Consider the following 123,552-nt stretch of genomic DNA (forward strand, 5'->3'; position numbering starts at 1 on the left):
CTTTCTTTCTTCAACTAGCAAAGTGATCCGCGCAATTGCGCCGGCTAGACCATAAGTATTTATCTACACCTACTATTAAAGCAAGGTGATATTTTTGGTTTCGTCCCGCCATCAATTTTTCTTTCCATTTGGTTTTGGTCACGTACGGCGTACGTTCGTTCTATTTTGGTCACGCACGAGGTGGTACTAATCGCTGCTTGATCTCAATTTTACTTGCGTTGCTGGGTGCCTGGGCCCCAGCCGGCTTCGTACAGATACGACCTGGGCCAAAAGTATTAACGTGGGCCTTCAGAGTGCATTAAAAAATGTTGGCCGCGTGAAGTGGGATCGAAATCAGGACCTCTTCTTCAAAGTTTAAGGCTCGCACCAACTGAACTAGATCACATATCTGATAGAAAATAAGGTTCGCCTTAAATAGTATCACATCGCTTTTCGGCAACAAATCACATCTTCTTAAATATACGTGGGTTCAGAAAATCAACAAGCTGGCGAATCTAATCCGAGGAAAGGGAGCAACGAGGTCGGATGGGGGAGCAAGGAGGCCTCTATGCAGCAGGAATCAAGATGGCCTTAGTGTTGAGTAAATAGGCAATTAATTAAATTAATCCACGAGTAAATCACGTGGAGAGACGTGGGCTCGACCCACGTCCGAGTCCGTGACAGCCCACGATTCGACGTCTCAGATCGTGGCCCAGCTGTCAGAGTACTCTCCGTTAGCGACTGGCAAAAATAAGCGCGTAGGTGTAAGCTCGGCTCGGCTCAATCCCGCAACCCGTGGCGGGCGGCGGAGGAGTGCGCGAGGGGCCTCTTCTAGAGATTTTTCAGAAATTGCTACATGGGCCTAGAGCCCATCTCAAATTTCAGCACTTAGAGTAAGGAGGCGAGAACACGGATCCTGTTGCATATGAGTGTCACCATGGGAAGTCCCTAGTAAGCCTCTAGTTGACTAGCTCGTTGATCAACAGATAGTCATGGTTTCCTGACTATGGACATTGGATGTCATTGATAACGGGATCACATCATTAGGAGAATGATGTGATGGACAAGACCCAATCTTAAGCATAGCATAAAAGATCGTGTAGTTTCGTTTGCTAGAGCTTTTTCAATGTCAAGTATCTTTTCCTTAGACCATGAGATCGTGCAACTCCCGGATACCGTAGGAGTGCTTTGGGTGTGCCAAACGTCACCACGTAACTGGGTGACTATAAAGGTGCATTACGGGTATCTCTGAAAGTGTCTGTTGGGTTGGCACGGATCGAGACTGGGATTTGTCACTCCGTGTGACGGAGAGGTATCTCTGGGCCCACTCGGTAATGCATCATCATAATGAGCTCAATGTGACTAAGGCGTTAGTCACGGGATCATGCAGTGCGGTACGAGTAAAGAGACTTGCCGGTAACGAGATTGAACAAGGTATTGGGATACCGACGATCGAATCTCGGGCAAGTAACATACCGATTGACAAAGGGAATTGCATACGGATTGATTGAATCCTCGACACCGTGGTTCATCCGATGAGATCATCGTGGAACATGTGGGAGCCAACATGGGTATCCAGATCCCACTGTTGGTTATTGACCGGAGAGGCGTCTCGGTCATGTCTGCATGTCTCCCGAACCCGTAGGGTCTACACACTTAAGGTCCGGTGACGCTAGGGTTGTAGAGATATATGTATGCGGAAACCCGAAAGTTATTCGGAGTCCCGGATGAGATCCTGGACGTCACGAGAGGTTCCGGAATGGTCCGGAGGTGAAGAATTATATATAGGAAGTCCAGTTTCGGCCACCGGGAAAGTTTCGGGGGTTACCGGTATTGTACCGGGACCACCGGAAGGGTCCCGGGGGTCCACCGGGTGGGGCCACTTGTCCCGGAGGGCCCCGTGGGCTGAAAGTGGAAGGGAACCAGCCCTTAGTGGGCTGGGGCGCCCCCCTTGGGCCTCCCCCCATGCGCCTAGGGTTGGGAACCCTAGGGGGGAGCTTCCCCCTTGCCTTGGGGGGCAAGGCACCCCTTTCCACCCCTTGGCCGCCGCCCCCCAACCCTAGATGGGTTTTGGCCGCCCCCCCTCCCAAGGAGGCCTATATAAAGGGGGGGAGGGAGGGCAGCAACCTACAGCCTTGGGCGCCTCCCTCCTCCCCTGCAACACCTCTCTCTCTCTCGCAGAAGCTCGGCGAAGCCCTGCCGGAGACCCGCTACATCCACCACCACGCCGTCGTGCTGTTGGATCTCCATCAACCTCTCCTTCCCCCTTGCTGGATCAAGAAGGAGGAGACGTCGCTGCACCGTACGTTTGTTGAACGCGGAGGTGCCGTCCGTTCGGCACTCGGTCATCGGTGATTCGGATCACGGCGAGTACGACTCCGTCATCCACGTTCATTGGAACGCTTCCGCTCGCGATCTACAAGGGTATGTAGATGCACTCCCTTCCCCTCGTTGCTAGTACACTCCATAGATGCATCTTGGTGAGCGTAGGAAAATTTTAAATTACGCTACGATTCCCAACAGTGGCATCATGAGCCAGGTCTATGCGTAGTTACTATGCACGAGTAGAACACAAAGAAGTTGTGGGCGTTGAGTTTGCCAATTCTTCTTGCCGCTACTAGTCTTTTCTTGTTTCGGCGGCATTGTAGGATGAAGCGGCCCGGACCGACCTTACACGTACACTTACGTGAGACAGGTTCCACCGACTGACATGCACTAGATGCATAAGGTGGCTAGCGGGTGTCTGTCTCTCCTACTTTAGTCGGAACGGATTCGATGAAAAGGGTCCTTATGAAGGGTAAATAGAAATTGGCAAATCACGTTGTGGTCATACGTAGGTAAGAAACGTTCTTGCTAGAAACCTACAAACCACGTAAAAACTTGCAACAACAATTAGAGGACGTCTAACTTGTTTTTGCAGCAAGTGCTATGTGATGTGATATGGCCAGAAGATTTGATGAATGATATATGTGATGTATGAGATTGATCATATTCTTGTAATAGGAATCACGACTTGCATGTCGATGAGTATGACAACCGGCAGGAGCCATAGGAGTTGTCTTTATTATTTTGCATGACCTGCGTGTCATTGAATAACGCCATGTATCTTTACTTTGTTGCTAAACGCGTTAGCCATAGAAGTAGAAGTAATCGTTGGCGTGACGACTTCATGAAGACACAATGATGGAGATCATGATGATGGAGATCATGGTGTCATGCCGGTGACGAAGATGATCATGGTGCCCCGAAGATGGAGATCAAAGGAGCATGATGATATTGGCCATATCATGTCACTATTTGATTGCATGTGCATGCTTTTGCATCTTATTTGCTTAGAACGACGGTAGCAAGTAGGATGATCCCTTATAATAATTTCAAGAAAGTGTTCACCCTAACTGTGCACCGTTGCGAAGGTTCGTCGTTTCGAAGCACCACGTGATGATCGGGTGTGATAGATTCTAACGTTCGAATACAACGGGTGTTGACGAGCCTAGCATGTACAGACATGGCCTTGGAACACACGCAATACACTTAGGTTGACTTGACGAGCCTAGCATGTACAGACATGGCCTCGGAACACGGAGGACCGAAAGGTCGAGCATGAGTCGTATAGAAGATACGATCAACATGAAGATGTTCACCGATCCTTACTAGTCCGTCTCACGTGATGATCGGACACGGCCTAGTTAAATCGGATCATGTTTCACTTAGATGACTAGAGGGATGTCTATCTGAGTGGGAGTTCATTAAATAATTTGATTAGATGAACTCAATTATCATGAACTTAGTCTAAAATCTTTACACTATGTATTGTAGATCAAATGGCCAACGTTGTCCTCAATTTCAACGCGTTTCTAGAGAAAACCAAGTTGAAAGATGATGGCAGCAATTATACGGACTGGGTCCGGAACCTGAGGCTCATCCTCATAGTAGCCAAGAAAGATTATGTCTTAGAAGCACCGCTAGGTGATGCACTAATCCCACAGAACCAAGACGTTATGAACGCTTGGCAATCACGTGCTGATGATTACTCCCTCGTTCAGTGCGGCATGCTTTACAGCCTAGAACCGGGTCTCCAAAAGCGTTTTGAGAAACATGGAGCATATGAGATGTTCGAGGAGCTGAAACTAGTTTTCCAAGCTCATGCCCGGGTCGAGAGATATGATGTCTCCGACAAGTTCTTCAGCTGTAAAATGGAGGAGAACAGTTCTGTTAGTGAGCACATACTCAGAATGTCTGGGTTGCACAACCGCTTGTCTCAGCTGGGAGTTAATCTCCCGGATGACGCGGTCATTGACAGAATCCTCCAGTCGCTTCCACCAAGCTACAAGAGCTTTGTGATGAACTACAATATGCAGGGGATGGAAAAGACCATTCCCGAGGTATATTCAATGCTGAAATCAGCGGAAGGGGAGATCAGAAAAGAACATCAAGTGTTGATGGTGAATAAAACCACCAAGTTCAAGAAGGGCAAGGGTAAGAAGAACTTCAAGAAGGACGGCAAGGGAGTTGCCGCGCCCGGTAAACCAGTTACTGGGAAGAAGTCAAAGAATGGACCCAAGCCCGGGACTGAGTGCTTTTATTGCAAGGGAAGTGGTCACTGGAAGCGGAACTGCCCCAAATATTTAGCGGACAAGAAGAAGGCCGGCAACACCCAAGGTATATGTGATATACAAGTAATTGATGTGTACCTTACCAGTACTCGTAGTAGCTCCTGGGTATTTGATACCGGTGCGGTTGCTCATATTTGTAACTCAAAGCAGGAACTACGGAATAAACGGAGACTGGCGAAGGACGAGGTGACGATGCGCGTCGGGAATGGTTCCAAGGTCGATGTGATCGCCGTCGGCACGCTACCTCTGCATCTACCCACGGGATTAGTTTTAAACCTCAATAATTGTTATTTAGTGCCAGCTTTGAGCATGAACATTGTATCTGGATCTCGTTTAATTCGAGATGGCTACTCATTTAAATCCGAGAATAATGGTTGTTCTATTTATTTGAGAGATATGTTTTATGGTCATGCCCCGCTGGTCAATGGTTTATTTTTGATGAATCTCGAACGTGATGTTACACATGTTCATAGTGTGAATACCAAAAGATGTAAAGTTGATAACGATAGTCCCACATACTTGTGGCACTGCCGCCTTGGTCACATTGGTGTCAAGCGCATGAAGAAGCTCCATGCAGATGGACTTTTGGAGTCTCTTGATTACGAATCATTTGACACGTGCGAACCATGCCTCATGGGTAAGATGACCAAGACTCCGTTCTCCGGAACAATGGAGCGAGCAACCAACTTATTGGAAATCATACATACCGATGTGTGTGGTCCAATGAGTGTTGAGGCTCGCGGAGGATATCGTTATGTTCTCACTCTCACTGATGATTTAAGTAGATATGGATATGTCTACCTGATGAAACACAAGTCTGAAACCTTTGAAAAGTTCAAAGAATTTCAGAGTGAGGTTGAGAATCAACGTGACAGGAGAATAAAATTCCTACGATCAGATCGTGGTGGAGAATATTTAAGTCACGAGTTTGGTGCACACTTAAGGAAATGTGGAATAGTTTCACAACTCACGCCGCCTGGAACACCTCAGAGAAATGGTGTGTCCGAACGTCGTAATCGCACTCTATTGGATATGGTGCGATCTATGATGTCTCTTACCGATTTACCGCTCTCATTTTGGGGTTATGCTTTAGAGACTGCCGCATTCACTTTAAATAGGGCTCCGTCGAAATCCGTTGAGACGACACCGTATGAATTATGGTTTGGGAAGAAACCTAAGCTGTCGTTTCTAAAAGTTTGGGGATGCGATGCTTATGTCAAGAAACTTCAACCTGAAAAGCTCGAACCCAAATCGGAAAAATGCGTCTTCATAGGATACCCTAAGGAAACTATTGGGTATACCTTCTACCTCAGATCCGAAGGCAAGATCTTCGTTGCCAAGAACGGGTCCTTTCTAGAGAAGGAGTTTCTCTCGAAAGAATTGAGTGGGAGGAAAGTGGAACTTGATGAGGTGATAGTCACCCCTTCCGAACCGGAAAGTAGCGCAGCGCGGGAAAATGTTCCTGTGGTGCCTACACCGACTGGGGAGGAAGTTAATGATGATGATCATGAAGCTTCGGATCAAGTTACTGAACTTCGTAGGTCCACAAGGACACGTTCCGCACCAGAGTGGTACGGCAACCCTGTCCTGGAAATCATGTTGTTAGACAACGGTGAACCTTCGAACTATGAAGAAGCGATGGCGGGCCCGGATTCCGACAAATGGCTAGAAGCCATGAAATCCGAGATAGAATCCATGTATGAAAACAAAGTATGGACTTTGACTGACTTGCCCGATGAGCGGCGAGCCATAGAAAACAAATGGATCTTTAAGAAGAAGACGGACGCGGATGGTAATGTGACCATCTACAAAGCTCGACTTGTCGCTAAGGGTTATCGACAAGTTCAAGGGGTTGACTACGATGAGACTTTCTCACCCGTAGCGAAGCTGAAGTCCGTCCGAATCATGTTAGCAATTGCCGCATACTATGATTATGAGATATGGCAGATGGACGTCAAAACGGCATTCCTTAATGGCTTCCTTAAGGAAGAGTTGTATATGATGCAGCCGGAAGGTTTTGTCGATCCTAAGAATGCTAACAAAGTGTGCAAGCTCCAGCGCTCAATCTATGGGCTGGTGCAAGCATCTCGGAGTTGGAACATTCGCTTTGATGAGATGATCAAAGCGTTTGGGTTTACACAGACTTATGGAGAAGCCTGTGTTTACAAGAAAGTGAGTGGGAGCTCTGTAGCATTTCTCATATTATATGTGGATGACATACTATTGATGGGAAATGATATAGAATTCTTGGAAAGTATAAAGGCCTATTTGAATAAGTGTTTTTCAATGAAGGACCTTGGAGAAGCTGCTTATATATTAGGCATCAAGATCTATAGAGATAGATCAAGACGCCTCATTGGTCTTTCACAGAGTACATACCTTGACAAGATATTGAAGAAGTTCAGTATGGATCAGTCCAAGAAGGGGTTCTTGCCTGTATTGCAAGGTGTGCAATTGAGCACGGCTCAATGCCCGACCACGGCAGAAGATATAGAAGAGATGAGTGTCATCCCCTATGCCTCGGCCATAGGGTCTATTATGTATGCCATGCTGTGTACCAGACCTGATGTAAACCTTGCCGTAAGTTTGGTAGGAAGGTACCAAAGTAATCCCGGCAAGGAACACTGGACAGCGGTCAAGAATATCCTGAAGTACCTGAAGAGGACTAAGGATATGTTTCTCGTTTATGGAGGTGACGAAGAGCTCGTCGTAAAGGGTTACGTCGACGCTAGCTTCGACACAGATCTGGATGACTCGAAGTCACAGACCGGATACGTGTATATTTTGAATGGAGGAGCAGTAAGCTGGTGCAGTTGCAAGCAAAGCGTCGTGGCGGGATCTACATGTGAAGCGGAGTACATGGCAGCCTCGGAGGCAGCACAGGAAGCAGTCTGGATGAAGGAGTTCATTACCGACCTAGGGGTGATTCCCAATGCGTCGGGCCCAATGACTCTCTTCTGTGACAACACTGGAGCTATTGCCCTTGCGAAGGAGCCCAGGTTTCACAGGAAGACCAGGCATATCAAGCGTCGCTTCAACTCCATTCGTGAAAGTGTTCAAAATGGAGACATAGATATTTGTAAAGTACACACGGACCTGAATGTACCAGATCCGTTGACTAAACCTCTCCCTAGGGCAAAACATGATCAACACCAGGACGCAATGGGTGTTCGATTCATCACAATGTAACTAGATTATTGACTCTAGTGCAAGTGGGAGACTGTTGGAAATATGCCCTAGAGGCAATAATAAAAGGTTATTATTATATTTCTTTGTTCATGATAATCGTCTATTATTCATGCTATAATTGTATTGTCCGGAAATCATAATACATGTGTGAATACATAGACCACAACCTGTCCCTAGTAAGCCTCTAGTTGACTAGCTCGTTGATCAACAGATAGTCATGGTTTCCTGACTATGGACATTGGATGTCATTGATAACAGGATCACATCATTAGGAGAATGATGTGATGGACAAGACCCAATCTTAAGCATAGCATAAAAGATCGTGTAGTTTCGTTTGCTAGAGCTTTTCCAATGTCAAGTATCTTTTCCTTAGACCATGAGATCGTGCAACTCCCGGATACCGTAGGAGTGCTTTGGGTGTGCCAAACGTCACAACGTAACTGGGTGACTATAAAGGTGCATTACGGGTATCTCCGAAAGTGTCTGTTGGGTTGGCACGGATCGAGACTGGGATTTGTCACTCCGTGTGACGGAGAGGTATCTCTGGGCCCACTCGGTAATGCATCATCATAATGAGCTCAATGTGACTAAGGCGTTAGTCACGGGATCATGCATTGCGGTACGAGTAAAGAGACTTGCCGGTAACGAGATTGAACAAGGTATTGGGATACCGACGATCGAATCTCGGGCAAGTAACATACCGATTGACAAAGGGAATTGCATACGGATTGATTGAATCCTCGACACCGTGGTTCATCCGATGAGATCATCGTGGAACATGTGGGAGCCAACATGGGTATCCAGATCCCGCTGTTGGTTATTGACCGAGAGGCGTCTCGGTCATGTCTGCATGTCTCCCGAACCCGTAGGGTCTACACACTTAAGGTCCGGTGACGCTAGGGTTGTAGAGATATATGTATGCGGAAACCCGAAAGTTGTTCGGAGTCCCGGATGAGATCCTGGACGTCACGAGAGGTTCCGGAATGGTCCGGAGGTGAAGAATTATATATAGGAAGTCCAGTTTCGGCCACCGGGAAAGTTTCGGGGGTTACCGGTATTGTACCGGGACCACCGGAAGGGTCCCGGGGGTCCACCGGGTGGGGCCACCTGTCCCGGAGGGCCCCGTGGGCTGAAAGTGGAAGGGAACCAGCCCTTAGTGGGCTGGGGCGCCCCCCTTGGGCCTCCCCCCATGTGCCTAGGGTTGGGAACCCTAGGGGGGAGCTTCCCCCTTGCCTTGGGGGGCAGGGCACCCCTTTCCACCCCTTGGCCGCCGCCCCCCAACCCTAGATGGGTTTTGGCCCCCCCCCTCCCAAGGGGGCCTATATAAAGGGGGGGAGGGAGGGCAGCAACCTACAGCCTTGGGCGCCTCCCTCCTCCCCTGCAACACCTCTCTCTCTCTCTCTCGCAGAAGCTCGGCGAAGCCCTGCCGGAGACCCGCTACATCCACCACCACGCCGTCGTGCTGTTGGATCTCCATCAACCTCTCCTTCCCCCTTGCTGGATCAAGAAGGAGGAGACGTCGCTGCACCGTACGTGTGTTGAACGCGGAGGTGCCGTCCGTTCGGCACTCGGTCATCGGTGATTTGGATCACGGCGAGTACGACTCCGTCATCCACGTTCATTGGAACGCTTCCGCTCGCGATCTACAAGGGTATGTAGATGCACTCCCTTCCCCTCGTTGCTAGTACACTCCATAGATGCATCTTGGTGAGCGTAGGAAAATTTTAAATTACGCTACGATTCCCAACAGCGCGCCCCCGCACCTCCTCCCCTGCTGCCAGCTCGCCGCCTCGCCGTCGTCGCCTCCGGTCGCTGCCCTCACATATGTCGCCTTCGTGCGTTTCTCATCTCCGTGGATGCAGCAACGTGCGCCCATGGTTGCATCCTTGTAATCCGGTGGCACCGCTCGCAACCCTAGTGCACGACGACCACGCTCCGGTGCCGACTGTTCGCCGGACACAGCACCCCGACGGCGAGCTCACAAAAAAAGATGCATCTCCTCCTCGGGTTGCCGCCGGTAGCAGCAAAATTGTCCACCTGTCGAAGCAAAAACAAGTACCGGTTGAAGCTTTTTGCACATACGATTCAAGCTTCCTCTGTCAAACGGTTGCAACTTTTTTAGTTCTGCAGAGTCTGGTTGTAGCTAATCCATGAACAGATGTAGCAAAAATGTCGCCGCCGTCGTCGCTTGTCGCATCTAAGCTGTGAAGCATGTAGCAAACAATGACGCCGGTAGTAGCAAAAACCGACAACGGTTGCAGCAAAATATCATCACCGCCGACCCGAGTCGCGGCTAATTGATCTGTACATGGTTGTAGCAAAAAAGCTCGCCGGTGGTAGCTTCGACCATAGCCGGTTGCAGCAAAAAAATCGTCGCCGCCGTCGAGGTTGCAGCATCATCATGAAGGATGTAGCAAAATGCCATCACCGGTGGTAGCAATTGCAGACATCGGTAGTAGCAAAAACTTATGCGGTTGCAGTAATACTATGTCGCCGCCGTCGCGGGTCATTCCCTCGCCGTATTTGGTTGTAGCAAATTCTGCCATGGGTCGTAGCTCCTTCATCGCCTGGTTCCAGCACCTCACACCAACGGTCGCAACGCCCCCTTCAGTTGAATCAGTTTCACGCCTGGCCGCGTACCAGTGTGGTCCGAGCTCGTCGTTTGTAGCGGTCATGGTTGCACTTGCACACAGACGTTTTCCCCCTGCACTGTCAATGAATGGACCATGGATGCGCAAGTGCGTGTGCCTGGGGATGGAGCAGTTTGGGGGAGGGTCCTCTAGCGGCGAGCGGAGCTAGGGCCGACGAGGGCCATGGCGGAGGAGCGCGAGCTGCTTGCGGCGAGGAAGACGAAGGCTGTGGTGGGGAGACGAGAAAAGTTCCTGGATGGATAATAAAGTGGTTGTGGGCCCGTAAGAAAAGGGTTGGTTGGGCTATGCGCAAGAGTGGGCGACGCCAGGCTGGCATGCGACGGATCCGCGACCGGCCGAGCGCTTCGGCCGGCGCACCGACTCTAAACGTTTCCCTTGCTGATTTACCTAGCTGTACAGGTCACTTACAAAATTGCTGGAAACATGTAAACCTGCATGCTCATCATGAGAAAATTAACTATACATTTGAATGGGGTCCCATTCAAACTTGCATGCTCTACATGAAAAAGACCCACACATTTGAGTGTCTTTTCCTTTTTGCTACAAACATAGCCATATTCGGGTATAATGACCAAGGAAGATCTAAGAAACTAGACTCCTTTTTAGAAAAGAATAACTCACATGGAGATAATAAAATTTGAATATGGGATCACGTAAAAAATAATTAGTCTACTTATATTTCATCATTTACAGAATTGAAGCAGTAGGATAGGATTTCAACATGTAGATTTTTTTAACGCATGCAAATAAATGCGGATTTTAGTATTAAAGACCTTTATCAAATCGCCAAGAACAAAAAGTACAACTATAAGCTTGAAAATCCACAAGCAGTAGAATTTTAGAATTGATTTTGCGGGAGGATAGACACTGAAGTGTATATACTCTATAAGATATCACTGATATATTAAATTTTCCATGAACTGCTAATGTATTTTGCACATATAATTCTCATTAAATTTTAATATATGACAAAAAAAATCTCATTGCAACGCAGGGCATATGTGATATCTCCCCGAGGCGTGATAAAAAAGATCAAAGCTCAAGAAACCACACAGACATTAGTCAGAATATGTAAGCCATTTGTCCGGGGATTACGATTGGTCTAATTAATCACACATCTTATACTGTACAAAAATGAGAGTGTACGAGTTATTTTTTTCTCCCGTTGCAACGCACGGGCAATTTTTCTAGTTTATATTTAAAAAAATTAATATACCAGAAAATAATAGGTTTTTTGTCAATCATTGTAAACTTTGTGACTACTCAATCTCATGATATTATTAATATATTTTTTCATATTGAGTGTTTTATTTTGTTGTTGAAATATGTAAAATCCATGTGTTTTTTAGTGCAACATGATGATTTAATAAGTAGCAATACAATGCATTCACTTATTCAGAGGTGTTCATTCAGTATACCGGGTTTGATTTGATTTAGTGAGCATTAAGTGTCCATATCAACCAATAATCCACACTAACTCTTTCCTAATAAATGGTTCATCCATAAGAAACAAGCAATAATCTGCAATAATTCTTTCTTGATAAAAAATATGTCCATATCAATCAATAATCAACAATAATTCTTTCCTAAAAGATGCACTTTTTATTGTCCTTATGATATTATATATTGTCCCTTTGCTTTGGTTGGAATGTATCCTGCAAGAATGGACGGAAGGTCTGCCACTGCTTGTTTACTGGTGATGCTTGTGTTGTTCGGAAGCACTACATCTGGAGGTATGTTCTCCGTGTTGTTGTTTATGTAGAGTTCCTAGTGCATATGTTATTCCAAGCAAGAACGTTGAAAAATATAAATAAGATTTCAAGATTGTATTACCAAAGTTTTCTCAAATAGTACGTTGATGCACATTTTGCGTATGTCCTTTACGATTTGGGTAGATCTAACTACTTTTATGCAGCGTTGTAAGAATCATGTCATTACAATCAACGTCTCACCTTTATGTATAAATTTTATTATGTTTGCGGTATGCAGAGAAATGTGCCATGGTTCAATTTCCGCTCGTGATCTGCAACAATCTAGCATGCAAGCATGAATGTGAGTTTTGGGGCCAGGGCAAGAAGGTTCGAGGATTCTGGTGCAATCGGATGCTCCGTGGCACCTGCAACTGCAAGATTTGTTGGGATGAATAAACTTAATTGATACGCTAAGCACAATTAATGTTATCATTATTGAATTCATAACTTTGTGTCCTTGAATCACCCATTTATGCATGGGATTCTATTCTTGGGAGAGCACCATGGGATGGAGAATATTAATCTATATTGTGTCATGGAAAAACTTCTTAAAAGACGAATATCATACAGTTATGAACAGATATAGCGAACGAAACTGATATAGTACATTAGTTTTATTTAGCAAGCAGACTTCTGTATTGAAAAAAAAATCAAAAATTTCACCCTCGTTTGGGAAGAGGAGACTTGGACCCGGATCGTTGCTCCGGTGTCTGATGGGTGAACCCAGACCCGGATCGTTGTTCCGGTGGGGTTCTTTACAAATATGTTCATTGTTCTGGATGAGCAAAAACTGAACACCGGCAGTTGTTAGACACTTATATAGTTAGGCTATAGAGCAATGCACAAAAACGTCAACACTTCCAGCAGGTACGTAGTTAAGCAACCGGAGAAATCTAGTCACAAGGTTGAGCAGTACATATAAAGATATAGTTTCTTCCAAAGAAAGTTAATGACGTGTTCTAGTATGGATTTTGGATTCGGATCAACTCTATTCTTCTTAATGCAGTCAAGGGAGCTCCCGGCCCACCGATGAGTCTTCATAATGGAAAATTGTTACGAGAGGTATTATCAAAAATATCTTCGCCTTGCTTTATTTATAGAGCAATGACGAGCAAACAACCGAAGCATACAACACTCCACCACGCACGCGCGCGTGCGCACACACACAGACACACGTGGCAAGATATATAGGTTTTGAAGAACAAAAACACCACCCCATACAACTCCAAACAAAACAACATGTAGAAAATAAGAATCACTATGGAGTCGATGGATCCCTCAATGGTCAACAATCACTGCCAAGAGACAAAGTTGAACACTGACATAACATGAGCTCCAAGGCAGTGCCTAGCCATCACCGATTGATCCAAAGGATCAAGATTTTGACCTAGAGCAACGCGAAGGACATAGAGCAACCGTGGAGAAGCCTTAAAGGGGGAATCACACCCATGGCCGCAACCGTTGTCAGTGTTGCCCAAGCTAGACAGGCGCGAACCATGTCCACGACTGGCGCCCCTAGATGGGTGTTTCAGGAGTCACCCATCACTCCCCCACCCCACATGTCACCCGTTGTGACGCCCCACCACCGGCTCACCGCCTATCCGTGTGTATGGCAAGACATAGCCATCTGTCTAGCGATGAGGCCAATCAGACCAACTGCATCCTACCACCGAAGATGGCCTTCGAGACCGTTCACCCGAGCCACCCGCTAACGAGTCGGTGCTAGAACTGCCTCGAGCCATCGCCAAACCATTGACCCGCCTAACCACCGTGGAACCACCACACCACTATGAGTGGATGCGACAGTGTCCCACACCCGATGTAGCAACCAAGATAGCCAGTCGCCCCCACCCCCACGCCACGAGAGGCACGTCATGCGAGCACCGCCATGCCGCCACCATGCGTGAACGTATTGCAGCGCCAAGCCCCACGCGAGTATAGCGCCTCCGCTTGGTCAGGTCATCCCGTGCCAGCTCTCGTCGAGCGAGGAAAGGGGAGAAGAGGCCCTGCCGCCACCAACACCGACTGGGCTTCGACCGTTGGCGCCTGCCGGCAACGATAGAGGAGGAGGGGGGGGGGGGGGAGGGGTAAAGGGGCGTGGTTTCTGTCGGCTAGGGTTTACCCCTGGTCACTCATCGGAGTGGAAAAAAATACTCGATTGGCCATTACAAGAGATACCGAGAAGACTTTATCACAACTATGTATGATTTCCTATCCCAATTCCAGGGTGTCCGCATCAACTTTGTGTGGTTCACAAGATGTAATAATAAACTTCTATCTGAGAACATGCATTTACGTCAGGGTGTTAGGCTTTGATTGTGATGACACATAGGAAACACATGGATAAACTCAAAAATTAACTACAACAGTATGTGGAAAGCAAAGAAATGAGTTTATTGATGCGGACTGTGTTTCTCAACACAGACAGGGACTCTCAAACCCTTTGTTCTCTTGGTACTCAACGTTAGCAATAGTTTCTTCCGCCAGAAATAGATGAACAATTTGTAAAATTGTCCTAAGATCTAACCGAGGTGAGCAACAAATTTCGTCTGGCAATAACGACAGTGCGTTCTAGTGAATAAATCGACACGGACATCACACCATACCAGGAATATAAATAAGGCTAATACTGCTGTATATAGATAAGCAAATAGTTCCACACGTAGCTTTGGCCACTGATGGGAGGTCGATTGTAAGTACTCCCAGTGTAAAGAATTATAAAAGTGTTTAGATACAGAGCGAGTACTACATAGTATAAGATATAGGGTTTCGGAAAGAGCAGATGGCGACCCTTGTTTTTATAGGGTCTCCGTCCAGTTGGCTCATACAATAGATTAAATAAGGTAGTAACACATCTTTATTTATCTTTTTTCGGGTACATGCATACATATCTACCTTAACTGATTTCGGCCACATAATCAATAACAAATTTTCTAATGCATGTCAAGATGAGAATTAAGTATTGCACGTCTAGGTTCTGCACCGCACGATTAACCCCTGTTAGATTCATGCAAACTTTTATCTCGGCGCACGCTGCATTGTTGTTTCTCTGTTTTGTCCATGCAATCGTTTGTGCTTGTTTGGGCCATGTATGTTGCTTTCTCGTGTTTGTTTGTAGGGCTGCTATATTCATTTTTCTTTTATCCTTTTGCAAACGCGGTGTGCCCGGGTGAGGAACTAGATTCGAAAGTGTTGTCCTAAGCCTGAGCTCATGTGAACAGTAAAAAAAGATTGAAAACAGAATAAAAATGGCATTCATGGCGAAAAAATAAAAAAAAATGTTTTCATAGCTTCACTAGTAGAAAAAGGGCCATTTGTCCCGGTTCGTAAGGCCCATCTGTCCCGGTTGTGGATCCGGGACTAAAGGGTCGTCACTAAAGCCCTATGCCTTTAGTCCCGGTTCTTACATGAACCGGGACAGATGGGCCTCCACGTGTCCGCTGCGGCGAGCCCAGGCAGGAGGGCCTTTGGTCCCGGTTGGTGGCACCAACCGGGACCAAAAGGCATCCACGCGTCAGCAGCTAGCAGGAGTTAAGGTTTTTTTTTGAAAGGGGATGGTTTAAGGGTTTTGGGGGTTAATTTAGGTTGTTAATTAGCTAGCTAATAGAGATAAATGTTCTCTCTTATGTTCGTGCTTGGTTTACCAACGCTACTGCTATACCTAAACATGGCTTAGATTGAAGTGAAGGCAACATGTGGTGCATGCCGAAAGTAATATTAATCCTAACTTGATCAAGTTTGGATTGTACTACTTTCGACATGCTCCACATGCATGTTGCCTTCACTTCAATCCAATCCATGTTCATTTCGCCCACTGATATATAATAACTCTTCATGCTCACATCATGCATCATCATAATAACAAGTTCTACTAATCATCATCATACAACTTCTACTCGTTATTAATAACAAGTCATACGATCATCATCCTCATAGTCATCGAACCAACCCTACTTAATTGTTCTTAGCACATGATCATCAGTATTAGGTAGGACCTAAATACCCTCTTTAAGGTAAAATAGCATAAAACAATATAGACCCTGATTCTCCATTATGGAGAATGGAGATCATCCTGTCTCCAATTCTTGCGCTTCGCTTCCTTTTGCTTCCAAGAACCTCCTTACGACTATCCATACATTTTTTCCATTCTTTGATTGTCATGTCTCCACTTCTTTTAGAAATCCGGTATGGACAGTTGAGATTCATAGGATGACCTGGTTGTATGTTCAAAACATCAAGGCGACCATGCTGATACATCAGATGAGGCACACAATCATTCGGGATTATCTGTTGAAAAACATAGTAATAACTTCGTAGTTAGCAATGATGTACTAGTTTTAGAAGTATGCAAAAGATGTACGGATGTCGTAATAGTAAAAAATCTTACCAGGGTATCTCCATGGTAGTTACCTTAGTTCAACACGTGCACTAGTGGTACGTATTGACCATAATGTTGAGGAGTTTGATTGTAGATATTGTAATTCTCAAGATCAGTACAAAATGCGATCAGATGATTTTTCTCCTGATAAGTTAATTTGGAGCCTTCGGTGTAGTAGGTTCTGTCTACCACCTTCCGCACATTTTTTGAAAAATGAAAATAAGCTGTCAATGGAAATAAGTTGTCAACTATTTTGAATTAAACAATATAAATTAGCTAATAACTATGTTTGAGAAACTCACATAGCGGTAGGATTGGAGGCGTATCAACAAGGACCCAAATGTCCATATTGTCTTGCTCGATTTTAGGATCACCAAGATCCATGGTATCTTGCAAAGTGCTTCCCATTTTTTGCAACCAAAATGGGTTACACTCTCAGAATTGTACAGCTTTACTTCAAAATCCACACCATGATGGGTCCTTAGGTGAATTTTCTTTGTTTCCATACTTTCATGGTCTTCAAAACCCATCCTCTCCAAGACATAGCGTCTTGCATAGCATGGGATAAGCTAGTCGAATTGGAAAAGATGAAAAGTACACGTTAAAATAGTTGAAGTCATGCTTAATAACAAAAAAAAACACTTGTCGTCGTTGCGTACCGTTTCAACATCGAAGGCCTCCTTGAGCTTAATGCTGAAGCGTTGATCTTCGTCCAGCTCAAGGAACCTGTCGCACATACCTCGGTCATCGTGGCACCAGTCGCACTCCCCCGGGCAGTTTTCGTCGTCCGTGTACGACATTTCCTATGTTCATAATTCAAATATTAAACTTGTACAATTAAATATATGTACTAAAAACCTAAATTAGATCATTATTATTCATCACGGGTTGACTATCGGTCTGTCGAGCCTTTTCTTGAAAACTCTCAGCTCACGTGGTGTACATATTCGACCGTCCGTGATGGTAGCCCCTCCTTTCATTCCCGAGTGCATTACACCAAATTGTCTAGCACACGGGAATGAAGGAGAAGCTACCCCCATGACAACAGTCGGGATTCTTCGTCCTCTCATATGTATATATGGTGGAGACTCTCCCTCACTGATTCCTCTCTGACATTTGCGACCGTCGGTGATGGTAGCTCTTCCTTTCGTTCCCGAGTGCATTACACCAAATTTTCTAGCACACGGGAACGAAGGAGAAGCTACCCCCACGACAACAGTCGGGATTCTTCGTCCTCTCATATATGGTGGAGACTCGATAGACTTAAAGTCAACCCGAAATATCGTTTAATTATCTTTCTAAAAAAGGACATATCGAGCGCCTGAAATTTGCCGGCAAGGAAATATACATGTTTTTATCTACTTCATATGAGCATTCAAACTTGATGGCTATTTCAATTGTTGAAAATATGAGCAAAATATTTCAAAATATCTTATAGGACTCATATTGACATGGAGAGTTGGCTAGTCTCACCTCGAGGTCGGAGGGGGACGGGGTCGGTGATGGGGACGACGACGGGGATGATGGAGGGGGCTCCTAGATTTCTGCAAAAACAAAAACTAGTTCCATTAGTTTTCTTGCTAAGAATAAACTACTTCTATAGTAAAATAAAGTAGTTTTATTAAATCAACTAGTTCAACTACTAAGCAATTACTATAAATAAAATAAAGTAGTACTTACTAAGAATAAACTACTTCCATAATAAAATAAAGTAGTTTTATTAAATCAACTAGTTCAACTACTAAGCACTTACTATAAATAAAATAAAATAGTACTTACTAAAAATAAACTTTATAATAAAATAAAGTAGTTTTATTATATCAACTAGTTCAACTACTAATCACTTACTAATAACCTAAAATGCACTAAACCAACTAACCTTAAATGTAACTTTTGCAACACAATTTTTTTCTAAATATGCACATAAATTGACAAAAAAAATCTATGAACAAAAAAAATCATACATCAATGCATACATATCCATGGATCATACATACATCTGCATATATATACATATACATACAACATCCATATATACATACATCAATGAACAAAAAATCATACATCAATGCACCACAGAGAGTAGGCCGACCGGGGCGGCGGCGGCGCGCGGCAGAGCGCAGCAAGCAAAGTAGGCAGGGGCGGCGGCGCGGGGAAGGGAGGGCTCACTGGGCGGCGACGACGAGGCACGGCAGAGGGCGGCGACGGCGAGGTCGGGGCAGAAGGCGGCGACGGCGAGGTCGGGGCAGAGGGCAGCGTCGGCGACGGGCGACGTGGTCGGGGTGGCGCGAGACGGCGTCGGAGGCAGGGGCGACGACGGCCACGGGCGCGGGCGACGGGGCAGAGGACGACGGCGACGGGCGCAGCAGGAGAATGAGGAACTGAAACAAAAATTTTGCAAGCGCTGTTTATATAGACGAAGCATTGGTCCCGGTTGGTAGCTAGAACCGGGACAAATGCCCCCCTTTAGTCCCGGTTGGCGTTACCAACCGGGACCAATGGTCTCTTTTCAGCAGCCCAAAGGGCGGAAAGCAGAGGCCTTTGGTCCCGGTTGGTGGCAACAACCGGGACCAAAGGGGTGCATTGGTACCGGTGCGTAGCACCAACCGAGACCAATTCACCCCTTTAGTCCCGGTTGCTGCCACCAACCGGGACCAAAGCTCGTGCTGTCCGTGGCCAAAACTTTAGTCCCACCTCGCTAGTTGAGAGGGGCGCGCAGTGGTTTATAAGCCGCACTGCCGCACCCCTCTCGAGCTCCTCTCGATTGCAGGCTTACGGGCCTAATTGTCACTGCTATGCCTGTTGGGCCTACTGAGCCTTCTGCGGGCCTGAATCCTGGCCCATGGTAGGGTTTCTAGTCGTATTCAGGCCGTAGTGGTCCAGTAGGTGGCATTTTTTTATTTTTCCCAGTTTTTTTTATTTTTTTGCATTATTTATTTTCTTTCGTTTTTGCTTTATTTTTTAGTTTCTTTTGATTTTAGGTAATAAAAATTATAAACTTTTTCCTAGTGCCATTTTTTTCTAATTTGAATAGTTTAAATTTGAATTTTTTGAAATTTGTGTGAATCACGAGTTTTTGAAATTTGTGTGAATCACTAGTTTTTGTTAGTGCTATTAAAGTTTCTACCAAAAAATTTCTTTATGAAAATTCTTTTTTCTTTTACTGTTTTGAACAGAAAATACTTTGATAATTTTAGTTGCATAAATTTTATATAATTTTAGTTTCAATAATACTACAGGTTTTATAAAAGTTTATTTTGTTTTTACTTATTTATTAAAGTTTATTTTGTTTCTACTTACTTATATTATTTTCTTTTATTTTTTGCTTCTTTTATTTATTTTATGAAAATTCTTTCTTTTTTGCTTTATTTATTTTATTTTGTTTCTACTTACTTTTGCTATTTTTATTTATTTTATTATAGTTTATTTATTCTACATTATTAAAGTTTATTTTGTTACTTATTTATTAAAGTTTTTTCTGTTTCTACTTATTTATTTTATTTTGTTTCTACTTATTTATTTTCTTTTCTTTATTTGCTTTTTTATTTATTTTATGAAAATTCTTTTTGCTTTTAATGTTTTACACACAAAAGCCCTCTCCCCTGGCTCGTTCATTGGTCCCGGTTTGTGGATCGACCCGGTCCTAAAGTACACCCTTTCGTACCGGTTCAGGACACCAACCGGGACCAATGGCGATGGGCCAGGAGCGAGGCCCATTGGTCCCGGTTCGTGCCGCCAACCGGGACCAAAGGGGCCAGACGAACTGGGACCATTGGCCCCACGAGGCCTAGCAGGCCCCTGGCCTCACGAACCGGGACCAATGGGCCCATGGGTACCGGTTCGTGACCGAACCGGTACTAATGGGCTTACCTGGCCCGGACGTATGCCCTTTTTTCTACTAGTGCTTGCAAAGTTTCATCATGAAATGGCATTCATGGAAAATGTGATAAAAGAACATAATTGATGCTCCAAAATGCTTTTGAAAATATATTTTGGAGTATCTATTTTTTTGCCACGATTTCCACAAATTTCATATGGCGATAAAATTTTGCAAGCCAACAAAATTTTTGTTAATGTTTCACACAAAAATAATTCAGAACTTTTTGAATATTTTTTCATTTTTTTAATTTAACTTTTCACCTGAGCTCACATGAGCCCGGGATTAGAACAACCGCGTTCACCAAGGATTCCCCTTTATAGGTGTTTACCCGTGACCTCCCATATCCATCCCACAACGCGGCTAGAACTGGCAGTGAGGAGGTTGTCGGCCAGTAGCATGTCCACTATTAGACATGTAACTGCAAGTTTGGCAAACTCACGCAACTACATGGGCCGAATACGATTGCAAGTTGGATTATCTGTAGTTGCATGTCCAGAATCTCAATTTCAACTTCAGCCGTTGTAAACCAACTCAATTGCAACTTCATGGCTCTCCTACAATGACTACAACTGGACCGGTAGGGGGTTGTCAGCCAGTTGCATGTCCACCACTAGACATGCAACTGCTGTTGGGAATCGTAGCATAATTTAAAATTTTCCTACGCTCACCAAGATGCATCTATGGAGTCTACTAGCAACGAGGGGAAAGGAGTGCATCTACATACCCTTGTAGATCGCGAGCGGAAGCGTACCAATGAACGTGGATGACGGAGTCGTACTCGCCGTGATCCAAATCACCGATGACCGAGTGCCGAACGGACGGCACCTCCACGTTCAACACACGTACGGTGCAGCGACGTATCCTCCTTCTTGATCCAGCAAGGGGGAAGGAGAGGTTGATGGAGATCCAGCAGCATGACGGCGTGGTGGTGGATGTAGCGGGTCTCCGGCAGGGCTTCGCCGAGCTTCTGCGAGAGAGAGAGAGGTGTTGCAGGGGAGGAGGGAGGCGCCCAAGGCTGTAGGTTGCTGCCCTCCCTCCCCCCCTTTATATAGGCCCCCTGGGGGGGCGCCAGCCCCAAGAGATGGGATCTCAAGGGGGGGCGGCGGCCAAAGGGGGGGAAGGGGTGCCTTGCCCCCCAAGGCAAGGGGGAACTCCCCCCCCTAGTGTTCCCAACCCTAGGCGCATGGGGGGAGGCCCAAGGGGGGCGCCCCAGCCCACTAGGGGCTGGTTCCCTTCCACTTTCAGCCCACGGGGCCCTCCGGGATAGGTGGCCCCACCCGGTGGACCCCCGGGACCCTTCCGGTGGTCCCGGTACAATACCGGTAACCCCCGAAACTTTCCCGGTGGCCGAAACTGGACTTCCTATATATAATCTTCACCTCCGGACCATTCCGGAACCTCTCGTGACGTCCGGGATCTCATCCGGGACTCCGAACAACTTTTGGGTTTCCGCATACATATATCTCTACAACCCTAGCGTCACCGGACCTTAAGTGTGTAGACCCTACGGGTTCGGGAGACATGCAGACATGACCGAGACGCCTCTCCGGTCAATAACCAACAGCGGGATCTGGATACCCATGTTGGCTCCCACATGTTCCACGATGATCTCATCGGATGAACCACGGTGTCGAGGATTCAATCAATCCGTATGCAATTCCCTTTGTCAATCGGTATGTTACTTGCCCGAGATTCGATCGTCGGTATCCCAATACCTTGTTCAATCTCGTTACCGGCAAGTCTCTTTACTCGTACCGCAATGCATGATCCCGTGACTAACGCCTTAGTCACATTGAGCTCATTATGATGATGCATTACCGAGTGGGCCCAGAGATACCTCTCCGTCACACGGAGTGACAAATCCCAGTCTCGATCCGTGCCAACCCAACAGACACTTTCGGAGATACCCGTAGTGCACCTTTATAGTCACCCAGTTACGTTGTGACGTTTGGCACACCCAAAGCACTCCTACGGTATCCGGGAGTTGCACGATCTCATGGTCTAAGGAAAAGATACTTGACATTGGAAAAGCTCTAGCAAACGAAACTACACGATCTTTTATGCTATGCTTAGGATTGGGTCTTGTCCATCACATCATTCTCCTAATGATGTGATCCCGTTATCAATGACATCCAATGTCCATAGTCAGGAAACCATGACTATCTGTTGATCAACGAGCTAGTCAACTAGAGGCTTACTAGGGACACGTTGTGGTCTATGTATTCACACATGTATTACGATTTCCGGACAATACAATTATAGCATGAATAATAGACAATTATCATGAACAAAGAAATATAATAATAACCATTTATTATTGCCTCTAGGGCATATTTCCAACAGTCTCCCACTTGCACTAGAGTCAATAATCTAGTTACATTGTGATGAATCGAACACCCATTGCGTCCTGGTGTTGATCATGTTTTGCCCTAGGGAGAGGTTTAGTCAACGGATCTGCTACATTCAGGTCCGTATGTACTTTACAAATATCTATGTCTCCATTTTGAACACTTTCACGAATGGAGTTGAAGCGACGCTTGATATGCCTGGTCTTCCTGTGAAACCTGGGCTCCTTCGCAAGGGCAATAGCTCCAGTGTTGTCACAGAAGAGAGTCATTGGGCCCGACGCATTGGGAATCACCCCTAGGTCGGTAATGAACTCCTTCATCCAGACTGCTTCCTGTGCTGCCTCCGAGGCTGCCATGTACTCCGCTTCACATGTAGATCCCGCCACGACGCTTTGCTTGCAACTGCACCAGCTTACTGCTCCTCCATTCAAAATATACACGTATCCGGTCTGTGACTTCGAGTCATCCAGATCTGTGTCGAAGCTAGCGTCGACGTAACCCTTTACGACGAGCTCTTCGTCACCTCCATAAACGAGAAACATATCCTTAGTCCTCTTCAGGTACTTCAGGATATTCTTGACCGCTGTCCAGTGTTCCTTGCCGGGATTACTTTGGTACCTTCCTACCAAACTTACGGCAAGGTTTACATCAGGTCTGGTACACAGCATGGCATACATAATAGACCCTATGGCCGAGGCATAGGGGATGACACTCATCTCTTCTATATCTTCTGCCGTGGTCGGGCATTGAGCCGTGCTCAATTGCACACCTTGCAATACAGGCAAGAACCCCTTCTTGGACTGATCCATATTGAACTTCTTCAATATCTTGTCAAGGTATGTACTCTGTGAAAGACCAATGAGGCGTCTTGATCTATCTCTATAGATCTTGATGCCTAATATATAAGCAGCTTCTCCAAGGTCCTTCATTGAAAAACACTTATTCAAATAGGCCTTTATACTTTCCAAGAATTCTATATCATTTCCCATCAATAGTATGTCATCCACATATAATATGAGAAATGCTACAGAGCTCCCACTCACTTTCTTGTAAACACAGGCTTCTCCATAAGTCTGTGTAAACCCAAACGCTTTGATCATCTCATCAAAGCGAATGTTCCAACTCCGAGATGCTTGCACCAGCCCATAGATTGAGCGTTGGAGCTTGCATACTTTGTTAGCATTCTTAGGATCGACAAAACCTTCCGGCTGCATCATATACAACTCTTCCTTAAGGAAGCCGTTAAGGAATGCCGTTTTGACGTCCATCTGCCATATCTCATAATCATAGTATGCGGCAATTGCTAACATGATTCGGACGGACTTCAGCTTCGCTACGGGTGAGAAAGTCTCATCGTAGTCAACCCCTTGAACTTGTCGATAACCCTTAGCGACAAGTCGAGCTTTGTAGATGGTCACATTACCATCTGCGTCCGTCTTCTTCTTAAAGATCCATTTGTTTTCTATGGCTCGCCGCTCATCGGGCAAGTCAGTCAAAGTCCATACTTTGTTTTCATACATGGATTCTATCTCGGATTTCATGGCTTCTAGCCATTTGTCGGAATCCGGGCCCGCCATCGCTTCTTCATAGTTCGAAGGTTCACCGTTGTCTAACAACATGATTTCCAGGACAGGGTTGCCGTACCACTCTGGTGCGGAACGTGTCCTTGTGGACCTACGAAGTTCAGTAACTTGATCTGAAGCTTCATGATCATCATCATTAACTTCCTCCCCAGTCGGTGTAGGCACCACAGGAACATTTTCCCGCGCTGCGCTACTTTCCGGTTCGGAAGGGGTGACTATCACCTCATCAAGTTCCACTTTCCTCCCACTCAATTCTTTCGAGAGAAACTCCTTCTCTAGAAAGGACCCGTTCTTGGCAACGAAGATCTTGCCTTCGGATCTGAGGTAGAAGGTATACCCAATAGTTTCCTTAGGGTATCCTATGAAGACGCATTTTTCCGATTTGGGTTCGAGCTTTTCAGGTTGAAGTTTCTTGACATAAGCATCGCATCCCCAAACTTTTAGAAACGACAGCTTAGGTTTCTTCCCAAACCATAATTCATACGGTGTCGTCTCAACGGATTTAGACGGTGCCCTATTTAAAGTGAATGCGGCAGTCTCTAAAGCATAACCCCAAAATGAGAGCGGTAAATCGGTAAGAGACATCATAGATCGCACCATATCCAATAGAGTGCGATTACGACGTTCGGACACACCATTTCTCTGAGGTGTTCCAGGCGGCGTGAGTTGTGAAACTATTCCACATTTCCTTAAGTGTGTACCAAATTCGTGACTTAAATATTCTCCACCACGATCTGATCGTAAGAATTTTATTTTCCTGTCACGTTGATTCTCAACTTCACTCTGAAATTCCTTGAACTTTTCAAAGGTTTCAGACTTGTGTTTCATTAGGTAGACATACCCATATCTACTTAAATCATCAGTGAGAGTGAGAACATAACGATATCCTCCGCGAGCCTCAACACTCATTGGACCGCACACATCGGTATGTATGATTTCCAATAAGTTGGTTGCTCGCTCCATTGTTCCGGAGAACGGAGTCTTGGTCATCTTACCCATGAGGCATGGTTCGCACGTGTCAAATGATTCGTAATCAAGAGACTCCAAAAGTCCATCTGCATGGAGCTTCTTCATGCGCTTGACACCAATGTGACCAAGGCGGCAGTGCCACAAGTATGTGGGACTATCGTTATCAACTTTACATCTTTTGGTATTCACACTATGAACATGTGTAACATCACGTTCGAGATTCATCAAAAATAAACCATTGACCAGCGGGGCATGACCATAAAACATATCTCTCAAATAAATAGAACAACCATTATTCTCAGATTTAAATGAGTAGCCATCTCGAATTAAACGAGATCCAGATACAATGTTCATGCTCAAAGCTGGCACTAAATAACAATTATTGAGGTTTAAAACTAATCCCGTGGGTAGATGCAGAGGTAGCGTGCCGACGGCGATCACATCGACCTTGGAACCATTCCCGACGCGCATCGTCACCTCGTCCTTTGCCAGTCTCCGTTTATTCCGTAGTTCCTGTTTTGAGTTACAAATATGAGCAACCGCACCGGTATCAAATACCCAGGAGCTACTACGAGTACTGGTAAGGTACACATCAATTACTTGTATATCACATATACCTTGGGTGTTGCCGGCCTTCTTCTTGTCCGCTAAGTATTTGGGGCAGTTCCGCTTCCAGTGACCACTTCCCTTGCAATAAAAGCACTCAGTCTCGGGCTTGGGTCCATTCTTTGACTTCTTCCCGGTAACTGGCTTACCGGGCGCGGCAACTCCCTTGCCGTCCTTCTTGAAGTTCTTCTTACCCTTGCCCTTCTTGAACTTAGTGGTTTTATTCACCATCAACACTTGATGTTCTTTTCTGATCTCTACCTCAGCTGATTTCAGCATTGAATATACCTCGGGAATGGTCTTTTCCATCCCCTGCATATTGTAGTTCATCACAAAGCTCTTGTAGCTTGGTGGAAGCGACTGGAGGATTCTGTCAATGACCGCGTCATCCGGGAGATTAACTCCCAGCTGAGACAAGCGGTTGTGCAACCCAGACATTCTGAGTATGTGCTCACTAACAGAACTGTTCTCCTCCATTTTACAGCTGAAGAACTTGTCGGAGACATCATATCTCTCGACCCGGGCATGAGCTTGAAAAACCAGTTTCAGCTCCTCGAACATCTCATATGCTCCATGTTTCTCAAAACGCTTTTGGAGACCCGGTTCTAAGCTGTAAAGCATGCCGCACTGAACGAGGGAGTAATCATCAGCACGCTGCTGCCAAGCGTTCATAACGTCTTGGTTCTCAGGGATTGGTGCTTCACCTAGCGGTGCTTCTAAGACATAATCTTTCTTGGCTGCTATGAGGATGATCCTCAGGTTCCGGACCCAGTCCGTATAGTTGCTGCCATCATCTTTCAGCTTGGTTTTCTCTAGGAACGCGTTGAAATTGAGGACAACGTGGGCCATTTGATCTACAATACATAGTGTAAAGATTTTAGACTAAGTTCATGATAATTAAGTTCATATAATCAAATTATTTAATGAACTCCCACTCAGATAGACATCCCTCTAGTCATCTAAGTGAAACATGATCCGAATTCAACTAGGCCGTGTCCGATCATCACGTGAGACGGACTAGTCAAGATCGGTGAACATCTCCATGTTGATCGTATCTTCTATACGACTCATGCTCGACCTTTCGGTCCTCCGTGTTCCGAGGCCATGTCTGTACATGCTAGGCTCGTCAAGTCAACCTAAGTGTATTGCGTGTGTTCCGAGGCCATGTCTGTACATGCTAGGCTCGTCAACACCCGTTGTATTCGAACGTTAGAATCTATCACACCCGATCATCACGTGGTGCTTCGAAACAACGAACCTTCGCAACGGTGCACAGTTAGGGTGAACACTTTCTTGAAATTATTATAAGGGATCATCTTACTTACTACCGTCGTTCTAAGCAAATAAGATGCAAAAACATGATAAACATCACATGCAATCAAATAGTGACATGATATGGCCAATATCATCATGCTCCTTTGATCTCCATCTTCGGGGCACCATGATCATCTTCGTCACCGGCATGACACCATGATCTCCATCATCATGATCTCCATCATTGTGTCTTCATGAAGTCGTCACGCCAACGATTACTTCTACTTGTATGGCTAACGCGTTTAGCAACAAAGTAAAGTAAATTACATGGCGTTATTCAATGACACGCAGGTCATGCAAAATAATAAAGACAACTCCTATGGCTCCTGCCGGTTGTCATACTCATCGACATGCAAGTCGTGATTCCTATTACAAGAATATGATCAATCTCATACATCACATATATCATTCATCACATCTTCTGGCCATATCACATCACATAGCACTTGCTGCAAAAACAAGTTAGACGTCCTCTAATTGTTGTTGCAAGTTTTTACGTGGTTTGTAGGTTTCTAGCAAGAACGTTTTCTTACCTACGTATGACCACAACGTGATTTGCCAATTTCTATTTACCCTTCATAAGGACCCTTTTCATCGAATCCGTTCCGACTAAAGTAGGAGAGACAGACACCCGCTAGCCACCTTATGCAACTAGTGCATGTCAGTCGGTGGAACCTGTCTCACGTAAGCGTACGTGTAAGGTCGGTCCGGGCCGCTTCATCCTACAATGCCGCCGAAACAAGAAACGACTAGTAGCGGCAAGAAGAATTGGCAAACTCAACGCCCACAACTGCTTTGTGTTCTACTCGTGCATAGTAACTACGCATAGGCCTGGCTCATGATGCCACTGTTGGGAATCGTAGCATAATTTAAAATTTTCCTACGCTCACCAAGATGCATCTATGGAGTCTACTAGCAACGAGGGGAAAGGGAGTGCATCTACATACCCTTGTAGATCGCGAGCGGAAGCGTTCCAATGAACGTGGATGACGGAGTCGTACTCGCCGTGATCCAAATCACCGATGACCGAGTGCCGAACGGACGGCACCTCCGCGTTCAACACACGTACGGTGCAGCGACGTCTCCTCCTTCTTGATCCAGCAAGGGGGAAGGAGAGGTTGATGGAGATCCAGCAGCACGACGGCGTGGTGGTGGATGTAGCGGGTCTCCGGCAGGGCTTCGCCGAGCTTCTGCGAGAGAGAGAGAGAGGTGTTGCAGGGGAGGAGGGAGGCGCCCAAGGCTGTAGGTTGCTGCCCTCCCTCCCCCCCTTTATATAGGCCCCCTGGGGGGGGCGCCGGCCCAAGAGATGGGATCTCAAGGGGGGGCGGCGGCCAAAGGGGGGGAAGGGGTGCCTTGCCCCCCAAGGCAAGGGGGAACTCCCCCCTAGGGTTCCCAACCCTAGGCGCATGGGGGGAGGCCCAAGGGGGGCGCCCCAGCCCACTAAGGGCTGGTTCCCTTCCACTTTCAGCCCACGGGGCCCTCCGGGATAGGTGGCCCCACCCGGTGGACCCCCGGGACCCTTCCGGTGGTCCCGGTACAATACCGGTAACCCCCGAAACTTTCCCGGTGGCCGAAACTGGACTTCCTATATATAATTCTTCACCTCCGGACCATTCCGGAACCTCTCGTGACGTCCGGGATCTCATCCGGGACTCCGAACAACTTTCGGGTTTCCGCATACATATATCTCTACAACCCTAGCGTCACCGAACCTTAAGTGTGTAGACCCTACGGGTTCGGGAGACATGCAGACATGACCGAGACGCCTCTCCGGTCAATAACCAACAGCGGGATCTGGATACCCATGTTGGCTCCCACATGTTCCACGATGATCTCATCGGATGAACCACGGTGTCGAGGATTCAATCAATCCGTATGCAATTCCCTTTGTCAATCGGTATGTTACTTGCCCGAGATTCGATCGTCGGTATCCCAATACCTTGTTCAATCTCGTTACCGGCAAGTCTCTTTACTCGTACCGCAATGCATGATCCCGTGACTAACGCCTTAGTCACATTGAGCTCATTATGATGATGCATTACCGAGTGGGCCCAGAGATACCTCTCCGTCACACGGAGTGACAAATCCCAGTCTCGATCCGTGCCAACCCAACAGACACTTTCGGAGATACCCGTAGTGCACCTTTATAGTCACCCAGTTACGTTGTGACGTTTGGCACACCCAAAGCACTCCTACGGTATCCGGGAGTTGCACGATCTCATGGTCTAAGGAAAAGATACTTGACATTGGAAAAGCTCTAGCAAACGAAACTACACGATCTTTTATGCTATGCTTAGGATTGGGTCTTGTCCATCACATCATTCTCCTAATGATGTGATCCCGTTATCAATGACATCCAATGTCCATAGTCAGGAAACCATGACTATCTGTTGATCAACGAGCTAGTCAACTAGAGGCTTACTAGGGACACTTTGTGGTCTATGTATTCACACATGTATTACGATTTCCGGACAATACAATTATAGCATGAATAATAGACAATTATCATGAACAAAGAAATATAATAATAACCATTTATTATTGCCTCTAGGGCATATTTCCAACAAACGCAACTGTTACAACCCAACTGCAACTGTGTGGTTCCTAATGGGCCTGCAAATGGGGTGTCAGACAGTTGAGTGGCCACCACTAGACTTGCAACAACGAGCGTTGTAACCCAATTACAGTTGCATGCCCCCCCCCAACAAGACTGTAATGGGGTCGGTAGGGGGTGGCCGGCCAGTAGCATGTCCATCACTAGACATGCAACTGAAAGTGTTGCAACCCGACTACAACTTGGGTTGTTGGCTTGTTGCATGTCCACCACTAGACTTGCAACTACAAGCGTGGTAACCGAACTGGAACTGCATGACCCCCAACACGATTGCAATGAGGCCGATAGGGCGTTTGTCCGACTGTTGCATGTCCAACACTAGATTTACAACTGCATGACAAGTGCTACTGCAACTGGAGTGAAAAAAAATGATATTATAGATATTTAATATTGTTGTCAAAAAACTTGGTCAAACATGCATGATTGACTATAATTTTTTTAACACACTTTGTAGTTTAAAAAAAGAGGGTATAATATAATGATTTTACCACGTTATAGTGAATGCAAGGTTAAACTGACCAAAGTAAATAAAATGTTATGAGCTAGATTAGAGATAACTAAAGACACGGAGATGAGGATGTATCCCGATATTCACTTCCTTGGAAGGAAGATAATCACCATTGGTGGGGTGGGTGTTACAACGAAGTTCACCCTATTCTCCTTGAGAAGGCGATTCCCAATCACTTGTGGTAGACCTTGAGGTGGCCTTCAAATCTTCGTAAACTTTGCCTGGGGCAAATCACAAACTGATTCCTCATCGGAGACCTCCTACTGCTGAGGAGTCAACAACCTCCAAGAGTAACAAATCCTTAATGAAATCAACGGGAAACCCAACTATCTTCAATGAAAATATAAATCGGGGGCTCCTCTTTCTTTTCCCTCAAAGGCGTGGAATGTGTTGATGGAGGGAAATGGAGGTCATACAACTTTTGAGCTTTTGTGTGTGTGTGAGAGAGAGAGAGGAACCTCCGAAATGGCTCAGAATCTGGAACTTACTCTAGAGCATGTAAGCTCCAACATGCACCATATGCCTTTGATGTCTGCTGGATATAACATTGGAGCCAGGGACAGATTCTGGAAGTGTCGTATTTCAGAGCCAATCCTGGGACGCCCGGATTCCAGGACCAACTCTACACTTATATTCGGTTGGACACAATGTCGGTCGGGGTCTGCTTCAGATGTAGCTCCGGGATTCTGGGGCATTCTGGAGAGGGGTGCCCAGAGACTAGTGATTTCCTCGTCCTATTTCCTCCCAAGCATCCCTCCGTCTTCCCTCTCAGCTTCTCATGCTTGTTTTCCAATCCAGTACCTTATGCACCGATGATTCGCGTCCTCGTTGGGCATGGGCGTCCTTTGTGCCTCGTCTATCACTCTCCTCCTGCGCATTCTGCAGTGGCAGACGTGTAGTGTGGGCCTGATCTAGTCTCTGGTGGGCCCGCTGGTGGTTTCTGCAGGGGCGACACGTGGTCTCAAGCACATGAAGGTAGCAATGATGTGAACTGGGCAGCTGGCGATGGAGATCGCTCTCTTATATACTCCAACCATCTCAAAATATAAGAGTGTTTTTGGCATCACAATACAGTACAGTTATTTTTTTTATATCAATATCAATAGTACGGTGTAGATTTTTTTTACTTGAACACCATCTTTTTGGCTTGACCTGTTGACCTGCCACGGGGGCACCACCTCCTCCCTCCCCCCTTCCGCCCGGCACGCCGCCTCTATAAATATCCGCCCGCATTCTCCGCCTCCCGGTACTGCCCCTCGCCTCACCTCACCTCACCTCGCTTCGAGCGCGCCGCGGGAAAACCCTCGACCGAGCTTCCAGATGCTTCCAGAAGTTTCCAGAGGACGGCGCCGCCCCGAGATGGCCCCGGCCTCCGCCTCCGCCTCCGTGGCCCCTCCCGTCGGCGCGCGCTGCGCCGTGTGCCGCGGCGTCGACATCTCCGTCCCCCACCAGGCCAACTGCTCCCACTGGTTCTGCGGTAAGCGCCACCTCGCTCGCCCGCCTTCCCCCTCCCATCCCTCCGCCCGCGCCCGCGCCTGGGCTGCTCCGCGCGCCGCAGCGCCCTCGCGCGCTCGATTTGGTTCCTCGATTTCCCATCCGCGTCGTATATATATGCTTCGTCGCGATGCGGGGCTTGCGTTCGGGTTGGGGTTGGGTTGAAATGCTTCGCTGCCTCTCGTTGGGCGCGGGGGCGTTGTGATGTGCCGATTTGATACGGATTGCTTGGTTCCGATATAGTTGCTTAGCTGTTGTGCTGTTTTGGGGGAGGATTTCGTGCCAGTTTGTTCGGGGACACGCATTTGTTCATAAATTCCATGCGTATTGTTTGATTGGTGGTGCCTCTGCTGTGCGCGCACCCCCCGTGGCTTGTAATGTGCCGATTCGACATGGATTGCTTAGTTCCGTCAGGTAGTTGCTTGGCTCTAGCTGCCTTGTGTGATCTCCTTGGTTTTGGGGAGAATTTGGTGCCACTTTGTTCGGGGCCGTGCATTTGGAATCTGTAAATGTGTTATGATGCAGGGTGTGCAGGTCGGATCATGCTTGTTTTGTAATTGTGATTTGGCATGTTTGATCATTCCTAGACATTATGTTATATGTATGGGCCATGTGCGCTTGTGGAACTTCAGATGCTTGTCCATGTAAGTCTAGTGCATTAATTCGTGCAATGATTGAGTCCATGGCAATGTCAATTGCTGGTACTGGAATGCTCAATTAGGCTGCTTTGCTTACTCCTGTTTGATGCTCGACTCGGCGTTGTGTTTTGGGCTGCTGGTTAGTTCGACTGCTGGCGAACGTTTTGGTCCTGGACCATTGATAAACAAAATTTCTCACTGCTGACATTGCCATTTGTTTGTGTACAGGACATTGCATTGTGGGGGTGTGGCTACAGGGATCTGTCCTTCGGCCATCCAATTGCCCTGTTTGTCGTCGCCCCATAACGCTGCTGGTACCATCTGAAGTTGCTTCCCTGCTGCGTGATGAGCCAGAAATCGCTCCTGTCATGAACCGAATTGAGCAGTACAATGGCCGTTTTGCTGGAGTACCTCACAGTATGATTCAGGTATACCTGCCATGTCTTCTGGATAGACCCTTCTACCTATACTAAGTGCATTGCAGTCTGGATTACATCAGTGGAAGAGGCCTAAGTGCACTTGATTAGGGATCAGTACATGATTTTTTTTCCTTGGCTTCTTTCTCATGTATAAATTCTGGACATTTTCAAGTGAAATCTTACTTCATCTCTGAAAATATAACTAAACAGAGTTGTACTATTTTAGATTTGTCTGATGAACTCCTGTTAATTTATCTAGATCAGTCTGTAGAAGCAGTTCTGTTATCTCTGCATACTTGTACAGTCCAATGTCCTAAAAGTTGTAACAGTAACCCTTCGAATTTGCTTTCAATAAATCCAGGTACTGCGACTCAAATGTATATCAGAGGGTAGTAGTACGGTACAATTGAAACTCGGTTGTTGATATACTGCAGTCACACCTAACTAATTGAGCAATGTAAATTATCACAGACAATTCTTGGTTAAATGGCTTCTGAAACATTATTTGAGTTGAGAGATTATGTTAAATTGTTACTGTATGTTCATATATATTAGTAGGACTTGACTGTAATGACAACTGTTCTGTCCAGCTAGAAAGTATGCACTCATCTATGTTAGTCCATTAGAAGTAAGAGTATGTATAATCCTTACCATGCTGCCAAATTCATGGTCTTGAACTTTGATTGTTTGTTGTACAATAGCGAAGTCAAACAAGTACTCCCTCCGTTCCTAAATATAAGTCTTTGTAGAGATTCTACTATGAACTACATACGGATGTATATAGATGCATTTTAAGTGTGGATTCATTCATTTTGCTCCGTATGTAGTCCACCCAGTGGAATCTCTACAAAGACTTACATTTAGGAACGGAGGGAGTAATTGCTAATTAGTTCTCTATCTGGAACTGAGAATGCTCGGCAATTGTTAGACATAATCACTATCGAAAGCAGATGCATGTTGTATGTGAATCACAAGCTAAGAGTCAAAAGCATGCTCTTATCACATAAAACTGTGGTTGTTTTTCTTTTCATCTCATCTAATGGCAGGCAATGCTTTTCATTTGCTGGATATCTGTGTTTGCAGTGGTTGCTGGACCAGCCCTTTTACATGAGGAGGATGCTGGCAGAATTCAGAGACACACGCCAAGAACCTCCCTCCTCCTTCAAAATCCAAGTCGCATTGGCAGTAAGTCCATCCATGTGTCCATCAGTCCAGTTCTGCCATCTTCATTTATCATGTGATATTGTTGGGCCTGACATTGTTTGGATAATGGCAATTAGGGAGCAGACAGCATAGTCTAGTGCTCATTTACTAGATTCTGGATGGTGTCAGTGGACCAGTAGACCGATATCAGTATTCCAAAATACTAGTTGATTACTTCATAATATTGTGAGCCGTCGCTTCTAGATTAGTAGTTTACCAACTGAAAGTCGTTTCTTTGGTTGCTACAACCTAAAAGGAGTTACAGATCCTGTCAATGTCAAACACCCAAATTCATAGGTCGAATTCTTAAGTAAAATGGTAGAAAGTGTGAGACTATTGTACATCATAGTTCTTTCTTGTGATTTTTTTATAGTTCCACAGGTATTAGTGGGCCATCTTCTCTTTGTTGTTTTCTTCATATTTTACTATATATTGTTTCCATGTTTTTTTATATTTCCACATCACTCAAGTAATGCACTTTGAATAGCAACTGTTATCTCATTGAAAATTCTGTTTTGAGTAATGGGGCATCAGTTTCATATTTTCTCAAGAGAATGGCATTTTTTTATTGGATGAACTTTTGGTTCTATATGGCTGAATTTCATTTCCTGGATGCTAGTCGATTCTTGGCATACAGTTATTTAGAAATTACTCCCTCTGTAAAGAAACATAAGATCATTTAGATCACTACTTTAGTGATCTAAACACTCTTATATTTCTTTACAGAGGGAGTACTTGATAAGAATTAGGAAAATATGGGTCAGTTAAGAAAGCCCAACTCATTTAGCATATCACCATCAGTCATTGCATACTGAAACCCTTGTACCTTTCTGAGTTAATTACTTCCATAATATTCAGATTTATCTTGCTTGGATAATGGCATATACTCTGCTGAAAGCCCACCATGCAAAGCTTTTGAAATTGAACATAGAATATCATGTTGCTGTCTGTCAAGTTTTAGACTGTCTTGAAGAGGAAATGAACTATGATCAAGTCTTGAAGAAACATACACAACCATCATCGAATTTTCTCCTCAGTGTCTGTCTGTTTTGGCCATTGTAGGATCTTGTTTTACTCTGTCATCATCTGCTCTAGGTCTGGGCCATCGACCCGATTAGATAGGATATGATATCTTGTCTGATTTCAGTTACTTTTCTGTGTGAATCTTGTACCACTTGTTTAGCTTCGGCCTCTGAGTTTACTGTCAGCAATGTTTCAGTCTCACCGATAACTAGCAGCAGTTATGATACACATTCGTCAAGCATGTACAATCTACAATCACTTTGATTGTTTAAAATCTTGCTATTCTAAACCGACTTTGTTGGATGGCTTGCAGGCAACCCTCGCTCTGGTGTACCTCGCAAGCCCTATAGACCTTTTCCCTGAAGGTAAGGCAGCTAGTTGGTTCAGTCATCTTACTCCTCTCCTCCGGCAAACAATCTCTATGAATTTCAAGAGCGTCTGTATATGATTATGCTGTTTTGTTTCCAGCTTTCCTGGGGTACCGTGGTCTGCTGGACGACATCCTGGTGCTCATCGTCGCGTACGCCTTCATCTCCGCCGCCTACCGGGACATCCTCGTTGCCCGACACGCCGTGTGAACTGGTTGGTTGGTATGATGCCAGCAGTTACTGACTGACGGATACAGGGAACTGAACTTGGTGAAAGCAACATAGTGAGTGATGTGTACAGCATATATACTTTGACTTTGGGTGGTAATCTCGTTCTGGTAGATACGTCCGCACGATCCGTCGGGCTCAAGCTATATTGCTGGGTTAGGGTCTTGGGTTCGAGATTCATATGCCATGCACGTGTCCGAGTGCTCAAATGTTAGGTCGGGAGATATATAGTGTAGATCTCTTTGACAGTATGCGTGTTTCCTGAATGACTCGTAACCATCCCAGCTCATGTCATAGTGCTACAGTTGGATCTTAGGGATCGTCTCCCTGGATCGAGCACATGCCATTGTAATGTTGAATGATAGGTCTGTTGGACATTATAATGTCCAAACATTGCGGGTTTCTAAATCTACTCGGTACTAGTGTCCAAACATTGTTGCATCTGCAGTTGGTTAGTTGTATTTTGTCAGATTGATTGCATTCCAAAGCCTGAACCTTCTTCGTTTCTGAAAAAACTCAACGTTAGTCTGAACCTGCTCTCTTGTTGGTGTCGACTCAGATGTCGATTATTGCCTGATGTTGATAAGATCGGGTCCAACGGAGAGATCCTATTCCTATCCCATGGTTTGACAATCACAATCGGACGGCCAAAGGATCTTTTTTTTTTGAATGAAAGGGGTTGCTCCCCCTGCCCCAACTTTATAAATTGAAGCAGAAAAAGCAGTCACAACCAGATCCAATATGCGCCTAAACAGAGAATAAAGCAACACACTAGGAGACTACGCTACCTAGCGCTCAAGAGCAGAAGTTCTCTCCCACAGAACAGGAAACGAAAACTAGGTATTACTGATTACATAACCAGATCAGAAGGAGAGGGAACAAAGAAGATTTTCTTGAATCGCGCGCCTTTCATGCTCCCCTCCCACATCTCACTTCCAGGCTATCTGCATCAGTTCTCCACGCCATTTGTCCAACAGAAGGATACACCTTTGCAGCAGGGTTGCTTGAGCATCGTCGCAGAGAATCTTCCATTGGTGCAAATAACAGCTTAGTCTTGCAAGAATGCAGTTCACGTTTCTCCATTTCTGCCCCTGAAAACAGAAACCGTTTCTTAGTCTCCACAAGCTCCATAAGGAAGCAGCAATAACCATGTTAAGCACAGGCCAAAGGATATTTTGATTAGGGTTTATTTACCATCATATAATACTTACCATATTAGCTATGCACCGTCCTTATATATGTACCTCTGCATCCATCAGCCGTCCTTAATTTACGCCAACACTTGAACATCGTCCCTCAATCGCATCGGCTGTCAAGCTAGGACGCCATGGGAGACCAGGAGGCGGAGAGGCCAAGCAAGAAGGCGCGCGGGTCGTCGTCGCCACCGGCCATGAGCTCCGACGGCCTGACGGCGTTCGCGCTCCGCGTGGCCAAGAAGCTCGCTGAGGGAGACGGCGCCAGGGACAGCAACATCGCCTTCTCGCCGCTGTCCCTCTACACCACGCTCGGCCTGGTGGCCGCCGGAGCCCGCGGCAGAACCCTGGATCAGCTTCTAGCCCTGCTCGGCGCCGCGTCATCCGACGAGCTCGCTGGGTTCGTGAGCTGCCTCGCCGCCGACCCGTCCGGCTCCGGTGGGCCGGTCATCACCTACGCCTATGGCGTGTTTCACCAGAAACACATGGAGCTCACGCCTGACTTCCTCCACACCGCCGCCGAGTCCTATAATGCTGAGATACGCGCCGTCGACTTCGCCGAGGTCAGCACAACAAGCACTTAATATTTTCGTTCTTATCCGCCGTCGATCACCGGTTGACATAAACTTGTGCTTGCTTGTGCTTGCAGGGTGATAGGAAGAAGATCAGGAAAGAGATCAACAAGTGGGCGGCGGCGGCGACGAACAATCTCATCTCGGAGATCCTGCCGGAGAGGTCATTGTCCCAACTTTCAAGGTTCGTGCTCACCAACGCCATCTACTTCAAGGGTGTCTGGGAGACCCGCTTCCCCCAAAAGCTCACCGAGAACAGCCAGTTCTACCGCCTCGGCGACGCCGACCCAGTCCACGTCCCCTTCATGACCCTGCCGGGAGAATGCAAGCTCTTCGCCTCACAGGGCAAAGGCTTCAAGTTGCTCAAACTCCCGTACAAGGCCGGTGATTCCTCCACCTCCCCTGCCGCTATGTCGTCGCGGTACTCCATGTGCGTCTTCCTCCCGGACGACAACGACGGGCTGCACGCCATGGTCACCGCTCTGGCGGAGGTGGGCGGCTCTCTGCTCGACCACGTGCCCAAGCACCGTAGCAGCGTGAGGAAGCTAATGCTGCCCAAGTTCAAGATGTCATTCTTCTGCCGCCTCGCCAAAGTCCTACAGGGCCTCGGACTCCGGGATGCATTCAGTGAGAGTGCGGATCTCTCCGGCCTCGCGACGAAGATCGACTGCGACGTGCGCCTGGACGAGGTGTTCCACAAGGCCGTCCTCGAGGTGAACGAGGAAGGCACCGTGGCTGCAGCCTGCACGGCCGTCACTGGACGCGTGAAGCAGTGTGCGAGGAGGCCGATGGAGTTCGTCGCCGACCACCCGTTCGCGTTTTATATCGTCGAGGAGGTATCCGGGGCCGTGGTCTTTGCCGGTCATGTCCTTGACCCTTCCAGCCCACAGTAGTAATAAGGAGTAGTAATGTCATTCGAGCTCCTAGTTGATTTAGTATTATGTCTCATACAACAATAATAGATAATACTAGGAAATAGACTAAACAAATCGACTATATGTCAGACAATAGTTAAAGTTAGGTATCGACAGACATCCATCTCTGCATTTTGGTAAGCTCAACGATGATGCATCCTTTTTTTTTATCATGACCTGATGGATGCATCAATGGATGCACTACAAGAAAATCACGCGAATGTTAAGACGAGTACAGGAATACGGGTACTTTACATTTACATAAGCCGAGTATGGAATGGAAAAGGCACAACAACGTCCAAATGCGTCGAAAAAATTATTCTTGGTTTACATACAAAACTCGGCATGTAGGAAAAAGGCACGCGGTTTACAGCTACGCTCGACAACGGTCTTGCCACATGGCAATCACGGAGACGATGGACGACTCCGTGACGTTGCCGGCTTGCTTACACGTGGCCTTTTTTCCAAATCTATTTTTAGTGTAAAAATTGTTTTTTAATGTGGTGCATTGCAATTCTATTTACTTATTATTACTTTTTATTTATTTTCTGTTTTTGTCACCATTTTGTCTGGGCTAATTTTCATCGCTCTTTTTGATGCCCCGATTATATCTCTCTAACTAATTACCATCATTTGGCCACTTCAAAGTTGTGGGGTATTGCCTTGTACTCTTCGCACCCTGTAGTGTATCCATATTAAGATCACAAGGAAAAGGATAGGTTGTTCTGAACCTTAACGCGATTTGAATAATCTCTTGTTCGGCAAGCTCGGAAATGTCCACCCCTTGCTTTTTTCTTCTTCTGAAGGGGTGATTCCATCTGCACTATCCTATTTCTCTGTGTTAAAAGTTGTTGCACGACCATTAGAAAATCCCTATGACCTACGGGACTATCCGGCAAGAAGGTTCAAGTTTTCTCTAAAAGATGATGCTGAAAATTGGTATAATCGATTGTCTCAAGAAAGTATAACCAGCTGGTTGATGCGTGGCAGTTCAAAGATTACTAAACTTCGAAGAAACCTCACCTTGTTCGTTCAAGAAGATGGTGAAAGTTTACATGGAGCCTGGGGAAGATATTCTAAATTCTTGAATTGAATATGTGCCCTAACTATGGTTATGCTGAACATGTTATATAGCATATGTTTTCTCATGGAATTAATAATGAATCAAACTCTATTCTTGATCTGAGTGCAGGAGGACGATTCATGTCTTCGACTCTTGAAGAAGGAAGAGAACTTATAGAGAAGATAATGAATGGTAAAGAGCAGTGGAAATGTTGAGGAGCCAACGAACCCCACTGAAAAAATAGGCCTACATCTTCGCCGCCTACTGGGACATCGTCGTTGCCTGACATGCCGCAGGAACTGGTTGGTTGGTATGATGCCAGTAGTTACTGACTGACGGATACAGTGAACTAAACTTGGTGAAGCTACATAGTGAGTGATGTATACAACATACTTCCTCCGTTCCTAAATTGAGTATTTGTCTTTTTAGAGATTTCAAATGAACCACCACATACGGATGTATATAGACATATTTTGGAGTGTAGATTCACTCATTTTGCCCGTATGTAGTCACTTGTTGAAATCTTTAGAAAGACAAATATTTAGGAACGGAGGGAGTATATACTATGGGTGGTAAACTGGTAATCTGGTTGTTAGATGATGTATAACACGGTGCATGTATAAACCGTATAGGCGTATGTGTGCGTGCGTGTATCTGTTGTATCTCGGTTTAGGTTGTTGTGATTCAGTCCTTACTTGGAGGCCAATCCAAACCCTAACCAACTACTGTATCTTGCCTCTATATCAACACGCATCGCGTCCCTGCTAACGCAAGCGCTTCCAGCCTCATTTCACATGGTATACAGAGCCTAGTTCTTCCAATACATCTAGGTTATGTCTTCCTCCTCCTTCCCCCTCGCCATGGCCACGCCCTCTCTCGCCTCCCTCGGCCACACCATCACAGAGAAGCTTACCCGTGAAAACTTCCTGGTGTGGAAGGCGCAAGTTCTTCCGCACTTCAAGGCTGCGGCGATGATGGGTTTCCTTGACGGCTCGATCAAGGAACCCACTGCTGTCATCGTCACTGAGAAGGAGGTCGCTGGGAAGAAGGAGACCACCTCTGCGCCGAACCCAGAGCATGCGATCTGGGTCACTCATGATCAACATGTGCTCACTTTTTTGCTTGCCTCTCTGTCCCGCGAGGTTCTGCTGTAGGTCTCCAACCACACCACGGCTGCGGGCGTCTGGCAAGCCCTTGTCCAGAGCTTTTCTGCGCAGTCCAGGGCGCGACAGATCCAGCTCCGATCGGCGATCGGAAACACTCGCAAGGGCAACCTCTCTGTTGCTTCTTACTTCACCAAGATGAAGGGGCTAGTGGACGAGCTCGCTGCTGCAGGGAAGCCCCTCGATGAAGATCATGTCGTGTCACACATCTTGGAGGGTCTCATGCACGAGCCCGACTACAACGGGTTCGTCTGTGCCATCTCCACGCGCGCTGTCACCGATCAACCGATCGACCTCAGTGAATTGTTTTCGCTTCTGCTTTCTGCGGAAGCCCGGATTGCTGCACAACATGCCGCCTACACTGCCCAGCACTCCGTCAACCTCTTTACGAAAGGTGGTCGTGGTGGCTACGGCGGCGGACGTGGCGGTTAGGGTGGTGGACGCGGCGGCTACAATGCCAATAACAACTCGGTCAACTACTCCGACAACTCGGGCAACGGTGGCGGCGGTGGTGCGCCGCGCCAACAGGACGGTGATCACGGTGACCGCGAACGCTGCCAGATCTGCAAGGAGGACGACCACGGTGCGTGGCGCTGCAGAAAGCGGTACGACAAAGGCTACAACAACAACGTTCGCAATCCCGCAGGCGGCGATGGTGGCGGCGGACGCGGTGGCAGCGACGACGGTGGCAATCACCGTTCGGCCAACTCTGCTCACACCTACGGCGTGGATACCAACTAGTATCTTGATACCGGCGCCACTGATCATGTTACTGGTGAATTGGAGAAACTAGCTGTTCACGATCGTTACACTGGCAACGACCAAATCCACACGGCTAGCGGTCAAGGTATGGATATTGCACATATCGGTCATTCAGTTTTATCGACTCCCTCTGGTTCCTTGAACTTAAACAATATTCTTGATGCTCCTAGTGCCGACCAAAGTCTCCTTTCTGCCTATCATCTTATGAGAGATAATGATGTGTCTATTGAACTTCACCCTGAATTCTTTCTTGTTAAGGATCAGGCTACCCGAAGAACAATCCTTCAAAACAGGAGCAGATGGGGCTTGTTCCCCGTGAACGGACGGCAGAGTGCTCCTCAACGTCAAGTGCTTGGTGCTATCAAACCATCCACATCTCGGTGGCACAAACGTCTAGGGCATCCTGCTCTTCCGGTAGTTCAGAAGATCCTTCAAGACTTCAATCTTCCCATGTCAAATAAGCAAGATCATCTCTTAGTGTGTGATGCATGTCAGATGGCCAAGAGTCACCAATTACCCTATCCACTAGCGAGTCCACAGCTCCTTTAGAGCTTATTTTTTCAGACGTTTGGGGTCCTGGACCCGTTTCTGTAGGAAGACAGAAATATTATGTCATCTTTATTGATGATTTTAGCAAGGTTAGTTGGATATATTTGCTCAAAAATAAATCTGATGTCTTTAAGAAATTTCGTCTTTTTCAAGCCCATGTTGAACGTCTATTTGATCGTAAGATCGTTGCTATGCAAACCGATTGGGGTGGTGAATACCAACGGCTGAGCTCCTTTTTCGAACGCATTGGCATCACGCATCACGTTTCATGCCCCCATGCTCATCAACAGAATTGTTCCGCTGAGCAGAAACATAGACATATTGTGGAAGTTGGTCTTTCTCTACTTGCTCATGTTTTATGCCGCTCAAATTTTGGGACGAAGCGTTCCTCACTGCGGTCTATCTTATCAATCGTATTCCTAGTAGAGTCATCAAGAACCAAACTCCACTAGAACGACTTTTTGGCACTAAACCCAACTATTCTTTCCTCGCATTTTTGGTTGTGCCGTCTGGCCGATTTGCGTCCTTTCAACAAGCATAAACTTGAGTTTCGGTCCAAGCAATGTGCTTTCTTGGGGTACAGTACCCTTCACAAAGGCTACAAGTTTCTCGATATTTCATCTGGACATGTCTATGTTTCTCGCGATGTCATCTTTGACGAGCAAGTTTTTCCCTTCGCTAGTCTCCACTCCGATGCCGGTGCTCAACTTCGCAAAGAACTCCTTCTTTTGCCTTCCCATCTCTTACCACTCCTAGCTTTGTTCAAGGGGGAGCAGATTCTGCTGCTGACCATATGTCCATGTCTAATGCCAATAACCCAGCTGAAAGTGTGCATGAAACAGGGCAGCCAAATAATGAAGACTTTGGTGAAAATTCGCATGATTTTATGCAGCCAACAGGGAGCTCCACATCAGCCACAGAAGATCCGCAGGCGACCTCAGGATCAACGGCTGCAGCGGCCGCAAGCGAATCCGCCACGGGATCTGCGTCGACAGGCGCGGCAGGCGAATCCCCGCTGGGATCCATGCCGTCAGGCGGGCGGCCAGGCGGGCGCATGCACTGGCGCGCTGTCTCCTGGTGGGCTGGCTGGGCGAGGCCCACGTGGCGTCAGCGAGGCGGGGCGCGCAGACTCCGGTGTGGTGCGATCCCCCTCAACCTCTGCGCCCACTCTGGAACTGCCAAGTGGCAGTTCAGCATCAGCTGCCGCATCAGATCCCTTGGCTCTCTACAGGAGTTGGATTCGGGATCCTCTGCGGCCGAATCTGACTCTGTTGTGTCTTGTACACAAAACCGCCTCCAAATCCAGCAAGTTCGACCAGCTCCGCCTCCTCCCGTCCGCTCGCACACCAGGTCACAGAGTGGTATTGCGAAACCCAAGGTTTATAAAGATGGTTGTGTTCGTTGGGGTTCTTTTTGTGCCACAGGTGAACCGAAGAACCTGCAGGACGCCCTTGGTGATCCCAAGTGGAAACAGACGATGGATGAGGAATTTTCAGCTCTATTAGAGAACAAAACATGGTGTTTGGTTCCACCAGTGAGGGGCAGAAATGTGATTGACTGCAAATGGGTGTACAAGGTAAAGCGGAAATCTGATGGGTGTATAAGGCACGTCTTGTGGCCAAAGGTTTCAAGCAAAGGCATGGAATTGATTATGAGGATACCTTTAGTCCTGTGGTAAAAGCTGCTACTATCAGATTAATTCTTTCAGTTGCAATATCTAGAAATTGGTGCATGCGACAACTAGATGTAAAGAACGTGTTCTTACACGGTGTTCTGGAAGAAGAGGTTTTTATGAGGCAGCCTCCTGGGTATGAAAGTTCAGTTTTACCACGACATGTCTGCAAGGTTGATAAAACAATCTATGGTTTGAAACAAGCACCCAGAGCTTGGTATTATCGTCTGTACTCCAAGTTACAGTCTCTTGCTTTTGCTGCTTCCAAGGGAGACACCTCGTTATTCTTTTATCATCGGCATGGAGTAACCATTTTTATGCTTATTTATGTTCATGATATTATTGTCACCAGTTCCTCCTCTAGAGCAGTTGAAGCTCTCCTTAAGGATCTGCGCATGGACTTTGCGCTCAAGGATTTGGGCAGTCTTCACTTCTTTCTTGGAATTGAGGTAAAGAATGTGGCTAGTGGAATTATTTTGTCTCAATAAAACTATGTGCAAGATATCCTTGAGGGAGTGGGCATGAAAGGTTGCAAACCTTCTCCAACTCCTTTGTCCACTTCAGAGAAATTGTCTCTTCATGATGGAGAGGTGCTTGGAGCCGAGGACTCCACCAGGTACAGGAGTGTTGTAGGTTCTTTGCAGTATTTGACTTTAACCAGACCAGATATCTGTTTTTCAGTCAACAAAGTTTGTCAGTACCTTCATGCACCTACTAGTACTCATTGGATAGCTGCAAAAAGAATTCTTCGGTATCTTCAGGCAACCAAGAGTCATGGCCTCAAACATACTAAGTCAGACTCTACACTTGTTAGTGCTTTTTCAGATGCAGACTGGGCAGGTTGTCCTGATGATCGGAGGTCCACTGAAGGCTTTGCGGTATTCTTTGGCAGTAATTTGATCTCTTGGAGTGCATGTAAGCAAGCTACTGTGTCTAGATCAATCACAGAAGCTGAATACAAGGCCTTAGCAAATGCTACTGCTGAGATTATTTGGGTCCAGAATTTGTTAACAGAGTTGGGTATTCGTCACTCATCTGCAGCCTCTCTTTGGTGTGATAACGTTGGTGCTACCTATCTATCTGCCAATCCTATTTTCCATGCTAGGACGAAGCACATTGAGATTGATTATCACTTCGTTCGTGAAAGAGTGGCTAACAAGCTTTTGAACATTCGGTTTATTCCTACTGGTGATCAAGTGGCGGATGGCTTTACTAAACCACTATCATTGCGGCAGCTGGAGGTCTTTAGACGCAATCTCAACTTAGATAGTTGTGATTGAGGGGGACTGTTAGATGATGTATAACACGGTACATGTATAAACCGTATAGGCATATGTATGCGTGCGTGTATTTGTTGTATCTCGGTTTAGATTGCTGTGATACGGTCCTTACTTGGAGGCCAATCCAAACCCTAACCAACTACTGTATCTTGCTTCTATATCAACACGCATCGCGCCCCTGCTAACGCAAGCGCTTCCAGCCTCGTTTCACACTGGTTCCGGTATGTACATACGCACGAACCGTCGGGTCATACTGTAGTGCTGGGTTCAGTTTTTGGGGGTCGTGATTCACATGCCATTTGCTTGTGTTGAATGCTAGGTCAGGGGATAGATAAGAGACCCTGTTTGACAGTATGCGTGTTTCGTGAATGACTTGTAACCATCCAAGCTCATGTCATGCTGCAGCATTTATGATCTTATTAGGGATCCTAAATTGATTAGGGATTTCATGTTATCCACATGCCAATTTAATGTCGAATGTTAGGTCAGTAGATATATAGATCTGTTCGATAGTATAATGTCTCCAAACATTGCATGTATTTTAATCTGCTATTTCATGTATAGTGTCAAGATCATGCTCGCTCACTCATCAATTAGAATGAATTGCAAAAAAACATCACATTTCAAGTTCATATCCGAATTTGCTACAACGTTCCTTGGGCGCCCCAAAAATCTACCAGTTTCCTTGCTAATTTTCTCAATAAACACTGATGACCGATTAAGGGTGATTTAATACAATTCCTGACATCCTGGGCCCGCGGTCAGGTCCACATGACACTATTTGTGTTGACTGCTTGCGTCGACAGTTAAACCAGAGATGGCGCCGTGTTGCTCCCAGTCGGGCAACTCCTCCCAACTCGGACCTCGCCGTCGCACGCCCAACAGCTCAGGTTTCCCACACATGGTGTCGTCCGTTCCGGCCGGCCGAGATGTCCGCCACCGTGAGCACCGCGGGCACGCGTGTATGGATGAAAATGGCCACGCGGAGCTGGGCAGAGAAGAGGCCGAAGGAAAGATGACAGATAGTCAGAGGAGAGCCATGAGCCCTCGGCGCGGTGAGGCGGCCTGCCATGGCCGTGAGCACACATGACCTCAAGGCGGCTCATGACGTCACGAGGGAGGCTGGGAAGGAGCAGGAGGAGTTGAAGAGGTTGGGGGGGGGGGGCAACGCTCTCCGGAGGCCGGCGAAAGGAGGGTTCGTGGCGGCGCGACGCCGTCGAGCACGCATGCGGCGGTCTCCCTAGTGGTTGTGCGATCCGGTCAGGGTTAGGGTTAAGATGTTGGTGGGCTGCACGCTTAGTGGGCTGGCTGGAAAACTGAGTGGCTGGCGGATGGGCCCTCCCTCAAAACTAACAGTCAACAAACATAGTTGACAATTTAATGCCATGTCAGCGTTTACAGCGGGTCATGGCTGTTAGAAATTGAATCGGTCATGAGTGTTTATTGAGAAAATTAGCAAAGAAAATGGTAGATTTTTGGGGCCCCTAAGAAATGTGGTAGCAAATTTGGATATGTACTTGAAATGTGGTTGTTTTTTGCAATTCACTCCACCAATTACATAAGGACTCGGTTGCTAACCTGGAATTCAGAGGGGAGTCTAGCTAGGGTTTATACTGCAAAGGGGAATGTAGCGGCCAACTACGCAGTGGCAGCTAGGGTTTACAACCCGATTACCTTCGATGCCGAGGAGGGATCCAAGGCTTTATATAGAGCTATTACATTACTGAAAGGTAAAAAGAGAAGGGAAGATGACAGCGACTTGATTAAAAGGCGCCAGCAGGGTATTTGAATGCCGGCTATTGGATAGAGATCAGAGGTGGAGCCTGACATATAGTTGCATCTAATTAAACAGTTAATTCAGAGTGGAGCCTGACATATACGTAGTTGCATCTGCAGTTGGCTAGTTGTACTCCGTCAGACGCGTTGGGTCCCAAAGCCTGAACCCTCATCCGCTGATATCAAAGTCTGAACCCAGCACTATGCCATGCTGATATCGAATGTTTTAGGTCAGGACATACATAGAAACCATCCAAGGGCTACCCAAGCCTGAACACTTTTTTTTTTCTGATTCTGAAACCCTGAGTCTGAACCTGATCTGGTTGGCCTCAACTCGGATGGTGATTATTGACTGATCATATTGATAAGATCAGATCCAACGGAGAGATCATATCCCATTGTTTGACAATCAAATCCGACGGCCAAAACATCTTTTTAGTTAGGGTTTTAGCATCCACATACTTACCATATTAGATATGCACCGTTCTTATATATAGTCCCGTAGTCATCCGCCGTCTTATATTGCTAATTCACGCCAACGCTTGTAAACATCGTCAATGGCAGACCAGGAGGAAGCGAGGCCAACCAAGAAGGCACGCGGGTCCTCGCCGCCACCTGCCATGGGCTCCGGTAGCCTGACGGCGTTTGCGCTCCGCCTGGCTAAGAAGCTCGCTGAGGGCGACGACACCATGAACAGCAACATCGCCTTCTCGCCGCTGTCCCTCTACACCACGCTTGGTCTGGTGGCCGCCGGAGCCCGCGGCAGAACCCTGGATGAGCTCCTAGCCCTGCTCGGTGCCGCATCGGCTGACGAGGTCGCCAGATTCGTACGCGGCCTCGCCGCTGACCCGTCCGGGTCCGGTGGGCCGATCATCACCTACGCCTATGGTGTGTTTCACCAGAAACACAAGGAGCTCACGCCGGACTTTCTCCACACCGCCACCGAGTCCTACAGCGCCGAAATACGCGCAGTGGACTTCGCTAAGGTAGCAATTGACTCAACTATTACATCCGTCCCAAAATTCTTGTTTTAGAATTTAGATTTGTCTAGACACGATACAGATGTATCTAATACTAAAACGCGACTAGATATATTCGTATCCGTATCTAAAAAATCTAAGACAATTTTTTTTAGGACGGAGGGAGTATTTTGATCGCCGTTTCACATTGGCAATGGTACAGGTCCTTCATTGACTGTTACAACGTGCATGTGTAGGATGAGGTCAGGGAGGAGACCAGGAAGGAGATCAACCTGTGGGCGGCGGCAGCGACGAACAATCTCATCTTGGAGATCTTGCCCGAGGGTTCATTGACCGACCTCTCGAGGTTCGTGCTCACCAACGCCATCTACTTCAAGGGTGCGTGGGAGACCCGCTTTCCCAAGAAGCTCACCGAAGACCGCGAGTTCTACCGCCTTGACGGCGCTGATCCCGTGGAAGTCCCCTTCATGACCCTGCCAGGAGAATGCCAGCTCTTCGTCTCATACAACGAAGGCTTCAAGGTGCTGAAGCTCCCGTACAAGGCTGGTGACGATGCCATGTCGCGGTACTCCATGTGCGTCTTCCTCCCGGACGAGGAAGAGGGGTTGCATGACATGGTCCGCTCTCTGGAGGAGGTGGGCGGCTCCCTGCTCGACCACGTGCCGATGTACCATAGCAGCGTGAGGGAGATTCTGCTGCCCATGTTCAAGCTGTCATTCTTCTGCGGTCTCTCCAAAGTCCTTCGTGGCCTAGGAGTCCAGGAGGCATTCAGCAAGGAGGCCGACCTGTCCGGTATCATGGAGAAGAGCGTCTGCGACGTGCGCTTGGACGAGGTGTTCCACAAGGCCGTCGTCGAAGTGAACGAGGAAGGCACCGTGGCAGCTGCGTGCACTGCCGTCGTTGGCCGCAAGAAGCAATGTGCAAGGAGATCGTTGGAGTTCATCGCCGACCACCCGTTCGCGTTTTATATCGTGGAGGAGGTGTCAGGGGCCGTGGTCTTTGCCGGTCATGTACTCGACCCTTCTAGCTCACAGTAATAATAAGCAGTAGTAATTTTATTCGAGCTCCTATAGTTAAGTACTATTCTGCCTCAAACAACAATAGATAATCGCCAATAAACTAAACAATTCGACTATATATTTTATGTTGGGAATTCACGCTTTTATTTGGCCCCTTTGTTTGTTTTTCTGTCATTATTAAAATATCGATGATCATCCATCTCTGCATTTTGGCAAGCTCAACGTTGATACATCCTCCCATCATGACATGATGGATGCATCCATAAATAAGTGTGGTGCTGAGAGATATCAGGGTTTTATTGCCGCAAGTAACATGATGATAGACTGGTGATGCAATAAGTGTGGTCATTGGTGCTCTCACTGTACGTTCTGTAGTGAATTGATTGTTACCTGTTTGGGTTGATGCAGCACACCCCGATGAGAGCACTGTTTCCACCCCGAAGAGAGAAACTTCATTGATCACTGTGACATAACGGAACGGCTGCGGCGTCACTTTTTCACTTTTCACCAGATCAATGTTTCAATCTTCCTGCGGAGAGACTTAAGGATTCCCTACAATTTAACCCATGTACTTTCAAGAGTACAGTACAGCTTCTGCAAACACCACGTCGATTTTCTTCATGGTTAATCTCAACTCTTTGCTCTTAACATAGGCGAAGGCTCTGTTTTGAAGGGTACAACACTGAGAAATCCATGATTGTGTGTTGGACCATTTGCCAGTCCCATCAGGTTCCTCTACCAACTTGAGCTCAGCGTTGGACCATTTGCCAGTCCCATCTGGTTCCTCTACTAACTTCTTGAGCTCAGCATTGGACCACTTGTCAGTCCCATTTGGTCCCTCTTCTAAGTTCTTGAGTTCGGCCTCAGGCATCTCTGTCGTGAACTGAGGAGGGACCACGTGCATAGTAGTTGCGTTCGATTGATAGTCCTCTAACTTCCCCCCTCTTCTTCCTCAACCTCGATGCAGTGAAAACTATCTCCACGACTATGATGGCCCATCATTTAGAGTTGGGAAGTCAATTTAGCATGCCCCCCCTCTACCTTACACAGGAAGCGCAATGGTGGTGGTGGTGGTGTGTGTGGGTGGGTGGGGGGTCGTAAACAATCTAGAAGTTGCCAAGGCAACTTCATCGGAAACATTTCGAATTAGTTGTAGCCTCTATCACCGACGCCTTGCCTGCCCCTTATTTTGCTGGTGTTTCGGCTAGAAATGCTTTTGGGACCCTCTGTATGGCTTGTGGTAGTCCCGCGAGGCGTTGGATCAGGTATGCCTTACATGCATGCTCGCAACGAGCAGCTGGAATCGGTGGGATTGGAGTTGTTGCAGCCAAGGAACACGCCCAGCACACAACAGCTTCCTGCCCAGACCAAGATCTCCCTACTCCTGCGTCATTGACCTTGCTGCAGAAGTCTGCGCCTCACCGTGCTCCGACTGTTGTGGTTCCACTTTGTCCAGCTAGAGAGCGCAACAAGAAGCTCTCCTCGGCCCCCCTTGGTGCTATACCAGTGGGGCCAGGGGTTGCTACATCATCGGACTCGCCTCCGCCTACTCCTGCGGCATTGACGACGGGTCTTTCTACCACGACCGAGAGGACGACTACTCCCATCCGGCGCAGTGGTCGTCACATCTCATCCGCTGGATGAGAACTCTCTCTCCAAGGCAATGCGTGGAGCGTAACCTTGAGTCACCGATAGTGCATGGAGGTACCCCGCAGCCAATCCGCCGTTGTTAATTTACGCCAACTCTTGAGCACCGTCAATCGCATCGGACCACATGGCAGACCAAGAGCCGGAGAGGCCAAGCAAGTGTTTGGTAATCTTGTCTAGGTTTGCGTTGTAGCAGTACGTGTCCTGGGTGTAGAGTCCTCGTAGTAGTCAGATTCGGCAGAGTTAGTACTCCCTCCGTCCCAAAATTCTTATCTTAAATTTGTCTAAATACAGATGTATCAAGTCACGTTTTAGTATTAGATACATCCGTATTTAGACAAATCTAAGACAAGAATTTTAGTACGGAGGGAGTACTAGTCAAATTAGTATTGCTAGGATGTGGTAACCGTGTTAGCTGTCTACGTATAGGAAGGGAAATTATTCTTTTCAGCCGGCTGATTACACGCTCGTGTAAACCGCCCTCTCCGCATGACACGCGTCCCGCTGAGCCCACCAACTGCCCAGCCTTATCCCCTCATCTCCAGAAGCGTCACGAGATCCACTGATTTTTCAACCAAACTCGATCTCTTCTGTTCTTCTCCGCGCCTCTCTCTCCGCTCTCTCCACCATGGCCATGGACACGCTCTAAGGGCCGCTGCCCTGCTGCCTCATCAGCTCTAAGTGCTGCTGCCTCACAAGCTCCACGCGACCAAGCTCCACATGCGTTACAGCGCTCGTCGGTGACACCGTTTCTACGATGCGGTGGCCGTCGATGGCTGCGGCGCGGCAACATGATGTCTCCCAAGCTCCATGCGAACGGTGCTGCATTGCAGCGTTCATCGATGAAGCTGGCTCTATGACGCGGTGGTCCTCGGTGGCCGCCAGCGCTGCGACACGGTGGTCCGCGGTGGCCGCTGGCGACGCATACCTCATCGGTGCTTCCAGCGGCGTGATGCAGCACTCGCGCCGCTGCAAGGGGCACCGGGTGTTGTGATGCAGCGCTCGTTGATGATGTCGGTGCTGCTATGCAGCGGTGCTGGAGCTACGACGGGCCGCCGGTGCTACGATGGAGCACCGCCGCGTCGGTGTCATGGCTGTAATGAAGCATCGCCGGAGCTTCAACGGGCTACCCGCGCTGCGTTGGAGCACTGCCACGCCGCTGTCGCGGTTGCAATGGAGCATGGCAGGAGCCGCAACAGGCCGCCGGTGCTGCGTTGGAGCACAACGTGCCGGTGTCGCAGATGCAATGAAGTATTGCCGGAGCTACAATTGGCCTCCAGTTCTGCGATGGAGCACCGACGGCCTCGCCGGTGTTGGCGCTGCAGAGCATGGCAGCGGTGCTATGATGAAGCTCGACGGTGGCAGCAAAAAGTGTTGCGGGGAGCTACATCTTTTTTGTTCCTCTACGTGGTGTTCTTTTTCTTCCTTTTGCTAATGTGCATGCCGGGGTAGTTGCCTGAGACCAAGATAACTGGCGTGATACAACGCCTGATCCAACGCCCCACGAGGCGGGTGATTTTTTGCCCCGCGTCAGTCGGATGACGCCTAGCAGTGGCCTATAGGGAAAGGACTTTGCGAGTCGGTTGGTAGTTGAATATAAACCCTGCGTGAAGATTGAACCGGTGGAGTTGAGAAAAGGAGAAAATAAAAAGAGAAGAACGAGTGGGCGAGTTCCAACAGCAAGAAGGCGCGCAGGTCGTCGCTGCCAGTCAGGGTGGACACGGTCCGGGTCGGTCCGGGCCTTGACCGAGCCGCCAGTTGGACCGGCCGCCGGCGGACCGAGCCGGACCGGACCGATCAGCCTCACGGTCCTGTTTCCAGGGACCGGACCGGCGGCGATGAAGCCCGAGCCGGACCGATAGGACCGAGAGGACCGGCCATGGAGAGGTCGCGGTGACCACGACGTCGGCAACGACGGCAAGAGACAGATGTGGTGACCATGGCGGGGGCGTCAGGATGTGGATGTGGTGGTCGTGAGCTTCTGCATGGCGACCATGGACGCCGGAAGGCACGGGAGCGAGCCGTCGCGGCCACGAACAGCACACCGGCGGCAGCAGCAACACGCGCGTCGAGGTCCTCCACTGTGTGGCCGGCGAAGTGCTGGTGCACTAGCAGCAACGCACGCGCGCGCTGGGGTCCTCCGGGAGAATGCCACGGGCTATGTGTCCGGTGCCAGATCTTGTTAGCATATGCAAATAAGGTAGCACGTGCATGAGCACACAAATTTGTGTGTGCTAGTCCTCCGTGATTAGTGGATCAGACCTAACGTGGAGCTGAGTCCTAGTCGTGGGCGTAGTCGACGCAGAAGCCGGATCATTAATGAAAAACGTTTTACGCTGAATGAAAGGAAAGGGAAACGGCCGTACCAGACCGATCCCGTCTTTCTCGTTCTTTCTGTTTCTCCTACGCTTAATGAATGGAAAGGGAAACGGCAGAGAAACTGCATCCTTTTACGCTAACATTACGCTGCTGAAAGTACTGAAGATTCTGAAAATACTGACGAAACTAAAAATACTGAAGATTCTGACGAAACTGAACCGTGATTGCACGTTTAGATTTGGTAAGCCTCTTAAGTAGAAATAGGAGTTTCCTTGTGTTTTCTGTTCGATTGAATAAAAGGAAACAACAGTGTGGAATAAAGGGCAACGGCAGCGTGGAGTTAGTCGTGGGACGGTGCCGTGATTATCGGATCTAATTCCGTTTTCTCTTGTACTTTCTCTTTTCTGTTGGACTGAATAATAGGAAAGAAACTTCAGCGCACGACCAGTGTCTTCTACCTCTTGCCCCTATCTCTTCAATTGACTGAGGCCCTGTTTGGTTCATAAGTCCTAGGACTTTTTTTAGTCCCAACTTATAAGTCTCAAGTCCCTAAAAAGTTCCTACCTGTTTGATTCCTGGGACTTAACATGGACTAAAAGACCATATTACTACTATAAGTCCCTATAAGTCCCTCCCTGAGAGTCTTATTTCATAAGTCCCAAATGCCCACTTTAAGTCCCTATAAGTCCCTCCTGTTTGGTTTAGATGGGACTTATAGGGACTTTTTTAAGTCTCTAAACCAATAAGTCACTGAAAACAAACACCCTCTGAATTACACTTGGGCAGCGATCTGCGCCGGCGCACCGGCCCAACAGTTGGGCCGGTCGAGGCCCAGCCGTCCGATGCGGTTTGCATGGACCGTTAGATCTGCGCGCATGCACGGACTGAAGCAACCGTTGCAGCAAAAAAGAACAGTTTTGTTGCGACCGTGTACGAACAGCCACAGCAAGGAAAACAGGGGAGCTGGATTCCCCCCGCGACTGCCCGTCCCCGATCCGCGGCGGCGGCGGCTAGATCCGCCTGTTATTCGTTCCCCGCGGCCGAATCACGTCGACGAGGGGCTCCCCCACTTATCAAGCCGCCTTGGGATTGCTTCAATCATGTCTTACATACGTCATGACCTCCTTGCCGACATGGATTTGGGCTCGAGCTCCGTTACGGCCGGTCGAGGTTGCAGCTCGCCGCGAGCCCGTAGCAGCTCGCCGGCGACCGGTTGCAGCATCCGCCCCTGCCCCCCGTGCTGGATCTCGCCGCCGGAATTCACAGAAACCCGTGCTGGGTCGCAGCTCGGCCGTGATGGATGTAGCAAAACATTATGCCGGTTGTGGCAAAAAACGATGCTAGTTGTAGCAAAACCGCGACGCCGGCTGTGTGTTGTAGCAAATCGTGACGCTAGTTGTAGCAAAATGCTATGCCAGTTGTAGCAAAAATCTATGCTGGTTGAAGCATGTAGCAAAACTGCAGCATTTTATCATCTTCTTCCACCTCCAGCCATCGCTGGTTGAAACTTTCTTATTTTCATAGTGTCTAGTTGTAGCTTTCTCTCTCAATGGTTGGAGCTTTTTCCAACAACTGTTGAAGCTTTTCTACCAAAAGTTGTAGCTATTTTCTTTTTAGCAGCACTTGGTCAAGGCTTTTTGTGTCGTTTCGGTTGAAGCTTTTTTAATCGAAGGATGTAGCATTTCATGTCAACGGTTGTAGCTTTCCGGCGATGGCGCTGACCGCTTGTAGCTTGCTCTACATCCCGTTGAAACTTTTCATCTAGGGGGATGAAGCTTTTTTTTTAAACGGTTGCAACATGAGGGGGTGCGACGATTCTGCAGAAGCCTCCGGTGTCGACCATCGCCGCCCGGCTCGTCGTCGGCGAGGCAGAAGCACGAGACGTGTGGGAGTTGCAACCGCCGGGGATGGGGATTGGTCAACGGGCTGCATCAAATGGCGAAACGGGCTGTAAAGCATGGCGGGGTGAGATCTACATCCATGGACGCGCGGGGGATCGACCTTCCATGGCCGACGGTGAGATGTGGGCGCCGGCGCTGCAGGAGATGAGGATGGGGGCGAGATCCGCGGAGCTGCGAGATAGGAACGAGGCGAGATTCGCGAGATCCGCAGCGCCACGTGGTTGGTCGCGACTGGGTCGCGGCGTGCGCGCGTGGACTGGACCGGCTGAAGCTTCGGCCGGTGCCGCGGCCCCCAACGTTTCCCATTACACTTATTCTGGTGAACAACGATGGGGCGGGGCATGTCCAGTGCATCGCCGGCAGCTGCAACGTCGAGGAACGATCAGCAACTTCGGTCCGCTTGGTCGGACCGGTTAAAGACCGGACTGGACCGAGTAAATTTCGGGCTGAAATTTAGGGACCGGACCGGCCAATTTCTTCAATGGGCCAGGACCGATCGGTCCGGTCTAGAACGGGCCACGAGCAGGCCAAAAAGCATGCTCGCTCCGTCCAGCCTGAGCTGCCAGTCTGCCATCGGCCATGGGCTCCGACGGCCTGACTGCGTTCGCGCTCCGCCTGGCCAAGAAGCTCGCCGAGGGAGAGATACCAGGGGCAGCAACATCGCCTTCTCGCCGCTGTCCATCTACACCATGCTCGGCCTGGTGGCCGCCGAAGCCCGCGGCAGAACCCTGGATGAGCTCCTAGTGCTGCTTGGTGTCGCGTCGGCCGACGAGCTCGCCGGGTTCGTGCACGGCCTCCCCTCCGACCCGTCCAGCTCCGGTGGGCCTGTCATAACATACACCTACGGTGTGTTTCACCAGGAACACATGGAGCTCACGCCGGACTTCCTCCACACCGCCACCGAGTCCTACAAGGCAGAGATACGCGCCGTCGACTTCGCTGAGGTAGCACTCTGTAAAATAGGGTCTAGCATATTGTACATGTACACGTATTTGTATATGTATGTAATTGTATTATGATCATCTATATAAATAGACGTGAGGATGGATGTTAGCCACCCACGCAAAACCCTAAACCTACCTCTTTAACTTGGTATCAGCCAGGTCGGGCCGTCGCCGCACGTCCCTCACGCCGCCGCCCGATCCCATCTTCCGCGTCGCCGCAGCTGCTTGCTAGCTAGCCACAGGGCCGCCGTGTGAACACTACGCGCTGCCCGATCCATCCGCCGTGCGCCGCCTTTCCGCGCCGCCGCCGCCGCGAGTTTCTTCTCCGCCGCCACGCGCTGTCGTCCTTCGCGCCGCCGCGATGTCGTCTGCCGCCCTTTCGCTCTCTAACAGCGTCGGCACCATCACCTCGCCCGCAGCTGCCACCGTTCCCGCCGCCCTCGCCGTTCCGGCAATCTCTGTTCGCCTTGGCCGCCACAACTTCATGCTGTGGGGAGGCATCACCGGCACCGTCTTAGCCAGCGCCAACCTCCTTGGCTACCTGGACGGCACCACGGCGCCCCCGACAAGACCATCACCGTCGGGACTGGCGATGCTGCGACGACCGCCACTATCCGGCGTACCATCACTGGTGGACTCACGATCAGAAGGTCAAGGGCCTTCTCCTTACCTCCATGGAGGAGGACATCACCTGTCAGCTCATCAGCTGCGAGACGGCGCAGGCGGTATGGACGGCCGTCGGTGCCATGTACGGCGCGCAGAGTCGCGCCAACGTCCGTCACATCCGGCGTCAACTCCAGAAGCTGCGGAAGGAGGAGATGTCCGCGGCTGAGTACATGCACAAGATGAAGGCCCTCGCCGACACCATGGCTGTCGCCGGCTCTCCAATTCGTGATGATGAGCTCATTGATCACATCCTCACCGGACTCGGCTCCGCTACAACTCCATCGCCGCCTCCCTGGGTGCGAGTAACGCACCTATGCCCTACTCCAGCTTCTACTAGCTCGTCTTGTCGTTCAAAGCGTTGCAGGCTCAGCAGAGTGCGTCGGAGGGGTGGACTCCCTCCGCCAACGCCGTGACTCGCTCGGGCTCCTACGGCCAGGGTGGACGTGCTCCCTACTCGGAGCCCTACCCCTCCCAGGGTGGGGGTCGCTCGGCCGATGGCAACGGCCAGCCCGGGCATGGTCGCCAAGGCGGCAACGGCGGCCCCAACGGTGGCCGCGACCGCAACCCCTCCTACGCCGGCAATGGTCGGCAAAGTAGCGGGGGTAACAGCGGCAACAACGGTGGTGGTGGCCGTCGCAACAATCGCTGGCGCCCCCGGTGTCAAATTTGCAAAAACTGGGGGCATGAGGCCGATGATTGTCGCAAGCGCTATGACCAGGACCACAACACTCGCTCCGCCAACTCGGCCTCCACCAACACTGTGGACTATCCTTGGGTACTGGACACCGGGGCTACGGATCACCTGACGAGTGATCTGGAACGCCTCCAGGTTCACGAGTGCTATGATGGCAAGGACCAGGTTCAGGTGGCCAATGGTGCAGGTTTGTCTATTTCACACATTGGTCATTCCCGTTTACCCGGTTCATCTCTTAAACTGCGCAACATCCTTCATGTTCCACACATCAGAGAGCATCTCCTTTCTATCTACCGTCTTGTTTGTGATAATGACGTGTTTATTGAGTTTCACCGTCGTCTTTTCTTTGTTAAGGACAAAGCAACCAGGCGCGTCATGTTGGGGAACGTAGTAATTTCAAAAAATTTCCTACGCACACGCAAGATCATGGTGATGCATAGCAACGAGAGGGGAGAGTGTTGTCCACGTACCCTCGTAGACTGACAGCGGAAGCGTTATCACAACGCGGTTGATGTAGTCGTACGTCTTCACGATCCGACCGATCAAGTACCGAACGTACGGCACCTCCGAGTTCTACACACGTTCAGCTCGATGACGTCCCTCGAACTCCGATCCAGCCGAGTGTTGAGGGAGAGTTTCGTTAGCACGACGGCGTGGTGACGATAATGATGTTCCACCGACGCAGGGCTTCGCCTAAGCTCCGCAATGGTATTATCGAGGTGTAATATGGTGGAGGGGGCACCGCACACGGCTAAGAGATCTCAAGGATCAATTGTTGTGTCTCTGGGTGCCCCCTGCCTCCGTATATAAAGGAGCAAGGGGGAGGCAGCTGGCCAAGGGGAGAGGCGCGCCAAAGGGGGGAGTCCTACTCCCACCGGGAGTAGGACTCCTCCTTTCCTTGTGGGAGTAGGAGAAGGGAAGGGGGAAGGAGAAAGAAGGAAGGGGGCGCCCCCCTTCCCTAGTCCAAATCGGACCAGATCATGGGGAGGGGCACGGCCATCTTTTGAGGCCTTTCTCTCCTTTGCCCATTAAGGCCCAATACGAATTCCCGTAACTCTCCGGTACACCGAAAAATACCCGAATCACTCAGAACCTTTCCGAAGTCCGAATATAGTCGTCCAATATATCGATCTTTACGTCTCGGCCATTTCGAGACTCCTCGTCATGTCCCCGATCTCATCCGGGACTCCGAACTCCTTCGGTACATCAAAACTCAATAAAACTGTCATCGTAACGTTAAGCGTGCGGACCCTTCGGGTTCGAGAACTATGTAGACATGACCGAGACACCTCTCCGGTCGATAACCAATAGTGGGACCTGGATGCCCATATTGGCTCCCACATATTCTACGAAGATCTTTATCGGTCAGACCGCATAACAACATACGTTGTTCCCTTTGTCATCGGTATGTTACTTGCCCGAGATTCGATCGTCGGTATCTCGATACCTAGTTCAATCTCGTTACCGGCAAGTCTCTTTACTCGTTCCGTAATACATCATCCCGCAACTAACTCATTAGTCACAATGCTTGCAAGGCTTATAGTGATGTCCATTACCGAGTGGGCCCAGAGATACCTCTCCGACAATCGGAGTGACAAATCCTAATCTCGAAATACGCCAACCCAACAAGTACCTTTGGAGACACCTGTAGAGCACCTTTATAATCACCCATTTACGTTGTGACGTTTGGTAGCACACAAAGTGTTCCTCCGGTAAACGGGAGTTGCATAATCTCATAGTCATAGGAACATGTATAAGTCATGAAGAAAGCAATATCAACATACTAAACGATCGGGTGCTAAGCTAACGGAATGGGTCATGTCAATCACGTCATTCTCCTAATGAGGTGATCCCGTTAATCAAATGACAACTCATGTCTATGGCTAGGAAACATAACCATCTTTGATTAACGAGCTAGTCAAGTAGAGGCATACTAGTGACACTCTGTTTGTCTATGTATTCACACATGTATTATGTTTCCGGTTAATACAATTCTAGCATGAATAATAAACATTTATCATGATATAAGGAAATAAATAATACTTTATTATTGCCTCTAGGGCATATTTCCTTCACGTCATTCTTCAAGGTAGCAGTCACCGGGGGGGGGGGGGGTCTACCCGATTCCCTTGCTCGTGCATCGTCCTCGTCATCTTGCCATGCTTCATCCAGTGTCCGCGTTTCGTCCTCGCAGTGGCATCAACGTCTAGGTCACCCTACCAATAATGTGGTCACCTCCATTGTTCGGAGCCATGACCTTCGTTGTTCTAGTTGAAATAATTCACCATTAGTGTGTGATGCATGTCAGCGTGCTAAGAGTCATCAACTACCGTATTCTATGTCTTATCATGTCACTACTGTACCTCTTGAATCAATTCATTCAGATGTTTGGGGTCCCGCTATTGCGTCTTCGGGGGGGGGGGGAGGGGTACAAGTATTATGTTAGTTTTGTTGATGACTACACGCGCTTCACTTGGGTTTATTTGCTTAAACATAAGTCTGATGTTGAGCAAGTCTTTTATAACTTTCAGGCTCATGTCGAACGCCTTTTGGATTGCAAAGTCAAGGCCGTTCAGTCCGACTGGGGTGGTGAATACCACAAGCTTCATCGCTACTTTCAACGCACGGGCATCTCCCATCGTGTGTCGTGTCCACCTACGTCTCAGCAGAACGGTATAGCCGAGCGCAAACACCGTCATTTGGTCGAGACCGGCCTCGCCTTACTGGCGCATTCGTCTCTCCCACTACGGTTTTGGGATGAGGCCTTTCTTACGGCATGTTATTTCATCAACCGTATGCCCACTCCGGTTCTCAACAAGGACACGCCCCTGTTCCGTCTATTTCATGTTCAGCCCAATTATTCTCTCTTAGGATTTTTGGGTGTGCTTGCTGGCCTAGTCTCCGCAAGTATAATGCTCACAAGCTGGAGTTCTGCTCCAAGATGTGTGTTTTCCTTGGTTATAGTCCTCTGCATAAGGGCTATAAGTGTCTTGATCGCACCTCGGGTAGGATCTACATTTCTCGTGATGTTGTTTTTGACGAGTCAGTTTTCCCTTACTCCAGCCCGGGTGTCTCGGTTGATATTGCTTCAATTGAGCACACCCTCACTTTTCCATCCAATGAACCGGTTTCGGATGTCCATGTGCGGAAATACGACCTGTCATATTTGTCACCTGACTTGTTTTCTGCAGATGCTGCTCTAATTTCTTCCCAGGAAACCGTCGCCGCACCTGCATCCGCCGGCGTGATGGACGTGCATGGCCCCGACGTGCATGCCCCGTCTCCCGAGGCTGCCTCGTCGGCCTCGCCCGCTGGCGCGTCTACGGCCCCTACGGCCCCATCGGCCTCGCCTGCTGGCACGTCCGCGGGCCCGACTGGGTCGCCCGCTCCGTCCCCCGTCTCGCCTGGGTCGGCCCAGCCCGCCTCGCCTGCGTCGGGCATCGCCAAGTCGCCAGCCACGTCCCCTGGGCTGCCGTCCCCGCCTGCTCCACCTCGTCAACTGGTTCGGCCCAGCCCGATGCGTCTCCCCGGCCCGTGTCGCCTATTGCTGGAAATGGTTCAGCCGCGACACCACTGGTCGGGTCTCCGTCGTCGCCGCCACCATCTACCGACGATGCAGCTCCCGGGCACACTATGGTCACTCGTCACCGCGATCATACGCGTAAGGCCAAGACATACATAGATGGCACGGTGCGGTATGACACTCGTCGGGGTGCATTCTTTGCCGCATCCACTTCTCATCGTGATGCTCTTGGTGAACCGGCCTGGCGTGCCGCCATGTCTGCGGAATTTGCTGCCCTTTGTCACACGAACACTTGAGTGTTGGTGCCTCGGCCTCCTGGTGTTAATGTTGTGAGCTGCAAGTGGATCTTTAAGACCAAGCATCGTCCGGATGGTTCTGTTGACAAGCACAAAGCTCGCCTTGTTGCTCGTGGTTTTACTCAACAGCAAGGGATCGACTATGGAGATACTTTCAGCCCCGTGGTGAAGCCTGCCACGGTTCATCTGGTCCTCTCTCTCGCTGTCTCCGGCGGGTGGAGTCTTCAACAGATTGATGTGAGCAATGCTTTTCTCCACGGTTTTCTGGCCGAAGATGTCTACATGCAGCAGCCCCCTGGTTTTGAGGATGCTCGTTATCCCTCTCATGTCTGCAAACTCCAGAGGTCCATCTATGGGCTCAAACAGTCGCCGCGTGCCTGGTATGCTCGGTTGAGTCAGCGGCTCTCACAGCTTGGTTTTGTTCCCTCCAAGGCAGATGCGTCCCTGTTCATCTTTTCACATGGTGCTATTCAGATATACATGCTGGTGTATGTTGATGATATTGTGATTGCTGGTTCTACACCTACTGTGGTGGATCGCCTTGTGCAGTCCTTGTCTGTGAGTTTTCCCATCAAAGACTTGGGCCGGTTGGAGTACTTCCTTGGTTTGGAAGCGTCATTTCATTCAGGGGGCATGACATTGACGCAGAAGAAGTATGCACTTGATCTCCTTCATCGCGTTAACATGGAGAACTGCAAGTCCACTTCCACGCCACTTGCTACATCCGAGAGCCTTTCGCGTCACAGTGGTGCATTGCTGAGTACTGAACAGTGTAGTTGGAGCACTTCAGTATCTGACGCTCACTCGTCCAGATATCTCCTTTGCCGTGAACAAAGTGTGCCAGTTCCTGTCCCAGCCTATGGAGGTTCATTGGGAAGCAGTTAAGCATATTCTGAGGTATGTCAAAGGTACGCTAGACACGGGACTACGGATTCGTAAGTCCAGATTTACTGGAGTCACTATATTCACCGATGCAGACTGGGCAGGCTGTGTTGATGACAGGCGTTCTACTGGTGGCTTTGCTATATTTGTTGGACCCAATCTTATATCTTGGAGTTCCAAGAAGCAGCCTACAGTCTCGAGGTCTAGCACCGAGGCAGAGTATAAGGCATTGGCGAATGGCGCGGCTGAAGCCATTTGGATAGACACAGTTCTCACAGAACTTGGAGTCACACGGCAGCGCACACCCATATTGTGGTGTGATAACTTAGGGGCAACTTACCTGACGGCGAATCCAGTGTTTCATGCTCGGACCAAACACATTGAGATTGATTTCCATTTTGTGAGGGAACGAGTAGCTGTTGGTAAACTGGAAGTCAGGTTTATCTCAACTGATGATCAGCTAGCGGATGTATTTACTAAACCCGCTACTCGACAGATGCTAGACCGTTTTAGAACCAATCTGAATCTTTTATGTAGTTCAGATTGAGGGGGCATGTAAAATAGGGTCTAGCATATTGTACATGTACACGTATTTGTATACGTATGTAATTGTATTATGATCATCTATATAAAAAGACGTCAGGCTGGATGTTAGCCACCCACGCAAAACTCTAAACCTACCTCTTTAACTCACTCTAACTTTTTTTCTTCATCTGTGACGTTGATCGCTGTTTCACATTGGCAATGGTACGTCATTGTTTGTTACAACGTGCATGTGTAGGATGAGGTCAGGGAGGAGACCAGGAAGGAGATCAACCAGTGGGCGGCGGCGGCGACGAACAATCTCATCTCGGAGATCCTGCCGGAGGGTTCATTGACCGACCTCTCGAGGTTCGTGCTCACCAACGCCATCTACTTCAAGGGCGCGTGGGAGACCCGCTTTCCCAAGAGTCTCACCGAGGACCACAAGTTCCACCGCCTCGACGGCGCCGACCCCGTCGACATCCCCTTCATGACCCTGCCGGGAACATCCGAGCTCTTCGTCTCATACAATGCTGCCATGTCGCGGTATTCCATGTGCGTCTTCCTCCCGGACGAGGACGACGGGCTGCACGCCATGGTCAGCACTCTTGCGGAGGTGGGTGGCTCTCTGCTCGACCACGTGCCCAGGCACCGTAGCGGCGTGAGGAAGCTTTTGTTGCCCAAGTTGAAGCTGTCATTCTTCTGTCGTCTCGCCCAAGTCCTTCGAGGCCCAGGGCTTCGGGAGGCGTTCACCGAGGAGGCCGCCGACCTGTCCGGCATCGTGGACAAGAGCGTCTGCAACGTGCGCTTGGATGAGGTGTTCCACAAGGCCGTCATCGAGGTGAATGAGGAGGGCACCGTGGCGGCTGCCTGCGCCGCCGTCATCGGCCGCAAGAAGAAATGTGCAATGAGGTTGGAGTTCATCACCGACCACCCTTTTGCGTTTTATATCGTGGAGGAGGTCTCAGGGGCCGTGGTCTTTGCCGGTCATGTACTGGACCCTTCTAGCTCACAGTAATAATAAGCAGTAGCAATTTTATTAGAGCTCCTACTGTAAGATTTGGTATAAGCGTTCCCACTCCTCGAGGGAGCCGCATTGTGTATATTTAAATTGAGCAAACGAGCCTTGCCGTGGCGTACAAGGGAGTCCAGAGAGAATACCGATCTGGTTCGGTATAGGAGATAGAGATAGCTACGGGAGAGAGAGATAGAGATAGGTTAAGATTACATGAGGTAAATAACTCAAACTCTAACACCTACTAGTAGTTAATTACTGTTCTGCCTCGAACAACTATAGATAATCGTCAACAAACTAAACAAATCGACTATATATTTTCTGTTGCTATTTCAAGCTTTATTTGACCCCTCTGTATGTTTTTATGTCGTTCAAATATCGATGGTCATCCATCTCTGCATTTTGGTAAGCTCAACGTTGATGCAGCCCATCATGACCTGAGAGATATTGCCGCAAGTAACATGATGATTGATAGACTGGCGATGCAAGCAAGTGTGGTCATTGGTGCTCTCACCGTACGATTTGTAGTGAATTGGTTGTTACTTGGTTTTGGGTTGATGCAACACACGCCGATCACAGCACTGGTTCCACCCCGAAGAGAGAAATTCCATTGATCACTGTGAAACAACCGAATGGTTGCAGCGTCACTTTTCACTTTTCATCAGACCAATGTTTTAATCTTCTTGCGGAGAGACTTAGGGATTCCCTACAAAATAACCCATGTACGTTCAAGAGTACACTACAGCTTCTGCAAACACCATGTCAATTTTCTTGAGCGGTAATCTCAACTCTTTGCTCTTCAAACATATGCGGAGGATCTGTTTTGAGGGGTACAGCACTAAGAGATCCATGTTTGTGAGTTGGACCACTTGCCAGTCCCCTCTGGTTCCTCTACTAAGTTAATTTTTTATTTTGGAAAAGGAGGTTAAAAGTTAAAACCCCCAGCCTCTGCATCAACCGATACATACATCAAGCCACCCGAAGCCATCACTCACACATACAACCTCGATAATGAGGAGTGCTCTCACTGCCCATATCTACAGCCGTTGTTGTCTCCGATCCATCCGAATAATGTGTCGGAACCTACAGCCGAAGCAGCAAACCTAAAGCGTGCACCACATGCACACGTTTTAGAAGGCGCCACCACCATCGAACCGCTGACCCATCTTCAGGAAAGGGATCTGCATCATCCTTGCCAATCCGGCCATCCGTCGATGCCACCACGACGCCCAACGGCACCACCACCCTATGCTCGTCCATCCAGATGCGTCTGCCATCGAGACTCGGCTGCACCATGCCGCCAAGACCCGCCGCCGTCGGCACAGTAGATAGAACGCCGCTCGTCCTGCCAACCTCGACACCGTTGCCGCTGTGGGATCTTCACGCATAGCGTGACGCATGATTTAGAGCTGGGGCACTGGTGCATGGTATGGGAAGTCAATTGTAGTGTGCCCCTCTACCTTACACAAGAAGCGCAATAGTGGTCGTGTTGCTGGGGCTGGGGGGCTTGTAAACAATCTAGGAGTGGCCAAGGCGACTTAATCGGAAACATTTCAAACTAGTTGTAGCCCTTGTCACCGGCGCCTTGCCCACCCCTTATGTTGATGTTGTTTCGACTAGAAGTACTTCCAGACCCTCTGTATGGCTTGTGGTAGTCATGCAAGGTGTTGGATCAGGTCGTATTGCTGCCTCCAGCATTACCACCCCACCTCCTTGTTGGTTATGATATGATCTCAAGCCGACCCGTGACTAAGACACTCACTGACCAGCTCGTCGTTCGAAATGTATGATGCCTGCACCAGGCTCTGCCCAGAGAGTGTTGCAACCAAGACAGATGGAAACAACCCACATGCCATATTACCGGCCCGTGAAACTAGCCCATCCGGCCAACTTGGGCCCACCAGCACCACACAACAGGTGACCAAGAAGAACTCTATGGCCCATGGGGTTCATGGGGTTCGGGTGGACCATGGTAGTAGATCAAACCGCACTGACTGTGACCACGGGGTTCGGGTTGACCATGGTCCTTAACCTCCCCTCTCAAGGTGCGCACGGAATGCTCACTATGAAGAGTAGAACAACTAACAAGACCCAAGACACTAGAATTGCTAGGACAATAATACATAAATTTTAGACCTACAAAACCTTACGAACTGTGTTACGCAATCTTCCTCTAAATTCTCTCCTCTCCCTGATTTTCATGGGGGTGGGGCCCCTCCCTCCCCTACATGCCTTTCCATGGATGTAGCATTCCTTGCAGTAATATATCAGAAAAAGAGCAAGAAAAATTGTTAGCGACTAATAACCCGATATCTCAAAATATGTAGGGCGGGCATATTCTTGAGAGAGCTGCTGGGGGCGCGATCATGGTGGTCTTCCGCCCGGACATGAGTTCAAGGTTAGGTGGTGCCATGAATCTGGCCAACATGGTGTTGGGCGGTTTTCTTCCAAACGGTGGTTACCTGAGAGGACTTAAATTGTATGATCTACGTCCACAGGCGAGGACGACGGAGATACTGGCGACGAGTGGTGTTGTCGTCTCATGCAGATCAACACCGACTGCCATTTGTGAGGATGATATAGGCCTCCGAAGTGTCCAGAACTCAGGATTTGGCAGTGTCGTTGTCCTTTCTCCTTGTCAAGTTTTCTTCGGATGGTAACGAGTGGCTCTTGTCGAGTCTCGTCGTCCTACTTGTACGAGCGTGGTCATTGCTCGCCATAAGGACCGTGCACATATATGCAATTATTGGGACCAAGGCAAGTGGAGGAGACAATATTATTTGACTTCGACTAGGTGATACTTCTCGAGTACACAGTCTTGAGCTCGAGGGTGAAAACTCTGGTTTAACCCTAATTGGTTATACCTGACAATGGCGGCATTCTTTGCGTCCTTACCTTGATGATGTCATTGCTCGAATTTTGCTCTGAATTGATATTGAAGGTGAAAACCATGATATGACCTTTGGTGGTTGGATCTGGGGATGGCGACACATGTACATTGTTCCCTTTCTAAAGGCGCCGCTTTCGGAGAACCTTTCTCGTAGTCTTTGTGTTTTCTAGAGATGGTTGGCGCTGATGGTCACTGTTGTATTTTGTCAATTGTTGTTTTCATTACTTAAGTTTTCTTTTCTCTCTCTCTGTTTAGGCATAGCTTTGGTCTTGCAAGACTTTGTTGTTTGTCGGCATGATCATTTTCTATGGGTGTTGTGTTGGTTGTGTGCATCTTAGTTATGTGGAGGCCGTTTGTGTATTCATTGTGATTGTATACCCTACATTATGAATCAATAAAAAAACAGCCTTTATATCATTTTTCCCTAACTTGATGAGATCCAACGGACGGAGCCTATCCCTTCGTTTGACAGTTACAATAATCGGAAGGTGTCCGCTGCCCAAACCTATTTTTATTAGGGTTTAGCATCTTGACTAATAATACAATGTAATATACCCTTGCGCCGTCGTTTTAATTCACCTTCCCTTACGGGCGCACACGAGCGTCAATAGTGTCAACAGACGACAATGGAGGATCAGGCGAGGCCAAGCAACAAGGCGCGCGCGTCGTCGTCATCGCCTGCCCGTGGGCTCCGGCGGCCTGACGGCGTTCGCGCTCCGCCTGGCAAAAAAGCTCGCCGCGGGCGATGGCAACGTCGCCTTCTCACCGCTGTCCGTCTACACCACGCTCGGCCTGGTGGCGGTAGGAGCACGAGGCAAAACCCTGGACGAGCTCCTCGCCCTACTCGGCGCCTCGTCCCCTGACGAGGTCGCCGCGGGTTCGTGCGTGGCCTCGCCTCCGACCCATCCGACTCCGGCGGGCCCATCGTCACCTACGCCTACGGTGTCTTCCACCACAAGAAGATGAAACTCACGCGAGCCTACGTGCACGCCGCCGCCGAGTCCTACAAGGCCGAGATACGCGCGGTCGACTTCGCTAAGGTCAGCGTCTTCATCTTGTGGCACCGGTGCTTGGTCAATCGACATTATAATTGTATATAATAAATTCGTGCATGCATGCAGGGTGATTTAGAGAAGATCAGGGAGAGATCAATGAGTGGGCGGCGGCCGCGACGAACAATCTCATCTCGGAGATCCTGCCGGAGGGGTCATTGTCCGACAATTCGAGGTTCATGCTCACAAACGCCATCTACTTCAAGGGCGTGTGGAAGAGCCGCTTCCCCAAGGACCTCACCGTGAACCGCAAGTTCCACCGGCTGGGCGGCGCGGCCGCCATCAAGGTCCCCTTCATGACCTTTGCCCCGGGAAAACACGAGCTGTTCGTCTCGTACCACAAAGACTTTGACGTGCTCAAGCTCCCCTACAAGACCGGCCACGCGTCAGCCCCCACGTCTCGGTATTCGATGTGCGTGTTCCTCCCCCACGAGCGTGACGGGCTGCCCGCCATGGTCGATGCTCTGGAGGCGGCCGGCGGCTCCCTGCTCGACCACGTGCCCAAGTACCCGTGCAGCGTGAGTAAGCTCCTGCTGCCCAAGTTCAAGCTCTCCTTCTTCTGCCGCCTCGCCCAACTGCTCGAGAGTATGGGAGTCCGGCAGGCGTTCAGCGAGGAGGAGGCCGATCTGTCTGGCCTGGTGAAAAAGAGTGTCTGCGATGTGCGTTTGGACGAGGTATTCCACAAGGCGGTCGTCGAGGTGAACGAGGAAGGCACCAAAGCGGCGGCCTGCACCGCCGTCGTTGGTGTCAGGAAGTATTCGGGGAAGACGATTCGGAGGGAGTTCGTGGCTGACCACCCGTTTGCGTTTTATATAGTGGAGGAGGTGTCCGGGGCTGTGGTCTTTGCCTGCCATGTCCTTGACCCTTCTAGCCCATAGTACTAGTAGTAATGCCGTTGAGGCTCGTAGCTAATTATTCTGTCTCAGACAATGAGTGACCACCGCCTAGAAATTGAACAGTGTTCAGCTATATATTTTTTGCTTGCTTTCTTCCTCTATAGTTTTTCTGCCATGTTATGCATGGATGGAGCAGCACGTGCTCCATTATCAAACGAAACAAAGATTCGCACACCAGCTCCTAGTGAGCAATCTCAACAATCATAAAGATAACATGACCAAAGAGAGATCAAAAGATAAACATAACAGCAACAACGCAGCTGCTAATCTACTGCAACATCACAGATCCCAGGCACAGCGCGCCTGGTCTTCAACGGGGGCTACCCGCCTCCGGTGACCAGCATCCATTCAGCGTAGATACTGGGCTCGTTGAAGTCTTTACGCCCAAGTCCCTCTTCTCGATTTGTGAGTTGAAGGCCCCCGATCCCAGCGGCACAGAGATTTGATCTTGCTCCACAAGTCCTTTGCGAGAAGCAGCTATGGCTCCATCAACCACCTAGGATCAGCAGAGGTCTCCGAATGAACTCTGTGAGGGAATCCACAAAGTTCATCAGGCGTGTTTTGTCCTTCTCCGGCGTCAAAGCTGCCCAGAACCTGGTGGTCTTTAATATCAGCCTCCACACCTGAGTAAGAGACATCCATATGGTGTTGTTAAAAATGATAGTTACTATATTTCCACAAACACCACAGGACAACAGAACTTATGGTATTCAGCACCGAATTTTTGTTATTAGAGAGCCAGAATCTGGCCACCGATTAATAATCACGGCCCTCCTGAATCTTAAAATATTCACTTATGAATGCCCAAAGATTTGTAGCTATAACACAAGAGAAAAGCAAGTGGGAAATAGATTCCTCATCAGGGCAGAAAACACAGTCATATGGTTTGATTATATGTCTCTCCTCAAGTTGTCTCTAGTCATAAGTTTGTTATATGGGAAAGCAACTAGAGGAACACATGAATTTTTTGGGGGACCCTGAGTTTCCACACAGCAGGGGTGAAAACAGGCTGAAGCCCCCTAACTATTTGTGATGATTACTATCACATGGTGACGAAGTTTGTGTTTAAGGCTTTGAGTAGTGTCTACAAGAGATGAATACTGGCATAATTAACACCGATATTTGTATATAATAAGTAGTCACTTTAACTGCGGGGATGGATTGAGGACTTGGAGGTGGTAATGCGAGCCTCATATGATCGAGACTTGAGAGAGTATTCATATACGATGGGAAACACACAACATATACAAAGGAAACAAGTCAAAGAGGAATGAGATAACGGGTGCGGGTAGACCCATTGAAGCAAAGCGGACCCCACAAAACAACTGATCATGTAATGGTCCAAAATTTGACTGGGTGCCGATTGAAACGAATCTACTGCAGTTTAGCAAATAGTTCTTAAAAATTCTTTTCGCTCGCACGCATGCAGTTCATGGATAGACTGTAGACCTTATACTCTTAGTGTAATAGCGCCCAACTTGAGCCACGTTTGCATTGCGTGAATCTCAAATTATACGCTTCTTTTTACGCGGGTAATTGATCGGTGATATTCAATGTTACGCCCTCTGTAAACTAATATAAGAGCATATAGATCACTACTTTAGTTGTCTAAACGCTCTTATATTTTTTTACGGAGGGAGTACATGGTTGCCAATCTCTCTAATTTGGCATCGATTGATTTTCTGCATTCGATGATGGGCTCCTGTACATCTCTCATCTTTGGCTATCCTTTGGCTCAGCTGGGTTGCCACTTCTATCTAGGGAGACAAGCTTTTCTCTTCCATTAACATATTAAACGTTCCCATCTCGACCTCAGCACAACCACTCCCTGCCCAGCGTTCGCCCGCCAACCCGTAATGACTTGTCTTTATACCTAAAAACCTTACATACCCCTCTAAAAACTGACAAGGGAGCATTCATGGCCCTCTAGCCTCCCCTCCTCCTATAAAATACCCTGGCGTCCGCCCCAAAACCCCAATCCGCCTTCAAGCCCTAAATGCTGCCCCCCAAATCCCAAATGCCATGCCGCCCACGGTGACTATGCCCCCAATGCTCCATGGTGGCTAAGGGGGGACCTATTCGGCCAACACGTCCTTGTCCTCCTCCGCAGCTCATGCGCCACACCCATCCCAGTCCTCCAACCGTTGTCCTCCCCCTCCTTCTCCAACAGCGAGGATGACTTGATTTCCATCTCTTATTTGTAGTCCCAATGCCAACTCGATGCAACATTCCTGTGGTTCACAATATGCGATAATAAATCTTTGTAAAAAAACATGAAATCGAAGTGTTATGATCCTCGTCACTTCAACTTTTGGCATAGATTCCCGCAAAAAAGAACTTTAACTAGACTGGGTATATAGAAAGGAAAGAAATGAGTAAAGAAAGGAGGTTGTTTGTCGGCCAAACTGCATACAGTCTGTATTCTCAATCAACTGATGACAAATACAGACCCAGGACTTGATAGATGGATAAAAAGAACTACTCAACACATTAACTCTATGTAGTTTCACTGATAACCCACGATACTTCTAGAATGGTAGTTTATTAATGTACAGTACTAGAATGATAGTTTACTGATAACTGGAAGGAAGGCTCCAGCAAAATAAAAATGGTTGTTAAATGGCGGGCCATGCAGCTCAGCAACCACAAAGGCGAAGCGCCAAATGAAGGGTAGATTTCCTGCCAATCTTGTAGTCCGCCATGGTGTGGTGGTCCTCCAGCTGATTGCCATTAAAAATGATGCGCTGCTTTCTAGGTGGAATGGCGTCCTTCTCGTAGATCTTCACCTTGACACTGTTGATGGTGTCCGATTGCCCAACCTCAAGGGTGAGGGTCTTGCCTTCCAGGTTCTTGACAAAGGTCTGCATTATCCTACTTTTTTCTGGCCTACACGGGCGGAGGACAAGGAGGAGGGTGGACTCCTTCCATATGTTGTGGTCAGCCAAGGTGCGGTTGTCGTTCTCCAGCTGTTTGTTGGCGAAGATGATGCACTGCTGGCCCTTGGGAAAGCCCTCCATCTCCTGGATCTTGGACTTCACGTTGCCGATGGTGTCTAGGCTGTCGACCTCGAGGGCGATGGTCCTGCCACCCCGCGTCTCCGTCACGTAGATTTGCATCTTTTCCTGGAGGTCAATCGTAGAGTCATGCTGGATGCCATAATGGGCCAATGTACGGTTGTCTTCTAGCCACACCCCGTCAAAGACGAGGCAGTACTGCTGCTGGATCTTTGCCTTGACGGTGTACAGGGTGTCAGATGAGTGGACCTTGAGGCGGATTGTCATGCCGGTGGGGGTCTTGACAAAGATATGCATTCCAGATGAGCTAGCAAACAAAACATCAACAATTGTTAGACAATACTAGTAAGTGTGCACGTGCAACGCACGTATCCTAATAAAGTAAAATAAAAAATGAACTTTTGTATTGTTGTATCGGAACATTTAAATGCGTGTCATAGGTCATAGGTCTCAATGATTTCAATGTAATAATTTATTTTAGATGAAGTCATAGGTCTTGTTTGACCGGTGAAAGACTTCCATTGTTGCAATGTTATGATTCCAAAATTCGAAATACAAAAATGAAAAAACTTTGTGCATGTAACACACGACAAATACACATGTCTTCACATAAAATTAACAATCACATAAATGTATTGTAAAAATAACAACTAAGCAAAATTATCTAGTAATCATCATTTGATGATGATCCTCTCTGGAAGGTCCATCTTTTGATTCGATCTATCACTACTAGAAAAAGAGCTATAGATGGAATGGCCACTAATGGCGCGCCAGACATGTGGTGCGCCATTGCTATGTAGCAGTGGCGCACCATGTGCTGGTGCGCCATTAGTGTATCACACTAATGGCGCACCAGACACACGGTGCGCCACTAGTAACAATTTTTTTTATTTTGCCAGACATATTAATGGCGCACCAGGGCACAGTGCGACATTACTAGTTCTAACTAGTAATGGCGCACCAGCCACATAGTGCGCCACTACAATATTTTTTTTATTTTTTATTTTTTGCAAAAATATTAATGGCGCACCTGGGGCAGTGCGCCATTACTAGTTTAAGCTAGTAATGGCGCACTGCTCCCTGATGCGCCATTAGTGTCTTTTTTTTTTTGCAAAACTACTAATGGCGCACCACCAGCAGGTGCGCCATTAGTAACGAGGGTTACTAATGGCGCATTAGGTGGTGGTGCGCCATTAGTAACCTGGGACGAGCTAGATATTTTGGACAGCCACACCTACCCACTCACTTTCCCCACTTCATTCTCTCCTCCTTCCTCCAAGCTTGTCTCGGCTGCCTCCTCCTCCTCACCTCATTTGCACCATAAATTCATCCAAATTACGTGGTTAAACCCCCTTTTTTGATAGGTAAGTAAGGGGGAAGCTATCTTTATGTTGTTCTCCCTCCAACAACGTGCACATGCACTTTTTATGTCCTAGCTAGATCTATGTATGTTTGTGGTGTTGCATATGTTTGTGGTGTTGCATATATGTTTGTGTTTGCAGGTACCGGTATTTGAAATGCGATAGTTGCCAATATTTTGCCGGAATGTTGATTCATTTCCGTTTCGGCGAGAATTTTGGCACTATGCATTCTTTTTGGTCCTATTTTTAGGGAAAGTCATGCCAAATTTTTTCTTGGTTCTAAAATATCGTTTTGCTCTACCCCGCAGGCGACCATGGTCCGCACGATGACCGAAGGCATCGTGAATAGGTTTTTGAGCTCCGCGAAGGCCGAGATGCTTGAAAAGAACGAGACGGAGATAAGATGTCCGTGTCGAAGATGCAAGCTGAAGAGCCTTATTGCGGACCCGGATTCCGGGCAGGTGCGGGACCACCTGCTCTTGCGTGGTTTCATGGATGGCTATCGGTGGCAAGGTGATGAAGATGACTATGAAGTCGTCCATGGGGGTCGGGCAAGAAATGAGGATGGGCAGCAAGACAACCACCGCGGCTCGGGCGGGCGAGAAGACGAAGAATCTCCAGGACAAGATCACGACGGTGATGCTGTACACGGTCATCATGTAGAAGATGCCGGACATGATGATGAGGAAGATGCGGGAGCAGACGAAGGGCATGATCATGAAGATGAAGATGCCGGCGGAGCAGACGACGATGGACCATCGATGGGCTGGGTGCAGGACCCTCATATTCAAGAGCTGCTTCTCAAGCAGACGGATAACGCAAGAGCTGCCGCCCGAGAGAAAGCCAAGCTGGATCAACTGGAGATAGACGCGGTTACTCCATTGTATGAAGGATGCAGGCCCGAGGATACCCGCCTGAAAGTAACGCTCATGGCTTTGGAGATGAAGGTAAAGCACAAAATGACCGACGCATGCTTCGACGAGAACATGTCATTCTGGCACGAACGTCTTCCCAAGGGGAACAAGTGCCCGACCAGTTTCAAGGAGGCGAAGAAAATCGTGTGTCCTCTGGATTTACCGCACGTGAAATACCATGTGTGCATGAACAATTGCATCATTTATCGGGACGAGCACGCGGAGTCTACCATATGTCCGGTGTGCGGCGTCACTCGATACAAGAAGAGGAAGAAAGCTCCTCAAAAAGTGGTGTGGTACTTTCCGATCACTCCTCGTCTGCAGCGGTATTTCGCGGACCCTAAGGTAGCAAAGCTCCTGCGTTGGCACGCGGATAGGGAGGAGAAGAAGCGAGAAGATGACGCAAATGATCCGGAGATAAATAAAAAAGACAAGATGCTGAGTCACCCTAAGGATGGGAGCCAGTGGCAAGCGTTGAACTTCGAACACCCAAAATTTGGGAACGATCCAAGGAACATCGTGCTGGGCGCGAGCACCGATGGAGTCAATCCGTTTGGCAGCCAGAGAAGCACACATAGCACCTGGCCTGTGTTTGTGTGGATGTACAACCTCCCCCCTGGTTGTGCATGAAGAGGAAGTACATTCACATGAGTATGCTAATTGAAGGGCCGAAACAACCAGGGAACGACATCAATCTGTATCTGGGGCTGCTGGAAGAGGAGCTAGACACGCTGTGAAAAACGCCAGCCAATACATGGGACGCCGCAGAGAAAGAATATTTCCCTATGAGAGCCGCACTGCTCACGACGGTGCACGACTATCTCGGTTTCGGATATCTCGCGGGGCAGGTGGTCCACGGATTTTCTGGATGCGTCAGGTGCATGGATGACACAACGTATCGCCAGCTAGATAGAGATCCCGGGTCTTCGAAAACCGTGTTCATGGGACATCGAAGGTGGCTTCGCGACGATGACCCGTGGAGGAAACGCAAGGATCTGTTCGATGGTGAAACCGAACCCCGAAGACGCCCGCGTACGAGGAGCGGCGAGGAAATAGACGAGCTGTTGAAAAATTGGAAAGATTGCCCTCTGCCGGGAAAGAAGCAAAAGGCGCCAGAGCCGGGAAAGAAGCGAAAGGCGCCAGAGCCACTGCTGAAGGTATGGAAAACGAGGTATGTTTTCTGGGACTTGCCGTACTGGAAGATCCACCGTGTGCCTCACAGCCTTGATGTCATGCATATCACGAAGAACGTGTGCGAGAGTCTGCTTGGTACCCTGCTCAACATGCCAGAGAGGACCAAAGATGGGCCGAAAGCAAGGGCAGACTTGAAATCAATGGGCATCACGGAGGAGCTTCACGCTAATGATGATGATGATGATGAGGCGAAGCAGGACACGGAAAGTCGTCGCAAAGGCAAAAAGGCCAAGAAGACCGGAAATGACTTCCCTCCCGCGTGCTTCACTCTAAGTCAGGAGGAGATCGTTCAGTTTTTCACCTGCCTCGTAGGAGTAAAACTTCCTTACGGTTACGCGGGGAAGATAAGCAGATACCTAGACTCAGTGAAGCAGAAGTTCAGCGGGATGAAGTCTCACGACTGTCACGTGCTGATGACGCAGATACTTCCAGTTGCAATCCGTGGGATCATGGACGCGCACGTCCGTGAAACGCTATTTGGCCTATGCAACTTTTTCGACGTCATCTCTCAGAAGTCGGTTGGCGTGAGGCAACTCAGAAGGCTATAGGAAGAGATCGTGGTGATACTATGCGAGCTTGAGATGTACTTCCCTCCCGCATTCTTTGACGTTATGGTGCATCTGCTGGTCCATATCGTGGAGGATATCATCCAACTCGGGCCGACGTTCCTGCATAGCATGATGCCGTTCGAAAGGATGAATGGTGTCATCAAAGGATACGTTCGCAACATGTCACGTCCAGAGGGAAGCATAGCCAGGGGCTTTCTGACCGAAGAGTGCATCTCCTACTGCACGAATTATCTAGGCATCGAGAACCCCGTTGGTCTGCCCGTCAACAGGCACCTCGGCAGGCTCGCTGGATGGGGTCACCGTGAGGGTCGCCGCGAAATGCATGTCGACTTCGATGGTCGACTCGCCGACTTTGAAAGAGCAAACCTAGTCACGCTACAACACATAGACGTGGTCGATCCTTGGGTGGTAGAGCACAAAACGTTTATTGAGAAGACGTACAATGACCGAGGCCAACAGAGGACGGACGGAGATATAATCAAAAAGCACAACTCATGTTTCACGCGTTGGTTCAAGCAGAAGCTTTTGTCGTACCCTTTACATGAGGATTCTTCCGCGGAAGAACAACTCATATTCGCCTTGTCACAGGGCGCCGAGCACAACCTGATGACGTATGAGGCGTACGATATCAACGGCTACACATTCTACACCGAGGACAAGGACATGAAGAGCGATGGTTATCAGAACTCCGGGGTAACGATGGAATCCTACACCGGTAACGACAAGGACATATACTACGGAAGGATCGAGGAGATCTGGGAGCTGAGCTACGCTGGAGAGAAGGTCCCGATGTTCCGTGTCAGATGGGCCAAGAGCGTCATAAAAGAAGACCGGTATTTCACCACCATGGTTATACCCGAAGCCAAATCCAAGACCGCAGGCGCGAACGTCACCGCGAAAAATGAGCCATGGGTACTGGCTTCCCAAGTGGACCAATGCTTCTTCATTACCGACCCATCAAAGCCCAGTCGTGTTGTCGTGAGGAGAGGCAAAAGGAAGATCATCGGAATGGATGAAGTCGCCAATGAGCAAGACTTCGACAAGTACGGCGACCCGAAGATGGAACATGACGACGACGATGAAGTATTAGCATACACCACAAGAAGAAGCAGGACCACCCTACCTAAAGGACGTCCGTTCAAGAGAAGAACTCCATTTACGAAAAATAAGGGCAAGAAGATTGTGAACAGATAGCTAGCTAAGATCGATTGTATTTAAATTGTAGCCTTCATTTCTCGATTGTATTTCATTGGCAATTTTTGAACTCATGAATGTTTTTAAATTTCATGGACACTCGATCTCGATCCCCCTCCATCTCGATCGCTATCCCACCTCGCCAGATTCGGCCCCCCTCGCCGCCGAGCACCCCCCGCACCATCTACCCCGCTCCACCAGCCGCTGCCGCCGACCCCCCGCACCCTCCCCCACTCCACCGCCGCAGACGACCCACCGCACCCTCCCCCGCTCCACCGGCCGCCGCCGCCGACCCCCGGCCCGCACCCTCCCCCACTCCACCGTCGCCGACGACCCACCGCACCCTCCCCCGCTCCACCGACCGTCGCCGCCGACCCCCGGCCTGCACCCTCCCCCACTCCACCGCCGCCGACGACCCCCCGCACCCTCTCCCCCGCACCCTCCCCGGCCCGCTCCACCGTCACAAATGAATGCAACTAAAATTGCAAAAAAAGCAAATTTGATTATATTTTCAAATAACAAATTTGATGATATTTTTTAAAAAATCATTACTGTTTTTATAAAAAAATATTACTGTTATGATTTAAACAAGTTTGAACATATTTAAACACAAATAAATATCAAACAACATTTTAAATGCATAAAAACAAAAATTGGGGAGCTTGGGAATCGAACCCAGGACCTCCTGGTGTGTGTGCTGTGTGCTGACCAGTCGGGGTAGTGGGCGTGTTTTGATGGAGATAGGGTTAGGTGGAATATAACCTGACCAGTCGGGCTAGTAATTAAAACAAAATTCTAATGGCGCACCAGGGGGAGGTGCGCCATTAGAATCGACGTACTTATGGCGCACTAGGGGAAGGTGCGCCATTGCTAACCCACTCCACTTGTTCCCCTCGCACTGTGGCCTCCCTCCCTCCCTCGCCAGATCCCCCACTCGCTCCCAACCGTACACCGCCGCCCCCTTGCTCCGCCCCCTTCGTCCGCCGCGCCTGCACGCCGTCGGTGACGCCACCGCCGCTGTGGTCTTGCGCTGCCTCGACGCCGCCGCCCCGACCCCCGCGGGACTCCACCCCCGCCGCCCCCGCGCCCCCGAACGGGATCGGCCGAGCGCGCGCTGCCCGCTCCTCTCCTCTCCTCCTCCCTCCGACGAGCGAGGGCCTCCTCTGGCTCCTGCAGCAGCCGGCGAGCACGGCCCCGACGCGCCCATCCCGCCTGCCCCTGCCGTCCTCCGCCACCGGCCCCTGCTCTCCTTCGACCGCGGCGAGCGAGGACCCGGACGAGCTCGGACCCCGACCGCGACCCCTTCGCCGACCCCGACCCCGACCCCTCCGGCGACCATGTACCTCTCCTCCTTCCTCCTTCCTCCCTCTCTCCACCATTCCCCATTCCCTCCCTCCCTCCCCTCGACCGTGGCAGTGTAGGTCATCTGACCGTTGGCAATTTGTTCCATGTATAACCATTGATTATGCCTTTGAGGCAGTTAGTTAACCTCTCACCTATGTTCATGCAGGGATATTATTCTTGGAAAAGCCACTGTTGGTGAAGGAATAGAAAGATAAGCAGGTGCCTATCTTCAGTCCCAATCTAACAGGGTAGTCCATGGATTCAAACTAGCTAAAGGAGATTCAAACTACCGAACCTTTAGGTTAACAACTCAACACAAACCAATCCCTGAAAGCAAAAACTCAACACAAACCAAGTGCATTATTGTTGTGACTGTTTTCATGTTTGCAGAACCAATATTTTTGTGCCAACAATCAGTTTACTCCCTCATGCCAACAACCACTCATTTTTCAGTTAACTCCTTACAGTTCAGATCATATTTTGATTGTCAACAATAGTGGACTTTTAAGGCTTTTTTAGAGGCAATACTAGTGGATATTAGGCCTTTTTACAGGCAATAATAGTGGAATTTTAGGCTTTTTTTTGAGGAGTGTGTTTCATGCTGGCCTACAGTGATGAATTAGTCAGAATTGTGTATGATTGTGCCTAAAGTACATAATCTAAAGATACAGACAAAATAATTAGGGGAGCATGTGTGAATCTAAAGTATATTGTCAACTTCCAACATTTGCTCTGTTGTCCATGTGGTTGAAGCAATGAAGTTGAGTGTGTCATTCTTGCTATGGTCATGTAAGAGAAATGCTTTGCCTTGCTAATTTTACCATGAGATTTGGGGTAATCAGCTAGTTCTGGTCAAAGCAAGTGGTTTTCCTGAGCTATGCCTTGGTTAGAAAATGATGCATGATGGTTTGTTCAGAAGAGGAATAATCCCAGGATAGCACCTATCATGGGGTCAAACCTGGGACCCCTATTGTAATTTGATTTTGATTATTAATTTTTCTGTGAGCAGATGAATTACAGTGTTTGTGTTGTAATGAAATTTGAGCTGAAATAGAACTTGACAGCCTGTACAGTGAATATATGCAGTGAACAGAAATTGACAGGTTTTCTTGACTGAATTCAGTCCTGTACAGTGAATATATGCAGTCAATATACAATCATTGTAATTTTTGGGAGTAATTTTTGGTGTCAAATCACTCAAGCAGTAACTGAATTTTCAAACTGAACTTGACACAATACTATTCAGTTAATTTGCTTGGACAGTAGTATGTATTATATAACATTGTTATTAGAAAAAAAAACATGAGTAACATGTGTAGAAATGAGTATGGTGTGAAATACTTACCTTGGGTACTGGAAAATGTAGCGTTCTATCATGCCATGAGTGCATTAAATTGAAAATCAAATAACCAGACAAGGTACACTAATAAGGAGCTGCCACAAATGAGGAGCAGCCGGTGAAAAAAAAAGGGCAGCCGGTGCTAAGTATCTCAGTCTCTCACCGCACACTAATGAGGAGCAGTCGCTTTCTCACAACATGATGTGTGTGTGTGGCGAGACGGTGAGAGACAGTCACTTTGCTTTCTCCGCCGCACGCCTCCGGCCGCCTTCTTTGGAGCAGGGCGCACGCCGCCGGCCGCCTTCTCTGGAGCAGGGCGCATCCTCTCCGGGCACGACGTCTTCTGGCGCCCCCTCCCCGCACCACCACCACCACCACCACGCCCTCGCCCCGTCTCCTATCCCCATGACGGCCTTGCCTCGCCAGCTCTTATCCCCACCACGGCCTCGCCCCGCCGCCTCCTCTCACCACTGCGGACTTGCCTCGCCGCCAACCCCGTGGATCTTCCCTACATCGACTCTGCCGCCGCCATCATACAGCCGCAGAGCAGATCGAGATGCGAGCTGCTGGACACGATGCATGCAGGAGCAGGCATCTTGAATTGGACCGAGATCTAGTGCGTCGACCTCACACAGTCGCTCCGGGAAGGAGTTCGCAGCCTACGCTCGGTTGCTGAAGGTATGCTGTTCGATTAGATGTTGTTAATGCACCTACGATTATCAGTGGGGAGTTAGTCAGGTGACATTTTTTAGGCAACCATGCTGTGATAAAGCTTCTTGATTTGTGGATTTGAATTCTGGGTGGCTTAATTTGTCACTATCAGCTAGCTCTAATTGATGTTGAGTCTTTGCTTTTTGAGACGTTGTAATGTCGCAACCAAGTTGGTATCTGCACTGTTTCTATCAGAAATACATGTGAGTCCATTCTTTGACATCTGAACTTTGCTGATGCTTATTCCATTGTATGCACAACAGGCACCTTCGCCACATTGTCATCCATTTGTGAGATGTTTCTGTTTCTCCATGTTGGCATGGATGCATTGGATATAGAGTAGTGGAAGATTGTTAGCGGAACACATACACAGGTAGTAACATATTTGTTGTTCAAATGTATAATATGCAGCCCAATGAAATGTATCGCCTTGAGCACCATTATTTAGGCCAGATCTCATGAGAGGTGCTGTGTGAATTGCATTGGCATACAATAAGGTAAAGAATTGCATTGGCATACCAAATCTGTTGGTCAAATGTGCTTCAGGAATGCTATGCAGTGAAAAAAGAAACATAATAGCATACCTGCCCTGAATGCTCTGAGTTATAGTAGGAGGCGTACCCATCCGTCTGAAGACTGCTCTTAATATATTCTTCTCTTTTCCATGTTGTAACATCGAGATCAGTCCACTTATCGGATTTTAATTCCATGTGCTTGGATGCATATTTGAATAAATCCTCTAGTCCTTCTAGCTGTTGTACCAACAAATGGAAAAAGTATAAGCATCACAAGTGAGAAATAAGAAAAAAAAGGTTCTTAGAAAAGATGGGGGAGTAGGACTAAGTACTAACCGTATCAGCGAGGTCCTTGCGGCTCATGTAAGGGCCTAGCGAGTCGAGCACTTGGACACATTTTTTTCTGGCATTTATAACACATAGGTACCAGTGAAAGTCGTCGTTGTTTATTGGAATGTATATCTGAAGAAAATGATTATTTTAGTTGTACTCATATGTGGACGAATCAGTCGTTCTTGCTGTAATTCATAGAAATATGTAGAAAAGTAAGACTAACCATATCATTTTCCAAATATGCTTTGGCTCTGTTTAATACCCATGCTGGTGCAGCATCCATGTCATCTGAGGGCAGATAGCTACCGATCTTCATCATCTTAGAGATGCATGCATTCTCTAAGAACACACTTCCACCTGACCTTACTTGTAGATGCTCCGTAAAAATCATGCAATTTATGTACGTATTTATGACCTACAATTAAAAGTATACATAGTATATTAGATGACACATACTTCTAATCAAATAGCATCTTCATGTCCTAATATACTTACTTCGTCGCCAACCCATTCTTTGGGAGATAGAAGAGATAGTAAATGTCTTTTTTTTTTCAGAAATGCGTCGCCGATGCTCACTACATTTCTTTCTTTACTTGGTTCAGATCTGATTTTTTCTATAACGGACCAATCATCGCCAGTGCAGGCATAATCTGTCACGATGGCCATGATAACATTTAATGATAATGAACACAAAAACAATAATATAGCAGTACAAGGACATTGAAGGTTTTGTTCTGTGCCTTGTGGAGAAACAACATAGTCTTGTGCCTTCTTAGGCTTGTTATGCCGTCGTATATGTTTCTTTATATGCACGGGCATTGTTAGCTCGTCCTCTATAGTTTGAAGCCCTTCCGTGGCGGGTGTTTGTGCCAATTTCTCGTCCTCAGTTGCCACCATTTGTTGACTTGTTTTGTTGTGGGTTAACTTCTGAAAACAATATTAAAAGAATTACCCGTATGTAGGATATAATATAATTCGAATAATTTTGGAAGAAATAGTTGGAAAAGGAAAGTCACATTTGTATGTTCAGAATCTTTGGCCTCTCTGTTTGCTCTGTTTTCTTCAAGAATATGTGTATATTCTAGGCTCTCCGTGCAATTATTTTTCTCCACTTCATTATTGTTCGGTATTTCACTTGATTCGTCATCTCTCGGTAGCTGAAACACATGGTAGTATAATACTATAACAGATAGAATATCTTTTTGATATGATATTGTACTAAAAAAATTTACAAAGTGCTCTGTGGCGTTAGAATTAGAATAGTAATGACATGTGGAAAGAAAACTTGCCTACGTGGACTCGGGATATGTATCCTCCTGTACGGTCATCACCTCATCAATATGCATATTCTCTGTATCCTCCATAGTAGAGTCTTCTTGTATCACCTGTGCCGACTCATAGTTTGTATCCTCGTCTTTCTTTATCACCTTTTCAACCTGCATATTATCTATATCCTCATCCTTTGCTACCTTGTTGATGTCATCCTAAAAACCCAAGTATGACACTTTTAGATAGGAGGAAACCTTGCATAGAAAGAACAGAGATACAATATGTCTTTACCATCTCGATAGCATGGACAGTAGTACCGGATCTGGATGGAGATTGACTCGCATGTGGCACCGGTGACGGAGGCGCAGACATGGATGAAGATGGTGCTTCACCAAGGGCAGATGTGTGCGGCTCAGTTGAGAGACTTGTTGTGGAGGTATGTTGGGATGCGGCTGAGAGATCACGAGGGAGGATGGAGGAGAGGTGAAAGTAATGGTATCAGGCAATATAAGGCAGAATCGTGAGAGAAAGGAAACTACTATCGCGATAATTGGGGACTCCTGATTGCTATCATCCACGGATTTATCTGAGGCCCCAGAATCTTATCTTGTGCTTTTTTATACTCACACAAAATATTGGAGTTATTTTCGTGGTACAATTTATATGCATAAATAGTGGGTTTGGCCCACCTTCCTTCTGTAACTGTGGGCTTAATTCAGAAAATGCACACCCTTTTAATATTTGAGAAACTAATTTTTTCTGTTTCATTTGAAATTCAGCTGATGTATGGTGGTTGCCTTCTTGTACATGAGCTTACGACTGCGGGAGATCACGACTTGTTCTTTTGATTTTTTTTGGTTCATCACATGATCCATCAAGCCAGCCAAGGCGGAGATCAGTGAAGAGGTGAAGTAGAAAATGGAATCGGAATAGGAGGCATATCTTCAACTGGTTTGATGCATGTTGGAAGATGTATTCTCGCCCACTGTGGTTATCCACCAGTTTAGTCTGTTACATGACTTATATTCTTTTATTTATGAATACTGTACGCTATATTCTTTTAAATTTTTTTTCTGAAAAAAGAAAGCATGTGAGCTCGTGTGCTATAGATCCAGGAACGTCCTATTGGCAACATAGTAGTAATAACGCCTTTTAACTTCAATATATTCCAGGAATCTCAGCCTTTTGCAGTTTTCGTTACAAATATATCATAGAGCATCTCACTTAGGCATTCAAGAACATGTTTAACAGAACATAATTTCGAACGAAAAATTTAGATAGTACAGGATACAGCACAAAGCGTTCCTTATTATGTATGATCTGACACCATGACGTAGCATCATTCCACCATCTTCTTCTCTTCCAAATAGGTTTACAAGTTGCACATGTGGAGACCAGTAACCACAGCAAAGCCTCAATTCTACTGAACAAGAATATTTGTCAAACCTGAATCAACAAAAACTGTTAAGTGATTAGTGCATGACATGAGATACGGCTACAAAAATGATAAGCTTGTAAGGAGCTAGTCTCATAAGCTGGTTTTGAAAGCGAACATAGTAGGTGAAAATAAATAATAGAATAATGCACCTGCCTCATCTCTCCAAAACATCTCTGTAGACAATGTTCTTGGTGCTTTTCCCGGATTTATCAACATCCTTGTTTGGCTTGGCCAATATCCGTGTCGTATCTCTCGACACTCCTCTTGACAATGCAACATATAGCTGCCCATGTGAGAATACTGGCTCGGGAAGGTAAATGCCGACATTTGGGATGGTCTGACCCTGTGCCTTGTTAATTGTCATGGCAAAACTCAGGCGGATGGGGAACTGTTTTCTCTTAAGTTTGAAAGGAAGTGAGATGTCCTCTGAGGGTGACATAGGGATCCTAGGTATAAACACCCTCTTTCCAGCATGCTGACCACCAACAATCTCCGCATCGATTGCATTATCCTGAAAGGCTCTGATCATAAGCCGTGTCCCATTGCATAGACCATTATGAGGGTCGAGGTTCCGGAGCAGAATGACCGGACAGTTGACCTTTAATTTCAAAACATGCGGGGGCAAGCCATTTGGTGTGTTTGAGTTCAAAAAATCAATTATGTATGTGTGAATCATGTATGATAGTTAATATGAGCCAGAAATGACTACCATATGAACTGTTGCATCTGTAGGCTTGAAGTGGCGGTCGTAACACAGTCAGTTGGGACGACTCGTTGGCAGAGTTGTTATTATTAACATTTTCATTGTTAGAGACGACAGTATCTGGTGTTGTTAGTGAACATGGAACATGAAGTGGAGTCTGATCACTCATTACCACATCAACAGGTATGCCTGCATCAAAATTGTATTACCAAAGCCAGTTGCTAGCACACAAGAGCCGGTAGTATGTTTGGATGTAGGAGAACACATGACCTTCCACAACTGGTGCGTGTCGTTGCTGGGTGATAGCAGACTGCGCACTGGGCATATCCATAGTGTCAAAACCTGTCCAAAGGGACTTTTAATTAACATGAGTTTAGCTGTGATTAATGAAATGTATGATAAAGAACAGAGAAAATTGAGTAACCAGGCGACATGGCCACGGGTGGCTTAGATGGAGTGTTGGTTTCATTTAAAACCGCGGACATAGCTTTCTTACTATCCCTTGCCTCCTTTCTTTTTTTCAATATTGCATCCCTGTTTAGTGCATACCTCTCCCTTTCTCTCTGTCTCTTTAGTTCTTTTGGATCTGTTTTTTGACCTGCGAGGCAATGACATAGTCGGTACTTACATGATATTAGTAGCTAAGAGTAGGTGATATCTGTATTTACCTGAACTGTCGTTGTTCGTCAGGTCCTGAAAGGGATTACGTACCCCACTACGCTGAGATCCGGACATATTGTCTTGTCAATGAACACTTACTGAACCGTGCCTCAACTCAGTTTGCTATGCAAATCATGATGTACTGTAAGTATGAAATTACAGGTTGTCAGATTAAAAGAGCAATTCCCCATGTCTTATGTCTGACCAAAAGACGTGCAAATTCAAATGATCTAACCTGTGCACTGGCAGGTACGGAAGTAGTCAGATGTCTTGGAGATCTGCTCGCCACCGGGGTGATGACACCGGATGTAAGGCAGCGCGCCGGGTCGAGGACGTCGCAGACACCGGGGAGAGGGCGGCGTGGCGACGACGGCGTATTGAGGAGAGTTAGGGCTGCAAGGCGGGTCGAGGGCGTTGCGTCGTCGCGGAGACCAGGGGCAAGGGTCGCGTGGCGAGGGCGGCCGGGTGGGGTGGAGCGAGGACGGCGGGGCGGCGTGCCGACGCGAGGTTCGTGGCGTGGTGGTGGCGTTGATCGCGGAGATAATGTTTATTCGCTGGATGGAGGTGTCATCGTTAGGATGTGTAGGAGCCTGGACGTGGGAGTCTGCCGGCAGAACATTTGATTAGAACCGTTGATCTGGTTGTAGTATGTTTGATGAAAGGTGGACAGTTGGATGATAGTAAGTGGGTCTGATCGGACGTCTAGGGTTATCCTGTGTGCACTTTGTCGTATGGACGTAGGGGAAGTCACGTTTGGTCTTTTAATAGTAGTATAGAAGGATGTAGAACACTACACAAAACACGAGCCCATTATTTAAATAAAAGAACAGTAGAAGCAAGAAGAGAAATCTACACTAAGCCTAGCCTGCAAGGTTAAGTCTTGAGCCATCAAGAACAATATACATGTTACATGTTCACTCAGCATATATACTCATGAGTTGCTAGAGCATAAAACGGAACATATGGTATTATCAATCAAGTGATACTTCTAATTGATTATAAGTTTCTCAACAAACTTCAACGTTTTTCTCTACTTCCCCTATTTGTCTCAGCATATATATTCACCAAATTGTATTATAAGTTTATAACCCGGGCAAACTTAGTGGTACACTACTATAGAATATTGCTGCTGTTTTTTCTAAATATAAATTTCTAGTTCCATTTTATATCAATAGCACTATATATAACTTCTCAGACACATACACACAGAAAAACTGTATAAAAAAGAATAACGATCTATGTGTCTACTTATGAATTCTAGTAGCGAGGAAAGATTAACTGAAACAGCTCTGAATTTCAGTACTGGGGAGAGTTTCGGAAAGACAGCTGATTAAAAGGTAAATCATACGCTATCACATGGATAAGAGAAATGAATGCACAAAACTGATTTAAGGCACCTAAACAACTCAAGAGCTATCGCAGTCATGGGGGTCAGGATAGCAACAGTGGAACCAAAAAAATATTGAGATCACAACAAGACAATTCGTGACCAAGAAATTTGCGGACACTTCGAATGCACTGTAGGAAACATGAAGAGGTTTCCCAATCCAGACAAAGGCGGACTATTACGAAACTGATAACCCAACCGGAAGAGCATACATGGGCTGCATGGTCGTGAATGATATTTTTCATGAGAGCATTGCGTCTCCATAGAAATTTTTGACAACATGAACATGGGTGCGCTGGTGGCAGGCTGACGAGGGACCTCACACGGAAGGTTTTACTTTTATGTTAGTCGAGGCACGATACGGGTGTGGCATGCTGGGTTTGAGGGGAGGTGATAGAATTGGTACCGATATCGTACAGGCGAATGCCAAATCAGCCAAGAAGACTCACCTTTATAGAAGCTAGCTAGCTAGCTAGAGCGCCCTTCAGAGTGGCTACACTACCGAGTTAACAGCATGCAGATGCTTTAGTCCAGCTTTTATTTACACAAAAACGTCAACACTTGCAACAGGTAATTAAGGCCATAGAAGCCACAAAGAGAGATCTAGTCACAAACGCTAGCAAACATATATAACGATTTTTGGATTATCTTTGACGTTTATCTTGTTATTATTGTTTTATTTATGTATATAAACAAAACACTTTTTATAAAAAAAAGTATCTAGCTTATTAGATGGACATGCATATAACAAGAACTCCTATGATATGATATATACTCCATCGATCTCTCAAGATGAAGAGTTTCTTCCACAGGAAGAAATGATGAACAATTATAATCCTAAGATCTAGCAGAAGATGATGAGGTTAGCAAAAAATTCCATGAGGTCCCGCTACCTGACACTAACAGAAGGATCTATAGAAGGCTAGAATTCACCCAATCCATATGCAAACAATTGAAGGTGCGGTACACGTCATCGATCATACAGTGGTGCAGCAACCACAATATATAGCAACAGAAAGACCATTAATTATAATCAGGAACACAGGCACCCCAACCAAAGCAGCAGCAGGGAAGAGAGGTTTTCACAGTTCACTTACTCGTCGATGTCGGCGCCATCAATCTGCAACGAATGGCTGCCACCGTAGTCTTTGCTGTCCTCGCTGCTGCTGCTGCGGCTGCTGTCGCTAACTTCCTCCTCTTCCTCCTCGGAATCTGCGAGCTCATCAAACACGTAAGCCACTCAACAACCCCGCACAGAACAAAGAATGCGATGCGTGCGCGCACGCATCGTGCACATTGTGAGCAGGAATCAGCCAAACGTACCTTCCGTGCCAGAGGTAGAGACACCGGGAGTTGCTTCCTCGACGTGGTCTTCTGGGTTGGGACCAGCGGACGACAAGTGCAGGCGCTTCTTCGGGGACATTCTGGCAGGCTGGCTGTCAAGGATTTGATTTTCATGTTAGTAAAGGATTTTGCGCAGGCATCTCGGTGACAGTCAGTAATTGATATGCCAATTAAATGCTAAATGGAAGATTTAATTTTTCATCGTGATGCAGGTGCGGCACGTTGGAAGAAAACATGAAGTTCTCAATTAACTTACTACCAGTTTCTATGGAATAGAACCAACAGCGAGCACAGGCAAATGCAGAACGGGTGTAGCATGCTGGATTGAGGGGAGGTGGTCGAATTTGTATCGACAGCGTACAGGCGAATGGCAAATCAGCCAACAAGACTCACCGCTACAGAGTACAGAAGCTAGCAAGCTAGTGCAACCTTCAGAGTTGCTACCCTACAAGGCATCGATCTTAATCCGAAATCAGAGAGAGAGTGGTCTTACTGGTCATAGGGTTAAGCCCACCTTCAATCTCTACTGTCTGCTTGGTTGACTACTTTGCATTAGCTTGGGCCCTTTGACCTTTGTAACTATGTAACTTTGTTTCACCTATATAAAATAGAAAACACCATAGGGGACTCCCCCAACTGTTTCAGGTCAAAAACAAAGTTAACAGCATGCAGATGCTTTAGTCCAGTTTTTATTTACACAAAAGCGTCAACACTTGCAACAGGTAGGTCGTACAAGCAACTAGAGAAATCTAGTCACAAAGGCTGGCCAACACATATAACAATTTTGGACTATCTTCGCTGTTTATGAAGTGTCCAACTTAGTAGATTATGTTGTATGAGGACACACATGTAACAAGAACTCCTATCTATTTTCTTTTAGAACGAAAACTCCTATGTATCTGATATGATATATACTCCATCGATCTCTAGATGAAGAGTTTCTTCATGGAGAAGAAATGATGGACAATTATAATCCTAAGATCTACTAAGATATAAGTTGATATGAGATTAGCAACAAATTCAATGAGGAACCTACCTGACACTGACAGTAGGTCCATGAGGATCCTACCTGACACTGACAGTAGGATCTATACAGGCTAGAATTCACCCAATCCAATATGGAAACAATTGAACGGCGGTAGAGCCGAGAGGTGAAAATCGGTTACGTTCATTATAAGAAAAAATCAAGCAGTGGCACACCAACTACAATAGCATCAAAAAACAACTACCATGAGGAACACGAGCATCACAACCAAAGCAGCAGGGCTATTTTTGAGCTGCGGATCAATCTCGGTAGCCTACACAAGAGCAGCAGGGCTCTCACGAACAGCGTCTCTCTAGTCATCGGACTCGGAGCTTGGTCAGGTGGGTAGGGTTGCTCGGAGAAGGAGGAGGACTCCCGGCGCAGACGAAGAAGATTTTCAGGACGAAAGGGAGAGGAGCGGGTTAGAGCTTACCGAGAGGAGGAAGATCGAGTCCGGTAGGATGGAGTGCGGGCGGCGCTGCGGCGGCGGTGGCGGGGGGTGGAGAGCGAGATAGAGGGTTTACTTACTTTTGAGATGAGATGATAAAAAAGGAAGGGTGAGGCGTGTGGGGGAAGGAAGCCAACTTTTTTTTTTTGAGGGAAGGGGAAGGAAGCCAACTGCGGAGACACTGACGACACTGGCCCGCAGTCGACTGACCTGGCCCAGGCAGGTCGAGCCAGAATTATTATTTTTGGTTCTAAAAAAGAAGATTTGTTTTTTTAACTCAAACTTTGTAAACTTTCGACAGAGTTCTTGAAGAAAATACGAACACTATTTAGGAATCTTGTGATATGTTTCTTTAGTTTTATTAACATTTTCATAAGCAGAATACATGTGTGGCGGTTCAGAAAAGAAAATATGAAACTTTCAAGTAGGTATTGTGCATGCGAGGGCGGCAGCGGCGACAAGTTTTTTTGCGCCCAAATAGGTATTTAATATGACTTTCAAGTAGGTATTTTGGTGTCATTCTATTCTTCATCGAATAGAGGCGCATTTCTTTTAGAAAAGGGGATGACCCGTGGCCTCTTCATTAGGGAGATACATGCATCCACTTTATCAATTATTTACGAAAACCTTACAAAGTAATACATCAATATGTCTGAAGCCGCTATCTTGGCAACATCTGTCGCTACTCATATCCATTGATAAAGGGATGCAGAAAGTGTGGGCCGAATACCCACACCTCTCACCTAGCCTAACATCTAAAGCCGGAGGCCCCAACCAAGCCACATACCTGGTCTGGGGCACAAACCGGTCTGACGCACCCCCATACGTCATCGTCGCCATCTTCCATTAATCCATCTTCGGAGGAGGTACCGACGCATTGACCTTGCCAAGCCTGCTGTCGACGCCCCCACGGCGCCAGACAGTACCTCCTCCCTACGCGCGTTCATCATCACACATCCGTCATCGAGACTGATGTCTACTACGCAACCTTCTTCTTGTAGACGTTGTTAGGCCTCCAAGTGCACATGTTTGTAGGACAATAGCAAATTTCCCTCAAGTAGATGACCAAAGGTTTATGAATCCGTGGAAGGCGTAGGATGAAGATGGTCTCTCTCAAACAACCCTGCAACCAAATAACAAAGAGTCTCTTGTGTCCCCAACACATCGAATACATGGTAAATTGTATAGGTGCACTAGTCCGGCGAAGAGATGGTGATACAAGTGCAATATGGATGGTAGATATAGGTTTTTGTAATCTGAAAATATAAAAACAGCAAGGTAGCAAGTGATAAAAGTGAGCGTAAATGATATTGCAATGCTAGGAAACAAGGCCTAGGGTTCATACTTTCACTAGTGCAAGTTCTCTCAACAATAATAACATAATTGGATCATATAACTATCCCTAAACATGCAACAAAGAGTCACTCCAAAGTCACTAATAGCGGAGAACAAACGAAGAGATTATTGTAGGGTATGAAACCACCTCCAAGTTATCATTTCTGATCGATCTATTCAAGAGTCCGTAATAAAATAACACGAAGCTATTCTTTCCGTTTGATCTATCCTAGAGTTCGTACTAGAATAACACCTTAAGACACAAATCAACCAAAACCCTGATGTCACCTAGATACTCCAATGTCACCTCAAGTATCCATGGGTATGATTATACGATATGCATCACACAATCTCAAATTCATCTATTCAACCAACATAAATAACTTCAAAGAGTGCCCCAAAGTTTCTAACGGAGAGTCAAGATGAAAACGTGTGCCAACCCCTATGCATAAGTTCATAAGGTCACTGAACCCGCAAGTTGATCACCAAAACATACATCAAGTAGATCGAGTGAATCTCCCATTGTCACCATAGATAAGCACATGCAAGACATACATCAAGTGTTCTAAAGCCCTTAAAGACTCAATCCGATAAGATAACTTCAAAGGGAAAACTCAATCCATTACAAGAGAGTAGAGGGGGGAGAAACATCATAAGATCCAACTATAATAGCAAAGCTCGCGATACATCAAGATCGTGCCACATCAAGAACACGAGGGAGAGAGATCAAACACATAGCTACTGGTACATACCCTCAGCCCCGAGGGTGAACTACTCCCTCCTCGTTATGTAGAGCGTCAGGATGATGAAGATGGGCACCGGTGAAGGATTCCCCCTCCGACAGGGTGCCGGAACAGGGTCCCGATTGGTTTTTGGTGGCTACAGAGGCTTGCGGCGGCGGAACTCCCGATCTAGGTTTCTTTCTGGGGGGTTCTGTATTTATAGGAATTTTTGGTGTAGGTCTCACCAGCATACTAACCAAGCAATTATGCCTTCTCAAAATAACATATCCAAAGAAAGCTCATCCCTACAAAATCATATAGTTTGGCCATGCTTCATTTTCGTCACACAGAATGCTCCCATCATGCACAAGCCCTCTGACAAGCCAAGCAATTGTTTCATACTTTAGTATTCTCGAACCTTTTCAACTTTCACACAATATATGAGCGCGAGCCATGGACATAGCACTATAGGTGGAATAGAATATGATGATGGAGGTTGTATGGAGAAGACAAAAAAGGAGAAAGTCTCACATCGATGCGGCTAATCAACGGGCTATGGAGATGGCCATCAATTGATGTCAATGCGAGGAGTAGGCATTGCCATGCAACGGATGCACTAGAGTTATAAATGTATGAAAGCTCAACAAAAGAAACTAAGTGGGTGTGCATCCAACTTGCTTGCTCACGAAGACCTAGGGCATTTGAGGAAGCCCATTGTTGGAATATACAAGCCAAGTTCTATAATGAAAAGTTCCCACTAGTATATGAAAGTGACAAAATAAGAGACTCTCTATCATGAAGATCATGGTGCTACTTTGAAGCACAAGTGTGGAAAAAGGATAGTAGCATTGTCCCCCCCCCCTTTTTTTGGGCCTTCCCTATTTTTGGCCTTTTTTTGCCTTTCTTTTTTTGGCCTTTCTTTTTTCTTTATTTGGCCTTTCTTTTTTTTTTCCTTTTTTTTCACACGGGACAATGCTCTAATAATGATGATCATCACACTTCTATTTATTTACAACTCAAGGATTACAACTCGATACTAGAACAAATATTGACTCTATATGAGTGCCTTCGGCGGTGTACCGGGATGGGCAATGGATCAAGATGGACATGTATGAAAAATTATGCATGGTGGCCTAGCCACAAATATGATGTCAACTACATGATCATGCAAGGCAATATGACAATGATGAAGCGTGTCATAATAAACGGAACGGTGGAAAGTTGCATGGCAATATATCTCGGAATGGCTATGGAAATGCCATAATAGGTAGGTATGGTGGCTGTTTTGAGGAAGATATAAGGAGGCTTATGTGTGATAGAGCGTATCATATCATGGGGTTTGGATGCACCGGCGAAGTTTGCACCAACTCTCGAGGTGAGAAAGGGCAATGCACGGTATCGAAGAGGCTAGCAATGATGGAAGGGTGAGAGTGCGTATAATCCATGAACTCAACATTAGTCATAAAGAACTCACATACTTATTGCAAAATCTAGAAGTCTTCAAAGCCAAGCACTACGCGCATGCTCCTAGGGGGATAGATTGGTAGGAAAATACCACCGCTCGTCCCCGACCGCCACTCATAAGGAAGACAATCAAAGAAACACCTCATGCTTCAAATTTGTTACACAACGGTTACCATACGTGCATGCTACGGGACTTGCAAACCTCAACACATGTATTTGTCAATTTCACAATTACTCAACTAGCATTACTCTAATATTACCACCTTCATATCTCAAAACAATCATCAAGTATCAAACTTCTCATAGTATTCAATGCACTCTATATGGAAGTTTTTATTATACCCATCTTGGATGCCTATCATATTAGGACTAATTTTATAGCCAAAGCAAATTACCATGTTGTTCTAAAAGACACTCAAAGTAATATAAGTGAAGCATGAGAGATCAATAATTTCTATAAAATAAAACCACCACCGTGCTCTAAAAAGATATAAGTGAAGCACTAGAGCAGACGACAAACTACTCCGAAAAATATAAGTGAAGATCAATGAGTAGTTGAATAATTATGTAACTATGTGAAGACTCTCTAACATTTAAGAATTTCAGATCTTGGTATTATATTCAAACAGCAAGCAAAACAAAAGAAAATAAAATGACGCTCCAAGAAAAACACATATCATGTGGTGAATAAAAATATAGCTCCAAGTAAAGTTACCGTTGAACGAAGACGAAAGAGGGGATGCCATCCGGGGCATCCCCAAGCTTAGGCTCTTGGTTGTCCTTGAATATTACCTTGGGGTGCCTTGGGCATCCCCAAGCTTAGGCTCTTGCCACTTCTTATTCCATAGTCCATCGAATCTTTACCCAAAACTTGAAAACTTCACAACACAAAACTTAACAGAAAACTCGTAAGCTCCGTTAGTATAAGAAAATAAATCACCTCTTTTGTACTGTTGTGAACTCATTCTAAATTCATATTGGTGTAATATCTACTGTATTCCAACTTCTTTATGGTTCATACCATCCGATACTACTCATAGATTCATCAAAATAAGCAAACAACACAATCAAAAAGAGAATCTGTCAAAAACAGAACAGTCTGTAGCAATCTGATTTGTTCGAATACTTCTGGAATTCCAAAAATCCTACCAAATTAGTAAAACCTGAGAAATTTGTGGTACCAATCCAGAGCAAAAAGAATTAGTTCAAAAGCACGTTTCTATGAATTATCAAAACTAATTTACTGGGCGCAAAAGTTTCTGATTTTCAGCAGGATCAACACAACTATCCCCGTAAGCTATCCTAAAGGTCCTACTTGGCACTTTATTGAAACAAAAGCTATAAAACATTATTACTACAGTAGCTTAACCATGTGGACACACAAAAACAGTAGGGGTAAATATTGGGTTGTCTCCCAACAAGCGCTTTTATTTAATGCCTTTTTAGCTTGGCATGATGATTTCAATGATGCTCGTATAAAAGATAAGAATTGAAACATAAAGAGAGCATCATGAAGAATATGACTAGCACATTTAGGTCTAACCCACTTCCTGTGCATAGGGATTTTGTGAGCAAACAACTTATGGGAACATGAAACAACTAGCATAGCAAGGTAAAACAAGAAAATCTTCAAGATTTTCAACACATAGAGAGGAAACTTGATATTATTGCAATATGTAGAAGCATATGATCCTCTCTCTTAATAATTTTCAGTAGCATTATGAATCAATTCAACCATATAACCAGCACATAAAGCATTCTTTTCATGATCTACTTGCATAGAAATTTTACTATTCTCCACATAAGTAAATCTATTCTCATCAATAGTAGTGGGAGCAAACTCAACAAAATAACTATCATGTGAAGCATAATCCATTTGAAAATTAAAATCATGATGAAAAGTTTCATGGTTATCTTTATTCTTTATAGCGTATGTGTCATCACAATAATCATCATAAATAGGAGGCATGCTTTCATCATAATAAATTTGCTCATCAAAACTCGGGGGACTAAACATATCATCTTCATCAAACATAGCATCCCCAAGCTTGTGGCTTTGCATATCATTAGCATCATGGGTATTCAAAGAATTAATATTAACAACATTGCAATCATGCTCATTATTCACATATTTTATGCCAAGCATTCTATGTAATTCTTCTTCTAGTACTTGAGCACAATTTTCCTTCCCATCATTTTCACGAAAGACATTAAAAAGATGAAGCATATGAGGCACCCTTAATTCTATTTTTTGTAGTTTTCTTTTATAGACTAAACTAGTGATAAAACAAGAAACTAAAAGATTCGATTGCAAGATCCAAATATATACCTTCAAGCACTCACCTCCCCGACAACGGCGCCAGAAATTGCTTGATGTCCATTACGCAACCTTCTTCTTTTAGACGTTGTTGGGCCTCCAAGTGCAGAGGTTTGTAGGACAGTAGCAAATTTCCCTCAAGTGGATGACCTAAGTGTGGGGAATGTAGTAATTTCAAAAAAATTCCTACGCACACGCAAGATCATGGTCATGCATAGCAACGAGAGGGGAGAGTGTCGTCCACGTACCCTCATAGACCGTAAGCGGAAGCATTATGACAACGCAGTTGATGTAGTCGTACGTCTTCACGATCGACCGATCCTAGTACTGAACGTACGGCACCGCCCCCCCTTCCTTGTCTAATTCGGACTAGAGGGGGAGGGGTGCGGGGCCTGCCCTGGCTGCCCTTCCTCTCTCCACCAAATCCCATGAGGCTCATTACACTCCCCGGGGGGTTCCGGTAACCCCCCGGTACTCCGGTATTTGTCCGAACTCATCCGGAACCCTTCCGAAGTCCAAGCATAGTCATCCAATATATCGATCTTTATGTCTCGATCATTTCGAGACTCCTCGTCATGTCTGTGAACATATCCGGGACTCCGAACTACCTTCGGTACATCAAAACACATAAACTCATATTACCGATCGTCACCGAACGTTAAGCGTGCGGACCCTACAGGTTCGAGAACTATGTAGACATGACCGAGACACGTCTCCGGTCAATAACCAATAGCGGAACCTGGATGCTCATATTGGTTCCTATATATTCTATGAAGATCTTTATCGGTCAAACCGCATAACAACATACGTTGTTCCCTTTGTCATCGGTATGTCACTTGCCTGAGATTTGATCATCGGTATCTCAATACCTAGTTCAATCTCGTTACCGGCAAGTCTCTTTACTCGTTCCGTAATACATCATCCCACAACTAACTCATTATTTACACTGCTTGCAAGGCTTATAGTGATGTGCATTACCGAGAGGGCCCAGAGATACCTCTCCGACAATCGGACTGACAAATCCTAATCTTGATCTATGCCAACTCAACAAGTACCATCGGAGACACCTGTAGAGCACCCTTATAATCACCCAGTTACGTTGTGACGTTTGGTAGCACACAAAGTGTTCCTCCGGTATTCGGGAGTTGCATAATCTCATAGTCATAGGAACATGTATAAGTCATGAAGAAAGCAATAGCAATATACTAAACGATCAAATGCTAAGCCAACGGAATGGGTCAAGTCAATCACATCATTCTCTAATGATGTGATCCCGTTAATCAAATGACAACTCATGTCTATGTCTAGGAAACTTAACCATCTTTGATTCAACGAGCTAGTCAAGTAGAGGCATACTAGTGACACTTTGTTTGTCTATGTATTCACACATGTACTAAGTTTCCGGTTAATACAATTCTAGCATGAATAATAAACATTTATCATGATATAAGGAAATATAAATAACTACTTTATTATTGCCTCTAGGGCATATTTCCTTCAGTCTCCCACATGCACTAGAGTCAATAATCTAGATTACACAGTAATGATTCTAACACCCATGGAGTCTTGGTGCTGATCATGTTTTGCTCGTGAGAGAGGCTTAGTCAACGGGTCTGCAACATTTAGATCCGTATGTATCTTGCAAATCTCTATGTCTCCCTCCTTGACTTTGTCGCGCATGGAATTGAAGCGTCTCTTGATGTGCTTGGTTCTCTTGTGAAATCTGGATTCCTTTGCCAAGGAAATTGCACCAGTATTGTCACAAAAGATTTTCATTGGACCCGATGCACTAGGTATGACACCTAGATCGGATATGAACTCCTTCATCCAGACTCCTTCATTTGCTGCTTCCGAAGCAGCTATGTACTCCGCTTCGCACGTAGATCCCGTCACGACGCTTTGCTTAGAACTGCACCAACTGACAGCTCCACCGTTCAATATAAACACGTATCCGGTTTGTGACATAGAGTCATCCGGATCAGTGTCAAACCTTGCATCGACGTAACCATTTACGACGAGCTCTTTGTCACCTCCATAAACGAGAAACATATCCTTAGTCCTTTTCAGGTATTTCAGAATGTTCTTGACCGCTGTCCAGTGATCCACTCCAGGATTACTTTGGTACCTTCCTTCTAAACTAATAGCAAGGCACACATCATGTCTGGTACACATCATTGCATACATGATGGAGCCTATGGCTGAAGCATAGGGAACACCTTTCATTTTCTCTCTATCTTCTACAGTGGTCGGGCAGTGAGTCTGACTCAACTTCACACCTTGTAACACAGGCAATAACCCTTTATTTGCTTGATCCATTTTGAACTTCTTCAAAACTTTATCAAGGTATGTTCTTTGTGAAAGCCCAATTAAGCGTCTTGATCTATCTCTATAGATCTTGATGCCCAATATATAAGCAGCTTCACCGAGGTCTTTCATTGAAAAACTCTTACTCAAGTATCCTTTTATGCTATCCAGAAATTCTATATCATTTCCAATCAACAATATGTCATCCACATATAATATTAGAAATACTACAGAGCTCCCACTCACTTTCTTGTAAATACAGGCTTCTCTAAAAGTCTGTATAAAACCATATGCTTTGATCACACTATCAAAATGTTTATTCCAACTCAGAGATGCTTGCACCAGTCCATAAATGGATCGCTGGAGCTTACACACTTTGTTAGCATCCTTTGGATCGATAAAACCTTCAGGTTGCATCATATACAACTCCTCTTCCAGAAATCCATTCAGGAATGCAGTCTTTGCATCCATTTGCCAAATTTCATAATCATAAAATGCGGCAATTGCTAACATGATTCGGACGGACTTAAGCATCGCTACGAGTGAGAAAGTCTCATCGTAGTAAACTCCTTGAACTTGTCGAAAACCTTTCGCAACAAGTCGAGCTTTGTAGACAGTAACATTACCGTCAGCATCAGTCTTCTTCTTGAAGATCCATTTATTCTTGATGGCTTGCCGATCATCGGGCAAGTCAACCAAAGTCCACACTTTGTTCTCATACATGGATCCCATCTCAGATTTCATGGCCTCAAGCCATTTTGCGGAATCTGGGCTCATCATCGCTTCCTCATAGTTCTTAGGTTCGTCATGGTCAAGTAACATGACCTCTAGAACAGGATTACCATACAACTCTGGTGCGGATCTTACTCTGGTTGACCTACGAGGTTCGGTAGTAGCTTGATCTGAAGTTACATGATCATCATCATTAGCTTCCTCACTAATTGGTGTAGGAGTCACAGGAACAGATTTCTATGATGAACAACTTTCCAATAAGGGAGCAGGTACAATTACCTCATCAAGTTCTACTCCCCTCCCACTCGCTTCTTTCAAGAGAAACTCCTTCTCTAGAAAGGATCCATTCTTAGCAACGAATCCCTTGCCTTCGGATCGGTGATAGAAGGTGTACCCAACAGTCTCCTTTGGGTACATATGAAGACACATTTCTCCGATTTGGGTTCGAGCTTATCAGGTTGAAGCTTTTTCACATAAGCATCGCAGCCCCAAACTTTTAGAAACGACAACTTGGGTTTCTTGCCAAACCACAGTTCATAAGGCGTCGTCTGAACGGATTTAGATGGTGCCCTATTTAACGTGAATGCAGCCGTCTCTAAAGCATAACCCCAAAACGATAGCGGTAAATCAGTAAGAGACATCATAGATTGCACCACATCTAGTAAAGTACGATTACGACGTTCGAACACATCATTACGCTGTGGTGTTCCGGGTGGCATGAGTTGCGAAACTATTCCGCATTGTTTCAAATGAAGACCAAACTCGTAACTCAAATATTCTCCTCCACGATCAGATCGCAGAAACTTTATTTTCTTGTTACGATGATTTTCCACTTCACACTGAAATTCTTTGAACTTTTCAAATGTTTCAGACTTATGTTCCATCAAGTAGATATACCCATATCTGCTCAAATCATCTGTGAAGGTGAGAAAATTACGATACCCGCTGTCGGTGTCAAAACCCGCGGATCTCGGGTAGGGGGTCCCGAACTGTGCATCTAGGATCGATGGTAACAGGAGACGGGGGACACGACGTTTACCCAGGTTCGGGCCCTCTCTATGGAGGTAATACCCTACTTCCTGCTTGATTGATCTTGATGAATATGAGTGTTACAAGAGTTGATCTACCACGAGATCGTAATGGCTAAACCCTAGAAGTCTAGCCTATGTGAATATGGTAATGAATATGTCCTATCTGGACTATGCTCTCCGGTTTATATAGACACCGGAGAGATCTAGGGTTACATGAGGTCGGTTACATAGGAGGAAATCTTCATAATAGGTCGCCTAGCTTGCCTTCCACGCCAAGTAGAGTCCAATCCGGACACGGGCATTGTCTTCGGCCTTCGTATCTTCACAACCCATCGGTCCGGCCCACGGATAACATGCCGGACGCCCGAGGACCCCTTAGTCCAGGACTCCCTCAGTAGCCCCTGAACCTGGCTTCAATGACGAGGAGTCCGGCGCGCAGATTGTCTTCGGCATTGCAAGGCGGGTTCCCCTTCTTCCGAACCCCAAGGTAGTCTTCGGATGTGACGATTGTATCCGCACCTGTCTATATAATTTGCAGAAAATACAATACTCCACGAGTCCAATCTGCTGACAACTGTTTATGACATTGTATCACGCCTGCCCGGTTATTATTTCCAACCGTTGGCTAGCCAGGCGCCCCACGTCGCGGGAAGCGGTTTTATTGGAACGTCTTGTCAAAGCAGAGATCGTGTCCCCTTATTTGCGGGATTTTCAACAACGCAGGTATGGGTAACCCAACCGTCCCCTGGGTACAATTCTTTGTGGATAAGTAAGTTTCAAGACCCAGGAGGGGACGCTCGATATTCTGGGCCTTCATATAGGGACCCAGACTTGTCTTCTTCTTCCGTGCTTGCTTCTTCCTCAACCCCAGCCACCTCAAGTTCTAGCCCTCGAGTTCCAATCACCACCAGCCCCAATCATGTCCGGGTCCAGCCGTTCAGGCCGGTGGGTGGCCTCTTCCGTCACGGAGGAGGATATTGCGAAGCTCCGCGTAGCGATGTACCTGACCCCAGAAATCCTTCATCAGCTTCCTGCCGAGGGGCAGATTATTCCCACCCCCAAATCCGGCGAGAGGGTAGTATTTTTGTCCCACTTCCTCCATGGGTTAGGGCTCGCACTTAACCCCTTCGTCCGGGGGCTCATGCTCTACTATGGGCTAGATTTTCACGATCTGGCCCTGGACTCTATTCTTCTCATCTCGGCATTCATCGTGACGTGTGAGGCCTTCCTCCGGACTCCTCCGCACTTTGATTTGTGGCTCAAGACCTTTGATGTGAGGCCGCAGGTGATAGAGGGGGAGTAGGCAGAGTGCGGCAACATTGTAATAAACAAGCTTGCCAGCGCGGTTTGGTTTGAAGGATCCTTCGCCGAGTCTTCCGAACTATGGCCGCAGAGGTGGTTTTATGTCAACGAGCCGCGAGGCTCCAAGTGGGTGGCTACGCCTGCGTTCCGACCCGGCCCTCCGACTCAGCTTGCTTCATGGATCAACAAGGGGTTGGACTGGGGATCCGCTAATGAGGTGGAGACTCTGCAAGGTCGCATACGAAGCCTTACCGAGAAGGGCATCGATCTTGTGAATGTCGTTCAGGTAATGCTGGTCCGCTGGATCCTGCCGTGTCAACGGCGGCCTCTCCGTATGTGGGAGTTCAATCCAGAAGGGCGGCGGACTCTTCAGCACTTCTTCGGTACTACGCACGAAGGAATGTGGAAGTTATATTTCGGGGAGCGAGAGCAATGGCCGGACACCACCAAAGACGTCGGCCTCGACTGCAATCATCCGGACACTCCGGTAAGTATTCAATCCCCGCAGACCTTTCATTCAAGTATCTCTTGACAATACACTAAACAACCTGCCCTTATACAGGACTGGATAAAGAAAGCGGTGTTAATCTGGTGTCCGACGCCCCTTCCCGAAGACCCTGCGTCAGCCCTACTGACGCGGATATTGATCCCGACACCGTACCTGGTGTCTAGAGAGGGTGGCGAGAGCGGGGAGCCCAGAGGAGATGCCCATCCTACGGGCGATTTAGCGTTGTGTTCGGGGAAACCGAAACCCTTTTGCCCAGGGGCAAAGGCGTGGAGGGGGCACTTTATGGCAAGAAGAGGGTCGCCTCTGGAGGTCAGGAGGGGTAGCCTTCCAAGAAATGGAAAATGCCATCGTCGGGCGGCTTGGGCCGGGCAAGCGATGTCGTCGTTGAGCTTGATGATGAGGACGAACCTCCGGCCATACCGTAAGTGGAGCAGGGCACTTTAACCATACCTCATTCTTATTACCGAAATAACCCTCCGACATATGTGCATCCTCACAGTTTAACGCCTGGTGTTTCTCAATCGTCCTCCTCCTCGGGAGACCTTCTTCCGGAGATGATGGAGAGTGACACGCCTTCTCCGGCCACCTCACCTAACAGGGCGGATGATCTCGAGGTGTCGTCCCGGAGGGCTCCTCTCAACTGGCAAGTAGCGCAGGAAACGAGGAAGGAGCTACCCGAAGGTGGTGCCTCTGTCACTCAGGGTTCGGGGACCAAGAATGACGACCCCGAACTGTCCGGTTTACAGCCAGAGACAATGCTGGAGGCGGGTAAGCGGATTCCTTCAAAGGAATATCGTGCTCCGGCAGCGGTGTCCGAAGACCCAGGAGTGCCGGAGACGCTGACGGACATGCTGCGACGAGCGTCCGTTTCAGTGGAGCACCATGCCTTAATGGTTATGGTGGTCGTAATATTTGTATCCGCGAAGAGCGGGTTGAACGAGGCCTTTACGAGCCTTCTGAGAGGTTTTGAGGTTTGTGATGTAATGTTGCCAATTGAATAATATTGACAGAATGCACCTGTTGTGTATGCAGTAGCCCCTGAGACTCGGATCGCCTTCCAAAGGAAGTGATCGGAGGATCGAAAAGATATTTTCATGTACTAACATTGGTTTAATTTGGAATGCAGGCTGTCTCCCCTCCTGCCACTGCCCGAAATTCGGAGGTAACCGAACTGCAGTGAAAGCTGGATATTGCGGAGGATGACATTGCTTTGATCAACAAGCGTCTTGACGACTCGCAAGGTATATATTTGTAATGTAAGCCTGACTCCGAAGAGAGTTTGATATGAAATGTGCATCAATGCAGATGGTGTTGCTGCCGTGGAAGCCCTTCGGGTGGAGCTAGCCCAGGCCAAGGTGCAGACCCGGTTTAGTAATGCGGCTATCGAAAAGGCATCCGCTGAATTGAAGGTCGAACAAGCCGCGCGGCACCAGGACAAGGAGGCAATGTCCACCATGGCGCGCGAGTTAGAGAATGCGGCTGGCCGCTGTAAACTTCTTGAGAAGGAAAATGAAGCCAAAACGGCTGAACCTGAGAAGGCCTTACGAGAGGCGAGGGAAGCACGGTCTGAATCCAGAGCAGCCCGTGAGGAGATCTGGCAAGCTGGGGAGAATGTGGCTGGCAAGCCCTTTTTGCTACAGGCTAAGTTCGGCGACCTGAACTATGCTCAGCTAAACCAAGTATGGAGTTCTCCGGACAATTTTTTAGACTTGCCGAAGAGTTCTTCCGATGCGGCGCAGTTCTATCAGGCGCAAGAGGGGTATGCAACGGAGAAGCTTTTCTGGTCGCAATTTGGCGCGTCGAAGCGCCCTCTGTTGCTGAATGAAGAGATGTCCAAGTGGGCCGAGCTGCATAGGATATCCGGCGCTGCCATGAAGAACGTCTTAGTCCGTTTGGGGCCGAATGAACCTGTTCCGAGTAGTTACTTCCGCCTGGTGCAGTGGCTTGCTGACGCGGTGCCGCGTATCGACGATGTGAAGCGGTCGGCGTGCATTGAAGGTGCACGGATGGCCTTCGCCTGAGTCAAGACATTTTGGGGGAATATGAAGGCCATGGATGTTGCGACGAAGAGTCCACCCAAAGGCAAGGACCGTCCGGAACCGAAGCATCATTTTGGAGACGTCCTAGAGGCCGCCCGCTTGATAGAGGGTCATTGCTCGAAAGACATAATATATGATGTGTACAAGGGTTGTAATAGACAACTTTATAGTTAATCTATTTTTTACTCGAAAGCTTGTATTCCTCCTGTGCGGCCGTTTTAATGTAATTTGAAAGTTTCCCAGTCGTCGGCTTCAGCCCCCTCGTAGGAAATACGGGGATGTTCGGAAAAGCATTGAATCACTCTTTATCCAACGTCTTGGTCCATAAAGGAGGTGATAATGCGGCGAACTAGGCAATCGGACTATAGGGTGTTAACACTTTCACTTAGCCATAGGAGTTTTATGGTGGGGCTACGACATAGCCCCTGGTATGTATGCGGCGTATCGTAATATTGTGCCTTACATGTTTTGATCTGAAAAAGATCCTTCATGTAACACAGAGAATCGCTAAAGATTCGAATAAGTCGTCAAGTGGTTGACCAGCTCTCGACGCATCATGACAGTCAGTTTTCGGCTTTCTCTACTGAGGTGCTCATCCGGTCAAAGCCAAGGCACAATCGCACTAGTTCTCCCTTTACTACCCTAGCCGACAGAGCGGAACGTAGGGTAGCAAGCACAGGAGCCGGGCAACCCAACTATTGACCAAAGAGAATGATTCGGAGCTGATGCATATAAGGCCAAACTCGCGACGCCGAAGTACGCTATAGAGCTGTTCGGACTTTTATTGGCGACTCATTTGCTCCCATACCGGGCCTCTGGCATGTTATGCCGAGACGCGTCTTATGACAGAGCCGTTGCGGCCGTACTCATTGTAGCAAGAGTATTTTAAGATTAGCTCGGATGAAGTTTACTGGGAGTGGAGCAATATGCCAATGATAAATTCATATATAAAAAAGAAAAACCACAACCCGGCTATTTGACATGCTCGGGGTCGGGAACGGAGGAAAAAGGGCATAGTACAGGCTCAAAATCAAGCGTACGGTCTACAAAAAGCTATTTTGGACCTCCTTTCGCACGTCTGCACCGCTCGTCCTCTGGGAGGGGAATCCTTAACGGAAGTAGCCCCTTAGGTGAGTGTACGGATCCGAACTTCGATAGAGTCCGTTGTAGGTGTTGTCCTGTTGATCACCTGTTTATAATAAAGAAAAGTGAAGAAAACGGATAAAAAACGTTACGGGAATGTTTGCAGGGGTGCCCGTATTGTGCTACCACCGATGCCAATGGTATGTTGAGCGCGTAGTGATGTACGCGTGGTGTAGATCTTGCCAGCATAGTGGGTGGGTGGCGGAAGCCGAACTGCTATTTCGGCTCCGGTAGTGGTCGAACGTCGGAGGGAAACTGTTTCTGGCCCCTGGTGTTCGACTGGCGAGCCGCTCCATCATCTTTATCGCTTGGTGGCCTCCTCCCCTTGTATTCGGCGTTAAGTTTGCCTGCCTGCTTAAAGACCCAACAGTTTCTGTTGGTGTGATTGGCTGGCTTATCAGGGCGACCGTGAATCTGACAAGGTCGGTCCAGTATCCTGTCGAGGGCGGATGGTCCATCCTGGCTGGCCTTAAATGGCTTCTTCCGTTGACCGGGCTTCGGATTGTGAAATCCGGCGTCGACCGCTATGTCGCGTAATCTTTCATTATTGTTGCGGCTGTTGTGTTCGGTTAGTCGTGGCTTTCCGTTGCCGTCTCGGATTTCGGAAGTGCCCGGGTCGCTGGCGCTATTGCTTTTACGAGCGAGCCAGTTGTCTTCTCCCGCACAAAAGCGAGTCATTAGAGCGGTAAGGGCGGTCATGGATTTAGGTCCTTCCTGGCCGAGGTGGCGTGCTAGCCATTCATCCCGAACGCTATGTTTGAAGTCCGCGAGGGCTTCCACGTCCGGACAGTCGACAATTTGGTTCTTTTTGACTAAGAACCTGGTCCAGAGCTCCCTGGCTGACTAGCCGGGCTGTTGGGCAATATGACTTAAGTCGTCGGCATCTGGTGGCTGGACATATATTCCTTGGAAGTTGTCACGAAAGGCGTCTTCCAAATCTTCCCAGCTGCCAATAGAATTTTCTGACAAACTGTTTAGCCAGTACCGTGCTGGCCCCTTAAGCTTGAGAGGCAGGTATTTAATGGCATGAAGGTCGTCTCCGTGAGCCAGGTGGATATGGAGGAGATAGTCCTGAATCCATACTGCGGGATCTGTTGTTCCATTGTATGATTCGATGTTGATGGGTTTGAACCCGTCTGGAAATTCGTGCTCCATTACCTTGTTGGTGAAGCAAAGCGGGTGCGTGGCTCCTCTATGTTGGTCCACACTGTGAAGCAGCTCCTTTGGATGCCGTTGGCGGCTTCGGGCGTGGTTGGCTTGGTTGAGTCCGGCTGATTGACCATCATAACCGGTCGGGGCATATCCCCGCAATCTGTACGTCGATCTTGTCTGTCCTGCTCCGCCCACTAAACTTTGGCGGATGTCGCCATTGTTTTCTCCAACCGTCTTGTTCTTACGGCCGGATTGGTTGGTATGGTATTCTGCTTGGGCGGCTGCTTTATCCGGAACGAACTGTGGTCGACCTGCCGCATTATTCGATGGTGGAACGGGCTCCAGCGCCCTGCCATCATGTGGAGGGAGCCACCTGCATTTGGGGTGGCTTTTGTCCGGGCCACTAGGGCCGTATTCTATGGCGGCTAGGAACTCGGTCCATTTATCATTGAGCAGATCTTGGCTTGCTTCAAGCTGCAGCTGCTTTATTCTTAGATTCCTTGCTGTGGCTATTAGCCGGCGTTTAAAGCGCTCATGCTCGAGAGGTTCCTCCGGCACAATGAATTCTTCGTTGTCGAGGCTCTCCTCTTCCTCGGAGAGGGGAAGATAATTGCTATCCTCCGAGTCTCCGTACATGACCTGTTCATCGGGGCTATCTTTCCCGCTTTCCTGGTCCTTCTGTTCCGAGTAGTATCACCTCCGTTGCTAGTATTGTTTTTTCTTGGGCGACGTGACCTAGAGCGGCGCCGGGGGCGCCGGTGTTTGGATTGTGTACCACGAGGTTTATCCTCAACTGGATCCTCCTTGTCATCATCGATATCGTCGTTGGGTGTGTCTACACACGTCATACCAGGAAGTGGTCGTCCTGCGTCTAGCGGATAGTAAGCTCTGGCCTTGCCCCTCATCGTCGTCCATACCGTCGATGTCTTCGGGGCGGAGGTCAAGCATGTTGATTGGGTCTTCGAAAGTGGCTATGAAGTGGGTGGCGGGTGGGAAGCAAAATTCTCCGTCATCCGCCGTAAGGTTGAACCAGACATAGTTTGGCGACGAGCCATCTACCAGGGATAGGTTTTTTAGTGAGCTTAGTAGATTGCCCATAGGCGAGTGCTGAAAGACATCTCCGGTGCTAAACTTGAATATCAATAAACGATCGAGTTCGGTATCCGCGAGCTCGCAGGGTTCGTAACTCGATATCGGAGACGAGTCCGGGGTTCCATTGATGCAGGTATCATATGAAGTGGGATCTGCGTGCGGCTCCAACGCCGCAGACTCGGTAGCCCACATGATGGGGTTGAGTCTCCCATCTTCGGACGTCTTGATCTGCTCCGGATCTAAGGCCGGAGTTGTTACAGGAGCTATCTCCTGGATGCGGCCCGATGACAGGTTTAAGCCATGTTCAACGGGGCGAAGGGGAGCGATTGCCGCGGTCTCAAATCCGTCGAAGATCATTCCCCACGGATGTCCGCGACGTAGTTCAAACTTCCGAACTGACCTGATGGCCAGGGGCGTAGCTATCGATCTGCTCCAGATGGCCGAGCGAGTTGGCCCGCAGTACGAAGCCGCCGAACTCAAAGATTTGTCCGGGGAGAAATGTTTCTCCCTGAACAGCGCCACCACCGACGATTGAAGGGGCCATCGAGCCTTATGTCGACGGCACAGTAGAACTCTCAATGAAAGCACCAATGTCGGTGTCAAAACCGGTGGATCTCGGGTAGGGGGTCCCGAACTGTGCGTCTAGGATCGATGGTCACAGGAGACGGGGGACACGATGTTTACCTAGGTTCGGGCCCTCTCTATGGAGGTAATACCCTACTTCCTGCTTGATTGATCTTGACGAATATGAGTGTTACAAGAGTTGATCTACCACGAGATCGTAATGGCTAAACCCTAGAAGTCTAGCCTATGTGAATATGGTAATGAATCTGTCCTATCCAGACTATGCTCTCCGGTTTATATAGACACCGGAGAGATGTAGGGTTACATGAGGTCAGTTACATAGGAGGAAATCTTCATAATAGGCCGCCTAGCTTGCCTTCCACGCCAAGTAGGGTCCAATCCGGACACGGGTATTGTCTTCGGCCTTCGTATCTTCACAGCCCATCGATCCGGCCAACGGATAACAGGCCGGACGCCCGAGGACCCCTTAGTCCAGGACTCCCTCACCCGCCGCGAGCCTCAACATTCATTAGACCACATACATCAGTATGTATGATTTCCATCAAATCTGTGGCTCTCTCCATTGTTCGGGAGAACGGCGTTCTAGTCATCTTGCCCATGAGGTATGGTTCGCAAGTACCAAGTGATTCATAATCAAGTGATTCCAAAAGTCCATCAGAATGGAGTTTCTTCATGCGCTTTACACCAATATGACCTAAACGGCAGTGCCACAAATAAGTTGTACTATCATTATCAACTCTGCATCTTTTGGCTTCAATATTATGAATATGTGTATCACTACTATCGAGATTCATCTAAAATAGACCACTCTTCAAGGGTGCATGACCATAAAAGATATTACTCATATAAATAGAACAACCATTATTCTCAGATTTAAATGAATAACCATCTCGCATCAAACAAGATCCAGATATAATGTTCATGCTCAACGCTGGCACCAAATAACAATCATTCATGTCTAAAACTAATCCCGAAGGTAGATGTAGAGGTAGCGTGCCGACCGCGATCACATCGACTTTGGAATCATTTCCCACGCGCATCGTCACCTCGTCCTTAGCCAATCTTTGCTTAATCTGTAGTCCCTGCTTCGAGTTGCAGATATTAGCAACAGAACCAGTATCAAATACCCAGGTGCTACTGCGAGCATTAGTAAGGTACACATCAATAACATCTATATCACATATACCTTTGTTCACCTTGCCATCCAAATACTTGGGGCAATTCCGCTTCCAGTGACCAGTCCCTTTGCAGTAGAAGCCCTCAGTCTCAGGCTTAGGTCCGGACTTGGGCTTCTTCACTTGAACAACAACTTGCTTGCCATTCTTCTTGAAGTTCCCCTTCTTCCCTTTACCCTTTTTCTTGAAACTGGTGGTCTTGTTGACCATCAACAATTGATGCTCCTTCTTTATTTCTACCTCCGTAGCGTTTAGCATCGCGAAGTGCAAGGGGGACCAAAATTGTCTTATCCATCCCTTGCATATTATAGTTCATCACAAAGCTCTTGTAGATTTGTGGCAGTGATTGAAGAATTCTGTCAATGACACTATCATCCGGAAGACTAACTCCTAGTTGAGACAAGTGATTGTTATACCCAGACATTTTGAGTATATGCTCACTGACAGAACTATTCTCCTCCATCTTGCAGCTGTAGAACTTATTGGAGACTTCATATCTCTCAATCCGGCCATTTGCTTGAAATATTAACATGAACTCCTGGAACATCTCATATGCTCCATGACGTTCGAAACGTCGTTGAAGTTCCAGTTCTAAGCCGTAAAGAATGGCACACTGAACTATCGAGTGGTCATCAGCTTTGCTCTGCCAGACGTTCATAACATCTGGCGTTGCTCCTGCAGCGGGTTTGGCAGCTAGCGGTGCTTCCAGGACGTAATTCTTCTGTGCAGCAATGAGGACAATCCTCAAGTTACGGACCCGGTCCGTGTAATTGCTACCATCATCTTTCAACTTTGCTTTCTCAAGGAACGCATTAAAATTCAACGGAACAACAGCACGGGCCATCTATCTACAACAACATAGACATGCAAAATACTATCAGGTACTAAGTTCGTTATAGATTAAAGTTCAATTAATCAAATTACTAAAGAACTCCCACTTAGACAGACATCCCTCTAATCATCTAAGTGATCACGTGATCCATATCAACTAAACCATGTCCGATCATCACGTGTGATACGTCTCCAACGTATCTATAATTTTTGATTGCTCCATGCTATATTATCTTCTGTTTTGGACATTATTGGGCTTTATTATTCACTTTTATATTATTTTTGGGACTAACCTATTAACCGGAGGGCCAACCCAGAATTTCTGTTTTTTGCCTATTTCAGAGTTTCGCAGGAAAAGAATATCAAACGGAGTCCAAACGGAATGAAACCTTCGGGAACGTGATTTTCGGAACGAACATGATCCAGGAGACTTGGACCCTACGTCAAGGAAGCTTCCAGGAAGCCATGAGGTAGGGGGCGTGCCTACCCACCAAGGCGCGCCCTCCATCCTCGTGGGCCCTACGTTGCTCCACCGACGTACTCCTTCCTCCTATATATACCTACGTACACCCAAATGATCAGATACGGAGCCAAAAACCGAATTCCACCGCCGCAACCTTCTGTACCCACGAGATCCCATCTTGGGGCCTGTTCCGGAGCTCCGCCGGAGGGGGCATCGATCACGGAGGGCTCCTACATCAACACCATAGCCTCTCTGATGATGTGTGAGTAGTTTACCTCAGACCTTCGGGTCCATAGTTATTAGCTAGATGGCTTCTTCTCTCTTTTTGGATCTCAATACAATGTTCTCTCCCTCTCTCGTGGAGATCTATTCGATGTAATCTTCTTTTGCGGTGTGTTTGTTGAGACCGATGAATTGTTGGTTTATGATCAAATTTATCTATGAAAAATATTTGAATCTTCTGAATTCTTTTATGTATGATTGGTTATCTTTGCAAGTCTCTTCGAATTATCAGTTTGGTTTGGCCTACTAGATTGATCTTTCTTGCAATGGGAGAAGTGTTTAGCTTTGGGTTCAATCTTGCGGTGTCCTTTCCCAGTGACAGTAGGGGCAGCAAGGCACGTATTGTATTGTTGCCATCGAGGATAACAAGATGGGGTTTTATCATATTGCATGAATTTATCCCTCTACATCATGTCATCTTGCTTAAGGCGTTACTCTGTTCTTATGAACTTAATACTCTAGAAGCATGCTGGATAGCGGTCGATGTGTGGAGTAATAGTAGTAGATGCAGGCAGGAGTCGGTCTACTTGTCTCGGATGTGATGCCTATATACATGATCATACCTAGATATTCTCATAACTATGCTCAATTCTGTCAATTGCTCAACAGTAATTTGATCACCCACCGTAAAATACTTATGCTCTTGAGAGAAGCCACTAGTGAAACCTATGGCCCCCGGGTCTATCTTCATCATATTAATCTTCCAACACTTATTTATTTCCGTTGCCTTTTATTTTACTTTGCATCTTTATCATAAAAATGCCAATAATGTTATCCTATCATATCTATCAGATCTCACTCTCCTAAGTGACCGTGTAGGGATTGACAACCCCTTATCGTGTTGGTTGTAAGGATTTATTTGTTTTGTGTAGGTGCGAGGGACTCGCGCGTAGCCTCCTACTGGATTGATACCTTGGTTCTCAAAAACAGAGGGAAATACTTATGCTACTTTGTTGCATCACCCTTTCCTCTTCAAGGGAAAACCAACGCAGTGCTCAAGAGGTAGCAAGAAGGATTTCTGGCGCCGTTGCCGGGGAGGTCTACGCAAAAGTCAACATACCAAGTACCCATATCAAACCCTTATCTCCCGCGTTACATTATTTGCCATTTGCCTCTCGTTTTCCTCTCCCCCACTTCACCCTTGCCGTTTTATTCGCCCTCTCTTTTCCGTTCGCCTCTTTTTCGCTCGCTTCTTGTTTACTCGTGTGTTGGATTGCTTGCTTGTCACGATGGCTCAAGACAATACTAAATTGTGTGACTTTACCAATACCAGCAACAATGATTTTCTTAGCACTCTGATTGCTCCTCTTACCGATGCTGAATCTTGTGAAATCAATGCTGCTTTGTTGAATCTTGTCATGAAAGATCAATTCGCCGGCCTTCCTAGTGAAGATGCCGCTACTCATCTAAATAGCTTCGTTGATTTGTGTGATATGCAAAAGAAGAAAGATGTTGTGATATTGTTAAATTGAAGCTATTTCCTTTTTCACTTAGAGATCATGCTAAAGCTTGGTTTTCGTCTTTGCCTAAAAATAGTATTGATTCTTGGAATAAGTGCAAAGATGCTTTTATCTCTAAGTATTTTCCTCCCGCTAAGATCATCTCTCTTAGAAACGACATTATGAATTTTAAGCAACTTGATCATGTACATGTTGCACAAGCTTGGGAGAGGATGAAATTAATGATACGTAATTGCCCTACTCATGGTTTGAATTTGTGGATGATTATACAAAATTTTTATGCCGGATTGAATTTTGCTTCTAGAAATCTTTTAGATTCGGCCACGGGAGGCACTTTTATGGAAATCACTTTAGGAGAAGCTACTAAACTCCTAGATAATATTATGGTTAATTATTGTCAATGGCACTCTGAAAGATCTTCTAATAAAAAAGTGCATGCAATAGAAGAAATTAATGTTTTGAGTGGAAAGATGGATGAACTTATGAAATTATTTGCTAGTAAGAGTGTTCCTTCTGATCCTAATGATATGCCTTTGTCTACTTTGATTGAGAATAATAATGAATCCATGGATGTGAATCTTGTTGGTAGGAGTAATTTTGGTAACAACGCGTATAGAGGAAACTTTAATCCTAGGCCTTATCCTAGCAATTCCTCTAATAATTATGGTAATTCCTACAACAATTCTTATGGAAATTTTAATAAGATGCCCTCTGAATTTGAGACTAGTGTTAAAGAGTTTATGAATTCGTAAAAGAATTTCAATGCTTTGCTTGAAGAGAAATTGCTTAAAGTTGATGAATTGGCTAGGAACGTTGATAGAATTTTTCTTGATGTTGATTCTTTAAAACTTAGATCTATTCCTCCTAAGCATGATATCAATGAGTCTCTCAAAGCCATGAGAATTTCCATTGATGAGTGCAAAGAAAGAACCACTAGGATGCGTGCTAAGAAAGATTGCTTTATGAAAGCGTGTTCTTCAAATTTCTTTGAAAATAAAGATGGAGATCTAAAAGTTATTGATGTGTCCCCTATTAAATCTCTGTTTTGCAATATGAATCTTGATAATGATGGGACTGAATATGATCCACCTTTACCTAGAAGGCGTTCCAAAAATTCGGAGTTTTTAGATCTTGATGCTAAAATTGAAAAAAGTGGGATTGAAGAAATCAAAACATTAGATGTTAATAAACCCACTATTTTGGATTTCAAGGAATTTAATTATGATAATTGCTCTTTGATAGATTGTATTTCCTTGTTGCAATCCATGCTAAATTTTCCTCATGCTTATAGTCAAAATAAAGCTTTTACCGAACATATCGTTGATGCCTTGATGCAATCTTATGAAGAAAAGCTTGAGTTGGAAGTTTCTATCCCTAGAAAACTTTATGATGAATGGGAACCTACTATTAAAATTAAAATTAAAGATCATGAATGCTATGCTTTGTGTGATTTGGGTGCTAGTGTTTCTACGATTCCAAAAACTTTGTGTGATTTGCTAGGTTTCCATGATTTTGATGATTGCTCTTTAAGCTTGCACCTTGCGGATTCCAACATTAAGAAACCTATGGGAGGAATTAATGATGTTCTTATTGTTGCAAATAGGAACTATGTGCCCGTAGATTTTATCGTTCTTGATATAGATTGCAATCCTTCATGTCCTATTATTCTTGGTAGACCTTTCCTTAGAACGATTGGTGCAATTATTGATATGAAGGAAGGGAATATTAGATTCCAATTTCCATTAAAGAAAGGCATGGAACACTTCCCTAGGAAGAAAATAAAATTACCATATTAATCTATCATGAGAGCCACTTATGGATTGCCCACCAAAGATGGCAATACCTAGATCTATCCTTGCTTTTATGCCTAGCTAGGAGCGCTAAACGATAGCGCTTGTTGGGAGGCAACCCAATTTTATTTTTAGTTTTTTGCTTTTTGCTTCTGTTTAGGAATAAATATTTGATCTTGCCTCTGGTTAGATGTGTTTTTATGTTTTAATTAGTGTTTGTGCCAAGTTAAACCTATAGGATCTTCTTGGATGATAGTTATTTGATCTTGCAGAAATTCCAGAAACTTTCTGTTCACGAAAATAATTGATAAAAATCACCAGAACGTGATAAATTATTGATTCCAATTTCTTCTGATCAATAAACAAATTTTCTAGGTCTTCCTATTTTGTCTGATGTTTTTCAGTTCCAGAAGTTTGCGTTAGTTACAGATTACTACAGACTGTATTGTTTTTGAAAGATTCTGTTTTTCGTGTGTTGTTTGCTTATTTTGATGAATCTATGGCTAGTAAAATAGTTTATAAACCATAGAGAAGTTGTAATACAGTAGGTTTAACACCAATATAAATAAAGAATGAGTTAATTACTGTACCTTGAAGTGGTCTTTTGTTTTCTTTCGCTAACGGAGTTCACGAGATTTTCTGTTAAGTTTTGTGTTGTGAAGTTTTCAAGTTTTGGGTGGAAGATTTGATGGATTATGGAACAAGGAGTGGCAAGAGCCAAATCTTGGGGATGCCCATGGCACCCCCAAGATAATCTAAGGACACCAAAAAGCTAAAGCTTGGGGATGCCCCGGATGGCATCCCCTCTTTCGTCTACTTCCATCGGTAACTTTACTTGGAGCTATATTTTTATTCACCACATGATATGTGTTTTGCTTGGAGCGTCTTGTATGATTTGAGTCTTTGCTTTTTAGTTTACCACAATCATACTTTCTGTACACACCTTTTGAGAGAGACATTCATGATTCGGAAATTATTAGAATACTCTATGTGCTTTACTTATATCGTTTGAGTTATATAGTTTTGCTCTAGTACTTAACTTATATCTTTTAGAGCACGGTGGTGGATTTGTTTAATAGAAACTATTGATCTCTCATTCTTCACTTAGATTATTTTGAGAGTTTTAAATAGCATGGTAATTTGCTTAAATAGTCCTAATATGCTAGGTATTCAAGATTAGTAAAAACTTTCTTATGAGTGTGTTGAATACTAAGAGAAGTTTGATGCTTGATGATTGTTTTGAGATATAAAGATGGTGATATTAGAGTCATGCTAGTTTAGTAGTTGTGAATTTGAGAGATACTTGTGTTAAAGTTTGTGATTCCCGTAGCATGCACGAATGGTGAACCGTTATGTGATGAAGTCGGAGCATAATTTATTTATTGATTGTCTTCCTTATGAGTGGCGGTCGGGGACGAGCGATGGTCTTTTCCTACCAATCTATCCCCCTAGGAGCATGCGCGTAATACTTTGCTTTGATAACTTGTAGATTTTTGCAATAAGCATATGAGTTCTTTATGACTAATGTTGAGTCCATGGATTATACGCACTTTTCTTCCTTCCATCATTGCTAGCCTCCCTAAAACCGCGCACTTTTCGTCGGTATCATACACCCACCGTATACCTTCCTCAAAACAGCCACCATACCTACCTATTATGGCATTTCCATAGCCATTCCGAGATATATTGCCATGCAAATTACCACCGTTCCGTTTACTATGACACGCTCCATCATTGTCATATTGCTTTGCATGATCATGTAGTTGACATCGTATTTGTGGCAAAGCTACCATTCGTAATTCTTTCATACATGTCACTCTTGATTCATTGCATATCCCGGTACACCGCCGGAGGTATTCACATAGAGTCATATTTTGTTCTAAGTATTGAGTTGTAATTTTTGAGTTGTAAGTAAATAAAAGTGTGATGACCATCATTTTTAGAGCATTGTCCCAAGTGAGGAAAGGATGATGGAGACTATGATTCCCCCACAAGTCGGGATGAGACTCCGGACGAAAAAAAGAGGCGATAAAAAAAGGGCCAATAAAAAAATTATGAGAGAAAAAGAGAGAAGGGATAATGTTACTATCCTTCTACCACACTTGTGCTTCAAAGTAGCACCATGATCTTCATGATAGAGAGTCTCCTATGATATCACTTTCATATACTAGTGGGAATTTTTCATTATAGAACTTGGCTTGTATAGTCCAATGATGGGCTTCCTCAAAATGCCCTAGGTCTTCGTGAGCAAGCGAGTTGGATGCACACCCACTTAGTTTCTTTTGTTGAGCTTTCATATACTTATAGCTCTAGTGCATCTGTTGCATGGCAATCCCTACTCACTCAGATTGATATCTATTGATGGGCATCTCCATAACCCGTTGATACGCCTAGTTGATGTGAGACTATCTTCTCCTTATTGTCTTCTCCACAACCACCATTCTATTCCACATATAGTGCTATGTCCATGGCTCACACTCATGTATTGCGTGAAGATTGAAAAAGTTTGAGAACGTCAAAAGTCTGAAACAATTGCTTGGCTTGTCATCGGGGTTGTGCATGATTTAAATATTTTGTGTGGTGAAGATAGAGCATAGCCAGACTATATGATTTTGTAGGGATAACTTTCTTTGGCCATGTTATTTTGAGAAGACATAATTGCTTAGTTAGTATGCTTGAAGTATTATTATTCTTTATGTCAATATTAAACTTTTGTCTTGAATCTTTCGGATCTGAATATTCATACCACAATTAAGAAGAATTACATTGAAATTATGCCTAGTAGCATTCCACATCAAAAATTCGGTTTTTATCATTTACCTACTCGAGGACGAGCAGGAATTAAGCTTGGGGATGCTTGATACGTCTCCAACGTATCTGTAATTTTTGATTGCTCCATGCTATATTATCTTCTGTTTTGGACATTATTGGGCTTTATAATTCACTTTTATATTATTTTTGGGACTAACCTATTAACCGGAGGCCCAGCCCAGAATTGTTGTTTTTTTGCCTATTTCAGAGTTTCGCAGAAAAAGAATATTAAACGGAGTCCAAACGGAATGAAACCTTCGGAAACGTGATTTTCAGAACGAACATGATCCAGGAGACTTGGACCCTACGTCAAGGAAGCTTCCAGGAAGCCACGAAGTAGGGGGGCGCGCCTACCCCCCAGGCGCGCCCTCCACCCTCGTGGGCCCCATGTAGCTCCACCGACGTACTCCTTCCTCCTATATATACCTACGTACCCCCAAACGATCAGATACGGAGCCAAAAACCTAATTCCACCGCCGCAACCTTCTGTACCCACGAGATCCCATCTTGGGGCCTGTTCCGGAGGTCCGCCGGAGGGGGCATCGATCACGGAGGGCTCCTACATCAACACTATAGCCTCTCCGATGATGTGTGAGTAGTTTACCTCAGACCTTCGGGTCCATAGTTATTAGCTAGATGGCTTCTTCTCTCTTTTTGGATCTCAATACAATGTTCTCCCCCTCTCCCGTGGAGATCTATTCGATGCAATCTTATTTTGCGGTGTGTTTGTTGAGACCGATGAATTGTGGGTTTATGATCAAGTTTATCAATGAACAATATTTGAATCTTCTGAATTCTTTTATGTATGATTGGTTATCTTTGCAAGTCTCTTCGAATTATCAGTTTGGTTTGGCCTACTAGATTGATCTTTCTTGCAATGGGAGAAGTGCTTAGCTTTGGGTTCAATCTTGCGGTGTCTTTTCCCAGTGATAGTATGGGCAGCAAGGCACGTATTGTATTGTTGCCATCGAGGATAACAAGATGGGGTTTTATCATATTGCATGAATTTATCCCTCTACATCATGTCATCTTGCTTAAGGCGTTACTCTGTTCTTATGAACTTAATACTCTAGATGCATGTTGGATAGCGGTCGATTTGTGGAGTAATAGTAGTAGATGCAGGCAGGAGTCGGTCTACTTGTCTCGGATGTGATGCCTATATACATGATCATACCTAGATATTCTCATAACTATGCTCAATTCTGTCAATTGCTCAACAGTAATTTGTTCACCCATCGTAAAATACTTATGCTCCTGAGAGAAGCCACTAGTGAAACCTATGGCCCCCGGGTCTATCTTCATCATATTAATCTTCCAACACTTAGTTATTTCTATTGCCTTTTATTTTACTTTGCATCTTTATCATAAAAATACCAAAAATATTATCCTATCATATCTATCAGATCTCACTCTCGTAAGTGACCGTGTAGGGATTGACAACCCCTTATCGCGTTGGTTGCGAGGATTTATTTGTTTTGTGTAGGTGCGATGGACTCGCGCGTAGCCTCCTACTGGATTGATACCTTGGTTCTCAAAAACTAAGGAAAATACTTACGCTACTTTGTTGCATCACCCTTTCCACTTCAAGGCAAAACCAACGCAGTGCTCAAGAGGTAGCAACGTGACATGGAGTAGTTTTCAACGGTGAACATCACTATGTTGATCATATCTACTATATGATTCACGCTCGACCTTTCGGTCTCAGTCTTCCGAGGCCATATCTGCATATACTAGGCTCATCAAGTTTAACCCGCGTATTCTGCGTGTGCAAAACATGCTTGCACCCGTTGTATGTGAACGTAGAGCTTATCACACCCAATCATCACGTGGTGTCTCGGCACGACGAACTTTCGCAACGGTGCATACTCAGGGAGAACACTTATACCTTGAAATTTAGTGAGAGATCATCTTATAATGCTACCGTCGATCTAAGCAAAATAAGATGCATAAAATATAAACATCACATGCAATCAATATAAGTGATATGATATGGCCATCATCATCTTGTGCCTTTGATCTCCATCTCCAAAGCACCGTCATGATCACCATCATCACCGGCGCGACACCTTGATCTCCATCGTAGCATCGTTGTCGTCTGGCCAACTATTGCTTCATACAATAAAGTAAAGCAATTACATGGCGAATGCATTTCATACAATAAAGCGACAACCATATGGCTCCTGCCAGTTGCCGATAACTCTGTTACAAAACATGATCATCTCATACAATAAAATTTAGCATCATGTCTTGACCATATCACATCACAACATGCCCTGCAAAAACAAGTTAGACGTCCTCTACTTTGTTGTTGCTAGTTTTACGTGGCTGCTACGGGCTGAGCAATAACCGTTCTTACCTACGCATCAAAACCACTACGATATTTCGGCAAGTATGTGATGTTTTAACCTTCATAAGGACCGGGCGTAGCCACACTCGATTCAACTAAAGTTGGAGAAACAGACACCCGCTAGCCACCTGTGTGCGAAGCACGTTGGTAGAACCAGTCTCGCGTAAGCGTACGTGTAATGTCGGTCCGGGCCGCTTCAGCCAACAATACCGCCGAATCAAAGTATGACATGCATTAGTAGAAAACAGGGCTTTGGTTCGGCCAGAAAAGAGCATTAATCCCGGTTGCATTACGAACCGGGACTAATGTGAGCATTAGTCCCGGTTCGAGCGGCTAGGGCACCGTATAGGCATTAGTCCCGGTTCAAATGGGACCTTTAGTCCCGGTTGGTGCCACAAACCGGGACTAAAGGGTGCGATGCCCATCAGTACCGATTCGTGGCACCAACCGGTACTAAAGGTTAGACCTTTAGTCCCGGTTCGAGCCACCAACCGGTACTAATGGGGTTTGAGGCATTAGTACCGGTTCATGGCACGAACCGGTACTAAAGGTCCCATTTTCAAACTCTACCCCCCCTGGGGATCGCCTTTTCAGTTTTGTAAAAAGAAAAAGAAAATGATAAAAACTTCAAAAAATAAAATCCTTCATATGTAGTTATGTTACTACATGTACTAGTTAGGAAAATTTAAAAACTTAAATTTGGACATGTTTTGCAAAAAGTGTAGGGAAAATGTAAAACGGCTATAAATTTTGCATATGATGTAAAAAAACGTATAATATATCAAAATGTTCAACACGAAAATCCGCATCCGATTTTGACGGCCTACGGCCTGTTTGCAAATTTTTAGAATCCTCAAATTCTAAAAGGAAAAAAAGTTATGCTCAAATTTCTGTTTTTTTGAATTTTTGTTAAATCTGGTCAAACTATGGTCAAACTACTTATTCAAGAAGTATTAGTGTTAGTAAATAATTATTCAAGAATATTAGTGTTACTAAATAATTATTTCAGTTTTTTTGAATTTTGGTCAAATCTGGTCAAACTGTGGTCAAACAATGGTCAAACTAATTATTCAAGAAATATTAGTGTTACTAAATAATTATTTCCGTTTTTTGAATTTTGGTCAAATCTGGTCAAACTGTGGTCAAACTACTTATTCAAGAAATATTAGTGTTACTAAATAATTATTGTTTTTTAGACTCAAACAGTGAAATGTGTGACTTCATGCTCAAGCTAAATTCCTGAGGGTTAATAGGATTGACATCTTACTATTGTCAGGAAAACAACAAGTGCAGACTTGGAAACGAGGGAGAATAGAACCCGGAAGTTAAGCGTGCTCAGGCTGGAGTAGTGAGAGGATCGGTGACCGTTTGGGAAGTTAGATGATTTGGAATGATGAGGGGTCATTAGAGATTAGAGGTTAAATTGAGCAGTGATGAGGGGTGATTAGAGATTAGAGGTTAAAAAAATTCAGAAATTTGAAAATAAAAAAATTCAAAAAAAAATCAAAAGTAATTTCAAAGAAAAATTCATAAAATTTCCTTTAGTCCCGGTCCTTGAGCAGTGATGATGTGTTACCAACCGGGACTAAAGGTGAACCTCCAGGCAGCGGCCACGTGGAGGGCCTTTAGTCCTGGTTCGTGTAAGAACCGGGACTAAAGGGGGATGCTTTAGTAACGACCCTTTAGTCCCGGTTCCAGAACTGGGACTAAAGGCCCTTATGAACCGGGACTAAAGGCCCATTTTCTACTAGTGATGCTGGTAAGCAGTATGACTTGTATCGCCCACAACTCACTTGTGTTCTACTCGTGCATATAACATCTACGCATAAACCTGGCTCGGATGCCACTGGTGGGGAACGTAGTAATTTCAAAAAAATCCTACGCACACGCAAGATCATGGTGATGCATAGCAACGAGAGGGGAGAGTGTCGTCCACGTACCCTCGTAGACCGTAAGCGGAAGCGTTATGACAACGCAGTTGATGTAGTCGTACGTCTTCACGATCGACCGATCCTAGTACCGAACGTATGGCACCTCCGCGATCTGCACACTTTCAGCTCGGTGACGTCCCACGAACTCATGATCCGGTAGAGCTTCGAGGGAGAGTTCCGTCAGCACGACGGCGTGATGACGGTGTTGATGAAGCTACCGACGCAGGGCTTTGCCTAAGCACCGCTACGATATGACCGAGGTGGATTATGGTGGAGGGGGCACCGCACACGGCTAAAAGATGAAGTATCAACTTGTGTGTCTATGGGGTGCCCCCTCCCCTGTATATAAAGGAGTGGAGGAGGGGGAGGAGGCCGGGCTCCTAGGCGCGCCCCAAGGGGAGTCCTACTCCCACCGGGAGTAGGATTCCCACCTTCCAAGATTAGGAGTAGGAGGGAAGGAAGGAGGAGAGAAGGGGAAGAAAAAGGGGGGCGCCGCCCCCCTTCCTTGTCCAATTAGGACTAGAGGGGGAGGGGGCGCGCGGCCTTCCCTGGACGCCCCTTCCTCTCTCCACCAAGGCCCATGAGGCCCATTACACTCCCCGGGGGGTTCCGGTAACCCTCCTGTACTCTGGTATTTGTCCGTACTCATCCGGAACCCTTCCGAAGTCCAAACATAGTCATCCAATATATCGATCTTTATGTCTCGACCATTTCGAGACTCCTCGTCATGTCCGTGATCATATCCGGGACTCCGAACTACCTTCGGTACATCAAAACACATAAACTCATATTACCGATCGTCACCGAACGTTAAGCGTGCGGACCCTACGGGTTCGAGAACTATGTAGACATGACCGAGACACGTCTCCGGTCAATAACCATAGCGGAACCTGGATGCTCATATTGGTTCCTACATATTCTATGTAGATCTTTATCGGTCAAACCGCATAACAACATACGTTGTTCCCTTTGTCATTGGTATGTTACTTGACCGAGATTTGATCGTCGGTATCTCAATACCTAGTTCAATCTCATTACCGGCAAGTCTCTTAACTCGTTCCGTAATACATCATCTTGCAACTAACTCATTAGTTACACTGCTTCCAAGGCTTATAGTGATGTGCATTACCGAGAGGGCCCAGAGATACCTCTCCGACAATCGGAGTGACAAATCTTAGTCTTGATCTATGCCAACTCAACAAGTACCATCGGAGACACCTGTAGAGCACCTTTATAATCACCCAGTTACGTTGTGATGTTTGGTAGCACACAAAGTGTTCCTCCGGTATTCGGGAGTTGCATAATCTCATAGTCATAGGAACATGTATAAGTCATGAAGAAAGCAATAGCAATATACTAAACGATCAAATGCTAAGCTAACGGAATGGGTTAAGTCAATCACATCATTCCCTAATGATGTGATCCCGTTAATCAAAGGACAACTCATGTATATGGCTAGGAAACTTAACCATCTTTGATTCAACGAGCTAGTCAAGTAGAGGCATACTAGTGACACTTTGTTTGTCTATGTATTCACACATGTACTAAGTTTCCGGTTAACAATTCTAGCATGAATAATAAACATTTATCATGATATAAGGAAATATAAATAATAACTTTATTATTGCCTCTAGGGCATATTTCCTTTACTAAGGTTTATCAATCCGTGGGAGGCGTAGGATGAAGATGGTCTCTCTCAAACAACCCTGCAACCAAATAACAAAGAGTCTCTTGTGTCCCCAACACACCCAATACAATGGTAAATTGTATAGGTGCACTAGTTCGGCGAAGAGATGGTGATAAAAGTGCAATATGGATGGTAGATATAGGTTTTTGTAATCTGCTAATATAAAAACAGCAAGGTAGCAAGCCATAAAAGTGAGGGTAAACGGTATTGCAATGCTAGGAAACAAGGCCTAGGGTTCATACTTTCACTAGTGCAAGTTCTCTCAACGATAATAACATAATTGGATCATATAACTATCCCTCAACATGCAGCAAAGAGTCACTCCAAAGTCACTAATAGCAGAGAACAAACGAAGAGATTATTGTAGGGTACGAAACCACCTCAAAGTTATCCTTTCTGATCGATCTATTCAAGAGTCCGTAGTAAAATAACACGAAGCTATTCTTTCCGTTCGATCTATCATAGAATTCGTAGTAGAATAACACCTTAAGACACAAATCAACCAAAACCCTAATGTCACCTAGATACTCCAATGTCACCTCAAGTATCCGTGGGTATGATTATACGATATGCATCACACAATCTCAAATTCATCTATTCAACCAACATAAAAGACTTCAAAGAGTGCCCCAAAGTTTCTACCGGAGAGTCGAGACGAAAACGTGTGCCAACCGCTATGCATAAGTTCACAAGATCACTGAACCCGCAAGTTGATTACCAAAACATACTTAAAGTAGATCGCGTGAATATCCTATTGTCACCACAGATAAGCACATGCAAGACATACATCAAGTGTTCTCAAATCCTTAAAGACTCAATCCGATAAGATAACTTCAAAAGGAAAACTCAATCCATTACAAGAGAGTATAGGGGGAGAAACATCATAAGGTCCAACTATAATAGCAAAGCTCGCGATACATCAAGATCTTGCCACATCAAGAACACGAGAGAGAGATCAAACACATAGCTACTTGTACATACCCTCAGCCCCGAGGGTTAACTACTCCCTCCTCATCATGGAGAGCGCCGGGATGATGAAGATGGCCACCGGTGAAGGATTCCCCCTTCGGCACGGTGCCGGAACATGGTCCCGATTGGTTTTTGGTGGCTACAGAGGCTTGCGGCGGCGGAACTACCGATCTAGGTTTCTTTCTGGGGGTTTCTGTATTTATAGGAATTTTTGGCGTAGGTCTCATGTCAGGGGTGAAGGAAATATGCCCTAGAGGCAATAATAAAGTATTATATATTTCCTTATATCATGATAAATGTTTATTATTCATGCTAGAATTGTATTAACCGGAAACGTAATACATGTGTGAATACATAGACAAACAGAGTGTCACTAGTATGCCTCTACTTGACTAGCTCGTTAATCAAAGATGGTTATGTTTCCTAGCCATAGACATGAGTTGTCATTTGATTAACGGGATCACCTCATTAGGAGAATGACGTGATTGACTTGACCCATTTCGTTAGCTTAGCACCCGATCGTTTAGTATGTTGCTATTGCTTTCTTCATGACTTATACATGTTCCTATGACTATGAGATTATGCAACTCCCGTTTACCGGAGGAACACTTTGTGTGCTACCAAACGTCACAACGTAAATGGGTGATTATAAAGGTGCTCTACAGGTGTCTCCAAAGGTACTTGTTGGGTTGGCGTATTTCGAGATTAGGATTTGTCACTCCGATTGTCGGAGAGGTATCTCTGGGCCCACTCGGTAATGCACATCACTATAAGCCTTGCAAGCATTGTGACTAATGAGTTAGTTGCGGGATGATGTATTACGGAACGAGTAAAGAGTGCCAGTAACGAGATTGAACTAGGTATCGAGATACCGACGATCAAATCTCGGGCAAGTAACATACCGGTGACAAAGGGAACAACGTATGTTGTTATGCGGTCTGACCGATAAAGATCTTCGTAGAATATGTGGGAGCCAATATGGGCATCCAGGTCCCGCTATTGGTTATTGACCGGAGACGTGTCTCGGTCATGTCTACATAGTTCTCGAACCCGTAGGGTCCGCACGCTTAACGTTACGATGACAGTTTTATTGAGTTTTGATCTACCGAAGGAGTTCGGAGTCCCAGATGAGATCGGGGATATGACGAGGAGTCTCGAAATGGTCGAGACGTAAAGATCGATATATTGGACGACTATATTCGGACTTCGGAAAGGTTCCGAGTGATTCGGGTATTTTTCGGAGTACCGGAGAGTTACGGGAATACGTATTGGGCCTTATTGGGCCATACGGGAAAGAAGGAAAAGGGCCTCAAGGGTGGCCGCACCCCTCCCCTTGGTCTGGTCCGAATTGGACTAGGGAAGGGGGGCGCCCC

The 123,552-nt window shown here is 46.7% G+C and overlaps 5 protein-coding genes, 1 long non-coding RNA gene and 1 pseudogene across 9 annotated transcripts; 6 read left to right on the forward strand and 1 right to left on the reverse strand.

The window, feature by feature from the left end:
* The first annotated feature begins 31,614 nt into the window (after window positions 1-31,614).
* Window positions 31,615-36,203, forward strand: LOC123080834 (E3 ubiquitin-protein ligase RNF170). The gene is made up of 5 exons (XM_044503784.1): window positions 31,615-31,860; window positions 32,744-32,943; window positions 34,018-34,119; window positions 35,474-35,525; window positions 35,629-36,203. Exons 1-5 carry the CDS (start codon window positions 31,704-31,706, stop codon window positions 35,736-35,738), a joined length of 621 nt encoding a protein of 206 aa, XP_044359719.1. The 5' UTR covers window positions 31,615-31,703; the 3' UTR covers window positions 35,739-36,203.
* Window positions 36,204-37,434: 1,231 nt separating this feature from the next.
* On the forward strand, window positions 37,435-38,505 carry LOC123080831 (serpin-Z2A-like). The gene is made up of 2 exons (XM_044503782.1): window positions 37,435-37,512; window positions 37,599-38,505. Exons 1-2 carry the CDS (start codon window positions 37,435-37,437, stop codon window positions 38,412-38,414), a joined length of 894 nt encoding a protein of 297 aa, XP_044359717.1. The 3' UTR covers window positions 38,415-38,505.
* Window positions 38,506-47,239: 8,734 nt separating this feature from the next.
* On the forward strand, window positions 47,240-48,845 carry LOC123080829 (serpin-Z2A-like). Its single transcript, XM_044503780.1, has 2 exons — window positions 47,240-47,686; window positions 47,917-48,845. The coding sequence occupies exons 1-2, from the start codon at window positions 47,258-47,260 to the stop codon at window positions 48,715-48,717; spliced, it is 1,230 nt and encodes a 409-aa protein (XP_044359715.1). The 5' UTR covers window positions 47,240-47,257; the 3' UTR covers window positions 48,718-48,845.
* Window positions 48,846-55,432: 6,587 nt separating this feature from the next.
* On the forward strand, window positions 55,433-63,234 carry LOC123080833 (serpin-Z2A-like). Its single transcript, XM_044503783.1, has 2 exons — window positions 55,433-55,510; window positions 62,353-63,234. The coding sequence occupies exons 1-2, from the start codon at window positions 55,433-55,435 to the stop codon at window positions 63,109-63,111; spliced, it is 837 nt and encodes a 278-aa protein (XP_044359718.1). The 3' UTR covers window positions 63,112-63,234.
* Window positions 63,235-66,571: 3,337 nt separating this feature from the next.
* Window positions 66,572-67,928, forward strand: LOC123080832 (serpin-Z2A-like; annotated as a pseudogene).
* A 2,654-nt stretch (window positions 67,929-70,582) lies between these two features.
* On the reverse strand, window positions 70,583-88,788 carry LOC123080830 (polyubiquitin-like). 3 transcript variants are annotated; one of them, XR_006438551.1, is made up of 5 exons: window positions 86,989-87,105; window positions 84,513-84,646; window positions 84,269-84,442; window positions 83,291-84,186; window positions 82,802-83,149 (listed from the first exon to the last, which is right to left on the reverse strand). XR_006438551.1 is itself a non-coding variant. In XM_044503781.1 (4 exons), exons 2-4 carry the CDS (start codon window positions 87,312-87,314, stop codon window positions 70,583-70,585), a joined length of 900 nt encoding a protein of 299 aa, XP_044359716.1. In that variant the 5' UTR covers window positions 87,315-87,327; window positions 88,693-88,788. The 3 variants fall into 3 exon arrangements, 1 of the variants encoding a protein (XP_044359716.1); XM_044503781.1 differs by lacking the exons at window positions 82,802-83,149; window positions 83,291-84,186; window positions 84,269-84,442; window positions 84,513-84,646 and adding exons at window positions 70,583-71,267; window positions 87,215-87,327; window positions 88,693-88,788 and having other exon boundaries at window positions 86,989-87,103; XR_006438550.1 differs by having other exon boundaries at window positions 83,291-84,442.
* Window positions 79,053-85,737, forward strand: LOC123080836 (uncharacterized). Of its 2 annotated transcripts, XR_006438553.1 has the most exons (5): window positions 79,053-79,553; window positions 79,850-79,959; window positions 82,483-82,675; window positions 83,874-84,648; window positions 84,754-85,737. It is a non-coding gene; the product is annotated as an uncharacterized lncRNA (long non-coding RNA). The 2 variants fall into 2 exon arrangements; XR_006438552.1 differs by having other exon boundaries at window positions 79,061-79,553; window positions 79,850-82,675; window positions 84,754-85,734.
* Window positions 88,789-123,552: the final 34,764 nt, after the last annotated feature.

The sequence above is a fragment of the Triticum aestivum genome, chromosome 3D, assembly GCF_018294505.1.
Source record: "Triticum aestivum cultivar Chinese Spring chromosome 3D, IWGSC CS RefSeq v2.1, whole genome shotgun sequence".
Classification (NCBI taxonomy): Eukaryota; Viridiplantae; Streptophyta; class Magnoliopsida; order Poales; family Poaceae; genus Triticum; species Triticum aestivum.

Excerpts from the sequence above, each read along its gene's own strand:
- LOC123080834 (XM_044503784.1), top strand. The coding sequence starts at position 31,704 with ATGCTTCCAGAAGTTTCCAGAGGACGGCGCCGCCCCGAGATGGCCCCG. Across the intron at positions 32,944-34,017 it reads TACCTCACAGTATGATTCAG|TGGTTGCTGGACCAGCCCTT; the intron begins GTATACCTGCCA and ends CTGTGTTTGCAG. Across the intron at positions 34,120-35,473 it reads AAATCCAAGTCGCATTGGCA|GCAACCCTCGCTCTGGTGTA; the intron begins GTAAGTCCATCC and ends GATGGCTTGCAG.
- LOC123080831 (XM_044503782.1), top strand. The coding sequence starts at position 37,435 with ATGGAGCTCACGCCTGACTTCCTCCACACCGCCGCCGAGTCCTATAAT. Across the intron at positions 37,513-37,598 it reads GCGCCGTCGACTTCGCCGAG|GGTGATAGGAAGAAGATCAG; the intron begins GTCAGCACAACA and ends TTGTGCTTGCAG.
- LOC123080829 (XM_044503780.1), top strand. The coding sequence starts at position 47,258 with ATGGCAGACCAGGAGGAAGCGAGGCCAACCAAGAAGGCACGCGGGTCC. Across the intron at positions 47,687-47,916 it reads GCGCAGTGGACTTCGCTAAG|GATGAGGTCAGGGAGGAGAC; the intron begins GTAGCAATTGAC and ends GTGCATGTGTAG.
- LOC123080833 (XM_044503783.1), top strand. The coding sequence starts at position 55,433 with ATGGAGCTCACGCCGGACTTCCTCCACACCGCCACCGAGTCCTACAAG. Across the intron at positions 55,511-62,352 it reads GCGCCGTCGACTTCGCTGAG|GATGAGGTCAGGGAGGAGAC; the intron begins GTAGCACTCTGT and ends GTGCATGTGTAG.
- LOC123080830 (XM_044503781.1), bottom strand. The coding sequence starts at position 87,314 with ATGTCCCCGAAGAAGCGCCTGCACTTGTCGTCCGCTGGTCCCAACCCA. Across the intron at positions 87,104-87,214 it reads CTCTACCTCTGGCACGGAAG|ATTCCGAGGAGGAAGAGGAG; the intron begins GTACGTTTGGCT and ends ATGAGCTCGCAG. Across the intron at positions 71,268-86,988 it reads GATGGCGCCGACATCGACGA|CTCATCTGGAATGCATATCT; the intron begins GTAAGTGAACTG and ends TTTGTTTGCTAG.